This window comes from Sorghum bicolor, chromosome 8 (assembly GCF_000003195.3).
Source record: "Sorghum bicolor cultivar BTx623 chromosome 8, Sorghum_bicolor_NCBIv3, whole genome shotgun sequence".
Classification (NCBI taxonomy): Eukaryota; Viridiplantae; Streptophyta; class Magnoliopsida; order Poales; family Poaceae; genus Sorghum; species Sorghum bicolor.
This window is the reverse complement of record NC_012877.2, coordinates 60,454,087-60,570,107: the sequence shown is the minus strand read 5'-3', so window position 1 is coordinate 60,570,107 and position 116,021 is coordinate 60,454,087. Positions and strand designations below refer to the sequence as shown.

General features: G+C 44.0%; 15 protein-coding genes, 1 long non-coding RNA gene and 2 pseudogenes across 24 annotated transcripts; 10 read left to right on the top strand and 8 right to left on the bottom strand.

Moving 5' to 3' along the window:
* On the top strand, positions 1,180-3,953 carry LOC8084415 (50S ribosomal protein HLP, mitochondrial). The gene is made up of 4 exons (XM_002443522.2): positions 1,180-1,295; positions 1,814-1,879; positions 2,179-2,282; positions 3,377-3,953. The coding sequence occupies exons 2-4, from the start codon at positions 1,846-1,848 to the stop codon at positions 3,749-3,751; spliced, it is 513 nt and encodes a 170-aa protein (XP_002443567.1). The 5' UTR covers positions 1,180-1,295; positions 1,814-1,845; the 3' UTR covers positions 3,752-3,953.
* Positions 4,081-5,415, top strand: LOC110429905. Its single transcript, XM_021446643.1, has one exon. The coding sequence runs from the start codon at positions 4,271-4,273 to the stop codon at positions 5,030-5,032; it is 762 nt and encodes a 253-aa protein (XP_021302318.1). The 5' UTR covers positions 4,081-4,270; the 3' UTR covers positions 5,033-5,415.
* On the top strand, positions 11,822-17,698 carry LOC8071473 (kinesin-like protein KIN-14R). Its single transcript, XM_021445977.1, has 14 exons — positions 11,822-12,208; positions 12,325-12,686; positions 12,780-12,975; positions 13,314-13,390; positions 13,501-13,600; positions 13,711-13,818; positions 13,908-14,084; positions 14,198-14,483; positions 14,561-14,722; positions 14,796-15,011; positions 15,099-15,136; positions 15,222-15,385; positions 15,476-15,601; positions 16,661-17,698. Exons 1-14 carry the CDS (start codon positions 12,064-12,066, stop codon positions 17,432-17,434), a joined length of 2,931 nt encoding a protein of 976 aa, XP_021301652.1. The 5' UTR covers positions 11,822-12,063; the 3' UTR covers positions 17,435-17,698.
* LOC8084414 (p21-activated protein kinase-interacting protein 1-like) lies at positions 17,899-21,096 on the bottom strand. Its single transcript, XM_002442503.2, has 3 exons — positions 20,315-21,096; positions 18,864-19,155; positions 17,899-18,241 (listed from the first exon to the last, which is right to left on the bottom strand). Coding segments are annotated over exons 1-3 (993 nt in total). The 5' UTR covers positions 21,014-21,096; the 3' UTR covers positions 17,899-18,239.
* Positions 21,223-24,784, top strand: LOC8071472 (origin of replication complex subunit 3). The gene is made up of 3 exons (XM_002443520.2): positions 21,223-21,567; positions 21,833-24,171; positions 24,288-24,784. The coding sequence occupies exon 2, from the start codon at positions 21,991-21,993 to the stop codon at positions 24,139-24,141; it is 2,151 nt and encodes a 716-aa protein (XP_002443565.1). The 5' UTR covers positions 21,223-21,567; positions 21,833-21,990; the 3' UTR covers positions 24,142-24,171; positions 24,288-24,784.
* Positions 30,619-33,139, bottom strand: LOC8071471 (protein DETOXIFICATION 41). The gene is made up of 8 exons (XM_002442502.2): positions 32,751-33,139; positions 32,090-32,634; positions 31,929-32,015; positions 31,768-31,824; positions 31,441-31,679; positions 31,224-31,342; positions 31,035-31,121; positions 30,619-30,960 (listed from the first exon to the last, which is right to left on the bottom strand). The coding sequence occupies exons 1-8, from the start codon at positions 33,042-33,044 to the stop codon at positions 30,895-30,897; spliced, it is 1,494 nt and encodes a 497-aa protein (XP_002442547.1). The 5' UTR covers positions 33,045-33,139; the 3' UTR covers positions 30,619-30,894.
* LOC8084413 (pentatricopeptide repeat-containing protein At5g41170, mitochondrial) lies at positions 34,175-38,479 on the bottom strand. Of its 3 annotated transcripts, none has more exons than XM_021445683.1 (3): positions 35,931-38,479; positions 35,263-35,528; positions 34,175-34,668 (listed from the first exon to the last, which is right to left on the bottom strand). In XM_021445683.1, the coding sequence occupies exon 1, from the start codon at positions 38,327-38,329 to the stop codon at positions 36,158-36,160; it is 2,172 nt and encodes a 723-aa protein (XP_021301358.1). In that variant the 5' UTR covers positions 38,330-38,479; the 3' UTR covers positions 34,175-34,668; positions 35,263-35,528; positions 35,931-36,157. The 3 variants fall into 3 exon arrangements, with proteins under 3 accessions (XP_021301358.1, XP_021301360.1, XP_021301359.1); XM_021445685.1 differs by having other exon boundaries at positions 35,438-35,528; XM_021445684.1 differs by having other exon boundaries at positions 34,175-34,660; positions 35,438-35,528.
* LOC8084412 (putative hydrolase C777.06c) lies at positions 39,869-45,343 on the top strand. Its single transcript, XM_002443519.2, has 10 exons — positions 39,869-40,160; positions 41,379-41,514; positions 41,669-41,796; positions 42,326-42,473; positions 42,546-42,651; positions 43,444-43,502; positions 44,133-44,168; positions 44,281-44,390; positions 44,617-44,683; positions 44,972-45,343. The coding sequence occupies exons 1-9, from the start codon at positions 39,961-39,963 to the stop codon at positions 44,672-44,674; spliced, it is 981 nt and encodes a 326-aa protein (XP_002443564.1). The 5' UTR covers positions 39,869-39,960; the 3' UTR covers positions 44,675-44,683; positions 44,972-45,343.
* LOC8071470 (2-methyl-6-phytyl-1,4-hydroquinone methyltransferase 2, chloroplastic) lies at positions 45,500-47,367 on the top strand. Its single transcript, XM_002443518.2, has 3 exons — positions 45,500-46,325; positions 46,533-46,839; positions 47,022-47,367. Exons 1-3 carry the CDS (start codon positions 45,739-45,741, stop codon positions 47,175-47,177), a joined length of 1,050 nt encoding a protein of 349 aa, XP_002443563.1. The 5' UTR covers positions 45,500-45,738; the 3' UTR covers positions 47,178-47,367.
* LOC8071469 lies at positions 48,941-51,529 on the bottom strand (annotated as a pseudogene).
* LOC8084411 (GDSL esterase/lipase At2g42990) lies at positions 53,061-56,912 on the bottom strand. Its single transcript, XM_002442499.2, has 3 exons — positions 56,212-56,912; positions 55,604-56,087; positions 53,061-53,454 (listed from the first exon to the last, which is right to left on the bottom strand). The coding sequence occupies exons 1-3, from the start codon at positions 56,629-56,631 to the stop codon at positions 53,261-53,263; spliced, it is 1,098 nt and encodes a 365-aa protein (XP_002442544.1). The 5' UTR covers positions 56,632-56,912; the 3' UTR covers positions 53,061-53,260.
* Positions 63,596-65,649, top strand: LOC8071468 (2-methyl-6-phytyl-1,4-hydroquinone methyltransferase 2, chloroplastic). Its single transcript, XM_002443517.2, has 4 exons — positions 63,596-63,698; positions 63,823-64,301; positions 64,640-64,946; positions 65,129-65,649. Exons 2-4 carry the CDS (start codon positions 63,844-63,846, stop codon positions 65,282-65,284), a joined length of 921 nt encoding a protein of 306 aa, XP_002443562.2. The 5' UTR covers positions 63,596-63,698; positions 63,823-63,843; the 3' UTR covers positions 65,285-65,649.
* On the top strand, positions 68,785-71,073 carry LOC8070174 (annotated as a pseudogene).
* LOC8084409 lies at positions 72,272-73,710 on the bottom strand. The gene has a single exon (XM_002442496.2). It carries the CDS (start codon positions 73,672-73,674, stop codon positions 72,895-72,897), a length of 780 nt encoding a protein of 259 aa, XP_002442541.1. The 5' UTR covers positions 73,675-73,710; the 3' UTR covers positions 72,272-72,894.
* On the top strand, positions 76,817-82,615 carry LOC110429829. Of its 6 annotated transcripts, none has more exons than XR_002447000.1 (6): positions 76,817-77,290; positions 77,361-77,622; positions 77,867-77,955; positions 79,786-80,931; positions 81,023-81,814; positions 82,163-82,615. It is a non-coding gene; the product is annotated as an uncharacterized LOC110429829 (long non-coding RNA). The 6 variants fall into 6 exon arrangements; XR_002446998.1 differs by having other exon boundaries at positions 77,864-77,955; XR_002447001.1 differs by lacking the exon at positions 77,867-77,955 and having other exon boundaries at positions 76,821-77,290; positions 81,023-81,181; positions 81,296-81,814.
* LOC8084408 (wall-associated receptor kinase 4) lies at positions 77,969-81,893 on the bottom strand. The gene is made up of 3 exons (XM_002442495.2): positions 80,874-81,893; positions 80,492-80,674; positions 77,969-80,384 (listed from the first exon to the last, which is right to left on the bottom strand). The coding sequence occupies exons 1-3, from the start codon at positions 81,799-81,801 to the stop codon at positions 79,318-79,320; spliced, it is 2,178 nt and encodes a 725-aa protein (XP_002442540.1). The 5' UTR covers positions 81,802-81,893; the 3' UTR covers positions 77,969-79,317.
* On the top strand, positions 85,936-89,672 carry LOC8070172 (putative pentatricopeptide repeat-containing protein At1g10330). 2 transcript variants are annotated; one of them, XM_002443514.2, is made up of 3 exons: positions 85,936-87,580; positions 87,842-88,027; positions 89,246-89,672. In XM_002443514.2, exon 1 carries the CDS (start codon positions 86,034-86,036, stop codon positions 87,468-87,470), a length of 1,437 nt encoding a protein of 478 aa, XP_002443559.2. In that variant the 5' UTR covers positions 85,936-86,033; the 3' UTR covers positions 87,471-87,580; positions 87,842-88,027; positions 89,246-89,672. The 2 variants fall into 2 exon arrangements, with proteins under 2 accessions (XP_002443559.2, XP_021301558.1); XM_021445883.1 differs by lacking the exon at positions 89,246-89,672 and adding an exon at positions 88,269-88,509.
* Positions 96,223-98,112, bottom strand: LOC8070170 (protein kinase PINOID). Its single transcript, XM_002442493.2, has 2 exons — positions 97,336-98,112; positions 96,223-97,221 (listed from the first exon to the last, which is right to left on the bottom strand). The coding sequence occupies exons 1-2, from the start codon at positions 98,058-98,060 to the stop codon at positions 96,363-96,365; spliced, it is 1,584 nt and encodes a 527-aa protein (XP_002442538.1). The 5' UTR covers positions 98,061-98,112; the 3' UTR covers positions 96,223-96,362.

The following is a 116,021-nucleotide window of genomic DNA, read 5'->3' as shown; positions in this document are numbered from 1 at the left end:
GGAGTTCAGAGCACAGTCGACACACAGAGCCATGCATCATCCAAGGAAAAAGCAACAGATTAGCAAAAAAAACAGAAATTTGTCCTTTTTTATATCTCTATCTTTATCTTTCTTTACTCTAAAAAAGAGTCACTAGGACCCATCTACCACTAGCATGGTGAAGCCCACCACCTCATATCTCCTTGTAAATTTTTGGCGCTTAGCTAAAGTTAACTGCAAGCGAACTGCAAGTTGGGCTTACAATATGTTTGACCATTTTTCTTTCAGTTGTCTATGTCTGAACTCAAATGGAAACCATAATGCACAGAAGACATTTTTTTCATATGATAACTGCAAATCTCAAATTATAAGATGTTTGACTTTTTTGACACTAAAAAATATCACTTCTTTTATCGTGGCTTGGTTTATTATTAAAAGTTCTTTAGAAATGACTTAAATTTGACTATGTTTACATGATTTTTTTGAATAAGAGGAGTGGTCAAAGATAAAAAAAAGTAAAATGTCTTATAATTTGGATGAAGAGAGTATAAAAAAATGTTTTGGATTTTAACATCCGTAGCAACGCATAGACATGGTCATAGTCTATATCAAAATTTCTTGTAGCAATGCTAGTGCCCTGTACGTACACAGTTGTTGGGTTTTGCTTACCTAGCGGTCGTAGTTGCTAGAGAGGTGGTGATGAGGCGGACGTAGTTGTTGAGCTAATAAAATTTGAGCTCAGCTAATACCAGGTCAAATTATAAGATATTTAGCTTTTTTTGAACTTTTTTTTGACACAAGTGGTGGTTTAGTACTTTATTAGTTGTGCTCAACTTTTAATAAACCATTTTATTGGAAAAAATAATATATTCCTAAAATATTTTAAATTTAATATGCAACATTATTTAGTTGACCTTAACATTTTTTTTTGCAAAGTTAGTGCATGATCATTGTATTATTGAGCTAGTCAATTGTAAAAATATTGAATGTTTACGTTGAAGCTTTTAAGTTCTACATACAAAATTAACTTATGCAATTGTTAAAAAGAATTGTTCAAACAAACAAATATAACCACAGAGATTGCAAAGAGAGGATAAAGAAGGAAAGAATGGAAAATAAAGAAAACGGGCTCATTCTTTCAAACGAGCTGGGCTCCACCTAATCGTAGGCCCGTTACTCTATATGGGCTGGGCTGGTCGATGTCCTGGACAGATCTCCTCTAGTCCCTCCTCACCTCCTCCCCTTCTCACGGAGGCTTTTCTGGCAGCGGCGGCGGCGGCGGCTGGGCGAGCGACGCCGGCGACGTGCAGCACCTGGTACGCCCTTCCCTTCCCTTGCGTTGCCCTGTCTCCTCCTTCCGTTGGACCAAACCGAGCACCCAAAACCCTACCGTGCCTCCAGCGCCGTCGCTCCCCTCCTTCGCCAGCGCCGCGCCGCGCCGCCGCTTCCCATTCTCTCCTCCTCCAGCGCCACACCGTGCTGCCGCTCCCCCTCCTCTTCTCCTGGAGCTTGCGGCTGCGGTCAACTTCAGCTGGCGTTCGGCTTCCTCGACAGCGGCTGGCGGCACCTGTGCAAGCGAGGACAGTTGGAGCTCCCGCCAACAATCTCAGGTTTTGGGGAGCAGGGGGTTTCCCCTTGCTTTGAGGGGTTGGGATGGGGATCCGCTGGAACAAGCTTTTCCCGGCAAACGACAGTTTTTTTCTCGTTGTGGTTGATAATGAGGAACTGGTGTAGATGCCTTAAGCTGTTTGTGTCCGGATCTGACGCAATTACAGGCGTATGTATTGTGCCCAAGTTCGCCTCTGATCGCTGTGCGCGCCCTTTTCGTTTGCAGGAAAGCTCAGGCAAAGAGCAGGGTAGCAGGAAATGGCAGCATTCCTGAGGTCAAAATGTCCATCAGGTATCACTTTGAAGGCCTCTGATTCTGAGCTTTTGATTTCATAACGAGGACACATCACACAGCACCTTCCTTCAGATAATAGAATTGATCCAGTTTATATGAGCTTAGATTTAAGTAACATGCTTCTTTTTTAGAATAAAATGGATCTGCCTTCAAATTTTGCCAATGGTTTGTGTTTGCCTAGTAACCAACTAAGTCATAAGAAACCGTCAGCACCTTATTAAAGCTTATGCTTTCAATAGCTAGCTGTGAATATGCTGTTCTAATTCAAAGTGTTGAATGCTTCTTGATTTATATAGTTGGGCGTACTTTGATGGGAAGCCTTGGAAATAGTTTGTTTGGAGCCGCCAACTCTTCTGTTGGGGCAGTAACAAGACCTTCTCATTGTGATGCTATCAGTCAGGTAAGCTGTTCTTTCTGTGCAGAACATTATTATGTTGACATTAAACATGCATACTTGTTGTTTTGAATAAGCTGCTGTAAGAAAAATAAATGTTTCAAAGCTTTATGATAGCTACACTAATATTCTCAATGTGAGTGTTGAACAATTGTCTGTCTTCCATTTTCCCCACGATACATCCAGCATGTCATTGATCTTGCTTGTACAACTGAAATAGTTGAAAAATATGTTATTGATATCTGAGCCTTTTTAGAGTAGCCTTAATGTGTTGTTATCAGCCATGGCAATAAGACTACGACTAGTTCCTTTGACATACTGAATTCCTATCACAAACTTTATTCCGTTACAAGGCACTCTTGTAGGCAGTTGACACTCTTCATGAGCATGTTTCGTTGGTCATTTGATGAAAACTAGCTAACATTCTGGAGTTCCTATGAATAATAATAATAATAACTGTGGTCTGAAGCTAAGAAGCTAGATTTTGGAATATAACTTTCTTTTGCATGTATATCTCATCATGGTTGTTTTTGAAGAAGAAAAATGAAATATATACTGACCTCAGACATAGTTTCATAGTTTCGCATAACTGTTGGTCAGAAAATCATTTTACTCTTTCAATCCATATATGGTAACTTGCACTGACATTCTAGATTTGGTTAATGAAGATTGTCTATCTTTTCATTTTCCCCAATATCCATGACTGCTATCCAGTAAGTTATTCATTTAGTTGCTTCATATAGACGAATTCTTCAATAGCTTTGGTAGTATCTGAGCCTTTTTCGGGTTCCTGAGTTTGCAATTTTCAACACTAGGCTATAAATAGCTCCTCAATCAGATTGAATTCCTATGACAAACTGTATTGCTTTACAAGATACTCTTTTTGAGCTTGTTCAGATTGATGAAAACGAACTTGGACTAAGTATTTAAAAAGTAAAAAAAAAATGAAAAGAAGGTTCTTTGTAACCCAACTATATGGCTGTGGTGTGAAGGTAGCTAGATAGTTACTGGAATATTAACTTGTCTTGAAATGATCACAAATTTCAGTGTGGAATCCAAGGGGAAAAAATGATTAACATATGTTCTTATCCCATTTTCAGCAAATCAGAACATTCATCCAGATGAGGACCAACCTCAAGGTCGTGGATAACTCTGGGGCCAAGCGGGTTATGTGCATACAATCCTTGAGGGGGAAGAAAGGGGCAAGACTCGGGGACACGATCATCGGATCTGTCAAGGAGGCCCAGCCTCGTGGCAAGGTCAAGAAAGGGGACGTTGTCTATGGTGTGGTCGTCCGCGCTGCCATGAAGAAAGGACGCAGCGACGGCAGTGAGATCCAGTTCGACGACAACGCGATAGTCCTCGTGAACAACAAGGGCGAGCTGATCGGCACCCGCGTCTTCGGTCCCGTGCCCCATGAGCTGAGAAAGAAGAAGCACCTCAAGATCCTGGCACTGGCTGAGCACATCGTTTGAGGCCGTGTTGTCATGGTTCTTAGGTGTCTGCCTGTTAGTTCTGCAGAGCGAAATGTTTGTGGGAATGTTTCCGTTCTCTGTTTGAATAATGCATTCTGAAATGATAGCATGAACCATTTGAACTGCGTTTGAGTCCTGGCAAAATTCATGTTCTCGACTTGCATTTGACGTGAACAGTATTATTTTCCATTTGGATGGCCAACGCGTACCATGATCGATTCTGGAGTTTCATTTTTTTGCTACACGCTGCTTTCACATGCATGGAGATATTCTCAAGATAGCTATAAACTATTAATCAGGTAACTACTGATTAGCTGCTAGTGGATCTAAACAGGCTTTAGTGACCTTACAAATGAAACAGGTTTTGCACTACACATGAGCTGTGGTGTATTGGTCTTGCTGTTGATCCTGATCTGAGGGCAAGCAGTGCTATATCTGGCTTGGTCAGAGTTAGGACAAGCCTTCCTATAATGAAGCAGAGCCAGTGAGAGAGATGCTCACACTGCACTGGTAACGCCGATGCATGCGGCGCCTTGTTTTTCTCCTCGTCTCAAGCTACACCTGACCCAAAAACAACACACACAAGAAAGAATTGCATTCCCGGAAGGAAAGGAAAGGAAAGGAGGTGGTGCGCCTGTCGTTGCTAGGAGGACGATGGAGGCAGCCGACGCGTCGCCGCTGGAGGTCTCGCCACGGGTGGCGGCGGGGAGCTGGCGCCGGACGACGTCGAGGCCGTGGAGCCGGTGCAGCAGCATCGGGCGTAGCGGCAGCAGCAGCGGGGGCAGCGGGGGCATCGAGTACACGAGCCTCCGCGACGTGCTGGAGGAGGAGGAGCATCTGTGCGGCGGCGCCGGAGGCGGCGGCGAGTGCGGGGCCGGCGGCGGCGGCGGGTGCGGCGAGCACCAGCACCAACACCAGCACCAGCAGTTGTGGCGCTGGGGCAGCAGCTGGGGCGAGTACTCGTGCCACGACATCCACGACTTCGACGCGTCCAACATCGGCATCCGGAACCAGCTGCTGAAGCACGCGGCGTCGGCGTACCTGCAGTCGGCCGTGGTGGTGGCGGCCGGCCGCGACCAGGGCTGCTGCCTCGCCCGCCTCTGGCGCCGCGCGCAGCTCCGCGGCGGCGGGCGGCGTGGGCGGGGCGGCCGCGGCCGCGTGCTCATGCGCGCATGCTCGTGGCAGGGCTGCGTCGACGACCCCGCCGCGGCCGTGGCGAGCTGCGCACGCCGCCTCGTCGCGTTCGTCGCCGACCGCGTCAGCGCCATCTGGGCATGGTAGCGCCTTTGGCAGTGCCAGCATCTGTGGAATCCCTTGCCGAGTTTGGGACTCCAAAATCACTAGTATATGTATGTATGGTCGATCCAGGCATCCAGCGATCGTTTTGCATGCGTTTCTCTCTCGAATCGTATGCATGGCCTAAAACCATTGTCAGGTGTAAAATGGCAGTATGCCCTTTCGCCATGAAATGCGATCAGATGAGGTATTTTAGTTGTGTGCTGTTGGAGAGAACCATGACAATCGATGGATCATCTCCAAATGACATCATCATATTGTTTGTCGTCACCAATGGGGGTGTAGCAATAGCAGTATAGCATTATTTTAGTTGAATTGTCATTGAACTAAAATTCATATTACAGGAACGAAAAGGCGTTATGATAACAGAAGTAGACTGTCAACAAACGAGGAGACACAGGTTTTGGTTAATCTTACAGTCCGCAGTGAAGTTCCAGCTTGATTTATGTTGATGATTACCTTTGATCATCTGCCGTACACATGTATATCTCTACTATAATTGAAATCTTCTCCAGACAAATCTCACCTACAAGATCAACGACTCACAACACATGTCCTACAGATTAGACGACCCAGATTAGAAGTATGATCACGACCTTACACAGCCTCGCGTCATCTCACCCATGCCCACGGTCGCGCGGCTCTCACGATCGCAATTCGATCCTCTACCCGTACTCGCGTGGACGGCTCCTCTCCCCTCCTCTCTCTCCCACGTGCTTCTCCCACGCCGGTCGGTCAGATCTCGGATCCACCGTGGAACCGCAGAGCACGAGACGACGGTCGCGGTTCTGTGCCCTCTCTCCCACGATAGCGGCGGCGCGGACTAGATCCGGCCAGTACTAACCATGGCGGCGCCCTCACCCCTACCGGTGGCGCCACCATCTCCACCCGGTTGATGACGGCGACGGAGGCCGAGGTCGCCTTCTTCTCCCTCGCGTGGGAGTTCGCTAGGACTACCCCAACCCTAGCTGCAGCAGATTTATTCTAGGTTTGTTTTTAGATTATTTGATCAACGTGTGGTTTTCATGGGGATTCTGTTTGCAAAGTGTTGGTGCAAAGGATTCATATCCAAACGAAATGAAGCAGGTTGAGCTGTCAGTGTAGTTGGGGCTCACAGTGCAGATGTGGTTCTTCCATTGCCTGTTCAAGGACTGGAAAACTCTGCCATCCAGGATTGCTCCGCCGGCTCAAGTATTGCAGATGTTTTACCGGCAAACATACATGTATGCTTTCTTCCATCTTAAGATTCACATTTATCAACCTACGTATTAAATGGTCTTAGATCTTTTATGCTATTGTTGATAAGTTTTTGCTGAAGTTCAAGGTATAGTGTCGTTTATGTTGAATACTCTTGTCGACCATAATATTTAATTTTATTTACTAATGAGTTAGGCGGATAATATAGTTTGATATTAACACTAATAGTGTTTTTTTTGCAGTTTCATCTCTTTCTATATTTCTATCAAAATTTCAAAATTCATGGCTGCTGATGAGGACATACACAAACTTAGGAATGCATTGGAAATACGCTATGAGACTCGAAAGCAAATAAAAACCAAAAAATAGTTTACACGGACTACTGCTGCATGTTACAGTCTAACAACATGTTCTTTTGATGGTATTGATCCAATTTTCCCTTCTTATTTTGTGTATAAGTTAAACTTTTACCTTAAGTCAGCCCTTGTCTGGTAATGTTTTTTTTCTGTAAAATTGTACTAAACTTGTATTTGCTTAATGTGAAATCCTGGCCACAAATTTGTGTGAGCTCGGCATGATTCGCCATTACCAGAGGGTTGCATGACCCCCAGGGTAACTAAGTTTTAGTGGTGGTGCTTGTGTCATATTAGTTTTGGGTTTAAGTTTGTCATCTTTGTGAAGATGAGTTGAGCGTCGTGGTGTTGTATGTTTTTTATTGCTTGTATATTGTGTAAAGATTGAGTTTCCTTGTGTCTCACAAGGATAATTGAGTGCTCCAGCTGCACTCCTGTATTTGTGTGCAATCAACAGCTTGTTTCTTAACTCTTTCGCTGCCCACTAAAATTTATCTGTTTCAGGCAAGAGATTCCTGCTGCCACGAGCTGAATGACTTCTGTCCCAATCTGCCGAAATTCCATTGCCTGCACTTTGGAACTCTCAAGTCCTACTTTGAAACAATACTAGAGTCCGAGCTCAAGGTATGTGTGAATGCTTTAGATCACCTAGCGTCAGTATGTTGTAGATTGGTTTGGTGCAGTTCTAATGCTACCATCTTATTTTCTTGCAGAAATACATGGCTAACATACCGTCAATGCTAGCTTTGACAATGTCCACTGAAGGAGAAAGAGTATGTTCATGCCGCAATAGTTCTCTTCCTACTGTCATTTACAATAATTTTTGTTTGACAAAAAATGAAATCCTCAGTTGTTCCTGTGAATCTAGAACTGAGACATCTTGTTTCTGGAGAGCTTGAAATATTGTTTGTTGGGCTCTGAAGGTGATATTGGTTCATGGGAACATGAATGGTGAGGTATGACTAAACTGAAATGATATGTTTCCTAGCTCCTTCAATCAGCGAAGTCTAAATTTTTCTAAGGAATAAAAAAGCACTGGTAATATCCAAGTAGATTAGGAATACAATTTTCAGTATTTAAGTCCAAGGAATACAAATGCGCCGCTGGTAATATTCAAGCAGGCTTTGAAGTAGGAACTGGCAGATTTTATCTCTGTGTAAGTGCAGACATTGTGATATTCTAAATGAATTGCACAACCCACCATCAGAAAGTGCAGTATATATTCTTTCTTTCTTTATTCACTGGACAAATCAATATCAGCAAAAACATTGCTCAAAATTAGTTTTTTCATGCTATCATGGTTTCATTTTCTTAAACCTTGTAACTGATTCTAATCTACTTTCGCATGATTAGGCTCTTCATCGGGATGCAGGTTCGTATGATCTGGATTTCAAGTCAACAAAGAAATCAGGGAAGAACTTCAAAATTGTTGATGATATGATTGAGATTTATAGTAAGCTTTGTTCAGGTATTCATGAATTGTGGGTTGGCATCATCTTTTTATTTTTTTTCTACATATTTTAGTTTCATGAGGCATATAAACACAGGTTCACTGATTTCTTCCCTCCACTTCCTGCACTAGGTGAATATTCAGATGGATATATCGGCAGAGAAGATGATTTTTTGGTGTTGATCCAAAGAGGAGAGATGAGCTTATCAATGCAGGTTAACTCTCAGAACATGTAAAATTTTCATAGATACGTGCCCATTCTTTTCATGGAGCAGCGTGCTTGCCAATTTTTTGATAAGGCTTTTAGAAAACTGTACTTCAAATTTAATAGAATTAACTCTATCCTTAATGTGGCCTGGGCAAATTTACTTTGTGATTCATCTAACCAAATGGCATGGCGGATTTTGTTCCGGTGTAAGTGCAAACTTTGTGATATTCTCATTGAATTTTAGAAACCACCATTTACGTTGTCTATCACTCTATTCACTACTCATGTTCTGATGGAACCGAAGAGGATGATGACGACATTTGGGGCATCGTTGGTGGGAAGGTAAACAAGATGCTATCATGTCATAACTCATTCATGATGGAAGAATTCTGTGTTCTAATTTTTTTAGTGGATAATTTCAGTAAAATATGGCATATGTAAAAAGCAACAAGTATACTCAACTTTTGGGAAAACTTACACCTCATTCATTGCTAATGCCTTGCGGATGCACCAACGGGCTTGTACACAGAATTTGTTGTCAAGGTGGTAGCGATGTAAAACAGTTTGGGGATTACCGGTAGATGGCTATAGCAACAAGTTGACATATCTATAATAACCATTGATCAAGTATAATAGATTGTTTTAGTTTTACCATATTTTCAAATTCATAAGATAGGTTGTTTATCATCTTTGATGAATGTGTGTTACCCTAGATGTCACCGTAGCGTTAGCACGGGCAATATACTAGTACATACTAGTAATCCATTGGTACATAGCAAAAATGACAAATAAATGCCAAATAGGTTAGTTTACGTAAATGTGACGTACCATGAGAAACTAGGTGTGCGTTTTCAATTAAAAGAACTAGGAGCATACCCCGCGCGTTGTTGCGGGAATTGTGGATTAGTGGGTTATGTAGTACGCTGACATGGATATTATAGTTATCATGTGTGCTATTAGATTTTAATTGTATATGTGGCAGTGCATTGTATGTTGAGATCGTTGTTGAGATTTTACTTAGTGGATTTTAATTGAATATAGTAGTGCATTGCGTAGGTGGATAGCTTGCATGTTTAGAGAAATAGTTAGTGGAGTTTAGGATTATAAGAGTTATAGATATAGTATAGTTTAACCGGTCCTCAAACTTGTGAAGGTATATCATCAGTTCAGGTCTCATAGCTAGTCCAAATGGATCTAAACTTGTACCCACATAGCAAGCTGACACGTGAAGCCCACATATATATCATCTCCCTATCCTATCACAATTGAGCTATGCTCACTTTCAAAGTCTATGTACGCACCTTTCTTTCTTTTATATGGGTTATTTGTCCGAATCCAACGTTGATGCACATGACATTCTCAAAACAAACATGCACATAATCAATGGCGTTCTAAATATTTGCCCAAAAGAAGTTACACATTTTATAATCCTCTTTGGTTAATTATACATCATATATAATGGAAAGAATGGTCTTTAATTTATTTGTTCTCCAAATATAATATGATTTCCGAACCTTGGGATCCTAGGTACTCTATTTTGTGCGCTCACAACCGATGAAGTCATTCCCATTTGGTTTTCAAGAACTATACATTCTTTTCTCCATTCGTTTATTTTTGTGAAATTCCTATATTCGAAAGGAGGCCCTGAAACTACTCCAAGTAGGTGGAATTAGAGATGGTAATGAGGAACCAACCTTCAAGTTCTCCATCAACAATTCCTTATTAGAGATGAGGATGGGAGCATTGCCCCAATGGGAGACTTAACAGGCAAAATTTCTCTCTGTTGAAGAATCAATCCCCATACGCATTCATTATGGAACCTCGAGCAGCTAATTTAAGTTCTACATCCAACCATTCATCTTCAATGTGTATTCATCCTTCTATCCATTTTCCAAAGTGGTGACTTAGGGTCGATCTTTAATGTGTATTCATCCTTCTATCCATTTTCCAAAGTGGTGACTTAGTGTCGATGTATCTAAACCTCACATCCCTTGATACTGAGTACCACACTTGCGTGATCATACTCCACCGTCCCCCAGCCATGACCCCACGTGACGTCGATGTGCCATTCCCATTCTCAATGACACCACCCTAGCCTTAGTGTTGTCCATGTGATGTGAGACACGAATCCAAAGTCACACCACCACCAACCTTTGCACACCCATCCTGTGCAAGTCTATATATGGTGATTGAACCATGGTTTTGTTTCCCTTGACATCAAGCTTTTAGGATGAAGAGGGAAGATGAGAGCTAAAAACCTATCTTTTGGTACTCTTTGGACTCCAGTGGCCTAGTCCTAGTCTTCTCTCTTGTCTTGTCTCCATAATTCTAAAGATTTTGCAACATGTGTTTCAATCAGACAAATGGAGTAGTTGACTTTCAGTTCTTACTAATTTTACGGGGACAAGACCATGTCAGGCACAAGAGATCTCTACGCCCCGGTGGAGATGTGGGAAGAAAACGTTCTTTGTGGGGACCAAGACAAGATTATTTTTCCCACATATGATGAGGACGGGGATGGTGAGAACCCAATACTAAGAGCAAGGCTAATGATTAGCCAGCTGAAGACTGTAGCAGGTGCCATGTCATATAAAGCTAGCAAAATATAGCTAACTGATTTTATGGATTAGCTCATAGGTTGGTTGTACTAGTATATAAGAATTTAATACTTACTACATGTGTACTCATAGGACTAGGAGGGGCTGCAAAAGCGCCAGCTCTTTCACATGAGACAGGAGGTCTATCCAATTTTAGCCCGAAAAGAGATAAACACCTGCTGCTCTCTCCTCTCTTTATTTTCTCCCTCCTGCACCTAAGATAATTAGGTGGCATTCAATTTTGCCGGCTGAGTAATATATGCTCTATAAGGGCACTCACAATGCAAGACTCTATCACAGAGTCCAAAACAATTAATTACATATTATTTATGGTATTTTGCTGATGTGACAGCATATTTATTGAAGAAAGATGTAGAAAAAAAAAGACTCCAAGTCTTATTTAGACTCCAAATCCACATTGTTTGAGGTAATAAATAACTTTAGACTCTATGATAGAGTCTGCACTGTGAGTGCTCTAGCAAACGCAACGCAACGCAAGCGGCGCGATCCGGTTTGGACGGAGCCAGCAGGCAGCCCGCCACAGGTGGTTTGAAACGAGGAGACGGACTCGATCACTCGATGCTGGTGGACACCGTGACCGGACACGTAGCAGCAGCGTTCGTACCCGTTCCGTCCGTTGTGTCTTGTGTGAGTGCGTGCGAGACATGCTTCCTAGGAATACCTACCAACCGCAAGCCTACATGAGCACGTGCGGGACCACCGGCGACGAGGCACTGACGTTGGGCCCAGCCACCATCGCCGGACCGAAAAAGGGGTCCACCCGTCATCCCCCCGCCGCGGGCGTTAACGACCACACCACGCGACGAGACGATGGAGGGGCGATCGGCCACGCACGCGTGACGCGTTTCGAATCCGTTCGAAAAAAAAAACCTCCCCCGGCCCCGCACCCACCCCCGAGCAGAGCAACGGTCACCTCCTCCTCCTCCTCCTCCTCCTCCGCCCTCTTCGGATCGTCGCTTTCCTTTTCTCGCCCAGCCGCTCGATTCAAATGGGGGATCCGCGACTCCTCTCTGTCCTCTCCCACTCCCACTCCACTCCTCTCCGCCTCCCCTCCCCTCCCCTCACCGCCCGCGCCACCGTCACGCGATCGACGTGATCAGTGAAGTCCAGTCACCTGCCGTGCCGTCGTCACCGCGCACGCGTCGGTCCGTCCCTCCTCGCCGAACTGATCTCGGTAGGTGGCGTGAGATATGGAGGACGAGGGGAGCGGCGGCGGCCGGAGCCGGGGACCGGACGTCAAGGCCGTCGCACTCGCGCACTTCTCGTCGCCGCGAAGGGCCAAGACGGTGAGGATGTCCGAGGCCCGAGACTTCATCATCCCCTACGTCGCCGAGGGTACGCGCCTATCTCGCTTCTCCGCCGCCGCCGCTCCCTCTGTTTCTCTCCGCAGATCTCGATTGCCGGCTCGCCATTTCTCATCTCTGTTTTTTTGCCGTTGCGGTGGCCACCAGTGGGTTCGCCATCGGGCTCGACGGGCTCCGCCTCCTCGGGAGCGGCGCGGGCGCTCGGACACGCCAGCGGCGGCGATGGCGACGGCTCGGCGTCGCTGTCCGGGTTCCCCTCTGACGGCGCGATGCAGGACACGCCGGACTACATCCGGAGGAGCGCCGCGCGGCACAGGGTCGCGCCCGTCGAGTTCTTCTCCGCTTCAGTCTCGCCGCCGCCGTCACCGCCCGCGGGACTTGGCGCAGCCGCTGAGGGGATGGCTTCTAGTGAGAAATGCCATGCCGCGGATGGGGTGTCCGAGAGCGATGAGGCCGTGGACGGTGGCCGAAGCGGCACAGAGAGCCTGCAGCTGGAAGGAATTGAAGAGGTTGTCCACGTCACCAGAAATCCCCAAGAAATTGCATACTGCTACAGCTGCGCACTGTCTAATAACTAAATACAATTTCCGTGTTCCTTGCAGGACAAATCCGATTGCTGTGGCCTGCTGAAACAACAGTATGGTGTGCTTCTGCGTGAGAAGGAGGAATGCAGGAGGCTGTTAGAGGACCTGATGAGGGAGAACGAGCTCAAGACCAGGCAATGCCGTGAAGCCCAGGAGTCGCTCCATGATCTGCAGATGGAGCTGATGAGAAAGTCCATGCACGTTGGCTCACTAGGTAAAGGATTCTGACATTTAATCACAATTATACACTCTAGGTTGCAGAAAATTTGACCGCCTCTGGCTTGTGCAGCGGGTTCAGTTCAGAATTTGATAGTCTTGTAACTAAGCGCACATGCTCAGTTCACTGAATTTGTCACAGTTACACACTTTATAGGTTGTGGAAAATTTGACCGCCGCTGGCTCGTGTACTGGTTCAGTTCAGAATTTAATAGTCTTGTAGCTAAGCGCACATGTTCAGTTCACTGGATTTGTCATCAAATAATGTCGCGCATGCTTAGGCTTCCTTGTTTTTATCGGAAGCGGTTTTGTTTACACTTTTCGTTGTTCATGCAGCCTCTGCAGTGGAAGGGCAAGTGAAGGAGAAGAGTCGTTTGTGTCAATTATTGAAAGAATTGGGCGAAAAATTTATGGTATTCGGCTCAAAAAACATTTTACACACTTGCCTTGAACTTTATGTCATATATAAGAGGTCTGATAACTTTATCGTATGTGGTCTGACATTAATTACAATCATATGAAGGTATTAAAGTCAGAGCACCAGAATCTAAGACAAGAGTCACTGGAGTACAAAAAATGTGTGTTAGATGCTTCACAAATGTCCGCAACAATTCAGCAATATGGTATGTTTGTGATGGTTAAGCCTTGAAATATCTTCATTATTAATATTCTTGTTTGTATTTGCTTCCTTATGAACTAAATGACTGTAAGCATGATATGATTATTTTAACAGTGAATCAATATGTAAGTTTGGACTGTGAGTTCAAAGATCTTAAAGAAAAGTTTAATGAGGAGGCAAAGGAGCGAAAGGATTTATACAACAAGATTATAGAGCTAAAGGGTTCGTTGTTTTATTTTATTTTCATCTTGCAAATTTTTATTGCAGATTATATTGGTGACAAAACTAACAGTGACTTGCATGTTGCTTAGGTAATATAAGAGTATTTTGTCGGTGCCGGCCACTTAATGCAGAAGAAATAGCAGAAGGAGCTTCGTCAGCCATTGATTTTGACTCTGCAAAAGATGGAGAGCTTATTGTTAGGGGTCATGTATCTTCTAAGAAAGTATACAAATTTGATTCTGTCTTTAGCCCTGAAGAAGACCAAGGTAACTCATACAAATGCATTCACTTACCTTGTATCGCATTATGGCTCATGTTTTGTATTGACGTGATTATTCATGCTTTTAATAATAATTTTTTATTCAACTTATGTATACAGAAAAGGTTTTTGAGAAAACTGCGCCATATGCAATTTCGGTGTTGGATGGATTTAATGTTTGCATCTTTGCTTATGGGCAAACCGGTACTGGTAAAACATTTACTATGGAAGGAATTGAAGGTGCTCGTGGTGTTAACTACCGGACCCTAGAAGAACTCTTTCGAATAATTAAAGAAAGAGAGGGCACATTCCAATATGAGATTACTGTCAGTGTTTTGGAGGTGTACAATGAGCAGATTCATGATTTGCTACTTACAGGATCTCAACCAGGCGCAACAACAAAAAGGTTCGATTTAACTCATGAGCTATATTATTGTATTACTAATATATAAATGTCGTTATGAGATTATACCTTTTTTGCAGACTGGAAGTAAGACAAGTTGCAGAAGGGGTTCACCATGTACCAGGACTTGTTGAAGCACGGGTGACTAACATGAACGAGGCTTGGGAGGTGCTACAAACTGGCAGCAAAGCTAGAGTCGTGGGTTCCACAAATGCTAATGAGCATAGTAGTCGATCTCACTGGTTGGTACCTTTTCCCAAAGATATTTTGTTCACTTATGTTATCATATATGTGCTAATTGATTTTTAATTTCAGTATACATTGTGTAATGGTCAAAGGAGAAAACTTGATGAATGGAGAATGCACAAAGAGCAAATTATGGCTAATTGACCTTGCTGGAAGTGAAAGGGTAGCAAAGACAGATGCACAAGGAGAAAGATTGAAAGAAGCACAGAACATAAACAAATCACTTTCTGCACTTGGTGATGTCATATCTGCTCTTGCAACGAAGACCCCGCATATACCCTTTAGGTATTTAAATTTGAATTCTTTATTTAAATTTTAGTCTTGTAACTTAAATTATGACCACTTATCGACAATTGTTGTTTCAAATTACAGGAATTCGAAGCTAACACACTTGCTGCAAGACTCATTAAGTATGTAGTCTTTTTTCTTTTATGAAATGGTAAAATCTTATACTTTTAACTTTTAGTTTTATAATGCAATGTTTAAACAATACAGGTGGAGATTCCAAAACTTTGATGTTTGTTCAAATCAGTCCTAATGAGAATGACGTGGGTGAAACTCTTTGTTCGTTGAACTTTGCAAGTAGAGTACGAGGCATAGAGCTTGGTCAAGCTAAAAAGCAAGTCGATGTTGGAGAATTGTTAAGATACAAGCTCATGGTATTATAGCATTATGTCAATATATGTATGTGCAGATGTGTTGTAAAATTTGAAGTTTGCTCAAATATAACTCGCTATTGGTTCTGCTAGGTTGGGAGAGCCAAACAGGATAGCAAGAACAAAGATGCTCAGATTAAGAGTATGGAAGAAAGGATACAAACACTTGAAGCAAAGAATAAGACCAAAGATTTGCTCACTCTGAATCTCCAAGAGAAGGTATATCTGGATATATTTGGTTGTTTATTGACATTAAATTATTCTTGTTATTAACTTTTCCCTATATATAATCATTGACCAAGAACAACAATTTTCTACATATTATAGAATTCTTGTTAATACACACATGCTCTGTGTGTGATAGTTGTCACTATTATGTATAGTGTTCTGGATATTAATAGTGCCAATGCTTGGATGCCAAAGAAGTATGGCTAGGACTTGCTTTTGCTGTGATTTATAATGCCAATTGCTTGGATGTCACCTTGAAACTAGTATGGTTCAGGACTCTAGTTCTTTCAGTGATGGTATACTTGTTCGTTATAGGCAAATGTTAAGGTACTTTAGGGAGACTAATAAAGATCGTTCATTCTATTTGATTAAATGGCTAGACTAAAGTAGATAATATATTATCTTGGAAAGTATCAAGTCATCCATGACAATTAACGTGTTTATTTCTTGTTTTTCAATTTGGAAACTTAGCAAAAAAGGGAACAATGTATCTTGAATGGGTACACATGTATTTGATCCTGATGCTTTTGCCAATGTCATATGTCTACGATTTCTAATGAATTATTGCCTAGTAGCTAATGTTAAGCACGGATTCAACATCTCATGCAAAACATACACAATTTATGTTGCAAACTTTTCTCAGATGCAAATTAGCAGAACTTATCATTTTCATATGTAACGTAAATGTGGAATATGTGACAACGAACGACGATAGTTGGCACTAGTGCACACAATTTAAGTTCAATTCGTGTCATATGGAACATGTCATGTACACATTTTTTTTTTCAATTGTGAGTGTTGCACCTTGTCCACTAAATTGATTGACTAGACCAACCAGATCATGCAATTAACTTGGCTGTTACAACCAAGTAAATGTTAATTAAAATATCAATTAGACTGGTTAATCAAGAAAATGGATGATATGATTTTGTCTTCTTATATATCATGCTTTTGCAAAATGTGATGTGGTGAATGATGGAGTGTGCATGGGAAAATTGGAATCAGAATAAAAAATTGACATGCTTATTGCTATTTCCAAACCTTTTGTAGATCAAAGAGCTGGAATCACAGCTTCTAGTTGAAAGAAAGATAGCACGGCAGCATGTCGACAACAAGATTGCTCAAGACCATCTGCAGAAGCAGCACGGCATGAAAGAAGACAACTCGTACCTGAGAAGCCCAATGGCCGAGAGGAACCTCAACTCCACAGCAGAGAAAGCAGCAGCAGCAGCTAAAGACTTGGGCATCTCCAAGCAGATGTTCTCCGACAGCAACGTTGACACTTACAGCTTCAAGCAGCTGATGTCACTAGGGGACGAGAAGGAGAACAACCCTAAAGCTGCGCAGCTGCCGCCGACAATGAAAGCGAGACGAGTCTCACTCTGCAACGATGGAGCTTACCAGCAGCCGCTGAACCCGGCTATGCGCCGGAAGTCTCTGATACCGCCTCCACGGCGCAGCTCGCTGCTGCCAATGCCCACAGCAAAGCCTGCAGCAGCAGCAGCGCCATCGCCGCTTGACAAGATCACAGAGAACCTGTCCTCGCCCCCACTGTGCTCTCCTCCGGTTGTCTCCATCGACAAGGGAAGCAGGAGTAAGAGGATCAACAGCATCCTGCGGCGAAGCCTGCAGAAGAAGGTAGTCATCAGGCCGTCTTTGGCGGCGCAGGCAGGGAAGAAAGCCGGTGCTGCAGCTGCCCAGGGGACTGACAACGCACGCAGGGTTGCACGTCGAGTGCCGAGCGGCGGTGGGCAGAGGGTGCAGCAGAACAGGGACAAGGAGCGGGGGTGGAACACCGGGACGAGCCTCAGGAACAACTTCTGACCAGGAGATCGCAGCAGCGCTATTCTTAAAATAAGTCTGTGAAAATTTAGGTGTTTTTTTTAGGTTGGTTGTACAAAATTTAGGTGTTGTTTGATTGAGTTTGTGAGTTCTCGCGTATTGTGAGAGAACTCTACGAATTGCTGCCGACTCCGATCAGGTTTACAATGCTTCCAACTTTTTGTGATGCTGTGAACCACTTTGTGGGTGTTAACGATCTCTTATGCTGATTTCTATCTTTGGAGGAATACTGTGACAGAGCTTTCCTAATGCGTGAAGAAATTTTGCAATGGCACGTGGGGATTCTTTTCGGTAGTAGGTGTGCTTCGATGACCCTTCTTTTTTGACAGAGATCTCATACTGGAAATGATATCACTGCAAAACTTGTAGCTTCGATGACCCTTTTGACAAAGAAACTCATGGTACGTAATGCTAATTAGAAATGATAGTCACTGCAAAACTTGTCGTAGCTTCAATGACACTTTTCAGCAGAGAACTCATCCCGTAAGAATTGCACAGTTAGTACTGAAAATGGTTCTCACTGCAAAACTTGTTGTACAATCAAATAACACAATCTCATAATGAGTTATGCAGCTCACACACTCAAGCCAAACTATGTTGGTGTATATAATTGGCGACTATCATACATTTCAAATGCACCTAGGTAATGCTTGTGTGGCAGATCTTTCATCTTCAATTCTTCTTTGATGTCCAGGTTTTCTCATTCAGCTAACCTAAACAGCGCAAAATCAGACGCCTTGTCAACAAATTGCTTCAACCATTCACTCCACTTGTAGGTTCCTTGGCCTCCTGTAAATCATAAGAGCGATATTATGTGCAGAGGATCAACAGGGTATTTAACAAAGTTAACACGTAGGTCAAGCTAAAGAACAACTATTATACATGGAAAACAAAAGTTTGTTGAATAAAAAGGATCATGGACTTTGTGTACCTCTTAAGATCTCAAATAGGCTCCAAACATTTTTAGGCAACAATAGTAGGTAACATGTTATGAAATGGAGAAGAAACTTTTATTCTCATAATAATCTTGAATGAAAAAACCACTAATACATGCGAACTGATGCTTCTTAACATATAAAATAGATCCACAATGATAAATTACAAAATCCGATAAGACAGCAATATATCATATTATTCTTGCAATACACAAGCAAAAGAATACTGTTAACATAATGGAAAGAGCAGCAGTGAGCCAGTGAATACAAATGAGGATATTCACAGATCAACTAAAAATATTTTCTCAGTAAAGATCAGGATTTGAAAATCCAGATTCAGTATTGTCTACTTTCTGTGAAAACTAACTCAAGGCATGTTTATATGACATGATTATTTGCATCTAATGTATGCTACATGGACTTGTTAAGAGACTGTATAATATACTCATTATATTATGAAGTTTCCCGTTACTTACATTTCAATGAAGTTCCAGAAAGACAGGTTAGCCTTGCTTTTGTATTTGCCTCTGCTAATGGAGTAGGCTTTCCATTTCCAATTGCCCGGACGTCCCATATCCTTATGATACCGTCGGACGAAGCAGAAGCAATTAGATTGCAGAACTCCGATCCACCCTTCCGATTATCGAAAACAACAACCCCTTTTACACGAGTTGCATGAGCACCCTCAATGCGTGAGGAGACCTTGCCGCTGGACAGATCCCAAGCAGTAACACAACGGTCCTCGCCTCCAGTGTAAAGGACCCCATTCTGAAAAATTCACAAAAAACATGTGAGCAAAGTGCAAAGGGTAATAGAGGTACAGTGGGAAGACAATAAGGCAGTGGAGATAAATCAATCTGAAGAGCTAATACATGGTCACATGGAGCATCTTAGCTTACATACGAGTGTCTAAACTCTAAAGTCATAATGTCAAGGTGCACCTAGATGTCAATTCAGCATGTCACAGGCAACTGAAAATCTGATGAAAACTGAAGTTGCATTCGAGAGGACAACAAATTTCAACAATATGCATGCTAATTCACCCGTAAAGTCACAATAATAATAATATTAAGCTGTACCTAGATGCCAATTCAGTATGTCATGGCAACCAAAAGGCTGATGAAAGCTGAAGTTGCATTTGAGAAGACGACAAATTTTAACCATTTGCATCCTAATTCACTCGTAATAAAGTCTATAATAAAAATATGAACCTGCATTTAGATGTCAATTCAGCATGTTATGGGCAACCATAAGGACAATGGAAGCTGAATTTGGAGAAATTTGCTATTATAGGATGCCAAACGTGTGGGTTTCGCTATAATAGGATTCCAAACATCTGCTTCGCTATAACGACTCTCGAAACATTGACACTTTGCTATTATAACATCATGACCTTCAAATAGACAAATTGAACTCAAATCTCTTCAAATTCAAATATTTTTATTTAATCACAGAACTGCCCTTAGGGCGGCGGCTGCTGCTGCATGGCTGCTGCCTGGCCGGCGCTGCTGCCTGACCGGCTGCTTGCTGCTGCGTGCTGGTGGCTGGCCACGGCCGGGCGGCGGCTGGCCGGCGGCCGGCCTGTGGGAAGGAGGGAGGGTGTCGGTCTCTTGCGTCGGGGAACCAGTAGGTCACGGCTAGCAACTGAAAGGTCCCGTGGTGAAGGGGTATAGCAGAATGACAGTTCTGTGATTAAATGAAAATATTTGAATTTGAAGATATTTGAGTTCAATTTGTCTATTTGAAGGCCATGATGTTATAATAGCAAAGTGTTAATGTTTCGAGAGTCGTTATAGCGAAGCAGATGTTTAGAATCCTATTATAGCGAAACCCACACGTTTGGGATCCTATAATAGCAAATTTCTCAGTTGAATCCTAAACATTCCAACTCAACATGATGCCAATGCAATGGTGGCAGTGGTAATACCTTTGCAGGTGCCATGACGAGCACCCTCTTGCCACAGTCCATCTGATGAATAACCCTGGCATCCTCGGAATCGTGCACGGCGACCTTCTCCTCAGCAGCCATGACGAACCGGTCCCCACCGTCCTTGTCCTCGGCATAGGCGACCGCGGACGCGGGGCGCTCGAGGCGGCATGTGAAGCTGCGTCGGCCGCGGACGAGGTTGAGCATGGCAAGCGCCCCCGCGCGGCCGACGGCGAGCGCGACGCGGCCCGAAGGGTGCACCGCGAGGCCCTCGACGGCCTCGTGGCGCGGGAAGGCGCGGAGCGTGGCGAGCAGCGCGAAGCCGTCGGCGTCGTAGAGGAGGAGCGCGCCGTCGTCGCAGGCGGCCAGGAGGTTCCGCGGCACGGGGCCACGGGAGTAGAAGGCGAGCGCGGAGACGGCGGCCGAGGGGTCCAGCAGCGGGCCGAGGTCCGCGGCGGAGGGGAGGTCGTAGAGGCGGACGGAGTCGTCCGCGCCGCCGGACGCCGCCAGCCCCGCCCGTGGCGCCGCGGCCACGCAGCGCACCGGGCCCGTGTGGGCCGGGTATGAGAAGAGCGGCGCGAGGGTCAGGGTCTCGGAGGACGAGGCGCCTGTGGCGGTGGTGGAGGCGGAGGGGGAGGTCAGGGTTTTGAGGGAGAAGCCCCAGATGAAGCGCTCGTAGGAGCCGGCGACGAGAGCCATGGCAGCAGCAAGCAAAGCCCTCGCGCCGCCGCCGGTTTCGTTGGGGAGAAAGGGTTTTGGGGTTAGACCAAAGGGAGTGGAGTGCTGGACGGCTTTGGACACGGAGTTGGGACGCCGACCTGTGGGGCCCACTGTATCAACGGTTGGCTTGGCACGAATCTTGACGCGTTCCCTCTCGGTCTCGGGCTGGCAAGCGGGCCCTACGAAGTGGCGGCGGCGGTTCATTCGCTCGCGAAGAGCACGAGCGCAGCACGGCCGCCGCCGGCGAATCTCAACACCTTGTAGAAGCAAATCGGCGTGGCATCCGCCGGGTGCCGCTCCCTCCTCCCGCTTCGCTGTCCTCGGTCCTCTCCCACTCTGCGGGCTGCGGTTACGCTTCTGCGGCTCCTAGCGACCTCGTCCACACGGCCGCTGCCGGCTGCGCTCGTCGCCCACACCGCCGTTCTCTCCCCCAGGTGCGCGTAACCCCCTCTTCCGCGCCATCGTTCGCCCAGCAACCGTGCCGTCCGTACCCCGAGGAGGAGCAAGCAGGAAGGAGCCGAGCATCTTAACAGGTAATTTTTTTCCTCCCCTTATTAATCACCTAGAAATCACTTATAGTCTTGCAGTTTCAAGCTTTCAACAGCAGCTGGCACTTTGATTTAGCGAGCATTTACAAACTTGGCACATAGAAATCACTTGGATTAGCCATAATCCTAAATCAATTTTATTGCATCTTTATCAGGGTCGCAAACTGAAGAGAACCAATAGATTCAGATTACAAATGTATGCTCAGTAATTGTTTTAGTTGTGTGTCCTTATTTTTATCTACATTTACAGATATTATGCAAGTCGAGGTGGCATTGCTGATGAAGGTGAAGACGGGAGGCTTGAATGCACCGAATCTTCACTAACTTGGCAGATATTCCTCCCTAAGCTACCCCCGCCAACCACCGCCCCAGCAGCAGTCACTGACTCCTCCTCCAGTCAAATCAGCCATGTCAGCGCCGCCCTGTGACACCTTGCCCACCGCTGCCAACAACATCCAGCCATTTCTCGTCCTTCACAAGGCTGCTGCCTCCTCGGTACCATCTTCCCGGGCTAAGCACCAGATTCATACCTCACAGCCATCCTCACCCAACCCCAAATCAGCAAACAGATGTCGTCAGCCAGCGGGTGAGGAGTGTGAGGACGAAGGGGATTTGGAGCTATACGAGCAGCTGCGTGTTGAGGCCTTCCACCGGACCTGGTCCAAGATCCAATCCACCATTGACGAGGTCCTCAGGGCCATCAACCTCAAGCTGTTTGACCAGGTTCTGCAGTGGGCAAAGGAGTCCTTCACCTCAGTCCGTGCCATCACGGAACCGCACCGCACTGAAGTCCAGCAGCCGTACCCTCTCCTGACTGATGTGATCTGCAGAAGGATTCCCACAGCATTCGTCCTCACCAAGAATGCGGAGTTTGTTGATGATATCACAACGTTTCATGATCTTGCAGGGCATATGAAGTCCAATGGATGTCATGTAGTCAAGCTGTCAGCAGCTGAATTATCAGCAAAACATGGAGTTGGTGGTTGCTTTAGGAGCCTGTTGAGGCAGCTACTATCCGATGTTCCAGTTGTTGCTGATGTATCTGCGCTTGCATCATGGTATTGTGAAGCTGGGAACTTTGATCAGCCTATCATTGTCATAATTGATGATTTGGAGCAATGTTCTGGTGATGTGCTGGGAGAGCTTGTGATGATGCTGAGTGAATGGGTGTTTAAAATTCCAGTCTTCTTTGTAATGGGGATAGCAACTACCCTTGATGCTCCAAAGAAGCTTCTCTCATCAGAGGCCCTTCAACGATTAGAGCCCTGCAAACTTACCTTGGGGTCTCCCTCAGATAGATTGAATGCACTTGTTGAGGCCGTCCTTGTTAAACCATGCACTGGATTTTGCATCAGTCATGAAGTCGCAGTGTTCCTCAGAAATTACTTTTTTAGGCATGATGGGACAATAACTTCTTTTATTACTGCTCTCAGGCTTGCATGCTGTAAGCACTTCTCCATGGAACCTCTAAGCTTTTTGTGCATTGGAATGCTGGAGGAAGATTCTGAGGAATTTTGGCGTGATAAGTTTGAATCGCTCCCTCAAACAATACGGAAATATGCTTTTGATCTACCCTCATCCAAAAATGCAAATAATTCAAACAATTCTTGCAACATGGTAGAAGGATTGTCTAGGCTGATGAAATTGCAAAAGGATTGGAGTTCTGTTCTCTTGTGCCTGTATGAAGCTGGAAGACAGGACAAAATGCAGCTTTTGGATATCTTCTGTGAGGCAGCCAACCCAGATTTGCAAACTGAAAATTCACCAGATAATTACTTATGTGCCTCTAAAGTGACTTGTGAAAACTTATTAGGAGTAAAGTCAGGGTCTGCTAAAGGATTTATAGCCCAAGTAATGAATACAATAAGGTACTTGCCTACGGAAATTTTGTTACATGTCCTTGAAGTTTGGAGCATCCATTTAAAAGGAATGAGTGAGATCAACGACAGAGTGAAGGAGCTTCAGTCAACCACAATTGGTGCTGATAGTGTTAGGACCAAAAGAAGATCAACCGCCAATACTGGAAATGGAACAGTTCTACTAAATGATAAAGTGGCTGCACTATTACAGGATGTCATTAGGAAATATTTGGTACCTGTTGAGTGCTTGCCTTTTCATGAAATCATCTGCTTCAAGAATGTTGACATCCTCCAATCTGCGCTGATTGGAAATCCAAGAAGAATGATTCAACTTGATCTTCTGAAGTCACAGAGCCATCTGAAATGTTCTTGTTGCAGCAGGAGTGGTGCTGCTGTGTCAGGATCGTTGCATGACACATCAATCATGTGTAACCTAGCCCAAGAATATGGTGATGTGATTAACCTTCATGATTGGTACACGGCCTTTGAAGGCATTATCAAGAGCACAAATTCAAAAGGCAAACGGAAATCTTACAGTTCTCCCTCGAAGAAGAAATCAAAACCCACACCTCTGGAGGGTGAAGGTATGATCCAAGCAAGGTTTTGCAGAGCTGTTACTGAGATGCAAATCACTGGCCTTCTTCGGATGCCAAGCAAGAGAAGGCCCGATCTTGTGCAGAGAATCACGTTCGGTCCTTGATGGTTCCGTGATTACATGCATGTTATACAGGTGAAACAATTTTCTACTAAGTAGGGATTTGAATGATTGAATCAAAGCAAGGTAGATTAGCTATAAGCTTGTGCTCTTTGGCTCTTACTTAGATGGCTTTGTTCTTCCATCTCCAGGCTCATGATAATCCCACCATGAGTTGAACAGCTGTGGAAAGAAGGTTCAATCACTTCAATCGATGCATTGCCCACCAGGAATCTTTGCAAGAGAGCCGTGAAATGGAGCAGCTGCCACTTCAGATATGCTGTGCTGATAATTGCATGGAACGGCTAAGCTATGTCATTGTTTTTCCTTAAGAGCAGTATTAAACATGTTTTGCAGTATTGGACATGTTTTAGTTATTGATTCGTGCTCTGTAGAGCTGACATCGGATCATGTAGCCCAAGGTTATCTATTTTGAGTGTTCATATCCATAGATCCTCCTCTAACTCAAGGGCACAACCGCACAACTATTTTGATGTGCACTTGGGAACATGCAGAGAAGATGGTCTTGGCAGTGTTTGGTGGTAAATCCCATTTATTTGCCAACAATTGTTCTACCTTATTTCTGTCATCATTTATTCTAGATGGTCTTGGCAGTGTTTGGTGGTAAATTCCATTTATTTGCCAACAATTGTTCTATCTTATTTTTGTCATCATTTTTTCTGTTCCAAAGATTGACATATGAACCAGAGCTTAAGTCTAAGAACCGGAGCTGATTCCCAATGGCAGATTTAGTTCGTCAATTTAGCTCTCGTCCGTCCATGGATGTTCCCATTGTCGAATTGAAGGCTACAGTCTAGACGCCGGAAAAACAAAGATCAGAAATGTTCTCATTGCTGTAACATCTGAACGGAAAAACAAAGATCAGAAGGCTACAGTCTAGACGCCGGAAAAAGTTTCCATGGCAGTAGTACGGTATATATACAAGTATTTACAGTATACGTATATGCATAATAATAATGCATATATTGGCCGCACGGCAGCAGCAAGAAGACGAACACTCCAAATTAGATAGATAAATAAAAGCTAGGGCATGCAAGAAGAAGGCGAAAGCAGCAGGGGGACGACGACTTACGGCGGCCGTCTCGAATCCTCCATGTCCATATCGTTTTCTTTCTTCAATTCCTTCCTTCGTTTGTCAATCGCGCTGTATCTACGCCGAGGAGGGAACGAGAACAAAACAGCAGCAGATAATTTTTATTAGAGAAAAGAAAAAAAGGCTTCGAAATCTGCGGCTGTGTTATATATATGATGAGACCCTGCCTGCTTTGCCACCACGGTCACGGTGCCATTGTATTCCGCTAACAATACGTATTGCCGGAAAAAACTAATATACTATCTCTCCCATATCCTTGCATAGATCAATTTCTAGATAGAGCTGCCTAGTTATTTTTCTAAAAAATATAATTAAATCTATAGAAAAAACAAGAACATCAATATTTATCTTATTAATTAAATGAAAACAGTTGTAGCATTTTCACAACATGTTCATTGTGTGGTGTCATAAATGTTTGTAATTTTTTCTACAAAAATTCAGTCAAACATATGTATATTGACTTATATAAAATACTGATTCTAGAAAATTATTTATTCGGAGGAGAGAGTAGAGAGTGTAACTGATGACTAATTATAAACTTCATCCTACATGAATTCACTACTGGCAGTTATCAATTTAGGCCTTGTTTAGTTCTCTGGGTGAAAAGTTTTTTTTACACCGTAGCACTTTCGTTTATATTTAGTAATTATTGGTCAACCATGAACTAACTAGGCTCAAAAGATTCGTCTCGCAAATTACAAACAAATTATACAATTAATTATTTTTTATCTATATTTAATGCTCCATGCATGTGCCGCAAGATTCGATGTGACGAGAAATCTTGAAAAGATTTTAGATTTCGGGTGTAACTAAACAAGGCCTTAATTAAGGATAAAGAGCATGTTCGCTTGAGCTTATCTACTGCCGAATTGTCAGTCATTCAACACTATTTTTTCCTCAACAAAACAATGAACAATAGTTTTTATACAAGTGACACGTCATAGCTCTAGTCCGCTACGGCCACAGGCCCACTGCACCAATCCCACCCACCCTCAAAAAGTGTAGGCTCAAATGCACACGTACGTCATGTCACAGTAGAACCTAATATCTATCACTACCTACCAGCTTTGTTATATACTACACTGGACTAGTGTATGCATACTTGTTACAATAAAAATTTTGTACTAAATCATACTATATTGTATGTTCACTACGTAGATCTACTCATGTGGAGTCCAACAAAATTAGATTTTTCATTTTATGATTTTTCTATGAATTACTATGATTTTTCAAATATTCAGCGGAAATAAATAAAAAAGAAAAAACCACCATCACTGTAGCAAAACCATCATCCACAACCGCTTAAAGAGGTTATTTGATCAGTTTTGGAAAGCTCATGGATAGAAAATCCAGTTTTATAGTTTAGGAGGAAAGTAATCCATCATGTATAGTTGAGGGAGTTATATAGACTTTTTCTAACAACTTTTATTAATCGTGTATCTGATTCAAAGATGTATCTACACTGTCTTTAAAAAGGTCATTGTTTCAGTTGCCAAAATGTTGAAATCAATCTTATGTACCCAACAAGTGGTGGGTACGAGAAGGGGACTTTGGTTTTCCATTTGACACCTTCGGTGACAGTGACAGTGACTATGTGAATTATAAGGTGGTATGTTGTTGTTTCAGAATTGGAAAAAGTCTATATAACTCTCTAAACTATTTAGGATAGAATATTTTATCCCCAAACTATAAAACCGGATATTCTATCCCCTGAACTTTCAAAACCGGTCAAATAAACCCTCGAGTGGTTTTAGAGGGTGGTTTTGTGTTTTTCCTTTTTATTTATTTTTTCCGCTAATTTTTTGAAAAATCATAATAAATAATAGAAAAACCATAAAATAAAAAATTCAATTTTGTTGGGCTCATGATGAGTAGATCTACACACAGAGTATATAATATCATATATTTTAGTATAAAGTTTTTACTGTAGTTTTAAATCTATATTTTTCTATAATTAATTCGAATAATTCATATATGTAGTTCCTATGGTCCAATTGTGGCAAAATTTTTATGGTGGGCTCATTATTATATATTTGAACTATGATAAAATTTCATACTTATTGGATCACGTATAACTTAGTTATATATAAAGCATAGATTTAACAAGAATAAAGCTAAATAAATCTATAACTAAGTTATACTTCATCCAATACGTACGAAACTTTTACCATAATTCAAGCAAACAATAACGAGCCCACCATAAAATTTTTACCACAATTGAACCATAGAAACTACATATATGAATTATTCTTATTAATTATAGAAAAACATAGATTTAAAGCTACAACAAAAACTTTGTATTAAAGTATACCGTATTATATATTCATTGTGTAAATCTACTGATAAGGAGTTCAACAAAATTGAAATTTTTATTTTATGATTTTTCTGTGATTTATTATGATTTTTCAAAGATTCAGCAGAAATAAATAAAAAAGAAAAAGACAAAACCACCCTCGAAAACCACTCTAGGGGGTTATTTGACCGGTTTTAAAAGTTCAGGGGGTAGAATATTGAAAGGTCCTAATATGGCTAGAGGGGGGGTGAATAGCCTATTAAAAATGTACAAACTCACTAGAGCAAGAGGTTAGTAAATAACAAAGCGAAGCTTTTTGCTCTAGCTCTAATGAGGTGTTTGCAAGCCACCTATCCAACAATTCTAGTTGATATAATCACTAGGCACACAAGAGCTATGTCACTACTTACACTAGAAAGCTACCTAAAGTTTCTATACAAGTAAGTAAGCTACTCTAGTTTGCGGGAATGTAAGAGAGATGGTTCGAACTTTATACCGCCGCGTAGAGGGGATGAACCAATCAATAATGTGAAGTCCAATCACTGGGAGAAATCCAATGAATCAATCACAATGGAGACACACAATTTTTCTCCCGAGGTTCACGTGCTTGCCGGCACGCTACGTCCCCGTTGTGTCGACCAACACTTGGTGGTTCGGTGGCTAAGAGGTGTAGCACGAACCTCGTCCTTACTAGGACACCACAAGAACCCACCCACAAGTGAGGTAACTCAATGACACGAGCAATCCACTAGAGTTACCTTTCGGCTCTCCACCGGGGAAGGTACAAGACCCCTCACAATCACCGGGAGATGGCCACGAACAATCACCAACTCGTGCCAAAACTCCTCCGCTGCTTCAAGCCGTCTAGGTGGCGGCAACCACCAAGAGTAACAAGAAAACCGCAGCTAGAACGATCCCCAAGTGCCACTAGATGCAATCACTCAAGCAAATGCACTTGGAATCACTCTCAATCTCACAAAAATGTTTAATCTAAGAAGGAGATGAGTGGGAGGTGTTTGCTTAGGCTCACAAGGATGTCAAGTATGTTAGAATGCCAAGAGGGTGAGCCCCAAGCCAGCGAAACACGTATTTATAGCCCCTCAAACAAATAGAGCCGTTGGCTCTTTCACTGGGCGAAATACGGGGTCACCGGACGCTCTTAAAGGGGCACCGGACGCTCAACACCAGCGTCCAGTGCTCCAACGTCAGCCGCGTGTCAGAGTCTAACGGTAACCTGCGGAGCACCGGACGCTGAGCAAGTTAGCACCGGACGCGTCCAGTGCACACCGGACCCATGCGCAGAGAGCTCCGCAAACTTGCAGGGTCACCGGACGCAAGCCACCGGACGCACCCTTAGCGTCCGGTGCTCACCGGACTCATGCGCAGAGAGGTTTGCAAAACTTCCTCACACCGGACGCACACCACCGGACGCTCCAAGCTGCGTCCGGTGCCTATCGTCCTGTGCCTAACCCTAACCGAGTCAGACTGCCTGCTCACCGGACGCACAGGAACTGCGTCCGGTGCTTCTGAGTCAGCGTCCGGTGAGTGTTCCTTAGCGAGAAACACTCCCGCGACTTCTCCAAATTTCCCACCGGCGCAATAGAAAATATGCACTTCATTTTCTCGAAAAGCGCCGAATCCCGCCTCGCAAGCTCGGCGGGAGGGAGAGAGGAACCCATCCTCTCTCTACCTTTCAAACTCCACCTCCTTCTCAAAGTGTGCCAACACCACAAAGTGTAAACCAACTTGTGCACGTGTGTTAGCATTTTCACAATCATTTTTTTCGAAGGAGTTAAGTTAGCTCACTAGGTTCTAAATGCATGCACAAGAACAATGACACCTAGTGGCACTTGATAACCGCTTAGCTAAAAAATTCCCCTCTTTATAGTACGGCTATCTATCCTAAATGTGATCACACCCTCTATGGTGTCTTGATCACCAAAACCAAAACCCTAAACAATACCTTTGCCTTGATCTCCATAGGGTTTTGTTTTTCTCTTTCTTCTTTTCCAAGTTGAGCACTTGATCATCTTGTGGTCATCACCATCATCACCATGATCATCACTTGCTCCATCACTTGGCATGTACCAACCTCATTAAGTCTACACACACTTAGTATAGAGGTTAGTACTAGGGTTTCATCAATTATCCAAAACCAAACTAGGGCTTTCAAATATCTTGTTTTATAGTTTGGGGGATAAAGTATTCCATCCCAGATAATTTGGGGGGTTATGTAGACTTTTTCCTTTCAGAATTCTTGTTTTTATATTACTCGGTTGTTTTATCAAACTTTAGACCCGATTATGTCAAAATGTTTCATGTGACAGTTGAGAACTCCCACTTTTTTATATATATAATGAGAACTCCCACTAGGATTTGGTTGAACCTAATATTACTGTTTTTCTCTTTAGTAACTGTTATATATGAAGCGACTGCAGTGACAACTTTCTAACAAAACAACTTTTGTAAATTTAACATCTATGTAGCCTTGAGTTAATTTTCTGTAGATTTGAAGAGCAATTTGTGTATGTTTAGTTGCTCCTTTTTTCTCGAATAATGCACAAGAGTTTTGTGTAAATTCATTAAGATAGGAGAAATAACAAGGAAGAGGGGCATGAGGCCTACTCCTAGAAACACCCAAAAACTCCCGACTCACACACCTAAACTGGACACATATGAATTGAGGTGGATAAATGAGCATCTTAATTCCACACCAACCTAACACACATAACCCACTCCAACACACACATGAATTGAGGTGGATAAATGATCATCCAAACAAACAAGGCCGTAGGTGAACACGTTTCCACCAGGCTGGTTCCCCTCTACCCATCTCCACTTCTCCCTGGGTCTCAAACAATCTCAAATGTGAATCCATTTATTTGCTCAGTTTAGTTGAAATTCACCAAATCATGTCCGGAGTCAACACACCGAACCAACCAAGAACCTGCTTCAGAGCAGGGGAGCTCGCGATAAACAGCTTTAAACGCCACCGAGAGATCAACACACGTAATTACCAACCCAAGAAACCATCGCCAGAGCTGTACAAAGCCAAGAACAACAGACACCAACAGAGGAAAGGCAAAAATCAAAAACACGTGCTTAATTGCCACCTGCCGACACATACATGATTCGGGGTATCAAGCTCATGGATCAACTCCAAGAAATCAAACCATTTGCAGTTCGACAATTAGATTAAAAAAAAAAGGTTCATAGCCTAAATTCAGCTTATTACCACAATCTCAGAGATGAATCCTAAAGCTAGGGCAGAAATGCAGGAAAAAGCTCCCACACAACTGAGCTCCGGCCTCCAGATCAGTGTCACTGTCACCCAGGTCCACTCCCGCTTCGATCATGCGATGACGTCGTTTACAGGAACCACAGCTGTCTGTTGTAATCGCTGCATCGCCTTCTCCACCTTCCAATGAAAATAACACAATCAGGACTGCACTTAAATGCTTCCACCGAACATGAATGGGAGTGCGCACTCACCTCCTTGTCCCAGTTAGTCCTTGCAGTGAGAATGACCAGGGCTATCGTTTGCACAGCGACCCCTATAATTAAACCCCACCATATTCCCTGAACACAACGACGGACCATAGCTGTCACTGTCAGCACCTTCCTATGAAACTGTTAAAGTTACAAAAAGCTACACAATTATATAAGGTAAGAGGAAGTTACAGCTGCTCCAAGGCTTGTTTTGTATCCTAGAACACATCCAATTGGAAGCCCAATCAGGTAGTAGGCCCCAACATTGACATAGGCAACTGTTGCTTGCCATCCACTCCCAATGGCAACCCCTGAAAAAAAATTCAGAACGGTTTCATTATGTGCCTATGATAGTGCTTGATGAATACAAGCTAGGTAGCCTCCGTGATACATGCTTTCCTTTCCATACCTGAGAGAATTGGCTGAATTCCATTCAAGAAGATGCTGATTGCCATCAGGGGCATCAGACTGATAACAGCCTCTATTACTGTTGCGCTACTCGTGTAGAGTGTACTCAGTGGATACCTCAGAATTAAGACTGTAAGCGTCGCAAGGAAACTGAAGGCGATGCTCACAACGACAACTACGATGACCGAGAACCTTGCTACCTTTGGATGGCTAGCACCAAGCTCATTGCCGACACGGATACTGCGTAAGAAGTTCATGAGTCATGACAGCATTTCTATTGATGAAAGTATATGGAATATACAGGCATAGCTCAGGCATTTGCACTGACCTGGCTGCATAGCTCAAGCCAAGCATGATATTGAAATCCCAGTTCCAATAATTGATGCTGAAACGTGTCAAAGAAAGTGCACCCTTGAGTTATGTCTGAATATGAGTGTATGCATGGTCAGGAAACGGGAAATGGAGTATCAATGTACAGCAAGGCCCTACCAGATTGAGAGAGAATCAAGTGCAATCTCCGAGTTGGGGAGGAAACCAGTAAGAAGCACAAATCCTTGTACGTACCAGATCTCCAATCTAATTAAGAATGCAGAAACTAGGTATAAATTATAATGTAAAAACCAGCAAGAAGCATCCACCAGATTGCTCACGCTAGCATGACGGCCGAGGCAAAAGCAAGCTTGGCATATCCCCAGAGGCCTCTAAAGGCGAGCAAGGACAGTCCAGTCCACGTTTCTTTACAAGCTGGGCTCCAGACGATGTAACCCCACGTCAACACCACAAGCACCCACCAAGAGAAGCTCAGTATCAGTGCTGCTCCAAGGAGGCCAAAGCCAAGCACAAACACGCCTAGCCATGAGGCAAGGGTGTGGAAGATGAGCACTGCCAACGTGATGTACGCCACAGGATTGACGATGTTCTGGGCCTGCAGGAACCTCTGCATCGGGGAGAAGAGGGTGAAAGCGAGCAGCTGCGGCATCAGGCCACGCGCGTACAGCTGCCCCGCCGCAGCCACGTCCGCCTCCTGCCCGATCAGGCGCAGGAACGGACCGGCGTACCAGTAGAGGAAGGCAATTGGGATAGCCGTGGCGAGCTGGAGCACTAGCGCCCTCTGGCACACAATGCCCATGGCTGCATACCTCCTGGCACCGTATGCCTGACCACAGACAGTCTGCACCGCGCTTGCCATGCCAATCTGCATTGTGCACAGTGCATTTTGATTTTTGAGGAACAATCGCTATGTTTTCAGCAAATCCATGCGAATGACTGGAGAGGGTGAAGGAAGGAATCAAACACAGTTGCATTGCATACCATGACGCCATAAGCTAGGCCCTGGATGCCAATGTTGGTGATGGAGGCGCCGGCAAGCTCGAGCTCACCGAGGTGTCCGACAAACATTTGGGTGACGAGGCTGAGCGTGAAGCTGAAGAGCGTGGTGAGGATGGATGCCCACGAGATGCGCCACAGGTTGCCGGCCTCCCATGCTGCCAGCCGCGCCAGCACGCCCCATGGTACAGGCTCCTGCTGCAGCAGCACCTCCGACGCACCAGATGATTCGTCGATGTCCAGCAAAGGTGCAATCACATTGATGCTGCCCTCCCCCATTGTCTGCTCTCGGTAAGTTCTGCACTGAGTTTAGAGTTCACTCCATAATTTTAATTTTCTGCAGTGAGCTTAGAGTTCACTCCATAATGGAACAATACATGCATATGACCCGTACCTAAACTTCTTCTGATCTAACATTCCTTGTTCCCTGGTTGCATTGGCAGGTACCTAACCTTCCTGGGTCACTGCTACCCATAATGCAACACCACATGCCCATATCTCAACCACCCATTACCTCACCACGCAATGCATCTCAACCTCAAGTTGACTTCTACCAGTCAACTTGATGGCTGAAAAGGTTGGTGGAAGGGGTAAAGGTGTAAATATGAAGTGGCAATGCAGCTTGGAAGAGGGATTTAGTATTAGTAACCTACCAAACAATATGTGTTGTGACCGTATTTCATCGGAAAATAAGCTGATTAGGGCACTCACAATGCAGACTCTATCATAGAGTCTAAAATTATTTATTATCTCGAACAATGTGGACTTAGAGTCTAAATAAGACTTGGAGTCCAAGTCTTATTTAGACTCTAAGTCCACATTGTTCGAGATAATAAATAACTTTAGACTCTATGATAGAGTCTACATTGTGAGTGCCCTTAGAGTCTACACTCTACCATAAACTATAGTTAGATCAGATAATCTATATTGAACCAACTGCCTGTACACTGCTTTTACAAGAGAAACAATAAACCTATTAAACCCTCCGATCCGTCTAGCATTTATTTCTCAGGACTGGTAAATGACCGTGCGTTACAACGGGAACAGATGAAAAAAAAGAATAATTATAGTTTGCAGTATGCTGTATTATTAAAAACCAATGTTATTTCTAGCCCACCGTCATATCACTAGTGTTGTTAATTGAGCAATCACAATTAGCACTGAAGCACACAATTCAAGTTCATGCAAACGGTTGCAATCCACATGAATTAAAAATCTTCTAAAATTCTCTTAGTACATGTGGATTAAAAAATAATTTGTGCTTACAATGTGAATTCATTCTATGTTGGCAATACGGAATTCTCGTTCTGCTCATCTGCAGTGGTATGATAATATCCTTTCTGTTACGGTTTTATGTGCAGGCAAATAAATTTGAATAAAATAATATAATGGAACACCTCATAAGCAAATAATGGTAGATAAAATTTCAGGGGAAAAAATCTTCACACAAAACTTAGTGCGACGCTAGAAAACACACATGGTCTAGGATTACAAGATCAAAGGATTAGAAACAAGTCAGAGAGAGTAATTACATGATATTAGAAAAACTCCAGCAGAACATTTAAGTCCATGTAAAAACAGTTAGGCATGTGTGTCTCTTGATTGTCCTCTTTTAAGTGAGTGCATTCAGTGGCATCACGAGGTTTGGATGCTCACTATGTCCATTGCATGTGTGCCTGACATTGTTTCCAAACGCTGCCGGCGAACAGGTGCCTGCCAGTTAGTGTGGGGTGACGGCAGATAGAAGCTATCACCAGTGCATGCAGCAAGGCAAGTTTGACAGCTCTCATATGCCACTGGTTCTTATGCACCTTGGTCGGTTATCTCAGAAGCTAAGCTATCTGATCAAACAGATCAGGTGATCCAACACCTCTTAACCATAAGATTGCAGGAATCTGAAAAGCTATCAGAAATATGTCAGATTGCCAGTAAAATACAAATACAATAGAAAATCTAAGATATAAACAGGATATAGTTCCAAAACCCAGTTTTCCCATTGTACAAGTCGAAACATAGATGGCTTCTACTTCCTCCAGTTTCTATTTTTTCTTATTGATAATGTGGACGATTGCAAATGAAGGAAACAACCAGTAAATCTAAATCATGTAACCAAGACAGACAAAAAAGAATGCAGCGAAATTAAGGAAATATTCTGGCTTTTCAAAAGTTCTTGTGTTGTAGCCAATATAAAATTCAGTCATCAGGAAACCATAAATGTGATGTTGAAATGATAAAGTAACATGTGTGTATTATATACATATTATTCTAATGGCCTTGCTTTTGCTTTTCTACCCCACAAGAAGTTCAACCTTGAATCAAGTTGTTTCTGGATCTCCAGGTCCAGGATTACATGAAATTGGCATGAATCAAACAATAAAAAAGATTTAACAGAAAAAATGAACCATAGCAACGTTTACCAATGCTTTTGTGCCTCAGAATTTGCTTCCTATTTTTATCAGAATACCCCCTCAATTTTAGAACAGAACACCTAACTAACCTTTCTATACAGGAAAATTTGTGTAGTAATTTTCCCAGTTTCTAATATGAAACAAGGCTACTACTCCAGTTTTCCCAACTCCTAATATGCAGCAAGGATATTACTCCAGTTTTCCATCTAATCACAGATTCCAATTACTCCAGCTGGAATTAACTCCCAACTTAGAACTGGTCACCTTGATATTGGTTGACACTAAAATCATGCAGAAGTTGTTTTGTCGTAAACCAGGTTCACAGTCACCTCCTCACCATTATGCATGTTCACGCCTGCAAAGAAATAAAACAAGCAAGATTTGGAGCATGAATACACTGCAAGGATCCATCCTCAGTAGATGTATAGACCCAAGCCAAATTTCACAGCAAATTGGAGGCTGTACAGGGGCAAGAAGAACGGTGTCAGTGGGGAAGGCGGGAAGCACAAAAAATAGAGCTATCCTCCAGTCAATAGAATATGGATGTATTCATGCACCAACAGACTGAACGAACAAGATTTATGAGCACAGAAACTGTCAATTTCTAGTGCAGATATCCCCTATCATTCTCTCTCCATCTCTCTCTGCCTCTCAAATAAAAATAGGAGATATCAATAAAAAACTGATTATGCTCTAACTTTTCAATTAACGATTCAAAGCTACAGCTCAAAGAAAAAACATCATAGCTAATTCTCACCAGTCACCAAACTGAAAGTGGCACCAGGCTGCATACATTTTCAGGTCCAGTAAGAGCTGATGATATGTTACTGTACATTTAAGACTCATGAGATGTACCCTCGGCTTGAGTCTCCATATAAGGTACAAAACCATATAATTTCCTTGATTAGGATGCAATGGATTGTTCACTAAAGCTCAACTGTCCTCTCAATAAAGACAGGTAATACCAGAGGACTATGATACAAATTAGTAATCTTGTTTTTCTTGTTCTGGAATACCTCTTTCAACAAACTTAATGATAAGCTTTCCAGCAGCTTGTTTCTCACCCGCTAGGGCCAACTGACTGTCAACCTTTTGACATAATTTAAGATCAGGAATTAAGTTTCTCTGGAACATGCGGCAGGCCACATTATATGATTGAAGTGGGAGTCCTCTATTCAGAAAACTATCCATCAAAATGTGGCATGTTTGAGCATCTCTTTTTGAGGCAGTTCTTAGTACCTTGCTGAGGAGATTGTTAGCCTCACTAAGTTTACCAAATGCACATAGCTTCTCAATGACCTGATTATATGCACTACTAAACCCTTCTTTTGCTAACATCTTATCCAGAAGATTGAGTAAATCTTCAACTGCACCCTTTTCACAATATCTATGTATCACAGTCCTGTATGTGACAGGTGTAGGGTGCAAACCTCTATTAAGCATTTTCTCTACAAGTGATGTTGCTTCTTTCATTTTACCTTTCCTTCCTAAAGCATCAACAACAACAGTGTATGTAACAACATCAGGATGCCTGTTGGTCAGATACATGTCGTCCAGCAAAGATAGTGCTGATTCCAGATCACCCTGCCTAGAAAATCCATGAATTACAGTAGTGAAGTTAACAACATTAATGAAGCAGCCCTTGCTTTGGCACTGCTCCATGAAGTCTTTGGCATCTGCTGGTTTTCGTTCATTGCATAATGCGTGAATCAACAAGTTAATCTCCACTGTTGTGGGGAAGAAACCCTTCTGCAACATCTGCATTACAACATCACATGATTCCTTTAACTTCCCTTCCCTCCGAAATCCATGCATAACAACACTGTATGTGATAGCACTTGGAGTCCACCACTCTTCTTCGCTCTTGTTTAGCAATTCCCATGCTTCTGAAGATTTCCCAACTTTGCAAAGCCCATTTAACAGTGCAGTATGCGTGACTGTATTGGGCTTGCAACCATTCTTATACATATGCTTCATCATCTTTCTTGCCTGATCGAGTTCCCCAATCCGGCAGAATCCATCTACAACCGCACTATATGTTACAACATCAGGGCGGCACCCCTTTGAAATCATCTCGCCTATAATTTCCTTTGCCTCTGCCATCCTACCATTCAAGCAAAATGAATGCACAGTCGCACTATAGCCGACCTCGTCAACACGGAATCTTTTCCCCTCTGACTCCCTCAAGAAACTCAATGCCTCGTCTGCATGACCATGCTTTGCAAGACCATGAATAAGCATGTTATACGTGACCTGATCTGGAAATATACCTGCATCACTCATCCTCTCAAGCAAATTCTGCACATCTGCCACCCTCTTCTCCTTGCACAAGAAGCTCATCACTGTAAAGTAGCTAATCTTATCTGGCAGGCACCCATTTTGCAGCATTGAGCTGATCATCTCCAGTGCATCAACGATACGACGAGCTCCGCACAATCCCTTGATTAGGCAATTGTACGTGACCACGTCCGGGTCAACCCCAACACGACGCATCCTTTCAGCAAACTCGAGTGCCTTGTCGATGCGTCCGGCCACAACAAGCACATTCACCGCCATGTTGCATATACATATGTCAGGCGCACACCCATCCTTCTGCATGAGCTGGAGCACGCGCATGGCGGAGCGGAGCTTCCCAGCGCGACTGTACGAGAGCATGAGGTGCGCGAACTGCCGCGTGCCCCGGGGCATGCCACGCCGGATCATGAGGCGCATGACGCGGCGCGCCGGGTCGTGGAGCCTGGTGCGGCTGAGGAGCACCAGCATTTCGTCGAACACCTCCGGGGCGTGGCGGTACTTCCACTGGCGGTCAGCCCAGCGGAAGAACTCGAACGCGGCGCGAGCGTCCCGCTGCGCCTGCGCGCGCAGCACGGCGCGGACCTGCGACGGGGTCATCGCGCGGAGGAGGTGCCGGAGCTGCGCCTCCAGCTTGGCGCTCCACGAGTCCCGGAGCTCGAGCAGCCTGCAGGTGTCGCGCACGAGGCGGCTGCGCAACTCCTCCGCGAGGTCATCTTCGAGGGGAGTCTCGTTTGCGGCGGGAAACGGCGTGATCTCACCGGCGGCCGCCGACGATGTGGCGGTGGCACAGAGCCGGTTGGGATGGAGGAGGCGGCGGCATCGGAGCGGGAGCAATGGGTTTTTGGTTAGGTGCCTGAGCATGGCGTGTGCTCGTGCATGCGAGAGGCCAGCGCCGGGGAATATGTGATTCTGTGAGTAGTCGGCAATGGCAGGCTGATGCCGCCGGTGGCCTCCGCCACGGTCGGAGTCAGTTGGGTAGCAGAAGCCAGAAGCAGCTGCGGGTCAGGTCAATTTTGCTGAAATGTCCATTGGTTGTAAGAAATTTCGAAATTACATATTTAGGGCGTACCCAACAACCTCTTTGGAACAATTAAATAATAATAATAATAATAATAGATAGTGGTAAAATATGTCAACGAGTGATTTTTTTAAGAAACGTACGCGCTAGAGAGATGAATTCTTTATTTCTCTTTCTTCTAGATTGAGTAGATACTAGCCAGGATCCCCGTGCAGTTGCACGGGTTAGGATCCATTAGAAAATACTAACGGTGTGTACTGTTCATTGGATCCATTACTGTTAAACATAACGGGTACGCACTATTAATTGAATCCGTTACTATTTAGCATAACGGGTGTACTGTTCACTGGAGGATAACGGTTACACTGTTCGCTGGATCCAAACCGTTAGAGTTGTACTTAACGGGTGTACTGTTCATAGGATCCGTCACTGTTCTATTTAACGGGTGTACTGTTCATAGGATCCGTTAATTGTGAGAGATGCAGTGGTATACAATTATAAGGGTAATAAGGAGTAGATTTCTCTTAGCTGACTGTACCACTGTTGGTGTTGGGATGTTGTTGAGCCTGTCTTCTCCTTCTGTATGTCAAGGAAGAAACATATCCTAATTCATTAGCACATCTTTAGTCCATTACCTCATCCTCTTTTGACCTCCACCCCTATAAAAGAATTGTCTAATTTTGTGTCCTATCAAGTGCTTCCTTTTGATTCATTGCTTATTATCTTAACCCCTTCTTTTATCTTTAAGTACAATACATGATAACTTTGATCTCAGTTCTTCTACTCACCAGTACGAAAAGAATGAGAGCATACATTGGACATATAAATAAACATTTTATATATGATTAGTCTCCACTTCCTCTACCTATTCACATTGACTCCTTTGACGCGAAGTCATATTTCTTTGTAAGAAGCATTATTCCAATTTCCAACCACTGCTTATACATTAAGATACATAATTTTTTTGGTAGATATGCACCTGTGAATGAGCAATATTTGATGTTAGAGAGTCCAAAATTCTGCACGTGCTTAGCCTAAGTACATGGTAATACTCCTAATAAAAAAATTCATTCTCACCTACCGAACAATCCAACAAATTTAAATTTGATCAAAATTTATACAAAAGTACAAAGGTTTATGACGCTTAATAAGTATCATCAGGTTATTTATATAAATATATTTTCACAGTAAATCTATTTGAAATATAAATATTAATACTATTTGATATTAGTTTAATTAAACTTCATAAAAATTCGACTTACCTTATTTTAAACCTATAATACAATTACATTACATTTTTCTCTGAAACTGACGAAGTATATCACAGATCACAAATGTAAAATCACAGGACTAGAAATAGCTTTATTTTGCACGTGCCTGTGTGCAAATCCCGTCGTCGTATTGTACTCCGTGCCGCAGGCTTCACATCCTCCGCCTCGCCACGGTCGCTCGCGGTCTCGCTCCGGCAAACCCAATGGCCGCTGCCATCCCCAACGGCCACACCGCCGGCGGCGACGACGCGCCCCCTCCCGCTTCGTCGTCGCTGGTGTTCCTGGGCACGGGGTGCTCGAGCGCGGTCCCGAACGCGCGGTGCCTGATCCAGCCCCCCGACCCGCCCTGCTCCGTCTGCTCCCAGTCCCTCTCCGTCCCGCCCGAGCTAAACCCTAACTACAGGTGCCGCCTCGCCTCCTCCCTAACCTTGTGGGACTTTACCGTCGGGTTGCGGTGTGTTTAGCCTGTTTATTTTATCATCACGGGGTCGGTGCGGATCTGCGATGGCGTGAGATCGGGGAGCTTTGGCCTGGTTATTGCTATTAATTTGTGTGTGGTATGATGCTTACGGTGATTTAGTGTTGCCTAGAAAATTGGTTTTGTTTGAGAAATGTTGGTCATTACATATTTGTTTTGTTTGTTAGTTTTTGTACTACTTTTTAGCAGCAATCTGGATACTATAAATCAACCATTCTGTGTTTTGTCTGCAGCTGCAACAGCTGCCTCGTTGGTGCAATTGCATATTTCATCTAATTGTTCACAAACATGCGTTTTAAGCAGTCTGAGAACTTGTTGCAGTGACTGGAATGCTGTGAAAAGGAAAAAAAAAAGGATGTATCATATTAGATATAATCAATCAATGTGGATATGTGATAGGCTAGAGTCAACTTAGAATCCTCCTTAGATTGACAAATATGTTTGGAATCAACTTAATTGGACTCACAAGTTATGTATGGTTTCATTTACATGCTACTTGGTCAGGCTTCCCATTTCATCGAGAAAACATGAATAAGATCAATTGACATCTTACTAACTTGCTTATTTCCAGTTTTGTTTTCTACATTGGACCCCTATGGCAGAAATCACAGTTCACCTTTTCCACTCTGTTTTTCCTTTCTACTGTATACAGGAGATGTAGTAGTATCGTTCAGGCTTAGATTATAAGTGATTATGTGAGGTTAGAGCATTGTTACTTTTTGTTCAAGAAAGATTATATGATGAAATCAGTACCTAGGCAAAAGAAGAAGGTGCATATATTAGATGCAATTGCACAATGTCATGAAAGTAGGATAAGTGAACCCAGGATACCTTAACCCCAGATTACAAAAAGAAATTGAATATACTATTTTACATGTTCTGGTAAGTCAAACTTAGTTTCATGTACTTTTAGCTTATGAAGAAACTTTGAAATGATTGAGCTCTGTTCATGCTTGTACTCTTGGCTGGTACCTTCTTGAGGATCTAATTAAACTCTTCTAGTGACTTAGGACTATATTGTGCTTGTTTATGTTTTACTTGAGGGAAAGTAAATCAAAACTTCAGTCTGAAATGTTTCTAGAATGCTGTTGCACCTGAACAAGTTTGATGGATAATTCATGCTTATATGTGCATTTCATGCAGATGCAATACTTCTCTTTTGATTGACTATTGCCAAGATGAAGGTGCACATAAGTATATTATAATTGATGTGGGGAAGACATTCAGAGAACAAGTTCTGCGATGGTTTGTTCGCCACAAAATCCCTTGCGTTGATTCTGTGAGTCCCTGATATACTTTTGTTTGCTTTAGTTTTTCTAACAGTTTATTTCAAACCAAAAGGCCGACTAAGAGATAGGTCACATGACTGTAAAAGAAAACTATGTGTTTTGCACACCCATGGTACACTAACACCTCTTCCTTATTCATTACAGATTCTTCTGACCCATGAACATGCAGATGCAATCTTGGGCCTTGATGATGTTCGGGTCGTACAGCCATTTAGTCCCACAAATGATATTGATCCAACCCCAATTTATCTCTCTCAATTTGCTATGGACAGGTAATTGTGTTTAAACTTTGATGGGCATTGGTACTGCACTATTTCTCTTTTCGAAATTATAAGTATATTTCAGTAAGGAATCCATGTGACTTGTTTAATCATAGCTATACTGAGCTTAGCTGACTGTCTCTCACAATATACATTAGGGAACTTACTTCTCCTGCACAGAATTTACCACTTTAGCACGTTCCATGAGAATTAAGATATTTATTGAAGGATAACAAGTATATTTTAAATGAACATTGATATAGTAGCTGGCACATACAACCATGTTATCTTCTTGTGAGTTATTTGTTCTTGGAGACTTGGACTACCATTTTTATATGTCCTAGGTTTCTATGTTGCTTTCTTGTCCAATCTTATATACATTTTCTAGCATTGTCAAATTGTCATCCTTTATCTGGTAAGGGTTTGTGTTTCATTTACTCTTATCATGTTTTATCATTGCCTTGCATCCAATTTGTAGTCATTGGGTAGAGACAATAGAAGAGAATTGTACATTTGTACTCATAGTTTCAATCTAAAACAGCATCTCCCAAAAGTTCCCTTATTTGGTCAAAAAGAAGTTAAAGGAAGGGGAGGAAATCAGGCGAGTTGCCCAACTTGACTGGAAAATAATTGAGAGTGATATTCAGAAACCATTTATAACTTCAGGGCTAGAGTTTGTTCCCTTGCCGGTAATAAGCAACATTTCTGTTCAACTGCATTTTGTTTTGCTATGCGTTTTTCTTAATTTGTATTCAAATCAGGTGATCCATGGTGAAGACTACATTTGTTTGGGTTTCCTTTTTGGAAGAAAATCAAAAGTTGCTTACATATCAGATGTTTCGCGGTTTCCCCCAAGCACAGAATATGGTAACCTTCTATTTGCTAATGTTGTGTTTTTTAACCATCTTATGTTTACATGCTGCCTGTGCTTGCTTTTTCTGGAATAAAGTTCACCATGATAGGAGAGCAGAGTGTGGTGACTCAGTTTAGGTTCTGGTCGAGATGAATTACCCTAGTAATGTCCTGTGGTATTGTATGTTAACATCCCTGCTTGGTACTCACCATAACACATAGCGTTCCCCTACCGCAGAAAGTGCTGTGCAATAATAATATAACAATGATAATATTAATACTGATTTATGGACCTGTAAACTTATATAATACATGGCCAAACTGGGCTTGGGAAATATATTATATAGATGTATTGTGAGTTGTGACTTTGTGACTTTGTGAGTGCTTTTCTTTGCCTGTCCTTTTCCTTGCCCTTGGGAATGCATGCATGCATGGATTGGTAATTTTTCTTCACTGGTTGTTTTGAGGCCATTCTAAGTGGAGATTTTCGTAGCATTGTTCCAAGAATGTAGCATGCGATAAAAACATGGATGAAACACTCACTCTCAATGCACAATTTCGTTCTTTTGTTTCATTGACATTTAATTCTATGACTCATCTTGAGTTGGAAACTGAGCCAAGAGGGTTTCATCTACATGAAACTCACATCTTCTCTTCTATAAATATGTTGCCATGTCATAAAAAATGCTTAAGTGACAACCTATTAAATGCAGATGAAACTGAAATACTGGCCTGAGAACAGCTGCAGTTTTTGTAGATTTATTGTCTGTCCCCCTTTGTTTGATTGTACATGTACTTATGTTTCAGCAATTTCGAAGTGTGGAGGGGGCCAACTGGATTTGCTCATATTGGATTGCCTGTACAGGGTTAGTTTGTTTAGCTCTTTCTGTTTACTATGCAGTTGTTTTCCCCTTCCTGCTGCTCGTTCTGCATTTGTTTCTGGGTTCACATTAAACTACAGAACTTTTATCAAACCACAGCTCACTAGCTGCTACAGATAGAATAAAGGACAGATTTCTGAATACTGAGGAACATGTAGAAACGGGGAAACACCATTTCTCAAATTCTCTTTTGCTTGTAATCTTGAATTGATAGGTGCACATAGTAGGAAACTTTTCAGTGCTGTAATATTGTGTTGGTGAACATAGTTGTCTCTTGGGGCAAACATCAATGTTTTTCAGATAGCACAAGCATGATCTGTTGATTTTGCATCAAGCATACAACCCACAATATTCTTTAAATCAAATTCAGAGCATTGACTGCAACAGATGATATTGAACGTATTTGCTGACCAATAACCTCATAGATAAATTTGGTTTTGGTTGTGGAAATAATTCCTCACTTTGCACTCAACTACTAGTTACATAGTAGTTGATTTATCTTGTAATTCGTACAATTGCTATTATTTTATGACATTTGATCATTAGTTAGCAATGTTATATTGCATCATTGTCTTCATTAATTTGTTGCATCTCTGACATCCTCTGTGTGAACAGACAGGTTCTCACAATGTGCACCTATGTTGGGACCAGGTTGGTTTTCATTATTTCATTTCATTCCACTCTTTCATAATCTAAGCAAGCTGTTTCCTATTTTTTTATATTCTGTATGCATGATTGATGCTCATATTATGATCTGATGCAGACACTAGATGCTGTTAGGAGGATTTGCCCCAAAAGAGCATTGCTCATTGGGATGACCCATGAGATGGATCATCACAAGGACAACCAAACATTGGAAGAATGGTCCAGGAGGTAAGGCCTTCCTCCTAGATACTTTAGATGTGTGCAGACACAGGCTCATGTACCGAATAAGTTGACATAAAGAACACGTGCAAATGGAAGCAATGCCATCTTTCTTCTCCTTTCAACACGATCTTATCATAGAAAGGCACACATGACACGTGCCCATTTACTGCAATTTTGTTAAAAAGCACTTGCTTTACTGTGCATGCTCATGTTCTCTAATTTGGAAATGCAGGGAAGGGATAGATGTGCAGCTAGCTCGTGATGGCCTGCGTGTCTACATTGATCTGTAACCGTGAAAGGTACAAGTCTCTACAAGTCTCTGCCATTGTATTGACTATAGCGATCAATCGCATTGATTTATTCATTATCATGGTCCGTTTGGTTAACACTTCACTATCCGTTCGGTTCACTGACACTCTAGGCCTTGTTTGGATGTTGTCGGATTCACCTCAATCCACATGTGTTGGAGTGGATTGAGGTGGAATTTAGTTCAAATTCTACCCCAATCCACTCCAATTCATGTGGATTGATGCGAATCCGACTACATCCAAACAAGGCCCTACTCCCTACTCTTCTTTGTATATCAGGACCATGCCATACTCAGTGAACCGCGCCAGGCTTTTTGGCTGATGTTAACATCCAGTCCCTCTTGTGAAGAAAGTACAATACAAACTGACTAAAAAGGCGAACAACCTGTTTGGTGCATCATTCTTCGTGCGCAACAAGTAGATATATAATAGCCTATTTTATGTTTCGCTAGTTTATACGTGAATCCCCGAATAATAGTTGGATGTTCTTGTCAATTGTAAGCTACGCTGCACTAGACGCATGTGCACCAATCGAATTGAGCATGTGAATTTTCCCTCCGACGCGCCTGAGTCGAGTACTGTATTTCGTAAGAGGAAAATCGATTGAGCATGTGAGTACCACACAGCTTTTTTAGTCCAATGGTTAAAATCGATTTTGCAGTGCCACTGTTTCATTCTCAACACACTGATTCTCTTTCATTTTTTCAAAAAAAAAATCTGACTCCTAGTAATCGCTACCTTGGGCTTCAAAAAAATTGGATGTTAATCCAGGCAGGCCCACCGGCCGCACGCACGCACGCACGCACACGCGGCACGGCCAGTCGGCCAGGCGCGGCCGTGCGTGTGAGGACGCCACGCCCACGGCGCAGGCAGCGCCGCAGCCCATCCATCCATCCATACACCCACGGCAGTACCACACATCCCCCGCTCCCGTGATCCCTCCTCTTGTCCTCTCTCACAGGAGCGTGGCCGGCCCTCACTCTGCTCGTCGCATCCACCCATCCCCTCTCCCCCACTTCCCCCTCGTCGCGGCGCGGGCGGCGGCAATGGCGATGGCCTCCACCTACGCGCCAGGCGGCGGCGCGGGGGCGCTCGCGCCGGGAAAGGGCAGGGTCCGCGGCCCCGCTGGGCTCGGCTTCCTCAGCCCATCCAAGGTCGGCGGCCTCCCCCGCCCTCTCGCCCTCGCCAAGCGGAGTCCCGTCGCGGCCAGGCTGCGGTGCGCGGCGTCGTCGTCCTCCCCCGCGGCCCCGGCGGCGCGGCCCGTCACGGCGCCGCGCTTCATCCAGCACAAGAAGGAGGCCTTCTGGTTCTACCGCTTCCTCTCCATCGTGTACGACCACGTCATCAACCCGGGCCACTGGACCGAGGACATGCGCGACGACGCGCTGGAGCCCGCCGAGCTCTACAGCCGCCACCTCAAGGTCGTCGACGTCGGCGGCGGCACCGGCTTCACCACGCTCGGCATCGTCAAGCACGTCAACCCGGAGAAAGTCACGCTGCTCGACCAGTCCCCGCACCAGCTCGAGAAGGCGCGCCAGAAGGAGGCACTCAAGGGGGTCACCATCATGGAGGGCGACGCTGAGGACCTCCCGTTCCCCACCGACTCCTTCGACCGATACATCTCCGCCGGCAGGTCTCTCGAGTCGTTCTTCCCCCCCTACTCCTCGATTCACTTCACTTCACTTGAGTAGTTCACTTCACTACTGTGCATATCGTGAATATGTTCCATGTTCCAAATTAACGGTGTTGTGATGGATTGCGAGTTCCATTAGTATAACAGCTACCCAAGTACTGCACTACGGATTGCTGATTTCCCTGCCCCTGTGATGATACCTTGCAGCATCGAGTACTGGCCAGACCCACAGCGGGGGATCAAGGAAGCCTACAGGGTGTTGAGGTTTGGTGGGCTAGCTTGTGTGATTGGCCCAGTGTACCCAACCTTCTGGCTGTCCCGCTTCTTCGCCGACATGTGGATGCTCTTCCCCAAGGAGGAAGAGTACATCGAGTGGTTCACCAAGGCCGGGTTTAAGGATGTCAAGCTGAAAAGGATCGGACCAAAGTGGTACCGCGGTGTCCGAAGGCATGGCCTCATCATGGGTTGCTCTGTCACAGGCGTCAAGAGACAGAGCGGAGACTCTCCCTTAGAGGTACCTTTCCCTTTCATTTTTGCTAATGGAAAGCGTAGCTATCTGATTCATAGTTACACATCTCAATGCGTTTTTGGCACATCTCGTTGAGGCTTTAGATTTTGTTCATTTCCTGCTGTACCTGCAGTAGGCAGGCATTCAGGGGTTTTGGTATAAGTTTTCCATTTTATTTTTTTATGCAGCTTGGTCCCAAGGCGGAGGATGTCAGCAAGCCAGTGAATCCGATCACCTTCTTCTTTCGCTTCCTCGTAGGAACAATATGTGCTGCGTACTATGTTCTGGTGCCTATTTACATGTGGATAAAGGACCAGATCGTGCCAAAAGGCATGCCAATTTGAGTGAAAGGGAATGAGCTGCATTGAAGAGAGGATAGCCAAACATCTGAATTAGTCTTCTCTATATTAGGCGCTTCCTGTCTGTTTTGTATTATTACCTCTTGTTTTCCTGCTGCTATGTACTTCTTGTACTGCTCCTGTTTGTGCGAATTAATAATATTAAGACATGGATATTCTCCAGTTTCTTGAGCATGACTGCTTTCAGTGGGACCTTTGTAGCAGGTTATTGGATTTAAATTATATGATGTATAATTTAGTTGGTTAAATTATATGAACGTAAAATGTATAGTTTAGTTGGTTCCTGGCTCTGCAAAATTCCTTCTTCTTATCATCAGTACGATTTATAAGACTTGTTTTGTTACTCTATGCTGTATCTTTGTTACCCTTGTTGGGTTTCATCTCTAGCTTTCCCCAACTTGCTTATAATTAGAAGGCTTTGGTGGTGGTGTTATTGTTATGCTAAGTAGTACAGCGAGATAGTATCTGATAGCTCTGCATAAAGGGCATGTCTTATTGGGATGATACCTGATTTGGAGTCCTTTTTTTTTAGTTTAAAGGTTCTGTTGCATGGCATATGTGCATGTAAAACCAAAATTTCTCTAACAACTCAACCCATAGTTTGTCGTTTTATTAAGGTGCTATGTTTTGAACAAATTTGGCTGTGTAATATTTCTACGAACTATCAGTGTATTCTTACATATTTTCTGTACATGGCTAGATACATTCATGTAAACAGTCAGGTGTTTAGTTCTATACACAATTCAAGCAGTTATTTCGTTTTCCCCCTCTATGATACAGTTTTGCTTCATGCTAATGCAATGATGTTCTGAGACCTGATGCTGTTAAAGCTTCCTCTGAAAGTGCATTTGCTCGGTGGAATGGGTCGATGGGATGGACCATAAAATGGAACATTGAAAAGAACCGCTTGTAAATTAGGCCTTCCTGTGAGACACTCTAGGTGCATCAATGCACCCACTCTTATGCAAATACATATTTCTATGTGATTAATGCTGTCTTTGCTGATCCTGCTTGAAACTAGTGCATTCTGATTACTATATTTGCCTTCCACAGTTTAATTAAGATCTCTGAAAGATAACCATGCTCATGCGCTGTAAATTGTATGTGCAGGGAATGGATAGCCTAATGTTAGGTCCTGATTGCATATCTAATGGATTTGGTTCTGTGGCAAGATAATTTTTTTTATGATGACAAGGTATGTTGTTTAATCTGTTTGTTGAAGTTGAACCACAGTTCAAAATGTTCTCTTCCATTTGTTTGTCTTTGTACTTGTTTCTTACTTTCTTTTTTCCACTCTTGGTAGTATGGGGTATTGCATAGCAAATGAACTATAAGTTATCAACATTAACAGATATGATGGTAGGTATTGATGTAGTATTGTAGCATGGATTTGATTAGTAGATCTACATCAACTCAGTGCCATACAGTCTATCTATCATAATCCAGTATGTCAAAATCCTGGTTCTGGACAAAGACTATATAATGATTGTGTAAGGAAAAGCTGGAGCTCTTTGATATGTTAACAGTTTAATCTGACACCCAAATAAAGTTTAAAATCGAAATACAGATGCAATTAGTGCTGACAGTTATTTACAATATATAGTTGTATATTAAGAATCACACAATGAACTTGCAGTACAAAGTGTCGAATTTGTTTTTTCTTGAATAAGCAGGAGAGTTGTGCTTCATTTGATTTAAGAGAAAAAAGGCAAAGTATAAAAGATCGGCATTTCACATATTTATCTTCCAAGATCTACCCCCAACACCAGTTTGTCTGTCTCAGTCCTCTAACATTCCAGTCTCATCTGAAGGCACAGAAACTAATGGTACTCGATAAGAATAATGTTCTTGAATAGGGTTGGCCTTGGTGACAAGCTGTGTCTGAAGTCTTCTTAACATTTGTAGTCGCTCTGCAACTTCCTTCATTGTTGGCCTTTCATCTCCTTTTGGGCTCAGGCAGTGCATGACGAGCTGAGCTAGTTTCTCGAGTACTATCATAACTTCATCATCAACTATTTCAGTGTCCAATATATCCCGGAGCTTATTCTGGTCGATCATTAGTATGAAAGTATAGGATAGTGCTTTTTGTTCGTTAGAAGAATCAATATATATGGCTTTCTTTCTTGTCATTATCTCCAAAAGAACAACCCCAAAGCTGTATACATCACTTTTATCAGTTAAGCGGTGACTGACAAAACTCTCAGGGTCGATATAACCAAGAGTTCCTTGGATAAGCATAATGAAATCGTTTTTGTCCATGGGCTTCAGTGCTGATGCTCCAAAATCTGACACTTTTGCATTGTATTCGTTATCCAAGAGTATATTTAGGGATTTGACATCTCCATGCAGAATTGTGCGAGAAGTTGATGAATGAATGTAGGCAAGAGCTTCTGCTGACTGTGTAGCAATATTCAATCTTAGATCCAATGGTATTGGTATTCTGGCATCAGTTCCATGAAGAAACTCAAAGAGCGTACCGTTGGAAATGAACTCATACACCAACATCGGCACATCTACCTCCAAGCAGCATCCTAGTAACCTCACAATGTTCCTGTGGTTAATTTGTGACAGGACTATTATCTCATTGACAAATTCTTCTCTGCTGTCATCATTTATTATTTTGGACTTCTTTATGGCAACTTCTTTGTTGTCATGTAAAGTTCCTCTATAGACCATGCCATGGCCACCACATCCAAGAACATGACCTTCACTAAAATTATCTGTGGCTTTCTTTATCTCTTTCTCTGTAAGTATATGAATGGTGTCAACTTGCCTTGATCTCATCTCATCATATAATTTGAGACCTCCATTTTGTTTGAAATAATCATCCTTCTCCCTCCTATGCTTGTTCCGTTGTAACTTCATAACCAATAAGCACGTCAAAGATACCACCACAACTGCACCTGCACAGAGGCCTGCACAATGTTTTTTCTTCTGATTAGATGCCTCAGAATCCTAGAAAGACATGTTACATTGTTCAAGTCTATTCTCAAGTATTATCCTTACCTATGGCCACCTGTTCAGCTTGGCGAAGCACAGGCTGGCATCCAGAATTTGTACCATCTGATCTTGTTCCTATCCTGCACTTGCATATATAGCCTCCTTGTGTATTGTGACAGACCCCATTTTCACATGGATATAATTCTTTGTACTTCAGGTCCTGCTTACGGAGCTTGCACTCATCTATGTCTGTAGGGAAATATTAAGAAAACAGGCTAACATGGATTTAACAAGGAAAAAGAAAACCAAAATACAATTTAATTCATTATATGAAGTTAAAAAAAACTTGGACAAGTAACAAAAAAAAATCTTAAGTTTTGCCTTCAATTAAAGAGTTGGCTTTCACCACACGCCGGCTAAAATTGTTCCTACAGTTGCTGTTCTTATTCCTAAACTCTAAACAGCGAGTTCATTTGAACAAACAATACCTTGGCAGCCTCCGGAAAGATAAGGATTTCCCTCGTAACCTTGAGAGCAGTTGCAAAGGTACCCTGGCCCATTGCTTGCACTCACACAGTAGCTGTTGGTACTGACACAAGCATAGTCTTTAGGTGCTTTTGCCCCATCTTTTGGACAGGATCCGTTTCTAATGGCCCAGTCACCGACAACCGGAACACCTCTCTTTGCTCTTTCCTTTATGAACCCAAGATGCCCGACAAGGTCCTGCCTCCTGAAGCTGTACCACCCGTCCTCAACAACCATCGAATAGAAGCATGGATTGAAACTCCACACGCTGCTCTGGTTGTACAGTAGTGCTGCGAAGTTGGTGAGGTTGGGGGATATGGTGGTCTCACAGCATCCCATCCCAGTGCATGGTGCTCCGTCAGATGTACTGTTGATGCCTTGGCAATATGAGTAGCAGCCAGTCACATAAATGTCTGAGTTGCTGTGTGTGTGTTGCCGCCAATGAGCCCCAGGGTATTGCAGCCGATGGCCATGAAGCGGTTGCGGGTGGAGGGGATGAATGGTGTGTTCTCAAGGCTGAATCCGGCAGTGTTGTTGTCTGATATGGTGGTGTTTGACGTAAAGCAGTAGTAGCTGACATCGCCGTAAACACGCACCTCACCATGCTCCAGGGAGATGTCGATGACCTCTACAGCACTGGAAGGGTCACCAATCATAGGCCTTGGTGGCTGGAAACTGTCCTTGCAGGTCACAGCAAAGTAGCGGTTCAGGTTGCCTGCAGCACAGCCATCACCGATGCCAAAGGGGTAAGGGATGGACACATTACCACACTTGTCAGGGCACCCTGGCAATGATATGGCAAGCCCAGAAGAGGTGTCTGGCACTGTCACCATGAAGGTGATGAGAACCAGGAGGATTAATGCTTCTTCCATGGCTAGAGAGGTATGATGGTTGCTTGCTAATGTGTTGTCTTTCTAACTACCTAGCTAAGCCGGTGCTCTGATGTGTACCATGCTGGGCTAGATGTTATATGGAAACAGTTGTAGGTTATAATGTGCTTGCACATATTTGACTAGGCTATCCCTTTCAGATGTATGAAAACTGCTGCTGATGCATTGAAATCGATGGATCTGCTGCTAGTTTTGACGTTGGTAATTAACTAATATAGTTGAGTTAGCATTAAGCTAAAGACTTTGACTGGACTTATATAACTGTATAATGTTGTACTGTTCAAAGTTGAAAATGGTCCGGTAAGATATTTGAATATACAGATGTCAAACCCGTATCTGGTTAAGAAGCTCCTCTGAAATTGCAAAGGGTGACACTTATTGGTTTGTTATTAAATCAAAACCTTATCTGGTTAAGGAGCTTCTCTGAAATTGCAAAGGGTAACTCTTATTGGTTTGTTAAATCTGGAAATGCTATCTCCAGTTTTGAGCTCCCACTCATATCATTACAGACAAACCTTGTTCTATGTCTTTGCATCTGGTAGCAAGTATGAAAGCATGCTTAATGTTCTCGAGGAGTTTGAATTTCTGCACAATAACATACACATGATCAAATAAGCAATGAAGGATTGGCTTGGAAAGTTGAGACAGCTTAGTCACCAGCAATGGTGAAAGATAATCATGTTTGATGACCATTTTGTCTTTGGATAAGTATGTTTTCAGGCCTGAAGCCGTCGCATGTTTATTTGTTTATTATTAGGATGATTTGACTCGTTGATCTTCTGTTCTCATGCAGTTCTCATCCGGCTGTGTTTGAGAAGTGAAGGGAGTCCGGTTCCATGTTTCCTTGGTGGTTGGGGAGTGTTTCGTTCTCGAGTTCTGATACCACAGTCCACATCTTTGTTTGGCACCTGAAGCTGGAGCGTGCTGAACCAAAGTTACAATTACAATTACAAACCTGTAGCACAGTAGCAGCAACGACAGAGATAAGCGCCCATCTACTACCACTTATCTTCGCTGTTGTACTCTTCTTTGCTTTGCTTTGCTTTGCTTTGCTTTGCTTTGTTTTGTTTTGTTTTGTTTTGTTTTGTTTTGTTTTGTTTTGTTTTGTTTTGTCTTGCATCATTCTGTGGCTACCACCGTGACAAGAAGAAAAGATAGGTGCGCAAAGGCTCAGACAATTACTCGCACAGTGCTGTTCACTACTCTTGGTCGTTGAGGGCGGCGGGAACTTGAGAAGAAGAACCTCCAACGATTGAAAGAAAGAACCTATTATTGGCCTAGTTGGCCCAAGCCCACAGCGATGGGTCTTGCTCACGATGGGCTAGCCCAGAATACAGATGGGCCGGAGGGCTGTTCTCTCGTGGTCACGACTGCCGAATCAAACACTTGACCATGTGGTGAACTGGTGATGAAGATCTCATCATCACCGGATCATCCAACGGTCATTATGAAGCATTATCACCTTCACTGCCGAATCCAACACTTTTACCAACAATGCTACCTATTGGTCATATGCCACAACACAGAAACACTATGTATGCATATACTGCTATTCGTGATTACAACATTGATCTGGAATACAAGATTTATAGCACACGTGCTGCAATAACTGGATATGATATAGTTTCAACATTCAAAGTTGTCTGTGGAGAAGGTGTCTATGTGCATTGTAGACCAATCTATGATTCTTTTCCACTAAGAAGATCAATAATTTCACATGAATACATGCAACGTGGTGTTGATGACTGTATCAGCGAGCAATTTGTACATCTTCTCTGTGGGATGGATTGCGTCAAAGAACACATACTTGTTGGCATTTTCACATAGCGTTGAGGTGCTGAAGCTGCAAAAGTAACCTGCCTCAAAAAGCCCCGTACCGCAACAACCTTGCACAGCATTGTCAAATCCTGTGCAACCGATAATTTAAAAAATGAAACTAATGATTAGAACTCTTTGCACATGCTGCATATATACATAGGATTAAAAAATAATTAATAGTTATTTTTGTAATTTTTGCAGCATATACATCAACATCTATATCTATATGTATATCTCTTATAAAGCTGATCCTCACTACAAGTTCTATCTCAACATATAAGTCACTACCTTTTTTCCATAATGAATTTATGATACGTTCAAACTATGAATATTTGAAACATCTTAAAAGCCAACTAAAACTGCACTAAACACATGTAAAGTGGAGTGAATTCATTGTCTTTCTTTCCCTTACAATGTTTATAGTTGTTGCTTTGTCTTGATGCTATGCTTTGTTGTCATAGCTTGTTGCTAAAATGTTTGAGTTGTAAGGTGTCAAAGACTTGTATGCTACTGATTCCATATATTTCTCAACCATTTTCAAAGAGATGGCAAGGGATGGAAAAAATACTATTTGCATTATGGGTTTTTATTTCAAGCTACTAAACTCTTCATTCTAGCTAGATTGTTCTTTAATTTCATTTCATACTTTGGTGCCAAGAAAATGGAGTTGGTACTAGATGATAACTTATTTTGGCCTAAAGGGAGAAGAGATCTAGAGAAACATCTTCGGACGCCCCTCCCCTTCCCTCGCACGGGCTCTCCTTGCAACGTCGATGGGCGAGGGCGAGCGCCTCCTCCCGCCCCGATGGATCCAAGGTCAAGTTCACTGGCAGCCGCCACCACCTCCTGCTACCGGCGGCCTTCTCGAATCCTCTGCAACACGAGCGGTTGTGCTCCTCCTTGGCTACTCTGCCACGGTGATTGGTCGCCTCCTTGAAGCCCCTCACAGATTCGGCTTCCAGCGTCGTCCTCCATGGCTACGACCTGTTGATGGTCCTAGCGTGAGGCACACGCCGACAACTTCCACCACCTCTCGCGGCCCCTTTTTCTTACCAGTACCACTGGTCTATGTGTAAAGATGAACATGTAGCCCGCGGCCCAATGGCCTAGCTAGTCCAAAGCATGTTTTTTTGGCCCGGCCCAAGCATGGCACGACCCAGCATTGTGTGGGCCTAGGCTGGCCCAACCCGATGCACAACACCGGGTGGCATGACACAACCCGCAAGTTAGTGGGAGAGGCTCGCTACCAGCCGACGATGCCTAGGAACTCTAATCTACCATCCCCACTCTCCCTCCTTTGTATACAATAGCCACCGCCTTTTACGCGAGGGTGAGGCCTTCCCCTGTAGTGTGGATGCCCCCTCCGACCTTCCCTTTCCCTCGTGTCGCGTGAGCCATAGCACGACAGCTGCCCCTTCCTTACCTCACATGCGCGCAACACGGACACCCCCTCCACTTCCTTGCGCGGGCTCTCCTTGCAGTGTCGACGGGCGAGAGCGAGCGCCTCCTCCCTCTCCTAATGCTTCGACGGACCTAAGGGCGAGTTCATTGGCGGTCATCGCCACCTCCTGCTACCAGCGGCCTTCTCGAATCCTCTGCGACGCGAGCGGTGACGCTCCTCCATGGCTGGTCGCCTCCTCGAAGCCCCCTCATAGATTTGGCTTCCAGCCTCGTCCTCCATGGCTATGACATGTTGTTGGTCCTCCGGGGCAAGCGCGAGGCGCACGCGCGCCAGCAGCAGCTGCCACCTCTCGCGGCCTCCCCTTCCCCCCTCTTTCTCTTAGCATTCACAGGCTCTAGGCTAGTCCGATGAGTTTTTGGGCCCATGCTTTTCGGGCTGGCATGGTCGGAAAATTGGCTCGAGAAGGGCCATGCTGGGCCGTTGACCAGGCATGATACCCAAGGAGGCACGACCTGGTAGCACACCATGCCCTGTCGTGCCATGCCGAGCTGGGCACCCTGCTCATCTTTATCTAAGTGCGCTAGAACGATGCATTAATTCTATTGTTATGTTATGTGTGTGAGATATTTTGTAGTTGTGGGTTTGTAGGTGGGTTTAGGCAGCGGAGCCTTATCCCTTATGTTTGTCGGATGAGTTTTACAAACGAGGACAAATAGTTATTCCCCGTTTCTAAGTTTGCAATTAATTATGGTCATCCCAAACGGCCAATTTTAAACTAGTATAAGATGTTAATAAAGTAGAAAGACACCGCGCGGTGCATGGGGGTTGCTGCTCACCATAGTCGGCCGGCTTGTTGACGACGTTGGCAAGGAGCTGGTACGTGTCGGCGAAGACGAGCTGCAGTCCCGGGAGCTCCTGGTTGAGCTTGACGACGAGCTCCTGCAGCTTGGCGTTGAAGGTCCTGGCAACAGCGTTGTACTGCTCGTTGCACTCGCCGGGGTCGCCGATGATCCGCTCGGCGGGGAGGCAGCCCATGGGCGTGAGCCCCGTGAAGTCCATCTTCCGGCCGCCGAGCTCGTGCACGCGGCGGATGGCTGCCTCGGCGAGCCCCAGCAGGTAGGCCTCGTACTCTCCCACGCTGTACTGCATCCACCGCTCCGGCAGGTTGTAGTAGTTCTCGATGAAGTCGTTGGTGCCGATGCTCCAGATGTAGAGCGCTTCGCCGATGATCTCCTTCGCCGCCGCCTCGCCCTTGGCGATCTTCAGCCGGTCCGTGTACTCCTTGAAGTAGGCCAGCTGCTCATCCAGTGTGATCACGGACTGCCGGCCGGCGGCCATTTTTCGATCAGACATGCCGGCCATTTTCGATCACCGATGGATCGATCGAGGAGAAATAAAGCTAGAGCTAGAGCTAGAAGAAGGAGGAAGGAAGGAATATAATTACCAAGACGCCGGCGGTGGCGTTGTCGAGGCCAGTGGCAGCGGAGGCGAAGGAGACTCCAGTGGAGAGCTGGTCGATGGTGCAGGTCTTGTCGAGGTAGGCGGGGATGGAGGGGGGAAGGCCGAAGGCCTCGGAGATGAAGTCGGTAGCGAGGCGTCCATTGGAAAACCGGCCCGTGGGGAGGCCATCGGCGTAGTCGCGGCCGTAGGGCCAGAAGTTGCTCCGGGCGATGGTCGGGATGAAGTTGTTGTTGCCCGTGTCCACGGAAGAGTCGCCGAACACGATGATCGCCGGCACCTTCGTCTTCTTCTTCTTCTCCCCGGCCACCACCGCACCTCCGACGACGACGAGCAGCAAGAATAACAAGATCATCAAGCACGGCAAGAAGAAGTACGACCTCATCTGGAATAATGACGACGACATTGTTGCCGCCGGTGCTGCGCGCGGCTGCCCGGCCGGCCACTCAAGATCGGTCGCAACGAGCTTGAAGAAAGAAGGCAGCGCGGTTAGGTGGGTGTGCTAGCTAGGTGCATTACTCCGTATGTAGCAGAGATATAAGCAGGTTGGTGATTGTTTTGTTTGTTTGGATGAATTATTAGCTGATTGATAAGGTCCCTTCTTCAGCGGCGATAACACGTAGCACTTAATTGCGCCGTATGTGTTCGTGTGATGGATGGCGCTAGGAATAGGATGCAGGAGAGGGAGAGAGCGAGCTAGAGAGAGAGAGAGAAGCTTCTACTCAGCTGCATGTGAGGCGCGCTTAAGAGACCGCATTCAATAGCCCCCTCACTGCCTGACTTTATGGGAAGGAGTGGACTACAGTCGCTGCACGGTAAGGAACTATTTGGTATAGGCCTGGTGACTCGTTTATTTTCTGAAAAAATTTACAAATTGTTTAAGATTTTTCGTCACATCGAATTTTGCGGCATATGTATAAAACACTAAATATAGATAAAAAAACTAATTACATAGTTCTTATGTAATTTACGAGACGAATTTTTTAAACCTAATTAGTCTATAATTAAGTAATAATTGTCAAATACAAATAAAAGTACTATAATAGTATTTTGCAGATGCTAAGGTACTTAGCGGTAAGTTTCTACAGACGCTAGAAACGTTATAGTCGGACATAGTGTCCGCTAACTCATTTAGCAGTTTTGTGAAATATAGGTCACAAATTTATGAAAAAAGTTTAAAATCGCCGGCTAAGGCACTTAGCGGTAAGTTTCTGCAGAAGCTAGAAACGCTATAGCCGAATATAGCGTCCGCTAACTCATTTAGGGCTGGTTCGTTTGAAGGGAAACTATGGCCTGAAATTATTTCAAACCTGATTATTTGTCATATTTATATAAGCTATCAGCAGCAGGAACGATTCCCAGGCCAATCCTTGTCTAAACGAACAGGTCTTTAGCGGTTTTGTGAAATATACACGTCACAAATTTGTGAAAGAAGCGCTCTGATTGGTGCAGCCTACAGGGTGTCGACTGTCAAGTGTCAAGTGCTCCCATCGCGGGCTTGCTTTTGGGCCACGCTGAGATTAGGGAATCGTAGGTTCAGGTGGCATTTTGGGCCGCTGATGCTGTTTTGGGCTTCCGGCTGATGAAAAATACAGGAAGCCCACTCTGATTTCGGCCCACCACTCCACCAGAAACTGCTTAGCGGCGCTAAATCATTCCCGTTTGGCGTTTCTAGCGCGTTAATCGCCGCTGTTAGCAGCCAAGATCAGTTAGCGCTAAAAGGGAACTCTCCCAGCGCTGGCCTTGCAAGTCCGCTAAATCCGGCTATAGCGGAAGCTATAGCCCGCTATTTGAAACCATTACAACTCTCGTATGTGTAAAATACCAGTATAGATAAATTTGGTCTTCACCAAACTCATTTCATTTTATATAAAACTTTTAACTCTCTTTATCTATATATAATATGCCATATATATCAGCTCATTTCTTTTCATAGAAAACTTTTAACATCTATCTTTATATATCATCTCATGCAATACTCACGAAACTCCTAAGAAACCCCCCACTGATATTAGCCATCTTGTTTCGATCATAGAATAATTTATTATATAACCATCTTGATTTAAGATAACATAGGTATTTATTAATGTTTTAAATAACGGGCATAGAAAATAGCGTCTTCTATCCCAGACGCTATTTGCGCTATAGCGAACGTTATAGCGGCGATATAGCCCTGCTATAGCGGCTGTTGTACACAACAACGTGCTGTAGCTATCCACGCTATAGTGCGCTATTTATTTAGAAACAGGCAAACTATATAATAGACAGCAACAAGTTCAAACAACCATCATATTTCACAATCACAAATCACAGGTGTTTCACAGTTTAATACATAACTCATAAGCATAATGCATGACTGCATAGTGCATAACCACAAGTGCATAAGCACTGCACAACAAATAAGTGCATAACCGCCTTTTTTTCTTATCAGTAGATAAACAGCAATAGCGCGCAAATAGCGGCACTATGGCGCTATTTCAGTTTAGCGGCGCTATAGCGCTAATAGCGCTGATAGCATAAAAATCAGGTATAGCTTCGCGTCGACTTATTCTGGCCGCTATAGCGGCGCTATAGCGTGAAAATAGCGCGCTATTTAAAATATTGGTATTTATTTAGAATAATAATTTATTCTATAACCATCTCGATTTATAATAATATAGATATTTACTTACGATGAAATGGTTACATATTTATGTTTATGTACATGTGTTACTATAATTAATGATGATATTTATCACAATGTTATAGCTTATATAGTGAATTACTAGGAGTTGCAGTAATCTCGTAAATTAGTAGAATCACTAGTGTATTGTCACTATAGGCCACATTAAGTAACTTTCTACATATGCACAAATTCTAACTATAAAAGGAAAATATGTGAGATTAACTTTCACAGATTCAAGTAGTTAGACCGGTCTCAATGTAAAGTTTCATGGCACAGTTACCAAGACTATAAACTAGATAGAGATGAAACTCCTCTCTCATCTAATGACCCTGCCAAGTCAGCAAATTTGCTTATGTGTGGCACCCTATTTAATGTGCATGACACTCTCATAAAACATGAATTGAGACTAGCCTTAGGGCATTCACAATGCAAGACTCTGTCATAGAGTCCAAGACAATTAATTATACATTATTTATGGTATTTTGCTGATGTGGCAGCATATTTATTGAAGAAAGAGGTAGAAAAAATAAGACTTCAAGTCTTATTTAGACTCTAAGTCCACATTGTTCGAGGTAATAAATGACTTTAGACTCTATGATAGAGTCTGCATTGTGAGTGCCCTTAGGGCACTCAGGGCGCTCATAATGTAAGACTCTATCACAGAGTCCAAGACAATTAATTACATATTATTTATGGTATTTTGCTGATGTGGTAGCATATTTATTGAAGAAAGAGATAGAAAAAATAAGACTCCAAGTCTTATTTAGACTCTAAGTCCACATTGTTCGAGGTAATAAATAACTTTAGACTCTATGATAGAGTCTGCATTGTGAGTGCCCTCACAATGCAAGACTCTATCACAGAGTCCAAGACAATTAATTACATATTATTTATGGTATTTTACTGATGTGGTAGCATATTTATTGTAAAAAGAGGTAGAAAAAATAAGACTTCAAGTTTTATTTAGAGTCCACATTGTTCGAGGTAATAAATAACTTTAGACTTTATGATAGAGTCTGCATTGTGAGTGCCCTTAGTCCGCATCTTTTAAGTGTACCACGTTCAACATCAACGGCGGAGGACGGATACGAGGTGGACGGTGCGGAAAATCACAACGGCGGTGGCGGCGGCGAGCTAGGTTTCTCGGCGCGTGCCCGTGTGTTCATGCGTCATATGCCTCCTCGTACTCGTGCTCGTGCGTCGTCTTCGAGCTCCTGAAGCACTTCCCTTGCAATTGCACGCGCTCCTCCCCTGCTCTGCCCTCCACTGAACAGTGAACACCCGAACCCAATGCTCCGCCGCAGCCACCAGTGCCTTACGCCATCGTGCAGCAATGAGTGGATTGGATGATGCCATCGTGCCAAGTGGTGTGCTATCATGCCTTCGCTATCTAAAGGTACTACCATATTACTTGTGGTTGTTGTGGGTGGTTAAAAGGTGAAGATGTTTGTTCCGGAAATTAATTTCAAACACTGTTTACACATAGAATGATGACAACATAGACTGAGGAACCTCGTCTTTATCAACTCTCTCACAATTTCAATCACGTTACATTCACATCACAGTCTATGTCTCTATGACGTGCTTGCAGCGGATGGAGTCAGATGTGGTCCGAGGTGCCTTGATGTGGGCGTGTGCGTTCCAACTTCCAACTTCCAACTCCAAGCATTATGACTCTAGTTCCAGGTAGAAGCCAACCAGTACGCATCAGAAATTGCACGCTTCAAGCCATGTAATTTTCTTCACATGCCTAATAACTAAACAACCTTATTCTATAGAGCATAATAACTAAATACTACATCTCTAGACTGAAATAATTGCAAATCAAGAACAAATGGTTGAAACCGATTTTTCTTTTGTGCTTAATAATGTGCTTAAATGATACTGAAGGAGCCACTTTACATGATTGCATCGACTGACCATTTTATCACCAGTGCTAGTTGCTAGAGTGGGTGTATAAATCGTCGACGGGATATGTGCACCAGGTATCGATCTGAACTAGTAATCAGTAATTTTGTCATTTTTTCCTTTTGGCATGGACATATACCACCCCAATGTTTTATACAATTCCTAAAGAGCATGTTCCTTTTTGCTGTCTGTCTAAAGAATGGTGAACTCACAAGCTGGATCCAGATATTCATAAGCAAACTGCCTGCAATATTATTATACACACATAAGGGGTTATATCTAGTTGCATGCTTTCAGAGATATATATTAGACATATCAACTCAAATCTCTGAAGTTTGTAATCATTTTAAAAATAGTATGTTGCAGAACAATAAAACAACAGTATGCCTTTTCCCAAGCAAATCGGGGTAGGCTAAACCCAACATGAGACACCAAATGGTGCTTACAGATCCTGCAGGCTGGAAGGGGGCAGCGCAGCTCTGGAAAACTGCAGCGCCACCGAGTTCTTAGGGTCAAATTCTTCTTTTGGTTATCAGTGCACAGCAGACTATGGACGACGGCAGAATGGCGACACAGACACAATCTGCAGGATGATAACCTGTGTGCGCTCTGGGCACACGGTGTCGAGACGACGGATCACTTGCTTGCAGGCTGCGTATTCTTCAGAGAACTCTGGACCAGAGGGTCCTCCATGGTCTTCAGTTGGCCGTGCCGGTGTCGTCCATGGATGTTCAGTTAGTCCGCTGGTGGTTAGCCTGTCGTGAGCAATTGAGCACAAGTCACGATGGGCTTCGATAGCGTTGTACTGTACTTTGGTGACCATGGGTGAATGCAATCAATAGTAATTAGTAGATGGTTGAGAATTAGACCAGTCTCAATGGAGAATTTTATAGCGTTATTTTCAAGACTGTCATATCATCTGGAATGAAATGAAACACGGATGAAACAACCACTTTCAATACAGAGTTTCATTTTATAGTTTTATAGACATTTAACTCTATGGCTCATAGAGAGTTGATATTCATATCAAGAGACTTTCATCTATTTTTTTTGAAAGATCCAATTTCCCGGCTTGATTTATATATAATAAGTAGAAGATAGCAAATAACTATTACATGCGCGAGGAGCGGTAACATCTGCAGCCTAGGCTATGGAGGTTTGTGGTTCTACATGAGCTTATTATATATTAAGAAATTGTGCAACCATCTTGGCTAAATTAAGTTCGCCACACCAGCTCTAAACAACATTTAGTCCATCTTTTCCAAGAACTCATCATGAAGCCAGTGCTGACTCTAGTCTACAACATATAGATCGCAGACGCAACAAACACCGATTATGCATCTAAGTGCCATCATCAAAAGTGCTTACCCCCTCTGTACTCATAAAAGAAATAGTTTTGGAAAAAGGTTTGAGTTAAATATTGGGAATATAAATCGTGAATAACTTTTAAGTTGTTGAGTTTAGAAATGTGAAGAGCATACAAATAGATTTGCGTTGAAAAATACTTTCAAAAAATATACATATACCACCTTTTGATAAATATTTTTATAAAAACAAAGAGTCAAAGTTAGGCTTTAGAGACCGTATCGCTGTTCTAAATGACTTTCTTTGCGAGTACCGAGCGAATATGTGGCAACTCATTAATTGCAAATGAAACTCCTACTAAAACTGGTCTTAGTAGTTATGAGTAAAGGCGCATGCAAAGCTGTGAGGAGCATAGCAGTAGAGGAGCATGTGGATCAACAATATTTAAGAGTTGGTTGGGGATTAGTAGTTATGGCTAGGCTTGGAGGAGCATAGGCCTTGTTTAGGGCATGTACAGCACGGCTGTAAGCCCCGTCTGTATGTTGTTTATTTTGCAAAACAGACCCTGCGCACGAGCAGACGACCCCTCTTCGTCGCTTCACGATAGGACGAGTGCGGCTCGTGGCCCAAGAAGCTCTCGTCTGCAGAGAGCCGCGCTGTACGACGAGTCGACGGCTGGGCGGATCCAGGATGGCCGTGCGCGGAGGAAGTCATGCTGGGCACTGCCATGAGCACACACACGCGCTGCCATGATTTAGACTTTCAGTACACTCAGTCCGTGTCGTATTTGTCAGTTAGCTTGTTCAGTACTCGGAGAGCACACACACATGCTCAAAAAACAAAAATAAGTTAGCTTGTTCTGTTCGGTTGCACATACATACAGATGCCTTGAATGATGCCCGCAGGTAGCTTGTTTTGTTCGGTGTTTACATACGTACAGATGCCTACAGTTAGCTTATTTATTCAGTGTTGTTGTTATGATCCTTTGAAATGAAAATTATTTGCTTGACTCGTTGTTATAAACAAACAATAAGAGAGCACACGTAGAGCTTATTCACGATGGATCCTAGATGTGTAATCACATTAAATAGTTCATAGACAGTCCAATAGACGGTCCACTGTATGAGTTGTCTATTTACCTGTCTATATCTCATATGATAATAACTTACAGATAATAACCCGTCTGTGGACTGTACATGCCCTTAGTTCATCCCAAAACCAAAAACTTTTCAAGATTTCTCATCACATCAAATTTTACGGCACATGTATGGAGCATTAAATATAGATAAAAACAAAAACTAATTGTACAATTGCCTGTAAATCGCAAGATGAATCTTTTGAGCCTAGTTAGTCTATGATTGGACAACATTTGCCAAATAAAAACAAAAATACTACAGTGTTAAAATCTAAAAAAATTTTAGATCTAAACAAGCCCTATGAACCAAGGAAACTTCTATTTATATATCCTGTAACCAGCTGAGTATGAAGCAAAGCAAGAATATACTTATTCCTAATCTCTTTGTTAATCATCACCCGAGCTACGAGCTTCGAAGTCGAGGGCCAGCTACCTTGAGCATCAACACCCTTGACATCATGTGCGTATTTTCCTCAGAGTTTTTATTGTTTTAAGCGCGTGGTTGGACGGTATTAAACTGCACCTTACATCTTAAAAAAAGAAAAAAAATCCTCTCGTGATCACTGTCCTCTCTCCACAAGCAGAGCGTGGCTCCATCCAAGCAGATGAGCAGCCCCATCACCGACGGTGCCAGGCTGCGGCGAGCGGCGTCGTCCTTCCCCGCGGCGGCACCGGCCTCGGCAAGGCCCGTCACGGCGCCGCGCTTCATCCAGCACAAGAAGGAGGCCTTATGGTTCTACCGCTTCATCTCCATCGGCTACGACCGCGTCTTCAACCCGGAACAATACACCGAGGACATGCGCGACGACGCGCTGGAGCCCGCCGGCCTCCTCTACAGCCGCCACCTCAAGGTCGTCGACGTCGGCGGCGGCACGGGGTTCACCACGCTCGGCATCGTCAAGCACGTCGACCCGGAGAACATCACGCTGCTCGACCAGTCGCCGGACCAGCTCCAGAAGGCACGGCAGAAGGAGGCCCTCAAGGAGGTCACCATCATGGAGGGCGACGCCGAGGACCTCCCGTTCCCTACCGACTCCTTCGACCGATATGTCTCCGCCGGCAGGTCTCTCTTCTCGTCCCCTTCTTCCCTGCTACTCGATACTACCTGCTGTGCGTATTGTGAATATGTTCCAAATAAACGGTGCTGTGATGAACTGATGATTGCAGCTACCCAAGTAATCTCTCCGCATAGAATTAGAAGTCGTATTGGACAAAGTTTGGGTTAAATATTGGAATATAAAATCATCAATAATAATTTTTAAATTGTTGAGTTTGCAAAGGTGAAAAGCATATGAATAGATTTGTCTTAAAAAGTACTTAGTTGTGTTTTGGAGACCATGTTGTTGTTCTAAGCGACTTCTAAATCCTATAATTTTCCTGCCCTGTCATGGTAACTTGCAGCATAGAGTACTGGCCTGACCCACAGCGAGGGATCAAAGAAGCATACAGGGTGTTGAGGTCTGGTGGGGTAGCTTGTGTGATTGGCCCGGTGTACCCAACCTTCTGGCTGTCCCGCTTCTTCGCCGACATGTGGATGCTCTTCCCCAAGGAGGAAGAGTATATCGAGTGGTTTCAGAAGGCTGGGTTTAAGGATGTCGAGCTGAAGAGGATTGGACCAAAGTGGTACCGTGGTGTTCGAAGGCATGGCCTCATCATTGGTTGCTCTGTCACAGGTGTCAAGAGAGCGAGTGGAGACTCTCCCTTGAAGGTACTACCTTCCATTTTTCATCTTGTTAATGATAATGGAAAGCGTAGGTATAAGATTCATAGTTACATATCTGAATGTGGTTTTTGGCACATCTCGTTCAGACTTTAGATTGTTCAATTCACAGTAGGTAGGTTTTCAGGGTTTTGGTATAAGTTTTTCTGTTTTATTTTTTATATATGCAGCTTGGTCCTAAGGCGGAGGATGTCAGCAATCCAGTGAATCCGATCATCTTCTTCTTTCGCTTCCTCGTAGGAACAATATGTGCTGCATACTATGTTCTGGTGCCTATTTATATGTGGATAAAGGACCAGATCGTGCCAAATGGCATGCCAATCTGAGTGAAGGGGAATGAGATGCATGGAAGAGATGATAGCCAACATCTGAATTAGGCCCTGTTTGCATTGGTTACTTGTGATAATTTTTATCACCCATCACATCGAAACACAGCTAGAGAATAATTTGCGAGACAAATCTTTTAAGCCTAATTAGTCCATAATTAGACAATAATTATCAAATAAAACAAAAATGCTACAGTACATATTAAGTTTTAACACCCCCTTAGTCTTCTCTATATTAGTTGCTTCCTGTCTATTTTGTATTATTACCTCTTGTGTTTCCTGCTGCTATGTACTTCTTGTACTGTTGTTCTTGTTTGTGCGAATTAATAATATTAAGACATGGATATTCTCCAGTTTCTTGAGCATGACTGCTTTCAGTGGCATCTCCGTAGCAGGTTATTTGATTTAAATTATATGATGTATAATTTAGTTTGTTAAATTATATGAATGTAAAATGTATACTTTAGTTGGTTCCTGGCTCTGCAAAACTCCTTTCTTCATTTCATTAGTACGATAATTTAGATACTGCACCATAGTAGCATATATTTGATTAAACCATAGTACTCGTTTTTCTTTTTCTAGAATAATTAAGATACTGCATAGTACTGAATAAACTACTGTTGTCCATTGAGGTTCCAATTTCCATGTAGCACCCAGCCTCGATCTGTAGGAGGGAATGAAATGTTGTACAATGTAGGTTACCATAGTAGCATAGATTTGATTAAACCACTCATTTCTTGCATAAAGTGTATGTATTTGTTATAATCCAGTATGTTCAAATCCTGAATCTGGAGAAAGGTTGCTCTAATGAATGTGTAAGAAAACCTCGGAATGCATGTACATGTGACCAAGTTAATTCAAGCCCAAATAGAGTTTCAATTTAGACTATAGATGCAGTTAACTCTGACAATTGTGGCACATGAGTGATGATTTTGATGTGCACGCACACAAACGGATGGCAAGTACATAAAACAATTTTTACGCAGCGGAAAAATTTAAACCATCATACGAAATTGAGGCGACGTTGCATGTAGTTATCTTGCAAAGTCTACCTCTGTTACGGCATGGGTACGTGATGCGGAGAGTGCAGGGAAGAATGCATGAGCAATTGAGATTGGGAAGAAGAACACATTGGGATATCTGGGAACCGGAGGCTGGTTGTGGGTGACGGCGGCGGCGGCGGCGGCGGCGGCGGCGGAAGGCTCCGTTGCCACCGTCGAGAGGAAACCCACACCCTTCCCAGGGAAGGTTTATTTCTCTCGATGCCTTTTACAAACTTTCAGAGTGTCCTATATACGATAGGTGCACTTTTAGAAAATAACCAATCTCCTATTATCTCTCCTAAGATCATATTTTCCTTCCCACAACCTCCAGCTGTGCAGCTACTTGCCTGTCTGGACATAGCCACGATTTGGGCTCCTCTAGCACCGCGGTTGGCGGTATTGCCGGCCCACAAAAGAGTCCACAACAACCACTAGTGGATCTAGGGAGGCTAGCAGGGGCCAAGCGGTTGGCGGTATTGCTGGCCCACAAAGAAGCCACAACAACCACCGGCGGAACTAGGGGGGCTAGCAGGGGCCAAGCCCCCCCCCCCCTATGGTCTGAATTTTTTAAAAATATTCTTGCTTCAGTCATGGTTGTAATTGTTATTTCAAAGTGGAGTTTTTGAAGTTATTGTCTCCATGCCTTACCTTCACCTTGGTCGCCCCTTAGTTTTTTCTCTGGTTCCGCCGCTGACAACCACCTCCAAAACCAGTTTGGTTGTCTCCAAGCTCTGGTCTTCCGTTTCATTTGAAGGGGATATGCTGATGACCCTTTTTAATAACATCGAGCCTTCTCAACGTTTGTAGTTGCTCTGCAACTTCCTTCATTGTTGGCCTCTCATCTCCTTTTGGGCTTAGGTAGTGCATGGCAAGTTCAGCTAGTTTCTGAAGTACTATCATTATTTCATCCTGTACTATTTCACTGTCCAAAATATCCCGGAGCTTGTTCTGGTGGAACATCTGTATGAAAGTATGAGATAGTGCTCTCTTTTCATTAGAGACATCAATGCAACAGGGAACACACCGTGTCCAAGCGTGCCGACGAACGCAACGGGTCGCCCGTACAGCAACAGGGGAGTCTTAAACGCCTGGGAGAGAGCGCCGATTCTATGAGTGATATGACAGATACAAATTACAAAGAGAGTTGTAAAACAAATAATAATAACATATAATGCCTTATAGAGTTGTATTTTCATATAATACATGTGATGAGAAATGTAAAACCAACACCAGTTCGACTTCAAAAATACAATTGCACAATTACATATAGGAATTGAATTAATACCCGACTTAATTGTTAGACTGATAGCACAACAAACAATAACACATGAATCTGCTAGCTAGTGTTGCTTCATAGAGATAGAGAAGAGTGTTTTGAAGATGCCTACAAGGACACTAATTATAGAGAACACCGTGACAATGGATTTCAGGTTGTTGTATATGAACTTGTGCAGTGAGATCCACATCCACCTCTTGCGCCTGTAGTCCTGAAGATCTGCCATGAAGTCGGAGTGCTCCTCAGTCCAGTAGTCGAAGAGATCTAAAAGGTCCTTCAAGAAGCTAAGCGTCCGCTGGTCGCTGAAGTCTCCATGCAAGATCCGCTTCACTCGTAGCTCGTGCACGTCTTCCTCACGATCCATCAGCATGGCGATGAGCAGCACATACGATGTGACATACGATGTGTTAGTATACCGAGTGCCTGCGGCGATCTCAAACGCCAGCATGTTGACAAGCCAGCATGCGTTGAGGTCGTCCATGACCAATGGCGCTAGGAAGAGGTTGCTGAACAAGAAGCCTCTCGCCAAGCGCGTGTCCCTGAACTTGGCTGTCCTATTGGTCTTCAGCTGGATACCCATTTCGGCAAGATCTATGGCGCTGCTATATTCTGGCAGAGACTCTGCAGGGAGGCCCCAGCTGATTCTTCTTCTTTTACTACTTGATCCTGATTGACAGTGCCGGAGGAGGTCAAGGAGATGTGCTGGTTTGTAGCTCCCGTAGTTCAAGACAATAGGACTGGTGGTGGTATCACCACTAACAATAATAGTAAGCTGGGCATCGGTAAATGTTTTAGTAGTACCCGCGGCAGGTACCCACCCTATCTTGGTTCGTTAGATCTTGCCTATTGATTCGTGCTCCAGTATCTGACGTGTACCAGTCGTTGGCAATTAAAGCCTAATTGCACACGGTGGAAGCACATGTGGAGTCCAACTGTGCAGCCAATTTATTGTGGCAGGTGGAGGTTCATTTATTGTCCTCTGGCGTCCTGCTAAGCACGAGCACGCCGGACTGCGCGAGACCTCGGCGGCGGTGAGCGCCGGGTTGGCAGGGGACACGACGGCACCGATGGCTATGAGCGCGCAGTAGACAACCACCACCAGCAGCTCCTCCATCTACGCGCCTCTCGCTCTTGCTAGTGGTGCTCCTCCTACTACTCCTGTGGCGGACGGTCTCCTGCTGATGCCAGGACCGCATAGCGAGGGCCGGGAGGGCGTCATGGAGGTGGCGCGCATGGGGCTCGTCGGGACACGTCGGCGGACACCGCCCACCTCAGTTTTTTTTCCCTCATCATCCCCTCCCGCTCCTTCTGGTTTCACCTTCGTCCCCATCCATCTGGTTGACTTCACCATGGGGAACTAGAGGCTACCTTTTTAGGAGGCTATGGCGCCTTAGGGCAGAGATCCATGGCATCGGGGATATTATTATACCGCCCTCCCTCCTCTGCTTGTTTGGCTTGCTGTGGCTGTGGATTTAGGACACCGGGATTATTAGGCCATGGACTTGAGCGACACTGGCCCAGGCTTTCAATTGGATCTGCACGATTCTTACTGACTTGTGGTTCGATCATTTTGATATGATGAGGGTGGAACGATAGCGGGTTAGTGCCTGTCCTGGGACTCTTCTGCCTCTTCTCATGGCCAATCTTGTGAAGCTTATGTTTATGTTAATCTGATGAACTTGATGGAAGTTAGATGTTGTTTTTTTAAAAAAAAAATTCGGATTGTAAAGCACCTTAACTTCCTATCAGCTCAATCAGTTTATTACTAATGTCATAGGAAATTCCTTGCACTGAACTTCTCCCTCATATGTAATAGAGTGCAAAGTCACATAAGTCCGAATTCGTGCTTGCTTGACATAACATTTCCTCTTGCAGTAATAGTGAAAATGGGCGGTTCAGTTATGGAGTTGTGAGTTCTGGGAAAAGAGCATCGATGGACGACTTCTATGAGGGAAGGACAGACGACGTTTACAGAGAGAAAATTGGAATGTTCGGACGTTCAATGTATATGATGGTAGTATGTATTTTCCTAGAAATCTCAAGTGATATCAATTCCTTTGGTTTTTCCTAATTCCAGCACTGTATGATGATGTTAATATTTAGAGTTGTAAGGTCAGCATGGTTTTCTGTTTCTGTAGGTCATGGAGGAGTTAGAGCAGCTGAGTATGTGAAATTGTGAAGCAGCATCTTTTCAGCAATTTAGTCAAACACCCAAAGTTAATCACTGATACCAAGGCTGCTATTGGTATGTTCATATTAACTATAGTGGACTTTCGACTTGTACACTGAGATATGGCGATCTTTATATCCTTCTATTTATTTTGTTGCAGCTGAAACTTATAACCTCACAGATTCAGAATTTCGGTCAAACTCGAGATGTTGTCACAACCGCCTCAACAGCTATTATTGTAGGTGATCGTTTGCTTGTTGCAAATGTTGGAGATCCTAGAGCCGTTATTGCTAGGAGGACAGGGTAAGTTTATCATCGGTAACGTGCCATATCGTAGTGTCTGTTCTCATACTTTAACTTGTATCAGAAGCTTTCAACTTATTGTATGCTGTTGCATCTGAAGCTTGTTGCAAATGTATCAGAAGCTTTCAAATTATTTATCAAGGAGGACGAGTACTTCCCCATGATGAATCGGTAAACTGAATACCAGGATTCCAAGCTAATGGCATTGCACATATACCCTATAATTTTATAATTTTTCCCCATATTGATCTGCAGCGATTGCTATTTCAAGGGATCACCAACCTGATCAGATAGATGAGAGACAGAATTGAGGATGCAGGGGGCTTTGTTAAATGGGCTGGTAGTGATTCCTCTGAATCCTTCTTTGAAAAAGGAACCATCTATCTTAATATGTGCCATTACTTTTATTTCTACTGTTTGATTATTCGAATTTTGTAGGGACATGGCGAGTGGGTGGTGTTCTTCCTGTCTCTTGGGCATTTGGTGATAAACTCTTGAAGCAGTACGTTGTCACTGACCCTGAAATCAGGGTTCGTCGCGTACTTCTGTTTTCTTATGGATTACCTAGATAGTTCTCCAAGTGTGAGGAAGTATGCTGCCTTTGTAACAAAAAAAATAGAGATTCTATCATAAGCAAGTCCCCCAGTTTAGCCATCTGAAAATTACTTTTGTTGTTACAATCATGAGGTGGTTGACAGCTCCCTTGAATTCCTCACCGTTGCTAGTGATGGACTCTGGGATGTTGTCACTAATGAGGTACCTACAGATGTTATTAAATATTTCCTTCGATGCAATTGATCTGTCTATCACTCTACCTGATGTAATGTATTTTTCCTGGAAGCTGTTGCCATGGTCAAGCCTATTCAGGACCCCCAGGAAGTAGCAAACAAGCTTTATGGAAGAAGCTTCCCAAAGGAGAAACTCCGATAACATCACAGTTGTCATCGTCCTCTTCCTAGATGGAACAACCGGTGATAAACTATGTTGTCTCCTGTAGGGATCCATCACGCATGTGTTCTTCTTGCTGTTATCTAATGCTCAAATATAGATTTTCTGTGTCTTTTGCTGCTGTTCTGCAAGGAAACAAGAATAGGGCTGTTGTTGTTACAGTATGGTCCTTTTTTCCCTTTCCATCAAGCTCTGATGTAGCTGCCCTGCGGTTGATTTATGAAATCATGCTAGAGATTTTCCTGGCACTCTAGCAGTAAGTGCATGTAAAACTGTTGAATTATTTGAACGAATTGCATACTGCAGTATGTAACAATTAAGGGCCGATTATGGCGGTAAAGTTTACCATCTGTTACATCGAATGTTTGTACACATGCATGAAGTACTAAATATAGACTATTTGTGAAACTAAAAACATGTCTAGAGAATAATTTGCGAGGCGAATCTTTTGAGTCTAATTAGTCCATGATTGGACATTAATTGTCAAATAAAACGAAAATACTACAATACCTGTTAAACTTTAACAACCCTAACCAAACACCACCTAAATCTTGCCATATTCTCCTCGTGTTCTGCTGTCATGCGCCTTAATGCTACCAAGCGGCATGGAGATGAGCTATCAACTATTACTCGGTGTAAGCGGCATGGAGATGAGCTATCAACTATTACTCGGTGTACAGAAATTGGAGGGTCGAAATTCTACGGAGCCAGTGCATGGATTATCATAATTATTATGCAAATCGATTGTTACACATAAATTTTGACCTAAACACGAATAAACTATCATAATTAGGAACATGCATGGAAGTAAGGCCTTGTTTAGTTTTCAAAAAATTTAAAGGCTCCTCATCACATCGAATCTTTAGGCGTATACTTGAAGTATTATGGGGTGTTTAGTTTGGGGTGTTAAAGTTTAATAAGTACTGTAGCAGTTTCGTCTTATTTGACAATTAGTATCCAATTATGGATTAATTAGGCTTAAAAGATTCGTCTCTCAAATTACTCTCCAGCTGTGTTTTTAGTTTTGTAAATAATCTATATTCATTATTCAATGTATTTGTCCAAACATTCGTTGTGACGGGTAGTAAACTTTAACGGGGCAAACCAAATAGGGCCTTAAATATAGATAAAAGAAATAACTAATTGCACAATTTATCTGTAATTTGCGAGATAAATTTTTTAAGCCTAATTAATCCATGATTGGATAATAATTACCAAATACAAACGAAAGTGTTACAGTAGCCAAAACCAAAAATTTTCTCCTAAACAAGGCCTAAAAGAAAGCTCGTTCTTTGAACCATGTTAAAAAACACAATGGCTCTAGGACCATATGAGCATGTGATTTCGATGATAGCTTGCCGCTCGGACAAATCGTCTTACTTATTTGACTCATAAGTTATAACATAAAGTATTGTTGGCTGATTTTTCTAAAAGAAAATAATATTTTTGGCTACCATATTCAGAGCGACACTGATAGCTTGCCGTTGGTGCACGCGATGGCCGTGGGGATCGGACATGAGCGCGTAGTAGAGCACAGGGACATGACGCCAGCAGGCACGAGCACGAACACGAACACGAACACGACGACGTCGCCGTGGGCGAGACGGACGCGGGAGCAATGGACGGCGGCGAGCACGCGGAGCTTGGACATTCGGCCGGGAATGGGACGGTGCCTACTGCCTAGCATTCCTCTTCCGTACACCGGAAGGAGCCCCGCATTCACTACGCCAACTACCTCCCTGCCGGGCCAACCAAACTCCATACATCCAATTCATCTCTCTCTTCCACGTCAGATCCAAGCTGTACTTGTTAACTTAAACAGGTACCCATTCTTTCCACTTCAGCATGCTTCCTTTTCCCAATCTCCACGCTACTTCTCAGTCCTGGCCGTCCGATCAGGGTGGGTACATGCCGCGGGTTGTACCATATCCGCGTTAAAGCGGCTGGCTACATCAGAGACGAACTTGCCTAGATCCACATGCTGCGCGGGCATGAAGGACATGAGAGTGTCAAGCACTAGCCATGGGACCTGGTTCTCCAGCAGGAAGATGTCCCTTTGGATGCTGTCCTCATTGGCAACGAACCAACGCCTCAAGGATTCCGGAAGCTGACTAGCAACGCCATTCGCGTGCATGATGTACTGCAGCAAGAAACAAGCATCCTGGAACATCATGGTGGCAAAGTCAGCTTGGGGAATTATACCTGCCAGCACGGCGTCGTCGTCATAGCAGCTCCGGGCATCGCCGGCCACGGAGAGGATCCTCGCGTAGATCACCTCAGCGGAGTGACCCGAGGACTGACGCTCACAGATGAAGTAGTAGGCGGCGGCGCGCTTCATCTCCTCCGCCTGATGGAGGTACGCCGCCGCCCGGTGGTGGTAAGGGCCGATGGCCACGCAGCGCGGGACGAAGTAGCGGTCGTCTTTGCTCATCAAGCCTCGGAAACTTGGAGGATACCTGTGCATCTTGGCCTCATTCTTGGAGAATTCAGCCTCAACCTTGTCTGCTGCCCTCTTCAACTCCTCTTGGACTTTATCAATAATCGTCCCTGATGATGCGTCTGCAGCTTCATCGCCGACGTGGTCGGTGGTGATGTTCACCGTCGTCTGATCAGCAGTCACCGGAGTAGCGGAGTCCCATGCCGCCGCCATCTATCTTCTGTGTGGGTATATATGTATGGAGCTTGGAGCTAGACTAACGTAGGACGATGCATGCATATGGTTGGGGACTCCGGTCCTTTGATATATTTAATGCATGTATGGACTACACAACAGCATATGCGCATGTTGTTTCTCAAATAAGATTGATCGAAGAGGTTAATTCTTGCCTCAAGCCGGTATACAGGCATCAATTCTTTCCTTCAAACCTCAACGCAAATCATTAGCCAACATCTCCCTTCCTTTAAGTCTTTGCATATGTTTGATTCTAGCTTCATCCTAAAGCCCTCTCACGGTCTCACCTTTTATTCTCTGTGCTATAGCCAAAGGACTCTAGCTCAATTGGTTAGAGCTTTCCGGCAACATCCCTCAAGTAAGAATCACTTTTTTAATGAAATATGGTGGAAGCCTTTTCTCCTTTGATTGTGTTTTTTCTCTCTGTGTTATATACTTGGTTCGGTAATAGATGGGCCGCGGGCCTCGCCTTTTGATACGATACCCCCCACCACCACCATATCAAATTTTCTCTAGGATTATGTTTTTGTTATATCCAACCATACACATCTATATTTTTAATCTAACTAGCACAAAATGCAGAAGGTAAAAAAAATGGTGCTTGCCGACTGGCCCAGTTCTTCGAGTTTAATGCCAGTTCTTCGAGTTCAATGAATGACTGCCTTTCGTTTACCGTTCAGAAGAATATATATTTTTCAGGTGTGCTTACAATAATTGTGGTCTGATACTATGATGTCTTTTCTTTCTTTAAAGAGAGACTGAAGTTAGAACTTTCATGAGACAGATATTTATCCTAGAGCCAGTTCACATATAGACAAATATTTATCAGCTTGAGTGATGCATACACTACTACAATAAAACTTAACCAAGGCATTTGCCTTTTGGGCTCGGAGGCAAACGGGTTGGTTGCGGTGGCGGGGCAGCTGCCCTAGCAACCGTCTCAGTTAATCATTAACCGACGTAGACAACATGCTGCACGTGTCTTGGTTAATCAAACTTAATCAAGGTGGGCATTTTAAGGCAACCGCCTTCATAAACCCATTAACGGAGGTGGGCACAATATAAAGCCCGCCTTGAAAAATACTGGTCCAGCAGGCAGCCCATCTCAGCTCGATATCACATTCATTGTATATATACTGGAGTTAGAGTTTCATTCTCCCTCATCCACTCTCTCTCTCTCCTCTCTCTCAGCCCTCTCCCTCCCCAGGCGGCGCGACACACCCGCTCTCCCTTCCTTAGGTTGATGCCGCTACACCCTCACTTCCTCTCCCTTCGCGGCGCACCCGCCCTCCCTCCCTTTCCCAGCATGACGGCAACGGAGGCCTCGCGTGGGGGTGGCGGCAGCGGAGGAGACCTCGTGCACGGCCATGACGATGGCGGAGGCCTCACGCGTGGGCGTGGCACCAGCAGAGACGTCGCACATGGGCTCGGTGGTGGTGGTATCCTCGCGCATGGGTTTGGCGGGGCAGCCTCTCCTTCGAGCTCCTCCTTCACGCGACGAGCTCCTCCTTCGAGCGGTGGCGGCAACGACAAGATCGAGGTCCTCCGACGCGGATCGACCTCTCCCAGCATGGATCGAGCTCCACTGACGCATATCCGGCCACAACAGACGCAGATTCTGCAAAGAGGAGGTCGGTCATGCCCAGACCTAGTGACGGTGGCGGCCTGCGTCCCTGCTCCTACGTGCGGCATAGCGAGCGACGACGGGTCTAGATCTGATGGTGCGGAACCAGGATGACGGTGGCGTGGCTAGGCTCGACGTCGAGTCTATGGACTCAGCTGCTTTTTTTTATTATTTTTAATCTAATTTACGGAGGCGAGCAAAGGCAACCGCCTCGGGCAAAGTAATCGTCTCGGTAGTTCATGGATTAACCATGACCTTTTGACGGAGGCGGTTGCCTTTGCCTACCTTGAAAAATAAAAAAACACCTAGTGATGTTGGGGGAGGCGTTCCCCATTTGATTTCATATATTGGCTCGAAACGGTCCGCTATATAGTTTACAAGTCATGTTGCACATGTAGCATCATTCAGACAATGATGACAATTGAAAAGAGTGAAAATAGAATAGATGTTCTTCGTCCTTGTCTTGCATTTTGCAACACCTGATGTCATTGACATTGGGCCTCTTTTTTCTTGGGAACCTGGTCCTCAGCCGCAGCCTCACAGGCTGCAAGAACTTGTGAGATGTTTTAATTTGCTTTTCATTTCTAAAGCCCAATATAGCTATTGCTTAAATTGATGCTTCTTAAATGCGGGATTTAGTTTTTGAAATGAATAGAAATCTTGAAATGAGATTTTTCGTCACTTTTTACCTTTGAGATATCCCATGAAAGAGGTTATCATGTACTTCCTTCGTTCCAAATTATAGGTTGTTTTAACTTTTTTGATACATTAATTTTGCTATGTATGTAGCGCAAAAAGGACATTTCTATACTTTTCTTTATTGATAAATATGTTTCTCCTCATAGTCTATTTTTACTATTCCATCTCATGTTATTTTTAATCATGAGAATTAGGAGTATACCCCGTGCATTGTCGCGAGATTTTCTTAAAAATAAATATGTTATATACATGCCATTATCATATGATTTTCTATATATATAAGTGTATGAATTTGACTTGCATATTGTTTTATTGTATCAGATTTGGTAAAAAAAAGTTGCTAAGCTAATAGAATATTTATATAATAGAGGAATAAGTGATGAAACAAATAGCATATATAAATGACTTGTATCTTAATAGGTTAAATACCTCACATTCACATGATAGAGATGAGATGAATATTTTTTTGTAATTAATAGGGATGATATGGACTTAGTGGGGAATGATGTGGACACCTTGTATGAAGAGATATAATATTTAGTGGGATACTTAATGGAAAATAATGTGGACACCTTCTATGAAGAAAGAAATTATCTAGCAGGGTTTATCTTTATAAGAGTATACGATAATTTTCTTATTAATCACATTATAGGAGGACAACTGTTTTTTTCTAGTACTTCTAGAAACGAAAAAATTTCAGCAAAGAGAGGGAAAATGTTTCTAGCAGAATAAAAAAATATTTGCGGACCTTGGGAGCACAAGAACAGGTTAATATTATCCGGGCCGAAATCCTGCATCTTTGGACCGTTCTTGAGTTCAATCCACAATAGAGTTTTTATGGCCCACGGAGGACGGATCGCTGGCGGAGCCGTGCGCTTGCACTCGCGGCACGGAAAATCACAACGGCGGCGGCGGCGACAGCGGCGGCGAGGTTTCTCGGGGCGCCCCGTGCGTCGATGCGGCCGCACGCCTCCCCTTCCGATTCTCGAGCGCCTGCTTCAGAAGCACTTCCGATTCTCGAGCCACCTCTTCCAGTTGCACGCGCTCCTCCTCTGCCCTCCGCCGATCCCCAATGCTCCGCCGCCGCCACGGCGCCACCAGCGCCTTCCCTATGCCTGGCCCACGCGCACTTTTGCGTCCTCTCCCGCCCCGGGCTCGGCCACTGCCGCGGGGGCGCTCGCTCCACGCGCGGTGCCTCCACGGAGATGTTGAGCTTGCTGTAGTGATTGTGCGGAAACTGATGGCTCTTGACCCCCAGCAATCACGACGCTGGTAAGTATGTGACTATCAGGAATTTGTATTTAGTAGATGGGAATTGGCAGGCTGACGTGACAATGGACAGGGGCGAGGTGATGCTGGAGGTTGGAATCAAGAAGACGACGGCAGCGCAGTGCGCAGAGTAGTGTTGTGTTTTACACTGCTGCCATCCCTTCGTAACTGTTCGTAAGTGCTTCTGAAGAAAAGGAGAGAATTACACTGCTACATTTAGATAACAAAGAATCAAACTGGCATTCGGTGGATCAGATTGCCTGCAGGCATGAGTGGATTGGATCATTGGATGCCATCATGCCAAATGGTGTGCTATCTGCCTTCACCGTCTAAAGGTACCATTACTTGTGCTCAAGTTAATGATGCTGTTTCGGAAAACAAATTCCAAACTCCGTTTACATATCTACTTTATTGTAACAAAATGATGTCAAAATAGACTTTGAGGAACCTTGTCTTTATCCACTAGCAATTTCAGTCATGTTGCATTGTCAAAATAGACTTTGAGGAACCTCGTCTTTATCCACTAGCAATGTCAGTCATGTGGCATTCACATCACAATCTATGATGTGCTCGCAGCAGACAGAGTCAGATGCGATCGGAGGTACCTTGATGTAGGCATGAGTTCCAACTCCAAGCATTGCTACTCTAGTTCAGGTAGAAGCCAACCAGTAAGCATCAGAAATCGCACACTTCAAACCATATAATTCTCTTCGCATTCCCAACCAAACAACCTTCTTCTATAGCACATTACTGAACACATCTCTAGACTGAAATAATTGCAAATATTAGAAAGAACAAACGGTTGAAACCGACTTTGCTTTTGTGTTTAAAGGTACTGAAGGAACCACTTTATATGATTTGATTTGATCAACCATTTTGTCACCAGTGCTACAGTGGTTGTATATATCTTCGAGGATGGCGCAGATTAGTCAGCCGCCGCCAGGGCAGCTCGGTGTTGGAGTCGACTTGGCCCGGGCCTCCACCACGGTGGCACGGGATGGGCCAACGTCCAGTGTCCTCCACGGCAAGCATGGAGAGGCAACGAGGTGGAGCGGCGTTGTGAGAAGGCCCGATGTAGCGGCGGCTAGGGTTAGGATCTAAACCTAGATTCATGATACCGTGTAGGAGAATAGAATTGGTGGAATATTCATTTATATTGCACTGGGCCTCATGGGTATATATGGTACATAGGACTAACACCCCACGTGGGTAGACAATGTGATATTATTCCTATTTACCCTAATAGAAAGTTTTCTTAATCTGTTTTACTGAACCTAGTTGATCTTATAAAGCCATCGGCTCATAAAATTTGTAGTTCAAAATGCACATCCACTTGTTTGTGTTCTTTTGCTTATGCGCTTTTCTGCGGCTTAGCTGTAGTTTTAAAGAGGTAACATGCATTGTGAATAGGCTTTGAGTTTTCCATTGAGCCTCTACATCCACAGGGCTATTCAGCTGCTCTAGGGAAAAAAAACTAGAATAAGAAAAGCTATTTGTGCACAATATGTCTTGTTATATGACCATGGCTAAGAAATCCATTAGCCGAAAAGCCTACTCAAAAGGAATTTAGGATCCGCATGATTTGAGCCCCAAGCAACAGTCCCCATTTTGGTCATGACTTATTGTTGGCATTTGATAGGATATATTTAAAAAAAACGTGTAAAGAAAAATTGAGCTACCTAACATGTGAACAAGTCAATACTGGAAAGGAAAAATGTTTTAAATTGAAAAAATGCATGAAATCATTGCTGCTTTTCTAATGAATCTGCTAGAATTTGTCTTGAGAAATGCACTTATACTTTGCAGTAGACATAATAATTTAGAAGTGCAACTATACATATATATGCCCACACAACATCATTGTCAGAACTTACAACCACTACTTACAACAAAACCTTTATACATATTGGATTACATTAGAAAGAACAACCTTGCACATATTATCTGGCAAGATCAACATCCAACACCAGTTTGGCTGTCTCCGTGTCCGAAGTGACAGTTGTCGCTGGTCCTCCATAAGAGTAATGAGCTCAGATAGGGTTTGTTTTTGTGACTAGCTGCATCTGCAGTCTCCTCAGCATTTGTAGGCGCTCAGCAACTTCCTTCATTGTTGGCCTCTCATCTCCTGTTGAACTCAGGCACTGCATGATGAGATCTGCTAGTTTCTCGAGTACAACCATAACCTCATTATCTACTATTTCACTGTCCAAGATATCCTGGAGCTCATTCTGGTGGAACCTTAGTATGAAAGTATGAGATAGTGATTTCTTTTCATTATGATTGTCGATGTATATAGCCCTCTTTCTTGTAATTAGCTCTAAAAGAACAACTCCAAAGCTGTAGACATCACTCTTGTCGGTTAGATGGTGACTGACAAAAGCCTCAGGGTCAAGATAGCCAAGAGTTCCTTGGATAAGCATAATGAAATCATTTTTGTCCATGGGCTTCAGTGCTGAAGCTCCAAAGTCTGAAACTTTTGCATTGTATTCATTGTCCAGGAGTATATTGAGGGATTTGACATCACCATGGAGAATTGTACGAGAAGTTGATGAATGAATATAAGCAAGAGCTTCTGCTGATTGTGTAGCAATCTTCAACCTAAGATCCAATGGGGCTGATAATCTTTGGTCATTTTCATGAAGGAACTCAAAGAGGGTACCACTGGAAATGAACTCATACACCAACATCGGTACATCTACCTCCAAGCAACACCCAAGTAACTTGACAATGTTCCTGTGATTGATTTGTGACAATATTATTATCTCGTTCACAAATTCTTCTCGGCAGTCATCATCTATTACTTTGGACTTCTTTATGGCAACTTCTTTTCCATCATCTAAAATTCCTCTATAGACTGTTCCATGACCACCACATCCAAGAACACGATTGTCGCTATAGTTCTCTGTGGCTTGCTTAATCTCTGTCTCAGTAAGTATAAGAATAGTATCAACTTGTCTTGATCTCATTTCGTCATATAACCTCAGGCCACCATTTTGTTTGAAGTATTCATCCTTCTCCTTCATGTGCTTTCTCCGTTGTAATTTCATAACTAACAAGCATGTCACAGACGTCACCACAAGTGCAGAAACACAGAGGCCTGCACAACCACTTTATTTTAGATTCAACGCATCAAAAGCCTAGAAAGGGACCTGCTATGGCCTTAGAGTTATAAACTTTGCTTTCAGAGGCTTTTTAGATTCTTACCTATAATCACTTGTTCAGACTGCCTAAGAACAGGCTGGCATCCAGAATTTCTACCATCTGATTTTGTTCCTATCCTGCATCTGCATACATAACTGCCTGGAGTATTGATACAGACCCCTTTTTTGCATGGATATAATGCACTGTACTTCGGGTCTTGATTACGCATCTCGCACTCATTTATATCTGAAGAGAATTAAAATGGATTAACATATAGTGACAAAAAAGGGGGTCAAAGGATGAGTTACTTCAATCAATATCGTAAAGATATGCAGAAAAGCAAAAGAAAACTTGAGTTGTATTGGTTGGTTAAACATGTTTCTGTATTTTGTGATGTTGATGTCCAAAACCTAGTTTACAGCAACTTTGTTTTAATAAATCATACCTTGGCAGCCTTCACGAAGATAAGGATTTCCCTTGTAACCTTTGGAGCAGCTACACAGGTACCCTGGCCCATTGCTTGCATTCGTACAGTAACTGTTTGTACTGATACAAGCATAATCTTGAGGCACCACTCTCCCTTCTTTTGGACAGGAGCCATTTCTAATGGCCCAATCACTAATGACCGGTACACCTCTACTGGCTCTTTCGTTTACGAACCCAAGGTGCCCAACAAGGTCTTGTCTCCTGAAGCTGTACCACCCAACCTGGACAAGCATCGCGTATATGCATGGGTTGAAGCTCGGTAACAAGGTAACATTCGCCACTGCCGCCTGGAAGGCAGTAAGGTTGGGTGAGATGGCGGTTTCACAGCACCCCTTCCCACTGCACGGTGCTCCATCTGATGTCTGGTTGATGCCCTCGCAGTATGAGAAGCATCCAGCCACAGAAGGTTCAGGGTCACTGGCTCCGATGAGCCCCAGGGCGCTGCAGCCAATGGCCATGAAGCGGTTTCGTGTGCTTGAGAGGATGAGTGGTGTGCCTTCCAGGCTAAACTCGCCGGTGTAGTTGTCCAGAGTATTGGTGTTTGGCTCGAAGCAGCTATAGCCGACGGGGGCATAGATGCTCACCTCGCCACGCTCCAGGGAGATGTCGATGACCTCCATTGGTGTTGAAGTGTTGCTGGCAGGGGCATAGATCATAGGCCGTGGTGGCTGGAAGGTGTTGTTGCAGGTCACGGCAAAGCTGGGGTTCCGACTTGTCGCTGCACAGCCATCGCCTATGCCGAAGGGGTAAGGGATGGTCACGTCGCCACACTTGTCGGGACACCCTGGCAGTGATAGAGCAGGCTCAGATGGAGTGGCTGATGACAGCGCTGCTGCCTTCACTGGGGAGATGATGAGCATCAGGAGTACTACTAATGCTTCTTTCATGGCTAATAATGAGGTATGTTGGCCACCTGCTACAGCAGCCTTTCTTCTAATTCTAGTGCTTCGTTCTCGTTGGTTTGAATGATGTCGTTCTGCATCCTGTATGTACACTGTCCTAGAATGCTAGATTATTTGTAGATGGGAGTAGGAACGGTTTGCTTGATCTTTGATGTCACTAGCGCGTGGACGAAATCAATCAATGTAAACTGGATTCTTTGAACTGGCTTCTATGTTGCCTTTCCTTTTTTTTCCTTTTTGATTGAAAGAAGACTTTTTATGTTGCCTTTTATACTGCTAAAAGTTGGAAAAGGCTAATAAACATGTGCAACTCAACATCTGATTGAGTGATTTTTTATGGTTTCAGTTGAGTTCTTGGAAACTTCAAAATCAAAGGGTTGGGTCTGCTTCATGGTAAGTCGTGTGGCCCCTTATAGATTGCCGGAATCTGGAGAAGGCAGCATCCGGTTTTGAGGTTTATTTATTCTGAGAAAGCGATAGTCCTTGTTTTCTTACCTCATTTATATATGATCAACTATATATGAAGCGTGGTGGATCTTGTTGAGTAGTTGGTACAGTTTGTGAAACCTTGCTCTGGACTGACAAACTAGAGGAAGAACACACAGTTTTGGATCTGCTTGACGAGAGATTTATATTTAGACGGGAGGCAAGAAATTTGTAGTGTTTTGGTGGGACATTTTTCTATTACATATTTATCCTTTGTACCGTATTGTACGAGCATGTTCGCTTGGGCCACATCGAATCTTGTGGCACATGCATGAAACATTAAATATAGACGAAAACAAGACGAATCTTTTAATCAGCTATTTAATTACACAGTTTAGCTGTAAATCACAAGACGAATTTTTTAATCATAGTTAGTCCATGATTGGATAATATTTGTCACAAATAAACGAAAGTGCTACAGTTCCGAAAAGTTTTCACTTATCAGAACTAAACAAGGCCTTGGTAGAAAAGCCGTGGCAAAAAGTACGGTTTACTGATTTATTATGAAGAAAAACACTAAGAAAAACACTATTAAATAGCTATTAAATAGCTGATAGAATCGGTAGATAAGCTTAAGCGAACTGTGCTGGTTTGGAACGGTCGCATGTGTTGACTAATTAGTGATTGATTGATCTAGTCAACTGAATGTGCACGTACGTGGTTTTGTGAACGTGTGGTTTGCGAATGCTTGGTCCGAGTCCTGACGACTGCCGGCCGGTTCAAGCGCTGATGGGGCCAGCTACGCCTTGACACTGTATAGAGGTCTTGTTTGGCTGTAAATTTTTTGCAAAAACACTGTAGCATTTCCGTTTGATAAATATTGTATAATTATGGACGGTTCAAAAGATTTGTCTCGCGAATTACATGTAAATTATGCAATTAGTTAATATGATAGGAAATCTTGAAAAAATTTACAAAATTTTTGGCAAGTAAACAAGACCCAGATTGCAATTTCAGAAACACTACTGTACTGATTGCAGTTAAAAATAAATATTCTAGCAGAATGAAAAGATTTTTTTTTTTTTTTGAGTGAGACAAGACGAACCTCCAGCACAGGAACAGCGGCGGCGGCGGCGAGGTTTCTCGGAGCGGAGCGCCCGTGCGTGGACGCGGCTCGCCTCCCCGTACTCGTGACGCCGTCTTTGAGCGCCTGCTCTGCTCCAGAAGCACTTCCTGTTCTTTTGGCGTTGGCGAGCCACCTCTTGCAGTTCAATGCTCCGCCGCCGCCACCAGCGCCTTCCCCTACAACCGCCTCGGGCTCCGTCGCCGGCGGGGAGGCGCTCCGCGCGCAGTGCCTCCACCGCGGCCTCGCGGCCACCGCTTCGTCGCCTGCTCGCTCACATGCCAACTGGTGCGCTATCATGCCTTCGCTAGTCTAGTCTATAAAGGAGCTAAAGGTACCATTACTTGTACTCAAGTTAATTATGATATTCCGGAAATTAATTGCAAACTGTGCTTACATATCTACTTCACTGTAACAGAAGATGTCAAAATATACTTTGAGTCATATTGCATTGACATAGCAATCTATGATATGCTCGCAGCACATGGAGTCAGATGCGATCGGACGTGCCTTGACGTGGAGGTGTTTGTTTGGCTGATAAGTTATAGAAAAATATTTTTGACTGATTTATTGTAAAAGAAAAACACCGCTGAGTGGCTCAAGCGAACAAACTATCAAACAACCTTCTTCTATAGCGCACAACTGAATACACCTCTAGACTGAAATAGTTGCAAATAAAGAACAAACGATTCAAACCGATTTTTCTTTTGTGCTTAAAAGATACCGAAGGAGATACTTTACATGATTACATCGACCGACCATTTTTATCACCGGTGCAGTGCTAGAGTGGGTGTATAAATTTTCGAAGGGATATATGTGCGCCAGATACTTCAACTAGTAATCAGTAACTTTTTCATTGTTCCCTTTTGGCGTGGACATATACCACCCCGTATATGCTTCACAGTTCCTAAACAGTATGGAAGTTGTTGCTATCTGTCTACTTAAAAAAACAGTGAACTCATAAGCAGAATATTCATGAGAAAAGTGCCCGCAATATTATACACACATAAGGGGGCATATCTAGTTGGAGTAAATTGCATTGCAAGTCCTTAAACTATTGGTCGATTCCTAAATGGGTCCTTCAACTAAAAAATATACCATCTACGTTCTAGATCTATATTTTGCAGTCACCAACGGTCCAAGACGTGCCACGTGAGCCCCAACAACCTACGTGGACAAGCCATCCTGGTTAATGGGCATGCCTGTTTTGCTAACCCCCCCCCCCCCTCCCCTCTGCCAAACCTGTGTGCTCTCCTCAGTCTCCTCTCCCGTTGTCTCTCTCCCCCGTCTATCTCTGCTCAAGCACAACGCCGCTGCCTTCCTCCCCCAAGCTCGTCATTGCCAGCCTCCCCAAGCTCACTGAGTCTCACATTCGCCAGAGGCCACAATTTCTCTTAGCATGCATTATCAATTACTCCCTCCATATCTAAAAAAAATTGACGTTTAAACAGGAATTGTGGTAACCAAAGAATGATTAATTATAGGGTAATCTTCCAACTTTGCCCTTATTCTGCGGGTATCCTATAATCAAGAAACTTTCGTAGCTTCATTGGTTTGTCTTGAGGAGCACGAGGCAGGCGGCCAGGGTTCGATAGGTAGGGGTAAACCCGTCCAAGACTTGCCCGCATCGGTAGAACGTCAGCTTTCGTAAAAAACGTGAGGAAGCCCAGAACGTCTATTTTTATGGGTACGGAGGGAGTACTATGAACCGTCCCATTGAATGATAATGTGAAACATGGATATATTAATAGTCTTTTGTACACTGAACAAACACTTAGTTTAAGTTACAGTTAGTTAAAGTTTGCAAACTTTGAATTTTTTGAACCTCAACATGGGGTCCTGTTTGAGAGGGCTCTAGAATTGAACTCTAATGTAGATTTCAGTATAGTCATACTCCCTTCATCCCACAAAGAGTGTCGTTTCACTCTCGAGAAGTTAAACATTTTTAACTTTAACTGTCATTAGATTAATTGCTAAATATATTTTTATAACAAACTTATTTTGATATATAAATATTGTTAATATTTTCTACAATTCTGTTCAAACTTAATAAAAATTGACTAGCATGAAATCTATGTGATACTTTTTTTGGGAGGAATGGAGTACCACAAATAGGAGTGGACCGAATTCGGAACGTTTGGAGTGATATTTCTTTATTAGAAAAGAAAATTAGTAACTTGGCTTAGTTATGTTAATTAGGAAACATGATTTGGGTTACATCTTCCCTTCATTTGAATCTGTACATGTCCGGTACATGTAATTGCATCATAGGGTGGATCATCCTTTGGAGAGGAAAAAACAAGCATTCCATATAACTACAAAGAATAAACAGCCCTGTTCCTGGGCCTCCTGAGTCCTACCTAACTCAGCTGTGGAGACCTGCTGCTTTCTCTGTTGGGCCCATCGGAGCTGTTCTAGTGGGCTGCGCCAATTGTGGGCCGACCATCAGCCCAGTCCGGTCCGTCCAGCGGAGCTGTTCTGGTGGGCTTAGCCAATTCGGGCCCACAGAGCGGAGCCCCGAGCTCGCAGCGCACTCGCCGCCTCGCGCAGTCGCGCGGCTGAGACGCCAAGCGCTGGCTGCTGGCGGGAGGGACGCTCTCGCTTTAGCGCGCGGCGGCGGCGGTGGCGGCGGCGACCGGCGAGGTTTCTGGGACAGCACGTGCGCCCCATGCAGCGCGCCTCCCCGTACTCGTACGCCGTCTTCGAGCGCCTCCTCCAGGAGCACTTCCCATTCCCGCGCCGCGTCTTCCAGGTGCACGCGCTGCTCCTCACCTCCGGCGTGCTGCTCCTCGACCTTGACCCCCGATGCTCCTCCGCCGCCTTTCCTTACAACTGCCTCGCGCACGCGCACCTCCGCGTCCCCGCCGCCTCCTCCCCGCCCGCCCCGCTGCGCCTCTTCTCCGCCATGCTCGCCCGCGGCGGGCGCCCCAACCGCCACACCTTCCCGTCCCTCCTCAAGTCCGCCTCCGCCTCTGGCTCCGCGGCCGCCGCGGGGGCGCTCCACGCGCAGTGCCTCCGCCGCGGCCTCGCGGCCGACCGATTCGTCGCCTGCTCGCTCGTAAGCGCCTACGGCCGAACGGGCCACCCGGCTCGCGACGCGCGCAAGGTGTTCGACGAGATGGAGGGGGGCCCGGACCTGGCCTCCTGCAACGCCCTGCTCGATGCGCTGTGCCACGCCGGGGACCTGGACGCGGCGGGGGACTTCTTTGAGAGGATGGAGGCCAGGGACCCCGTGTCGTGGACGACGCTCGTGTCTGGGCTGTCGCGAGGCGGGCGCCACCGGCGCGCTCTCGAGGTGTTCAGGGGATTTTTGCTGGGTAACATGGGGCGACGCCTCGAGGAGGCCACGTTGGTCAGCGTGTTCTCGGCCTGTGCCAATCTTGACGGTGGTGAGGGGCTTGCCGCGGGCATGGCTGTCCACGCATACCTCCTACGCCATGAGATTGAGCTCACTGCGTTCCTGGGCACGGCACTGGTTGACATGTATGGGAAGCATGGGAGGCTTGACTTCTGTAAGAGTGCTTTTGAGATCGTCTGCGAGAAGGGGGTTTGCACGTGGAATGCCCTGTTGTCAGCTTTGGCTAATCATGGGAAGGAGACTGAAGCGCTGGTGAAGTTCGACATGATGAGGGGTGAAGGCTTCTTGCCAAATCAGATAACCTTTCTGGCTGTGCTGATGGCTTGTGCTCGTGCAGGATTAGTGGAGGTTGGGTTATACTGGTTCGAGGCAATGGTCGCTGAGTACAGGGTGGCACCGTTGATGGTCCACTATGGATGTGTTGTGGACCTCTTAGGCCGTGCTGGCCGATTTGGAGAAGCCATTCAGGTTATAGAAAGGATGCCCTTCGCGGCTGATGCTTCTGTGTGGGGTGCTCTTCTTGGAGCGTGCAAGCTCCATGGTAATGTGGAGCTTGCTGTGGAGATCGGGCAGAAATTAATATCTCTTGGCCCCCAGCAATCCGGTCGGTATATGACCATTAGGAATGTCTATTTAGAAGATGGGAATTGGTATGCTGGCTCAAGAATGGGAGAGGTGATGCAGGAGGCTGGAATCAAGAAGGCAGTTGGGCAGAGCAGTGTTGTGCTTGGTGCTGCCATTCCTTAATTAGCTTTCATTGCAAAACTTGTTGGTTGGGGACAGATACACTTCGATGAATATTCACAGATGTTTCTTCACATTTGTCCTGTCCCCCATGGGTATAACTTCGAGGAGATGTAAGTACCAAATATTCACTGCTTGGGTTGCCCTTATTCATTTATTTTATGTCCTTAACCAATAGCCAATATAAACCATAATTCTACCATGAAAAGATTGTGTTAGTTTTTTATCGTAGATGTTGCAAAACTTAAACGTAGTGACTTCGCATGACGTTACCAACAAGTTGTACACTTGTTCTTGCTGCGGTAGAGAAGCGGCACCAAGTTGTTGGGTTGATCACAGTGGTAATGCTAACGCAATTGGGTGGTGGCACTTAGTTGCCACTCACAGCTCAGGATTGGATCACAGTGGAGGAAGGAATCAAACCACACGAAGAACGGAAGAAGAGACACAGATGTGATGTGACTTGCCTGGGAGCTCCAACTCCAAGCATTATGCATGACTCTACGAGTCCAGGTGGAACAAGGAGCTTTTGGATTCACATGCTTCAGGCTTGTAGTCAGGTAAATTTTGCTCCATATATCCAGTTAAATAGCTCCTTCTATGGTATAGAACAGAAGGCACTTTTACTATTTAGAACAGAATCCCTACTCCAAATTGCTAGGGACTAACAGGCTCTGATGTTGTTATAGAACAATAGAATTGGCTTGATCAGGAAAATCAAACTGAAATAAGTTCGGTACATAGACTGAAGAAACAACTTCACTTTGACTGTACATCTGAAAATATTGAATTGGCATGCAGGTTTCTAAGAGCAGGAGTTCCACTTAGTCTGGAAGAGGCATTTAAGGACACACTTTTCCAAACGATAAAAGAACTGATGAATGCTTATTACTTAGTACTTTTAGTTGAGTTGATCCAAGGTGCACAAAATGTCTTTTCCTGCACATATACCCCCCTTAATGTTTCTATAAAACGAGAGCTGGATATTCATGTAAAATTTACATACATTTAGATATCATACATGCACAAAATAGCATATGCAGTTGCGGCTTGCAGGCTTGGAATGATATCTCAGACATAATAGTTCAGAAGGTTCTAAAAAAATAAAATAAAAAATAAAAATAAAACAGTTCAGAAGGCAGAATTTTGTAAAAGTTGCATCATATCCTACATAGCATATTGTAGCAACAGCTTAATAAATATGTACTATTTTACATCACCAAGTCAAGTACCACATACAATTATCCAGTCTAGAAGCACCATTCCAGAAAAGAAGTGTAGAAGTACCGTGTTGCCAAATCTATACCAAGATCAGTGTAGATGTCTCCATGCTGTTGTATGCCATATCATCCAAAGGGGCAGCCAATGATGATGATCCTGCATGGCTGTGTGCATAATAACTGTCTGCACAGTCATTAGTTGCGTCCATGTGGAGCCTATTCAACATCTGTAGGCTCTCCACAACTTCCTTCATTGTTGGCCTGTCATCTCCACTTGGGCATAGGCAGTGGACTGCTAGTTTGGGCAGTTTCTCAAGCACTTCTATAGCCACCTCGTCTATAATTTCAAAGTCAAGCATAACTTGGTGCTTATTGCGGAGCATCAAAAGGAAAATATAAGACAATGATTTTTTTTCATTGAACTCATCAGCAAAAATAGCCTTTTTTTTTCTTGTGAAAAGATGGACATCTCTCGGTTTGTTTTTGGTCAATGGACAAACCCTGCCCTGTGCTGTAAATGCGGAGCTGTTTCTCAATGTGTTACATATCTTCTTTCAGGAGACCAGTATCAACTTTGCAGAAGCCAAGATCAGTTCCCACCCATTTGTGTAGAGCTGGGCTTTGTCAGACTGCTCAGCCAGGTTCTTCAGGTTTGATCTTTGCTTAAGTTTTTAGAGAGTGCACATGTTGAGATTGTGCAATGCCTTTTCTTGAAGTATTCTTCAGGGTCATTTTTTGCACCTCAGTATTGGTGTGTTGGAAACAAAAACTGGATATGGTATCAGCAACCGGTGCCTGGCTTCCATCTTGGTCTGGTCTGTAAGCCTGTTCGTGCATGTTTCTTTTGTAGAAAACCGATTTGTGAACACATTCTGATAGTTACAGTCAGAATTTTGTATGGAGTCCGAGAAACAATGGACGACGTCTCTTGGTTCGGTTTGGTCAACGGGCAAACTCCTGCGCTGTAAATGCAGGGCTATTTCTACTTATCTTGCTTGAGGAAACCAAGTACCACAAGGTCAGAGGAAGATATATGGAACTAGGTCTTGTTTAGTTCACCTCAAAAACCAAAAACTTTTCAAGGTTCCTGTCACGTCGAATCTTACGGCACATGCATGGAGCATTAAATATAGTCAAAAAAACAAAAACTAACTACACAGTTTGCCTATAAATCGTAAGATGAATCTTTTAAGTCTAGTTAGTTCATAATTAGACAATATTTGCCACAAACAAACGAAAGTGCTACAGTGTACGAAAACTTTTCATTTTACCAACTAAACAAGGCCCTATAATCGGTTGCCTATACTGTCGGGAGGTCATCCCCGCGTGATGTCACGAGGCTGGAACCTGGAGGAAACTGCTGGTTTGTGTTGTCTAGTGGCTTCAACCAATGCAGGGAGAAGTGCTTGTTAGCCAGAGGAGTGGCACCCTTTTGCAGCAGCAGCAGCAGCAGCCAGGACCTACAGTTTCGTCAGGCCACTCGGCCAACCTGGTTCTGCAGATTTGGATCTTTCTCTGCTTAATTAAATCCGTAGTTGAAGATGAGAGTGGAGCATGTTGGCACTGCGCCGTGCTTTCCCTTGAAGCATATTATGCAGCGCCGTCTAGTTCTTGCAGTCATGTCTTGCACATGAGTGTTGAGTGCGGTTGGATGGAAACCAAAAGGCTGGATGTGGTCTCAGCATGCAGCAGGCACTAGAGGTTTCCTTCCATCTTGGTCAGGTGATGCCTGTTGGTGTATGTTTTCTTGTAATTGAAACTGCGTTTGTTGCTTCATTTTAATTTGATTCGATGTGAATTTTAGGTAGAAGGAACAGCTGGGAAGGAAGATGACGCTTTTGCTGCTTGTATTTTGTTTATTTTTTTTTTCTCCTGATGAATGGATGGAGTAGCGGCTCGGCTCTGTGTGCATCAGTCAGTCAGTCCACGGCCCGGTCGCCTGGTTTGTGCACGCAGATTTTTTTGTGTCATTCGTTCCTCCACATAATCCATGGCAGTGGCAGGCAAATCGATCGGGCTGTGAAGAAGATGAGAGCGGAGGTGGGCCGCCAAGGGTTGGGCTGGACTGGGTCATGGGCGTGACATGTTCCGGTTCCGGCCCAAAGGCTTGTATGCTAGAAGTATAAGATGCTAGTCCTACTCCAACAGTGGAGTGCTGCGTGCAACGGGGGCTGGCGGACGGACAGTAGTAGTAGTAGTGCACAGGACGACAGGATATAGTACTGTACTGTACTGTACTCCTCTCCTATCCCCATTATATTCCTCACTTCATCAGGCAGCATGCAAAGCTTCAAGGGGGGCTGGGGATTGGCATGATGTGCAGTCCCCACTGTAGCTACTAGCTGTAGCTGTAGCTCTAGCTCTGCCCGCCGCGCGTGTGTACGAACGAGCGTGTCATCGATGGCCTCGCATCGCATCGCGCCTCCAGCAGCTAGCACTGCATGCTAGCCATGCCATGCGTATGCCTCACCTCCTCCTCCTGCCTAATTAGTTCTAAAATGTTTTTATTTTTTATATTTAATAATTATTGTCTAATTATAAATTAACTATATTAAAAAAAATTATCTCACAAATTATAGATAAATTATGTAATTAGTTTTATATATATATATATATAATGTTCTGAGAATTTAAAAAAAGATAGATTTTGAGGTGTGGTGGTAGCCTCGGCATGGAAGTATGGAAAGGCCATTGCTCGATCTTTCTCTCGGCTCAGAGCTTTTCCCGTCTGTGGGTGTGTGTCTGTCCATGCATGGCGATCCATCATCGATGGCCACCCACAGCGATCGAGCTACTCTACTACTGGTAGGCGTGGCGCAGGGTCCGAGGTCGGACGAGGCATGCACGCGAACCCTTGGCAGTCCTGGTGCAGCCTTTTCTCGCCTCTCATGAGCACACACGGATGCAATGGCAATGGCAATGCACCACTCTGGTCCGGTGCTACTGCGACCGAGGAGTAGCTCTAGGCTGTAGCTGCTGCAGCCATGCATAGCCTTTTGCAGGCTTCACCGCTGCAGACATGCAACGCAAAAGCACGCCATTGCACTGCACGGTGATGGATGGATCACCGGCACCGCGAGCTTTTTCGCATGCATCTGCGCCCTCGCACGCACACACCTCGCGCCGCGCCAGGCCCACGCGTGACATCAGTAAAATCCGAACGGCAACCCTAGCGCTTGCAGGCTGCACGGCTCTAGTACGAGCAAGTTTAATAATACAGCCTACTTGCTGGCTGTAAAGTTTGTTACAGCTTTCTTACAGCCCACTTATACAATAATGAACTATTCCTTATAAATATATGTCCCACTTGTCTCTCTCACAAAGTTTCTTGGTTTCTTGGTTCCTGTGCTTAAGCTGGCTATAAGGTTACAGCGTGCTTCTCCTCTCTCTCATCTCTTCTCTCCTCCACCTCAGCATTTAGCCAGCTTAGACTGTCTCCAACAATGGTCACTCAAAATACAAGACCCTTTGGGTAGCGCTACAGGTAAAAGGTTCCATGCCTATTTTTAGTCTTCTCCAACAACAAGACCTAACAGACAATACTCTCTGCAAATGGGTCTCGAAGAGAGAGAATACCTAAATTTGGGTTATGCCTCTCCTGATACCCAAAATGGGTCTTCTGTATGATACTCTGTTGGAGGCTATAGGTATTATGTTGGAAACCTATTTTAGGTTTGGGTTCCCAAATAGCTCTTCTATTGGAGATAGCCTTACAGCCCGCTATAATCCTTCCTCTACTACATTAGAGCGCGTAGGAAGGACCGAAGCAGCGAGATGCATGCACATGCACATGCACCAGAGGCTGCATGCAATGCAACAGTGGATAGCCTCTGCTGCCTGCCCTTGCATGGGCATGGCGGCCGGCCGGTTCGACCAACTCTGCTCGTCGATCCATTCGATCGTATACTACTGTGCAAATGGCCGGCCGGCCAGAGGCAGATCGACGCACTGTAGCAACCATGCAACGCGGCCTTGCACTGCATGGGCCGCCACCGCGAGCGAGCTTTTCGCAGTCGGACTCAAACACTCGAGAGTCACTTCTTCCCCGTAACGGTACAGTAGAGCGCTGGGTCGTCATGCATGGGCATAGCGGTCCGTGGAGGCCTGCTCGTCGATCGATTCGATGGTATACGACTGTACAAATGGCCGGGCAGGCAGGACCAGTCGACTCGACCGTCGCAGTAGGAGTAAGGCCCTGTTTAGTTCCCTACCAAAAATTTTTTCATCCATCCCATCGAATCTTTGGACACATGCATGGAACATTAAATGTAGATAAAAAAATAAACTAATTACACAGTTTAGTTAAGAATCGCGAGACGAATCTTTTAAGCCTAGTTACTCCATGATTAGCCTTAAGTGCTACAGTAACCCACATATGCTAATGATAGATTAATTATGCTTAATAAATTTGTCTTGCAGTTTCCTGACGAGCTATGTAATTTGTTTTTTTATTAGTTTCTAAAAACCCCTCCCGACATCCTTCCGACACATCCGATGTGACACCCAAAAAATTTTCGTTCCCAATCTAAACAGGCCCTAATCTTTCGAAACACCCACAGCAGGAGCAGCTTTAAAACTTGTGTATCAGCGATTGATGCTGCCTCACATGCACGTACTAGTACGTACGTAGTGCCATTGATGCATGCCTCTAGGGATGAAAACGGTATTCGAGACCGAATTCGTTTAGAGGGATTCAGATCAGTCCGTATCCGAGTCTGAATGTTCAACATCCGATACCGTATCCGTATCCGAGTACTTAAATCGTATATTTATGATGTCGACATCCAATTGTATCTTATCCGACATAGTTGATATTATCCGTATTCGAATCCGAATTCGACCAGAAATACGAAAACATCGATGATATCCGATCCGTTTTCATCCCTACATGCCTCACATGCATGCAGCATGCATGAGCGATCGATGCAACACCAGCACCGCACTCTGGCCTCGCTAGGGCGCCTACCCATCCACAGCCGCAGAAACAAAAAAAAAGGCTACGGTCCTCCAGTCTGGACGCACGCTGCGGCCCCGGTTTTAATTTCTTTCCCAATCCTACAGGGTCAAAGCCCCTGCAGTGCAGTGCAGTGCAGTGCAGGCTCTAGCCATGGCAGCCAGGCGGCCAGAGGGCGCATGCGCTGGGGGTGGGGGGGCCTGCAGGTCTGGTTTGGAAGGTGAGGAGGGGCCACATGTACGTACGTCATGGGCACCGCGGCGCACCGGGACACGGGCAGGCCTGCCGTGCGTGTTGGAACGAGCCTGCACCTTTTCTGGGTGCTTCTGAAGCTCTGGATTAATGGCGAGTTCGGCGTCAGAGATGCTCTCGCGCGAGTGGCGTCAATGTCGTCTGTCACATGATGAATGGAGTCGAGTGGAGTGGAGTGGTGTGGTGGAGGCTTCCGCGATCGACCGGCCGTGGACGTCGCCGTGTCCCAGACCGGCCGGCGACGGCGACCCCATCCCCCGACAACGATGGACACAGCGATCCATCCATCTCTCTCTCTGCGCTGCGCTGCGCTGCGCTGCGCTGCGACGGCGAGACCGTCGTCCCACCGGCAACCGCTCTCGACGGCTGTGTCCAGTCCGCCCGTCCGTCGTCCAGCGGTCAGCCGTCGCGTCCTCCGCGGGCGCTTTCTGCAACATCTATCTATCGCAGCACCACAGCACGGCAAGCCTTGTGCAACGCCACACGCCACCAACACCCACCGCCGTGCGGGCGGCAGCAAAGGCATGTTGCGTGGGACCCCACCACTCCCATAGTTTTGCAAATTCTAGGCCCTGTTTAGTTCTAATTTCTTTTTTTACAAAATTAATACTGTTATACTTGTATTTGACAATATATCAAATCACAAACTAATTAGACTTAAATATTGTTATCTCAAATTATAGCTAAACTATATAATTGATTATTCCTTTTATATATATTTAATGTGACGAGAAATATAAAAAAGTTTATAAATTTTTTTAAACTAAATCAAGCCTACTTTTTTGCAAACTAAACGAGGCCTAATAGGACAGACAACGTAGTAGTAGTAATAGTAGTAGTAGTGACGTTTGTAAAGTTTATAATGTTCGATCAAATCCAGGCTTCAAAAAATTTTACATAAATACGTCTTTATTTTCGTTTATATTTAATATTCTATAAATACGTTTAAAGATTTAGATTTGATGTGACGGAGAATTAAAAAATTTTGCAAAATTTTTTGGAACTAAACAAGACCCTAATCGTAAACGACACACTTTTTTAATCATCAAAGGAACTGTTCTACTCAGAACCGACAACCATGGAACCCTCCATCCCTATCCTAAAACTCCTGATTCACTGCTCAGAGCAATCCATCACGGCATCACCCTAAGGCCATGTTTAGATCCAAAATTTTTTAGATTTTGACATCGTAATATTTTCGTTTTTATTTGATAAACATTATCCAATCATGGAGCAACTAGACTTAAAAGATTCGTATCGTAATTTATATATAAAAACTATGCAATTAATTATCTTTTTTATCTATATTTAATATTCCATGCAGGTGCAATAAGATTTGATGTGACGAAGAATCTTTTAAAGTTTTGTATTTTTTGGTGTATCTAAGGCCTTGTTCAGTTCGGAAAAACTTTGAGTTTTTGGCACTGTAGCACTTTCGTTTTTAGGCCCTGTTTAGATTGGAGATGAAAATTTTTTGGGTGTCACATCAAATGTGTCGGAAGGATGTCGGGAGAGGTTTTTAAAAACTAATAAAAAAACAAATTACATAGCTCATCAGGAAACTATAACACAAATCTATTAAGCATAATTAATCTATCATTAGCACACGTGAGTTACTGTAGCACTTAAGGCTAATCATAGAGTAACTAGGCTTAAAAGATTCGTCTCATGTTTTTCAATCAAACTGTGTAATTAGTTTATTTTTTATGTATATTTAATGTTCAATGCATAGGTCCAAAGATTCGATGGGATGGACGAAAAAATTTTAGATGGGGAACTAAACAGAGCCTTATTTGACAAATATTATCTAATCTTAGAATAACTAGACTTAGAAAATTCGTCTCGCGAATTACAAATAAACTGTAAAGTTAGTTTTTGTTTTTATGTATATTTAATGCACTATGTATATACCGCAAGATTCGATGTGACGGAAAATATTTAAAATGTTTGGAAACTAAAGAAGGCCTAAATAAGGCCTAGATTAGGGCCATTTGCACTGGTACTAGTAGTATAGTAACCCCAGCATCCGCTCGGCCTGCCACACGTCTCTCCAGCAACGGGAACCACTCCACGAGCCACGTCAGCGTCTTCCCCACGGCAGGGGCAGGCACGCCAACCAAGCTCGCCAGGCCAGGTCAACCGGCGCCATTAATGTAGTAATCGCCTGGCAGAGCACCCCTGTGTGCAGACAAGTCCAGCACCCATGTGGCCCGGCCACCCGACACACCTCGCCCGCTGTCAACGTACTACTGTATAGTTAATCCACCCACGTCAGCCCCGTCATTAAGCCGGAGCACCCCTCGGAATTCAGCGACAGAGTAGAGCAGAGTTGGAGTTTAACTTCGATTAGACTAAACTAATGACATTGTACGGTACTACTACAAGAGATTAACACTACTACTCTTGTACAATGGCGAGTGTGATGCAATGCAACTAGAGGTCAATGCCGCCGGCACTGGCAACGGTCGTTCAGAACAGGTCGAACCGAGCGTCCGGCTGCGGCTGCGGCGGCGGCTTCGACGCCCTCCTGCGCGTCGCAGACGCTGTCGCCGCGCTGCAGGACTGCGAGCGGTGCAGCGGCGGGGAGCGGGACGCGCCGGGTACGACGGGCGGGCGGGAGGACCGGAGCAGCGCGAAGTTGAGACCGCGGAAGAACGGGTGCGCCTTCACGTCGGCGGCGCCGCGACGGGACCCTAGCCGCTGCCGCGGGTCCTTGGCGAGGAGGCGTTCGATCAGGTCCCGCGCGTCGGCGTCGGCACCGCTGGACCCGCCACCGACGGCAGGCGAGGGGAAGGAGAGCGGTCGGCGCGCGATGTTGCGGAGCGTGGCCTCGTTGTCGGCGCCGGCGAACGGGGTGCGCCCGTGCAGGAGCTCGTAGAGGAACACGCCCAGCGCCCACCAGTCCACGGCCGCGCCGTGGGGACCGCCCCGGGCCACCTCGGGCGCCACGTACTCGTGCGTGCCTACGAACGAGCATGACCGCGCCTCAACTGGCTCCGCCACCACCAGCGGCTGCCGCGCCGAGGAGGCGGCGCGGCGGAGGAGCGCGCGCCGGCTGCTACTGCTGCCGCCACCGCGGCGACGAAGCGTGAAGCGGAACAGGTGGTCCGGGAAGCAGGACACGGAGGTCGATGAATCGTCGTCGGAGGAAGAGGCGGAGGACGACTCCAGCGACGGCGTGGAGGTGGACTGGAGAGACAGGTCGAAGTCGGTGAGCATGATGTGGCCGTCGGCGCGGATCAGCACGTTCTCCGGCTTCAGGTCGCGGTACACGATGCCCATCATGTGCAGGTACTCCAGCGCCAGCAACACCTCCGCCGCGTAGAACCTGCACCGACCGACCGACCGACCGGCAGGCGCCGCCGTTAGCACTCGTAGTCAGAGGTGCAGCTCAGCCGGAAAGACACGCGTCAACTACTTGTACGTACTAGCTAGCACTCACCGAGCTGATGCGAGAGGGAAGCGGCGGTTGGGCATGCGGTGGCGGAGCGAGTGGAGGTCGCCGCCGGGGCAGAACTCCACGACGACGCAGGAGAAGTGCGGCGCGGCATCGAAGTCGGCGAAGAGCGTGGGCAGGAACGGGTGGTCCAGAACGCGCAGGATCCGCTTCTCCGCCGCCGCGCGCTCCAGCTTCTTCTTCTTAGCCACCACGCGCCGGTCCACCACCTTCATCGCGAACAGGCACGGCCGCCCCGCGTCCGCCTCCGACTCCCGGAGGCGGCACAGGTACACGGTGCCGATGTCGCCGCCGCCGATCCGGCGCAGCAGCCTGAAGTCCCGTGGCCCCAGCGGCGCCGCGGCCGACGTCGACGCCGCCCGGATCGCCGCCCACGCCGCGTCTCCGGACCGGTGCGGCCGCGCCGGCGCTGGCGAGGAGGAGGAGGCCGGAGCAGCAGACGCAGCCAGGGACAGGGCGGCGGACGGGGAGCAGTCGAAGGAGAGGCGAGACAGGCTGGAGCAGCGCGGCAGGCTGGCGGCGCTACTGGCCGAGCTGAGGCTGGAGTTGGGCGCGGCCGTCGACGACGCCGTCGTGTCAGCGTCCGACAGCCGCTCCTCCCCCGCCGCTGGTCCTGGCGGCGGCGCCACCACAACCTCCAGCATCGCGAGCCCCTGCCCCGGCCCAGGCTTGTTCCCGAGCGCCGGGGCGACGCGCGCCGCGGCGACCATGACCCTTCTGTCTCGTGCACTCGCTTGCAGTGTGACCACTCCAGTGAGGTTTCCGCGGTGGCGGCGTGCGGCCGAGGGAGTTGGTGGCGCGGGGGTTTATACCAGCGGCGGGCGAGGCGAGCCCCACCAAAGGCCACGGCGGGGGGCCGCTCGCCGACGCGTGGGTCCAGGAGACAGACACGCACGTCGTGTGTGTGTGTGTGCCGTTAGCGACGGCGACGGCACGGGGTCAGGGTCACGGACAGGCGGGGTCCAGGGACCATGGACGACGCGCGGGCGGGGCGCAGACGATCCGGACAGGCTCGTCCGTGGTTGGGCGGGCAGGGGAGGGGCAGATCCGTCAATGCATCGCGCCGCAGGCTTTTATTACTGCGAGTTTGGCAGCTGCGTCAGCGTGGAAGCAGCAGCGTGGGAAGTCAAACCGGATCCGGTGCGGCGGACTCGCGGGGAGGCCGTGCGTGCGAGCGCCGGAGTTGCACCAGTCCGTTTGGGGCCCACTGCACAGGGTCGTGATGTACAGTACAGGAGCCGTTATGGAGGGTGTCGGGGTGACGATGAGCAGTACCTTTCTTGGCCAGGCTCGAAAATGGCAGGCACGTACGAACCTGGCCGTTGAACGGGTTTGGACACGGATTATCTGGAGTGTTTCGTTCACTATCAAAATTTGCCATGCCAAATATTTGATAAGCCATAATTTTGATTTAGTATTTAATTGGTTACAAAAAATTTCTAATTTCTCACATTTGGTTTGCCAAATTTAGCTTAGGTCTAGATTGTGTCTTTTTTTTTTTGACAAGGAACAGACCGAAATATATTAAACGCAGCATGAAGCTGCAAAGGTTTGTACATCAAACAGGTCTACTGAAAGTAGAGCCTGAAGAGAAGAACATAAAGGACCACAAGCCAAACGGGTACAAGAGTGATCAAGCTGAACAAGAGTGGAAACTCTCGCTTGTTTAGCTAGGGTATCCGCTGTAGAGTTTGATGATTTGGGAATCTTGAAAAGAGTAGCTTGAAGTAATCCTACGACATTATCAAAGGTTTGGGTATATGGTTTCATTCTCCAGTGGGGAGGGTTGTCCCTTCTGTCTTTGTGAAGAAACCGAACAAGCTGTTCGGAATCAGAGAGGAAGAAACATTGAGAGATCTGGAGGGCTTGAATCAGCTTGGCACCAAGAGCTAGAGCCGCAGCCTCTCCCATAAGAACAGAGTAACAGTTTTGCATCCTGGCCTTGATGTAGATAGATTGGGCTGGTTGTGCCTGAAAATTGAGAATAAAAATACCTATGCCAGCATCGGCCGGAGCTGCGGATTGATTATCTGGCACCCTGGAGACATCTACATAGCATCGGGATCCTTGGAGTGCCATTGGGTTGGCGTAAAAATGTGGCCTTGTCGATTCCGCTGGGATTGGAGTAGTCTGCATAATAGAAGAAAACATACCAGGGGGCTGCTGGAAAGAAGCAGCTGTTTGGGATGGATGTAGATGATTATGCTCCATATAACTTGCAATGGCAGTGTGAATTTGCACATGGGTCCACTCTTTCCTGTTAAAATGGTAGTCATTTCTAGATTTCCAGATATACCACAAAGTAGTGAGAGTTTTACATAAAAGAAATTCATTTGTGTTATCTGGGAGAATAGTTTGGAGGATATGTTGTACTCCATCATCTTCGAGGGAAGGGTGGCTGTATTGAGAGCAGGACTTGATGTGAGCCAAACCTGTGTAGGGAGATTACAATGAAAGAACAGGTGAGAGTCAGTTTCGATCATGTTGCATCTGTCACAAGTATTAGTCCCGTTGACGGAGTATCTTGTCGCTCGATCTGCTGTGGCGAGCGCCCTTCTAATGAGTCTCCAAGCAAAAGTTTTGAGAAGCCGGCCTTTGTACATACATAAACTAACTTTTGCTCAAGTCTAGTACACTCATAGTGCAAAACTCTATCATAGAGTCCAAGAAAGATTGTTGATGTGGCAGCATATTTATTGAAGAAAGAGGTAGAAAAAATAAAACTCCAAGTCTTAGAGAAAGTTTAATAATACAGCCCACTTGCTGGCTATAAGGTTTCTTGCAGCCTTCTCCCAGCCCACCTATACAATAGTTAACTATTCACTATTAATATATGGCCCACTTGTCTCTCTCACAAAGTTTCTTGGTTCCTGTGCCTAAGCTGGCTGTAAGCTTACAACCCGCTTCTCCTCTCTCTCCTCCCTTTTTTCATCCACCTCAGCGTTTAGCCAGCTTACAATCCACTATAATATTTGCTCTTATTTAGACTCTAAGTCTACATTGTTCGAGGTAATAAATAACTTTAGACTTTATGATAGAGTCTGTATTGTGAGTGCCCATAGGGCACTCCCAATGCAGAAACCATCATAGTTTCTATAGACATTAATTATAGTGCCACCTAAGCATTTTGCTGATGTGGCAAGGTAGTTATTGAAGAGAGAGAGCAAAAATCATAGAAACTGAGTCTAACTTAAAAACTATGTCTATACGAGATCTAAGACATGAAGTAATATGATTGGTTGAGAATGGAGAGAGAATGAATGTGATTGGATAACAAATTATTGTATAGAAACTATCCATTGGGACCATAGTTTCTATACATAGTGTCTATAGAAATTAATAGGTATAGAAACTACACGTAGTTTTTAGCATTGGGAGTGCCCTTATGCCATTCGGGTCAAGAGGGTTATTCTAGAAGCTGCAAAGCTAACCCTTTTTTTAACTTAACCATGCCACTTGGGCCTTGCGTAAAGAAGCTTGAGAAGACTGACGAGAACCTGCTAATTAAGGTCTTGTTTAGATACACCCAAAAACCCAAAACTTTACAAGATTCCCCATCACATCGAATCTTGCGGCACATGCATAGAGTATTAAATATAGATAAAAATAAAAACTAATTACACAGTTTGTCTGTAAATTGCGAGACGAATCTTTTAAGCCTAGTTACTTCATGATTGAACAATGTTTGTAAAAAAAACGAAAATGTTACAGTGTCAAAATCCAAAAAATTTTGCATCTAAACAAGCCCTAAGCACATGGTGAGGTGGTTAGACACGCACTCATCAGTACATACAATGGACACGGATTATTGCATGCCTGCCCGTGTAGTACGTAGAGAGTAATGAGGAGGTGATTGGTTATCGTTAGCTAACTGGTAACTTTGTCGGGGACGGGGACGGCAACCACGTCAACGCCGTCGGCGATAAAACGGCAGGCAGGCAGCGTTGCGTGGCCCGATTCCCTTACGCTTTTTACGGTGGCGTAGGGGTCGGTCAAAAGCGTCGCAATTTTTTAAACTGCACGCAGAGAGCAAGAAAATGTCAAAGAAACAACAAAAAAAAAATACATGCATTGATGCATGTGATTGATGCCTGTCTTCTCCAGGATACAAGATTTTTAATCAACTATTAGCAGGGATCGGAGGAGCGTCAAAAGCGAAGCGTTGATTATTCCTACAGGGAGCATGTCACTGGCGTCAAATTTGCGGGCGCCTGCTGCCCGGCTACCTTGATTACACTGTCCACTCTAAAGTCAGGGAGAATAACCATTTTTTTATTTCTTTTTGCTGTGCTAAAGGTCAAAATTATAGCTCTAGCTCCATTGATTTCTAAACCTAGAATTGTCATACCACTGAGAAAAAAATTCTGTGCTAATCGAGTAAAGGTCATGTTTGCTATGCTTAAGGCACCCCACAGTGGTGCGTCGACCCTCCTAAGAGAAAGAGGGCCACGTGGGCCCAAAACTAAACCAACAAAGACTCAACCTTCTCCCAATGGTAGAGGCACAATACTCGACTCTTCTTGTCTCTTTTTTCTCTACTGGCAACTTTTTCTCTTTGTTTTTCTGCATCTTTGAAAACCCTAGTTTGACTTTTGGATAATTGGTGAAACCCTAGTGCTAACCTTTATACTAAGTGTGTGTAGATTTAATAAGGTTAGTACATGTCAAGTGTTGGAGCAAGTGATGATCATGGTGATAATGATGATGACCACAAGATGATCAATTGCTCAATTTTGAAAAGAAGAAAGAGAAAACAAAACTCTATGGAGATCAAGACAAAAGTATTGCTTAGGGTTTTGGTTTTGGTGATCAAGACACCATAGAGGGTGTGATCACATTTAGGATAGATAGTCGTACTATAAAGAGAGGAATTATTTGGCTAAAACCATTATCGAGTGCCACTAGGTGTCTTTGTTCATTTAAATACATTTAGAACATAGTAAGCTAACTTAACTCCTTCGAAGAAAATGGTTGTGAAAATGGTAACACACTTACACATGTTGGTACACACGTGGTTGTGTTGGCACACTTTAAGAAGGAGGTGGAGGTTGAAGGGTAGAGAGGGGTGTGGGTTCCTCTCTCCCTCCCGCCGAGCTTGCGAGACGGAATTCGGCGCTTTTGAGAAAATAAAATGCATATTTTCTTTTGCGCCGATGAAAAATTTTGAGAAGTCGCCGGAGTGTTTCACACTGAAAACACTCACCAGACGCTCTAACCGCAGGCAACGGACAATGAGCCTGCGCGTCCGGTGTGCTGTCAGCCTCTGGCGAAGTTAGCAGGGAGCACCGGACGCTCAGCATCGGATGGCGGCCAAACCTTGTTGGTGTGTCCGGTGTTGCTTGATATCAGCAGTGAGAATGCGAGTGTTTCTGACTGTGAGCACCGAGTGTGAGTCCGGTGATCCCGTGCGTTTGACAACCTCTCTACATACGTGTCCAGTGTGTATCGCACGCGTGTGATGTCTACTTGACCGCGTCTGATAGTTTGAATATGACCGTTTGAGATCGACGCACGTGATTCAAGTAGGGACACGTGGCTGTTTTCTGAGCACCAGATACTGGGTTCGAGCATCCAGTGGCTCACCTGCAGCGAGTCCGGTGGTTCTAACTTCTGTCCAGTAAAAGAGGCAACGACTCTATTTATTTGAGAGGCTTATAAATAGTTGTTGGCCGGCTTGGGGCTCAGTCTCTTGGCATTCTAGTATACTTGACATCCTTGTGAGCCTAAGCAAACACCTCCCACTCATCTCCTTCATAGATTAACCATCTTTGTGAGATTGGGAGTGAATTGAAGTGCATTTGCTTGAGTGATTGGATCTAATGGCACTTGGGGATCGATTTAGCTGCAGTTTTCTTGTTACTCTTGGTGGTTGCCGCCACCTAGATGGCTTGGAGCAGCAGAGGAGCATTTGCATGAGTTGGTGATTGTCCGTGGACATCTCTCAGTGATTGCGAGAGGTTTTATACCTTTCCCGGGGGAGAGCCGAAAGGTAACTCTAGTGGATTGCTCGTGTCATTGAGCTACCTCACTTGTGGGTAGGTTCTTACGATGTCCTAGTGAGGACGAGGTTCGTGCTACATCTCTTAGCCGCCGAACCACCAAGTGTTGGTCGACACAACAGGGACGTAGCGTGCCGGTAAGCACATGAACCTTGGGAGAAAAATCGGTGTCTCAATTGAGTTTGTTTGACATTCTCCCGGTGATTGATTGTTCATATATTATTGATTGGTTCATCCACTACACGGTGGTATAAATATCTCTTTCTCTCCATTTACTTACCGCAAAGTAGTGTAGCTAGTTTAGTTGCTAGTCTTGCCTTGTGTAGTTAAGCTCACTGGTGTAACTTGTAGAGACTTAGCTCTTGTGTGCCTAATGATCATAGCAACTAGAATTGTTGGATAGGTGGCTTGCAAACACCCCTTTAGAGCTAGAGCAAAATGCTTCGCTTTTGTTATTCACTAACCTCTTACTCTAGTGAGTTTGTAGAATTTTTAAATAGGCTATTCACACCCCCCCGCTCTAGCCATATTAGGACCTTTCAATCTTGCCCAGGGCAGCGACACTTTTGTCCTTTCCTTTCTCTGAGCGGCGGTGTGGGTCGCAGACGGACCAGCTCCCCCGAGCGATGCATGTCGCGGTATGATAGGCTCCCCAAGCGGCAGCGCATGTCGCACCCTGACAACCTCTCCTGAGCGGCGCCGCAAACATCAAACTCTGGTGATGGAGGGACCCAAGCAGCGCGGATGATGGCGTCAGGCGAGGCCGATGGTGAATGTCTCAGCCAAGAAGGGCACAATAGCTCATCTTTAATTCACTTTTTATTTGGATGAACCAATGCATGATCTTGATCAGTCTTCGGAGTCGACTCCTCTCTCTCTCTATCTCTCTCTCTCCTCGACGAGTCGATGTGCTCCAACAGTAAAACTGACTCATTCGTGTGGCAGGTACGACCATGAGTCGCTTTTCTACGTCCAGTGGAAAAAGCCCTTACTAAGCTCCTCAAACTAAGCGTTACCAATTTCTCGATCCATGAATACATTAAATTTTAGAGTTGTCCTAAGCTAAACTTGTTATAAAAAATTGAACTTAATTTTATGGAAAAAAGGGTTAATACTAATGACCCTACATTATAGTTACATATAACATGAAATATATTTTTAATATTATACATTTTTGTTGCTTGCCATAGACATTGATTCTTTTGTAAAATTGATCAAATAAAACAATTGACTTGAACAACTCTAGAAGCTGATTTATTTAGAAACGAAAGCGGTGCAATGTTTCGATCAGAGCATCTGCGGGTGAGAAACCGAAGCTCCTAGCCACCGGCATCGGCAAGGGGAAACCATGGAAAACCAACAACTGTTTGAGATAAGTTGATGGAAGGGGTTGGGTTGTCACGGTTGTCATGCGTGCCATGCCGGTCGGTGCGCCATCTCGCTGGCATGCATCGCCTGGCCGGACGGACCAACGACGGACGGTGTGTTTTACTGCTAGTACGTACAGTACCATACCATACTACTGCTAGCAGCTAGCAATGGCATGGCACGTAGTGCACGTCACGAAGACGTGGTGCGCTTCACTGCTAGTACGATGTGCAGTGTTGGCAACGTACAAGCCATCGGATCGTCGGGGCTGAACTGAAGGCAGACACGTACGGACCAAAAAGTCCTCGTGAATCAACGGGAGCACAGTTACAGTTCTAGGAGACTAGTACCCCCAGTTCCTATGTCTTTTTTTTTTTTTGATATTTTAGGATTCAAAATTTGGTCTAAAAAATGGAAACACGTTGGTTTAGCATTTGGACAGACAGTTAAGTAAACAAAATGATGATATTTTCTTCCTTATTTGTCTGAGACGAGACGCAAGCAGATTAATAAAGGCAAAACTAAACTTTTATGATCCAAAATCTAGGTTTAGGATGTGTTTAGATCCAAAATCTTTTTGGATTTTTGACACTGTAGGACTTTCATTTTCGTTTCACACATATTATCAAATTATGAACTAACTAGACTTAAAAAATTCATCTCGTGATTTATAGATAAACTGTAGAATTAGTTATTTTTTATCTATATTTAATGCTTCATGCATTTACTGTAAGATTTGATTTGATGGAAAATTTTATAAACTTTTGGGTTTTTGAGTTTATTTAAACAGGCTCTTAGGGATAAAATGAATATAGGCTGAACATATTGTTCATAAAAAAAACTTTTTTTTCTCTTTCTACTTAAAATAAACTGGGGCCTTGTTTAGTTTCGAAAAGTGAAAAGTTTTCAGTACTGTAGCACTTTCGTTTGTTTGTGACTAATATTATTCAATCATGGACTAACTAGGATCAAAAGATTCGTCTCGTGATTTCCAGCTAAACTGTGTAATTAGTTTTTGTTTTCGTCTATATTTAATGTTTCATGCATGTGCCACAAGATTCGATGTGACGGGGAATCTTGAAAACTTTTTGGTTTTCAGGGTAAACTAAACAAGGCCTTGTAGCTCCGACTCCTCTAGTGCTGTAGCAAGAAGCCAGAGCATGAAGAAGTCCTACCAAATATGTCTTTAACCTAACCAGATTTTATTCAACCGTTTCCTTATATTTTATAAGCTGTTATTTTTTTACCGGCTAAAAATAATTTTCTCTTATAATAAATCAGCGTACGGTATTTTTTCCGCCATGACATGACACAGCACACTTAGCCCGCTCTCTCACGTGATCACTACTGATCCCGAAGGCGCACCAGCTGCGGCCTGCGGCGGTCGCGCGCGTTCGATCGCGTGTCCGGTGAGGACGGGCGTGTCGTCCACGGCTGTCGTTGACGACGCACGCCGCGCGGTCTCCGAACGTCGGCGGTGTCTCCGCGCGCTGCCGACCGGACGGACGTACGGCGACGACGCTGCCGCCACGGCCACGGGCATGTACGCATGAATCGACCAGCACGCGCGCCAATTAGTGGGTATATGGGTACCGTGGCGGTGCGTGCAAAGTTAATTAAACTTCATTAAAATTAGCAGCCAGAAAAATGAACTCTTCTTGCAAATGATACGGGTGTGGAAAGTATCTTAACTATTACCATCAAACCAAAGTTTAATTTAACACAAAAAAATTATGATTATTTCACCGAAGTTGGAGTGATGGAGCTACAGCTTGTCACTGCTCCTCCATATTATTGTCCACACTGACGAATTAATGCCCAGCAGCAACACACAAATATCAAATGACAAACCACGAATTGACGAATATGTAAAAGGAGTTGTCATATTTTAGATTTCTGATTTTTTTTTAAATACGCAAAAGTTTTTCTCAAAAGATTTCGAATATGCAAAATATGTTTAAAGTTATATTTTAAGACAACCTACTAGTATCATCACATTATCATACTATAAAAGCGAGTTTGTCTGAGGGGGCTTTCTCTCTATAATAACCGTTCGAGCTATATGTCATACTATATGAGCCCTTTGTTATATATATGATATTACTTTTCTCCCATAACAATTGTTCGATCTACACGTCATACTATATGGACATCCGTTATTCGTGATCTTACATGTAAGATGTTTCAATCTCACATACGTCTCCCATCCGCCATAAAAAATCACGTTTATTTTAGGTGGCCAATTCACATGCTAGAGATCCTAATAAGTCACGATTACAACAGGTATCTGCGTACAGATAAGTAGCCGAACTTGCCTTGTGCCAGACGTGCTGGCGATGGCCAAAAAAGAATAATAAAAGGTCAACATGAGCTGTTAAAAAGGTGTCTAAGTCAAAATAAAATGGAGCTGAAGTATCCTAACGAACAAACGGTTGCAACATTGTTCTATACGACCCAACCAAAACCAATCAAACACTTGCTGTGTACCTCTATTCGGTATAATATAGACAATTTAATTAACATTTCTATTGCATTTTGAAATACTAGTTTTTAGAAACACGTGTGTGTCGCCCGTTCATATTTGCCAGTATAATTGAAAGAACAACTTACAAGAGATATTTTTTTTATATTATCAAACAACGATAAAAATTCTTATTTGAACAACAAAAGAAATAAGGCACCTGCAATATAGGCTAAAGCAGCACTGTGAAACCGATAGGACTTGCTACCTGCGTGCACTTGATACTAATTACTTACTTTAATCTAAGTTGGCCGTTCAAATGGAGACTTGACAGGATAATCTGTCTGCCTAAACGGAAACCAAAAGCAGGAGCAAGTACACGCCCCACGTCGCGCCAAAGCACTCATGCATCACCGGCTCCACATGTTAATAATATTTCTTTTTTTTCCCACTCCTTTCACTCTAATTCTTTAGGCCCTGTTTAGTTCCCCACCAAAATTTTTTTCATCCATCCCATCGAATCTTTTGACACATGCATGAAACATTAAATATAGATAAAAAAATAAACTAATTACACAGTTTAGTTGAGAATCGCGAGACGAATCTTTTAAGCCTAGTTACTCCATGATTAGCCTTAAGTGCTACAGTAACCTACATATGCTAATGACAGATTAATTATGCTTAATAAATTTGTCTTGCAGTTTTCTGACGAGCTATGTAATTTGTTTTTTTATTAGTTTATATAAACCCCTCCCGATATCCTTCCAACACATTCGATGTGACACCCAAAAAATTTTCATCCCCAATCTAAACAGGCCCTTACAATGATCACGGTGTAGTATGTGGTTCCCTTTTCTCGAACACAGAGAGATCATTGGTACGGTTATAATCCGTTTGCAATGATGTCACAGATCACCATGTCGATCTTCCACTCTCGCTACTATAGTTCCTTTCATGCATGCTGTGCTATTTGTGTGCATCCAAGAAGGAACATGATGGACTATAATCGGCAAAGCAAAAGATTTTTATACGGGAAAGCTGCAGGTACATGATAGGAAGGTGATGGAGGACTGATGAGCACAGGTTAGGTTACCAGAGCAAGAGTACTAGCGAATCATGCATGCTGCTGAATTCGAGAATATATACAAATGTATCATCAACTGCTAGTGGTAATATAATTGGGATTCAATTATTTTTGATGATGAACAAAACAAACTGTGTTAAGCAATGCATGTGTTGGCTGGGCCCATGGCCCAGTGGCTGAACAAGAATCAAGTTCTTGGTACAAGACGCAAAAAGAAGTTCAGGCGGAGATGGTACACCAGTGCAAGGGTCCAGTTTACAAGCAGAGCATATGTAATAAGAAAAATACATTATGGAGTATTTTTTTTTAAAAAAAGTTACCTTTTTGATGCGGTAATATGTTCCTCTATAATTTTATTAGTCAAACATGATGTCGGTTGACATAGAATAAAATAAAAAATAAAAATACTTAGGACGCAGCGTATATTTATTAGTTTTGAAGCAAAACATAGCAAAGTTTTGGAAACAACCACTGAATCTTCTGACATAATGGCCCGTTGAAGTTCTAACATCTATACACTACTGTATTAGCTTACTGCATGACACGGCTGCTTGTTTCTGAATTTGCTTAGCACACGACCAGGACCACTACATACTACAGTATACTACTGCTTGTTTCTTCGACAAAGAGATTAGTACTCAGATCAGGTAACGACTATCATCATCCCCAAGTGATGAGTCACCAGCTCCAGCTGACATATAGACGACTAGCTACTAATGATAAACAAATGTTCAGATCGACACCACATGACTGTTTGCCGTCACTCCCAAGCAGCACTAGAAACCTGCGCTAGCGTTTCTTTAAAAGGGCTAATAAGTCGATCGATCGATCTTTGTATGTATATACATAGCAGCACCTGCATGCAGAAAGATCAACGCATCACATGCAGAGATAGCGTATGGTTGCTTTGTCATCTTGCATGCATCAAGAAGATCAGAGCCAAGCTAAGGAACCTGGAGAATCTTGAGACTTTGAGAGAAGCTCAACAAGGCCGGCCGGTCAGGGGTTCTGCACTGCAGGGCATGCATTGTTGGGGAACAGAACAGACAGGCCAGCGCGGCGCAGAGGACATGTCTACTTCTCATCACCTATGAACCCTACATCATTACATTAAGCAACGCATCACAGTTTGTTCTAATGGAAATAATTAAATTTATTTGAGGAATCTTCTGAAGTACTAATAGGAGTAAGATACTGATGAGCCTGCTCTATGCTAGTTTGTCCTTGCAACTCTTTCTCTCTCTTTTTTTATAAGATTATTATTATAAGAAGAAAAATAAAAGTAGCTCTTTCTCCTCATCTGCTTTAATTTTCCTAGTTTTATTGTGTTTTAGGACTTGATTAGGAGGGCAATCAGGTACAGACATGCCCACATGGCTCACACACATGTACACACACAAACTACTACTCTTAATAATATAATATAGTACTACTACTAGTATATATATACTGCAAGTACGTACGTATGGTTCAAAAGGAAGAAAAAAACAGCAAGCTAGTACGTGTTTTGTCAAACACCAATGTGAACTTTTGATAAATGGTTTCTGCGTGCACGCATGGACCTAGCACTAACACCTCGGAAATTAAATAAAACGGACTAATTAAATGGACTAACTAATATAATCTGTCCTTGCACTAGCAGTAGTACTAGTACGCAGTGTTGATTTTTTTTGGATATGGCTGTGCGACAATTTGATGTTGCATTAGTGGCCGCATCCTGGGACCTCGTTTATTTTACTGATCGATGTGGATTCATCAGTGGCTCAGTGTAGTGGTGCGCGTGTGCTAGCTAGCTAGCTAGAGCAGTGCACAGTGCACACACACAGCAAATTAAGCTAGCTACGTAGGTAGCTATAGCTGCTAATCGATCGTCGTCTCGTGTTTTGCTTTGAGATGAGCCAATGCAAGTGTTTGTAGAGAGGGAGGAGACCAGTACGTACGTACGGTGTGTGTGTTTTTTTTGAAGGCAAGGACGTACGGCGTCGCGTAAACTGCGTGGAGGCTACTGTGAAGCCATCGGCGAGTCAAATTGCAACGGCGCGAGAGAGATCATGGCATGTGGGCTCTGGCTAACTACCTACTACCTTCTAGTAGTACTGGCTGATTAGCAAGCGTAATGATCTATCTAGAAGTCTAGAAGCAGTGGCCAAATGGAAGTATACACAGCTAGCGGCTTTCAAGGCCTCATCAGGGGCATAGCTAGCAGTATTAGTAATTAGTAGTAAGCTAGCTAGGGCTCTTCTTTTTCCCGATCGAATCATGCAGAGATCATGGGTTATTATCCATATGCAATTAATTAGTACTATATAGTATACAGCAAAGAAGCAGATCGCCATCCTGATCCCAAACTGATACTCCTAGCTTCGCGCATGCTTTGTTGCCTGTCTCCAAAGAAGAAACTACTGCTTTCTTCCACTCATCATCAGTACTCCTACTGTCATGATGGAGTCCTACAGCACAGTGGCAGACAAATTCTGATGCCAAACAGATGATCAGGAGGTGATCATCCTGACTTCATGAGCGAGCATATACAGTAGTAATGTATACTGATGCATGCATGCATGAACATGCTGAATGTGATGATGCCCATCGGTTACAAAGTAGTAGAGTAAGTAGTATCAATTATTGAGATTCGATTAGTCTCTGTATGTATCCAGTTTATATTGAACACGGCCGGGTGGGCCAGTGGTTCAGTGGCTCAACGACGAAAGAGCCCCGACAGGATTAAATTACTACTGTCCTCTCTCCTGCTAATCTGAGTACTAGCAGCACTCCTTTCAGTAGTATAGTACGTATATATTACTAGCACACACATGCTAATTTCCCTTTTATGCTTCCATAAATAAACGACAAAAGTTTCTTTATCTGCTGCTTTCAACATGACATATATACACTTTATTGCTTGGAATTTGCTATATAACACACACGACCATCAGGCAAAGGCATGCATAGGACCACACAGCAGGTTGTTGTTGAAACCAGATTAACTATAGTTAACACATAGTACTGCTTTAGAAGAAATATATGCTCATCAGATCGAGTAAGGACAACATCTTTAGTCATCAGCGGAACGTCATTTAGAAGAAATGCTCACATGCCTGCAGTAAGATGGACGCAGCATGCGTGCAGAGCCTGCAATGCCTTTGTAATGAAGTCATGAACCCTTCCATTGTTTAGATAGTACTCTATCTGCAAGATTCACTATATGACCAAGTTCACCAGCAGGTTAGTTTTTTTTTAAAGAAAAGGTTCACCAGCAGGTTAAACGAAACTAATCACGGAGGAGTACTTGTTTTACATACAGGTGCTAGCTAACGTGTCCTTGTTCAGAGTTCAGACTTTGCTTAATTGTGAGTTGTGATCAGAGCCAAGGAAGCTGGAGAATCTGGAGTGAGAGAAACTTAATTGCCTGCAGCAGCTGCCGCAACAATTCGCGCTGGGCTTGTAGTTGTAGGGGGAACAACGGTGCCCAGGTTTCATACTTTAATTTCAGGACGACGCTACCTGCATTAAGCAAAGCGTCGCAGTTTGTTTAATTAATTAAACTCTGGAGGAATCTTCTGAAACGTAGCTGAGCCTGCTACATATGCCCCATTGTCTCTGTATTTAGGTACTTGTTCTACATTAATTAATTAACTGAAGCCTTTAGTTTAGTTTAACCCTGGAAGTATATATATCTTATTATTAGGTGACTTGCATGGTCAGGTACAGACATGCTCACATGGCTGACAAACTAGCTAGCCCCTTTTTTATTTTGTATATTTTTTTTGTTGAAAGATCGATCCAACAAAAGCTGGCTTTACAATATATATATATATATATATATATATATATATATATATATATATATATATATATATATATATATATAGGGAAATTTCTTTGTACACGTACGTGTAGTTACTCTCATCTTCAATAAACTACATTGTGTATGTATTCATACTTGTCTATCAGTTTGAGTATGTTTATATACTCATATTAAGGTACTCTAGATCTTACCACGCGAACTTTTTTTTTAAAAAAAATTATATTTTAAATATATTACTAAAATGCCACTACTATATTATATACAATAAGTATAACCATATACTATATGTATGTATGCATACTTAACATACATATCACTCTAGATGGTCTAGTATGATCATATACTTTGTCTATATACATTTCGTCCGGTCATATACACCTTAAATCTAGAGATACATAGATGAGAGTAACTACACGCGCGTATATATATATATATATATATATATATATATATAGCCATGAGAAAAAAGAAATGGACTAGCAGCTAGTTAGTAGTACTACGTGCTTCTATGTATATGTAGTTTTGAGATTTGAATACTGGGTGATGCATATGCGTGTTTGGGGATGTTGCATTAGTGGCCACATTATTGTTGTGATGTCCTTTGTTTTAGCTGGGTGCAGCCGTGTGCTAGAATGTACTACATATCGTGATTCAATTATTCAGAAAACTGAAAAAGTGTATACATCCCATGCATGTAATTGTTTAGTTTATAGGTGATTGAATTGTACGTACTAGCTTCATTCGTGTGTGTTGTTGACATATATATTATACCGAGGCATCAGAACTTGGAATGTGATTTTTTATTACTATTACTGTCATTTGCTTGTATATAAAGTAATTAGTTGGTTGTGCTAATTGCCAAAGCGTCGGAACTCCGGTTGAGTTTTTTTATTTAAGCAAATAATTCCCTCAAACATGTGAACGGTTAAATTTGCATGTGCTATAATCACCGGCGTGTCCAAGCCCCGGCAAAGCTATTCTTTTACTATTAGTATCATTTTGCTCTATAAGTAAATAATTTTCTTCTATCATGTGAGCGATTAAATTCGTCTATGCTAATCACCTGTGTGTCTAGTCGCCGGCAAGACTAATTTTTATTACTATTAGTATTATTTTGCTAAGCAAGGGCTGACGACGCTCCGCCACTATAATCAATGTTATTTAAAGCCTAAGCTTTAGAATAATGTGTATATAGATAGATAGATAGATAGATAGATAGATAGACGAAGAGCGCGCGAAAAGAAGTAGCAGCGTATATATTTTGACACAGGAGGACGTACGGCTGCGTAAAATGCGTGGACACTACACTAACTTCTGTAGAACTAGTCCTGTATTAGTGAATCGAGTCAAAGATGTTGGAGCTTTCCATGGCGAGAAACATGGCTGCTTAGTGTACGTACTTAGGCAAATAGATCGAAGATCCACGAGACGAGAAGCCACAACGAAAATGTTGTCGTTTTGCACTTTTTGTGTCCGTTCAGGGTGCCTAGCTGCATGCCTATACATGACTGCGGTTTCAACCAATTGTTTGGTCATATTGCACGTATATGATGTATGCCTGCTTAGCTGCTACGTACAGTACTCTACAGTATTTGTTGCTGCGGAAGAGGTCGCCCAAGCCCCAACGGCCCAAGAAATACATGGGTGCGTATAGGCAATGGCCCACCCAGGAAAGGCTTCCACCAGCACCGTCGTCCACAGGCCCATTACGGTAGGCGGCTTAGCCTCTGCGAGCGTTTCGCATGAGAATCTTTTCATAATAAATCAGCGATTATTTTTAGTCATAATTTTTGTGCCAACCGAACATATACTCTACGGCACTATACCTGAGTTTTCTAGGTCCTCAAACCATCAAAACTAATACTCCTCAGTTTCATTCAATATAAATAATAATAATAAAGTACTCCTCTTAGAAGAGTCAAGGATCTATTGGGCCTTAGTCCATTAGGGTTAATTAGTCGCTTGCTTAGGAGTCAAGTAAGTCTTGCTTGTAAGTGAAGTAAACCTCTCTATATAAAGAGATGAGACGTATCAATCTAATCAAGCAAAAGATTAGAAGGAAATCCCTTCTCTCTTGTTGGCCATGGGTAGAGGCCCGTGGCTGGCGTTCCTAGCGCCCAAAACCGTAGCCTTCTCTCTCGCTCTCACAGCCGTCTCCCTGTGAACACTATGACATATAAATAATACTGCACACATATAATCATATGACAGAACAATACTTCACCATGTTTAGTGTCAGGATGCAAGCAAAACTCATGTGGAAAACAACAGTACTAGGACCTAGACTTTGTTTAATAAAAAATAAATTGTAAATGAAAGGCAAACAATACTATAATTTCTAATTAACATGTGAAAAATTGCAACAAAAACTTTATTAAAAGTTCAAAGATAAAGTTTATGAAGTCAGAAAAAGGTTGTATCAAGAGTTTATATATCTTAAAACTCAACTAATACATATCACAAAAAAGATAACTACTAGAAATTCTAACTAGAGATCCCTGTTGGAGTCCTCATAAGACTTGATAGGCAAACAAACGAATATTCCAAATGTTCTTATAAAATGAGAAACATCTTACTATGAATTATGTACAACATAATCCTCATTGATAATAATAGTAGCTATTGGACCTAATTTTTAAATAATTATCCACTTCTGCTATTGTCTAAAACAAAATAAACTAACTCTTGACTCTAATTTATATTACCCGTATATGTTGTTAAGAAACATGATTAAAGTAGACCTAAATGTGCATTTAAGTATCAACATCTTCTTATCATGGTTCATATTTTCATCTTCTTATTAGAAAAATAAATACCCCATCAAGTCTACATCTAAGTGATCAACATATCCTATTACAAAAAAAGTTTAGATAACAAATAGAGCATATATATGTTTCTACGTTACCCACCTCTATCAATACTAATATAGTAAGATTTGGTTAAAATAACTATATGTGTCCGCCATTGCCAATATGCATGAGCAATAAAGTACATAAGTTGTTTCAAAAAAAAATCTTAACAAATCATATACTAATAATACTAACTAATTATTTTAAAACCGTATTAGTAAACATATCATATAGTTCATATAGATTTTTAATTTAGATGTATTTATGTATTTAACTAAAATGTTTGACATGTCTGTATGTATAGTATAACCATAATTGTAAATATAATTCCTTGATAGGAATTTAATCATCTTGAGAAGTGCAGGAGACCATTAGTGGCTATAACTTTGTGTCCCTTTAAAAATACTTTAGGGTAAAAACTCGATCATTATTAGGTTTAAGTATTAAAGTTCTCCTGAGGTTAGCATGGTACCCTAACCGAGATCTCACTTCAAGCTCTATGACTTATCTTAAGTAATATAGTGTATGTTTCAACTAATAGCTTATGCTATTTTAGTACGTAAGAACATATATATTATATGACCTAAAATCCTTATTTTGAAAAGGTGCAAAAAGAAGAGTTAATAAAAGATACAACAAGCACAAGATTTCAGCTTAATTTGAGGAGAGAAAAACATCCATAGCAGTCGGTAACAAAAAATTTTGAAAAAAAGCAAGTCGCGAGCCTCCCACTCCTCTCGCACAACCATGCCCGACACCCCTCCCTCGCATGCCGGGGCCCCTTGCTCCCTCCCTCACTCCACCTTCCTCCCTTGCAACGACGGCGGCTTCCTCCCTTCTGAGTAGCGGCGGCTATGCCTACCTCCCTTCCTTCTGAGTGGCGGCGGCTCGTTCCTTCCCACTCGATGCCCCAACCTCCAATGAGCTCCCTCCGGCAGGCAGGTGGTGGATCCGGCGAGATCCTCCACGTTGAGCTCCAGACCCAGTGGGTGGGAGGTGCATCCAACAAAGGAAGACCGGATCCGACGAGGGATGATGACGGGATCTAGGCCGGCTGCCTCTTCTCCGATAGGCTATTCCCCTCCCCTCCAAGTGTCTCTTC

Bases quoted from the DNA above. Each gene is read 5' to 3' on its own strand.
- LOC8071471 (XM_002442502.2), bottom strand. From the start codon at position 33,044: ATGGGGGAGGGCAGCATCAATGTGATTGCACCTTTGCTGGACATCGAC. The intron at 31,825-31,928 runs GTAGGGCCTTGC...GACACGTTTCAG, and splicing joins CTTGATTCTCTCTCAATCTG to CATCAATTATTGGAACTGGG. The intron at 31,680-31,767 runs GTCAGTGCAAAT...CTTCTTACGCAG, and splicing joins GGCTTGAGCTATGCAGCCAG to TATCCGTGTCGGCAATGAGC.
- LOC8071472 (XM_002443520.2), top strand. From the start codon at position 21,991: ATGTCAGCGCCGCCCTGTGACACCTTGCCCACCGCTGCCAACAACATC.
- LOC8071473 (XM_021445977.1), top strand. From the start codon at position 12,064: ATGGAGGACGAGGGGAGCGGCGGCGGCCGGAGCCGGGGACCGGACGTC. The intron at 12,209-12,324 runs GTACGCGCCTAT...GGTGGCCACCAG, and splicing joins CATCCCCTACGTCGCCGAGG to TGGGTTCGCCATCGGGCTCG. The intron at 15,137-15,221 runs GTATGTAGTCTT...TAAACAATACAG, and splicing joins CTTGCTGCAAGACTCATTAA to GTGGAGATTCCAAAACTTTG.
- LOC8084415 (XM_002443522.2), top strand. From the start codon at position 1,846: ATGGCAGCATTCCTGAGGTCAAAATGTCCATCAG. The intron at 1,880-2,178 runs GTATCACTTTGA...TGATTTATATAG, and splicing joins GAGGTCAAAATGTCCATCAG to TTGGGCGTACTTTGATGGGA. The intron at 2,283-3,376 runs GTAAGCTGTTCT...TCCCATTTTCAG, and splicing joins ATTGTGATGCTATCAGTCAG to CAAATCAGAACATTCATCCA.
- LOC8084408 (XM_002442495.2), bottom strand. From the start codon at position 81,801: ATGAAAGAAGCATTAGTAGTACTCCTGATGCTCATCATCTCCCCAGTG. The intron at 80,675-80,873 runs GTATGATTTATT...AATTCTCTTCAG, and splicing joins TCTTCGTGAAGGCTGCCAAG to ATATAAATGAGTGCGAGATG. The intron at 80,385-80,491 runs GTAAGAATCTAA...GTGGTTGTGCAG, and splicing joins GTCTGAACAAGTGATTATAG to GCCTCTGTGTTTCTGCACTT.
- LOC8084412 (XM_002443519.2), top strand. From the start codon at position 39,961: ATGGCCGCTGCCATCCCCAACGGCCACACCGCCGGCGGCGACGACGCG. The intron at 41,515-41,668 runs GTGAGTCCCTGA...TATTCATTACAG, and splicing joins AAATCCCTTGCGTTGATTCT to ATTCTTCTGACCCATGAACA. The intron at 41,797-42,325 runs GTAATTGTGTTT...AATCTAAAACAG, and splicing joins TCTCAATTTGCTATGGACAG to CATCTCCCAAAAGTTCCCTT.
- LOC110429905 (XM_021446643.1), top strand. From the start codon at position 4,271: ATGCATGCGGCGCCTTGTTTTTCTCCTCGTCTCAAGCTACACCTGACC.
- LOC8084414 (XM_002442503.2), bottom strand. From the start codon at position 21,013: ATGGCTCTCGTCGCCGGCTCCTACGAGCGCTTCATCTGGGGCTTCTCC. The intron at 19,156-20,314 runs GTATTACCACTG...TGAATTTTTCAG, and splicing joins TCGTCATGGCACCTGCAAAG to AATGGGGTCCTTTACACTGG.
- LOC8070172 (XM_002443514.2), top strand. From the start codon at position 86,034: ATGCAGCGCGCCTCCCCGTACTCGTACGCCGTCTTCGAGCGCCTCCTC.
- LOC8084413 (XM_021445683.1), bottom strand. From the start codon at position 38,329: ATGCTCAGGCACCTAACCAAAAACCCATTGCTCCCGCTCCGATGCCGC.
- LOC8071470 (XM_002443518.2), top strand. From the start codon at position 45,739: ATGGCGATGGCCTCCACCTACGCGCCAGGCGGCGGCGCGGGGGCGCTC. The intron at 46,326-46,532 runs GTCTCTCGAGTC...GATACCTTGCAG, and splicing joins CGATACATCTCCGCCGGCAG to CATCGAGTACTGGCCAGACC. The intron at 46,840-47,021 runs GTACCTTTCCCT...TTTTTTATGCAG, and splicing joins GCGGAGACTCTCCCTTAGAG to CTTGGTCCCAAGGCGGAGGA.
- LOC8084411 (XM_002442499.2), bottom strand. From the start codon at position 56,631: ATGTCGTCGTCATTATTCCAGATGAGGTCGTACTTCTTCTTGCCGTGC. The intron at 56,088-56,211 runs GTAATTATATTC...GCCGGCCGGCAG, and splicing joins ACGCCACCGCCGGCGTCTTG to TCCGTGATCACACTGGATGA. The intron at 53,455-55,603 runs GTGAGCAGCAAC...TCGGTTGCACAG, and splicing joins CAACAAGCCGGCCGACTATG to GATTTGACAATGCTGTGCAA.
- LOC8070170 (XM_002442493.2), bottom strand. From the start codon at position 98,060: ATGGTCGCCGCGGCGCGCGTCGCCCCGGCGCTCGGGAACAAGCCTGGG. The intron at 97,222-97,335 runs GTGAGTGCTAGC...CGGTCGGTGCAG, and splicing joins TTCCCTCTCGCATCAGCTCG to GTTCTACGCGGCGGAGGTGT.
- LOC8084409 (XM_002442496.2), bottom strand. From the start codon at position 73,674: ATGGCGGCGGCATGGGACTCCGCTACTCCGGTGACTGCTGATCAGACG.
- LOC8071468 (XM_002443517.2), top strand. From the start codon at position 63,844: ATGAGCAGCCCCATCACCGACGGTGCCAGGCTGCGGCGAGCGGCGTCG. The intron at 64,302-64,639 runs GTCTCTCTTCTC...GGTAACTTGCAG, and splicing joins CGATATGTCTCCGCCGGCAG to CATAGAGTACTGGCCTGACC. The intron at 64,947-65,128 runs GTACTACCTTCC...TTATATATGCAG, and splicing joins GTGGAGACTCTCCCTTGAAG to CTTGGTCCTAAGGCGGAGGA.